Source organism: Girardinichthys multiradiatus, chromosome 15 (genome assembly GCF_021462225.1).
Source record: "Girardinichthys multiradiatus isolate DD_20200921_A chromosome 15, DD_fGirMul_XY1, whole genome shotgun sequence".
Taxonomy (NCBI): domain Eukaryota; kingdom Metazoa; phylum Chordata; class Actinopteri; order Cyprinodontiformes; family Goodeidae; genus Girardinichthys; species Girardinichthys multiradiatus.
The window spans coordinates 24760943-24876971 of NC_061808.1; the positions used below are offsets into that span (position 1 = coordinate 24760943).

The 116029-nt window shown below is 39.9% G+C and overlaps 5 protein-coding genes across 7 annotated transcripts; 3 read left to right on the plus strand and 2 right to left on the minus strand.

Moving 5' to 3' along the window:
• Positions 1-43112: 43112 nt before the first annotated feature.
• Positions 43113-45466, plus strand: fkbp3 (FKBP prolyl isomerase 3). Of its 2 annotated transcripts, XM_047388323.1 has the most exons (7): positions 43113-43245; positions 43437-43538; positions 43629-43730; positions 43827-43962; positions 44099-44166; positions 44985-45082; positions 45239-45466. In XM_047388323.1, the coding sequence occupies exons 1-7, from the start codon at positions 43141-43143 to the stop codon at positions 45291-45293; spliced, it is 666 nt and encodes a 221-aa protein (XP_047244279.1). In that variant the 5' UTR covers positions 43113-43140; the 3' UTR covers positions 45294-45466. The 2 variants fall into 2 exon arrangements, with proteins under 2 accessions (XP_047244279.1, XP_047244280.1); XM_047388324.1 differs by lacking the exon at positions 43437-43538 and having other exon boundaries at positions 43133-43245.
• Positions 45467-48458: 2992 nt separating this feature from the next.
• On the minus strand, positions 48459-50608 carry faua (FAU ubiquitin like and ribosomal protein S30 fusion a). Its single transcript, XM_047388294.1, has 5 exons — positions 50531-50608; positions 49312-49393; positions 49037-49181; positions 48782-48837; positions 48459-48681 (listed from the first exon to the last, which is right to left on the minus strand). The coding sequence occupies exons 2-5, from the start codon at positions 49384-49386 to the stop codon at positions 48556-48558; spliced, it is 402 nt and encodes a 133-aa protein (XP_047244250.1). The 5' UTR covers positions 49387-49393; positions 50531-50608; the 3' UTR covers positions 48459-48555.
• A 453-nt stretch (positions 50609-51061) lies between these two features.
• On the minus strand, positions 51062-58285 carry prpf39 (PRP39 pre-mRNA processing factor 39 homolog (yeast)). The gene is made up of 15 exons (XM_047388949.1): positions 58133-58285; positions 56657-57053; positions 56305-56495; positions 56039-56164; positions 55461-55579; positions 55205-55372; positions 54904-55084; positions 54415-54522; positions 54165-54329; positions 53569-53695; positions 52536-52804; positions 52195-52379; positions 52031-52114; positions 51765-51879; positions 51062-51676 (listed from the first exon to the last, which is right to left on the minus strand). Exons 2-15 carry the CDS (start codon positions 57018-57020, stop codon positions 51587-51589), a joined length of 2292 nt encoding a protein of 763 aa, XP_047244905.1. The 5' UTR covers positions 57021-57053; positions 58133-58285; the 3' UTR covers positions 51062-51586.
• Positions 58286-68842: 10557 nt separating this feature from the next.
• Positions 68843-71480, plus strand: arf6a (ADP-ribosylation factor 6a). The gene is made up of 2 exons (XM_047388856.1): positions 68843-69003; positions 69151-71480. Exon 2 carries the CDS (start codon positions 69824-69826, stop codon positions 70349-70351), a length of 528 nt encoding a protein of 175 aa, XP_047244812.1. The 5' UTR covers positions 68843-69003; positions 69151-69823; the 3' UTR covers positions 70352-71480.
• Positions 71481-87052: 15572 nt separating this feature from the next.
• Positions 87053-101290, plus strand: LOC124882105 (E3 ubiquitin-protein ligase pellino homolog 2). Of its 2 annotated transcripts, XM_047388278.1 has the most exons (8): positions 87053-87242; positions 87349-87440; positions 92817-92946; positions 93307-93408; positions 93902-94099; positions 94179-94364; positions 94449-94654; positions 96055-101290. In XM_047388278.1, exons 2-8 carry the CDS (start codon positions 87361-87363, stop codon positions 96437-96439), a joined length of 1287 nt encoding a protein of 428 aa, XP_047244234.1. In that variant the 5' UTR covers positions 87053-87242; positions 87349-87360; the 3' UTR covers positions 96440-101290. The 2 variants fall into 2 exon arrangements, with proteins under 2 accessions (XP_047244234.1, XP_047244233.1); XM_047388277.1 differs by having other exon boundaries at positions 87053-87440.
• The last annotated feature ends 14739 nt before the right edge of the window (positions 101291-116029 follow it).

Here is a 116029-nt window from a genome sequence, read left to right on the forward strand (position 1 = left end):
TACTTTTTTCGGATGAAAGCAAATTCTGCATGTCATTCGGAAATCAAGGTGCCAGAGTCTGGAGGAAGACTGGGGAGAAGGAAATGCCAAAATGCCAGAAGTCCAGTGTCAAGTACCCACAGTCAGTGATGGTCTGGGGTGCCGTGTCAGCTGCTGGTGTTGGTCCACTGTGTTTTATCAAGGGCAGGGTCAATGCAGCTAGCTATCAGGAGATTGTGGAGCACTTCATGCTTCCATCTGCTGAAAAGCTTTATGGAGATGAAGATTTCATTTTTCAGCACGACCTGGCACCTGCTCACAGTGCCAAAACCACTGGTAAATGGTTTACTGACCATGGTATCACTGTGCTCAATTGGCCTGCCAACTCTCCTGACCTGAACCCCATAGAGAATCTGTGGGATATTGTGAAGAGAACGTTGAGAGACTCAAGACCCAACACTCTGGATGAGCTAAAGGCCGCTATCGAAGCATCCTGGACCTCCATAAGACCTCAGTGCCACAGGCTGATTGCCTCCATGCCACGCCGCATTGAAGCAGTCATTTCTGCAAAAGGATTCCCGACCAAGTATTGAGTGCATAACTGTACATGATTATTTGAAGGTTGACGTTTTTTTGTATTAAAAACACTTTTCTTTTATTGGTCGGATGAAATATGCTAATTTTGTGAGATAGGAATTTTGGGTTTTCATGAGCTGTATGCCAAAATCATCCGTATTAAGACAATAAAAGACCTGAAATATTTCAGTTAGTGTGCAATGAATCTACAATATATGAATGTTAAATTTTCATCATGACATTATGGAAAATAATGAACTTCATCACAATATGCTAATATTTTGAGAAGGACCTGTATTCCCTCCTGTGCAGCCAAATCTGCAAAGAATCTAACATTTCTTCCCTCAGCACGAAATGTAGAACACATTTAAAAAAGTGTGACACATTTTAGAAACAGTCCTGTGGAGCAATAAAACATCATGTGAAATATATAACCATGTTGCATGCAGGTTTGCTGGAAGCAGAAGAAGGTGCATAATTTTTAGAAGGAACGCGATGCTTCTTGATCAGTTTGTCTTGGTTTATATTGCAACATGTAGCACAGAAAACATTGTTTACATACAAATAAAATGTTTAACTATTGTTCACTAGTTAAAGAAAATATTTTTTTATTTTTTATTTTTTTTATTTATTTCAGACAATGATATCAGACAATGACAAACAACAGTAAATAAATAAATCAATTTCAGAAATGCTTATAACAAACAAACAAATATCCAAATACCATACAAAGAAGTGTTTGGTAAACATTAACTTAAATTAAATTTCCAGTTCCAAATAAATTAAATTAACTTAAACACAAATAGAAACCAGTAAAATAAACATTTTCCAACAAGCAAACTTGTCAGTATATTTAACCTGAGATCTGACATTGATTATTAATTAATATAAATTGTCTGAAAAGGGGTATGAAGAAGTAAAACTTATTTTCCATACCCCTTCTCCCTCTAATTGCACTTAAATTAACTTTGAGTAACCTTCCTAATTAACATCTATGTTTTTGATCCAGAATTCACAAACCAAAAACTAATAAATAAATATATATACACAATTATTTATATATATACACATACTTACATATACACATATATATATCTACATACATGCATACATACACACACACATATATACACATACACACATACATATACATATACACATATACATACATATACATATGTACACATACAGACAAACATGTACCTCCACATATGTACATGTAACTGCACACATGCATACCTACACACACAGAAACACACCACACATTAGGCCTAAATCCACATTCACATTCTTGTATATCGGCACTTAGAGACCCCCCCCAAATCATCAGAGCCACAATCCAACACCACAGCTCCACCACCACCAGCTCCCCCCACCCCACAGCGCAAAGAGGCGGACAAGATCCCCAGGACCCCCCTGAACTACCAAGCCATCCACAAGAGTCCCCTGAACCCCGACCTGCCCCCCACCACCATGAGGCACAGAGCGAGGAGCAGCGAGAGAAGCCAGGCTGCAACAACTGCAGCGTCAGGCTGCAGCCACAGAGGACCAGATGCAGAGAAGAGGGCCCAGCACCCCTGATGCACCCCATGCAGACACACAGCAGAAACGCAGACACGCACACACACACATACATACAGTGCTCAGATGAGATACCATTCACCTCACCTCTTCATCCCAGTACATGTTGAAAAACATCAGTTTTAGTCTTTTTTTAAACAGAGTCATGCTTGGACATTGCTTCAGCTCTTTTTGGAGTTTATTCCAGACCTTCACACCACTGACTGAAATGCACATTCTCTTCATGGTGGTTCGAACCCTCAAGGTTCTGAAATTGAGATTTTCCCTATAGTCATAACCCCCCACTCTATCAGTGAACAGCTTTTGAATATTTTCTGGTAGTTGTTTATTTCTAGCTTTATACATCAGCTGAGCTGTTTGAAATTCTACCAGATCTGGGAGTTTGAGGAGGCAGGACTCTATAAATAGTATGTTAGTATGGTCGTGGAATCCTGCCTTATGAACCATTCTGATGGCCCTTTTTTGTAATGTGCATAACGGTCGCAGTGAGGTTTTATAGGTGTTGCCCCATATTTCCACACAATAACTCAAGTAAGGTAATATAAGTGAACAATACAGAATATGAAGAGCATCATGATTTAGAAAATATTTAGCTTTGCTGAGAACAGCAATACTTCTGGATATTTTTGTTTGAATGTATTTTATATGAGGTCTCCAGCAAATCTTATTGTCTATCATTACTCCCAAAAACTTAATTTCCTTAACTCTCTCTACTGTCATTTTATCTATTAGGATCTGAACATTTGTACTTCTTCCGCAGTTTCCAAACAACATAAACTTGGTTTTATCCAAATTTAATGATAATTTGTTAATATCAAACCATATCTTAAGTTGACATAACTCTAAGTTGATTTCAGCCATAAGCTGATCCAAATTATCACCTGTACAAAAGATATTATCATCTGCAAACAAAACAAATTTAAGTATTTTAGAAACTTTACAGATGTCATTAATGTAAATAATAAACAATTGTGGCCCCAGTACTGACCCCTGGGGGACACCACAAACAATGTCCAAGCATGGTGACTGGCAGTCACCCATTTGCACAAATTGTTGCCTGTTGCTTAGATAACTTTCCATCCAGTGCAGGACTACTCCCCGGATGCCATAGCGCTCCAATTTCTTAATTAATATTTCATGATTTATTGTGTCAAAAGCTTTTTTGAGATCAATAAATACACCAACTGCCGATTTCTTATTATCTAAGGCGCCAGTGACTTCCTCTATCAATTCCATGACTGCCATTGCTGTAGATCTTTGTGATCTGAATCCATACTGACTTTCAGAAAGCAGATTATGTTTATTAATGAATGTATCTAGTCTATTCACAAATAATTTCTCCAAAATTTTGGAAAACTGTGGAAGTAGAGAAACAGGCCTATAATTGGTGAAATGGTGTCTGTCCCCATTTTTATAGAGTGGAATAACTTTGGCAATTTTCATCTTTTCTGGAAATTTACCCGATTGAAGTGACAGATTATAGATATAAGTCAGAGGCTGGATAATTTCCTCAATTACCTTCTTGATTATTGTCATATCAATACCATCACAATCAATTGACCTTTTGCTTTTACATTTATTGACAATATCTATAATTTCTTTTCCTCCCACCGCAGTGAGAAACATAGAAAAAGGATTTCTACTGATTAATGTTTCATTCAAAGCTCCAGTTGTTGTAGGATCAGGGATTTTTTCTGCCAGTTTGGGTCCCACAGTCACAAAACATTTATTGAAATTATGAACAACGTCATTACTCTCCTCCAATTTGCCATCATTATCTATAAAAAACTGCGGAAAATTAATTTTTCCCGAGTTTTTCTTGATAATATTATTTAATACATTCCAAATCCCTTTGATGTTTATCTTATTTCTATCTAATATTTTACTGTAGTAATCCTGTTTAGCTATTCGTAGAATAGCAGTTAACTTATTCTTATATTTCTTATATTTATTCTCCACCTCTAAGGATCTATACTTTATGAAATCTCTATAAGGTTTGTTTTTTTTTTGCAGGCATTTTGTAAACCCTTTGTCATCCATGGAGCTTCTGAGTATTTGTTTTTGTGAGAGTACATTATTAATGGACAGTTTTTATCATATAATACTTTAAAGGTACTTAGAAAATTTTCATATGCTATATCAACATTATCTTCTTGCAAAACAGACTCCCAGTTGTGTTTCAGTAAATCATCTTTGAAAGATATGAGTGATTCCTCTGTTCTTACTCTTTTAAAGTGTGGATTACTTTTATTCTTATTTTTTATATAGAAATTGTCACTAACAACAAAGACTGGAAGATGATCACTAATATGCTGAATAATTAATCCACTTATTGTATTATTATCTAAGATATTAGTAAATATATTATCTATTAATGTGGCACTGTTCAGTGTGATCCTGCTGGGTCTAGTGATTTTGGGAAAAAGGCTCAAACTGTACATGGTGTTAATGAACTCTTCAGTAAGTTTATGATTATTTGAGTTAAGTAGATCAATATTAAAGTCCCCACAGATGAAAAAGACCTTATGAGATGTAGCTGTGTATGTTTGTTCAAACCATTCTCTATATATTTCCATATTGGAACTGGGAGCTCTGTAAACACAACTGACAATTACATTTTTTGACTTTTCCATATATATTTCAACGGTTATACACTCAAATACATCTTTAGTCACTCTGGTCATGTTTTCTACTATTTTATACTTTAAGTTTTTATCAACATACACAGCTACTCCTCCTCCAAGTTTCCCTTCTCTGCTGATATAATTGAACTCATAACCTTCCAGCTCAAAGTCCGCCCCTTTCTCATGACTGTTCCAGGTTTCAGAGATCGCTATGATGCTGAATGGCTGTTTAAACTGGCTCAGACAGTCTTTGATGCTGTTAAAGTTTGCATATAAACTTCTGCTATTGAAATGTATGATTGAAAGCTTATTATCTACTTGAACTTCCCTGTTGTATTGATCCGTTGTGTAGTAGCAGCAGTTATCAACCATATCATTAAAGAAGTTATCTGGATCCACATCCACTTCCATGTCCTGACTTTTATAATCCGTATAGCTGAATGTCTTCAGCTCCAGGTTATCGGCACTAACAGTTGTAGGTGTTAGTGTTGTGTTCATAAGTGAAGAAGAAAGAGTTCCTGTAACTTGTGACATGGTGAAGTGAGTCGTGCGTGATATCACCTGTGCTCAAACGATCCTCAGATAGTTCAATCATATTTATCCAACTCCGTGATGTCCCGAACGACCAGAACCCTCGCCTCCTCCGGTGTTCCGATCAGCTTAATGAAGACTTTACAGTTTGTGGTCCACGTGGACTGGATCTTCTTCTGTCTCCTCAGGAACCGGGCCTTCCTTGCGATGTTGGCGTTTTTCTTGGTCAGGTGCTCGTTAATGAACACGTCTGACCCCTTCAGCAACCTGCCCTGTTTCAGCAGAGCAGATTTGTGTTTCCGGTTGCTGAACCTCATGATAATTGCCGGTCTGTCGTTGTTACCTCGTCTTGGGAGAGGGTGGCATGCTTCCACGGAGTCACAGTCCAGCTTTATCCCCTTGGACAAGAGGAAAGAGGCCACCTGTTCCTCCGTGGACTCCGTCACGCGAGGTGACGGCTCACCAGCCGGACAGGGCCCTGCCACCGCGCCGGCGTAAGAGTGGGGCCTGACACGCAGTCCGGTGATGATCACTTCGTTCATCCTGGTGTACTGTTCCAAATCTGCCACGTGATTCTCCAGAACGGCGATCCGCTTATCCTTTTGTTCATTAAGAAATCGCAAAGTTTTCACCTCTTCAACCAAGTCCAGGATGTACTTTTGCTGGAGTCGGATGGCCGCGGTTTCTCCAGAAAGAAAATCCAACGCTTTCCTTATCTCCTCAAAATCCTCCCACGCTGGATTCTTCTTCGGGCCCATGACCCGAAGTTAAAGGTCTCTCAGGTCGAAGTTAAAGGTCTCTCAGGTCTCTCAGGTGCCTTGACAAACTTGACAAACATCTCAGGCAAACTCCACACAGAAAGACTCGGGCTGGGATTTTACAAATCTTCTACACTGATTTGTAAAATCTTTACTTATTAAGCTTTTCTTTAAAGTATTAAAGTAACTATTGTCTTGTTCTTATGAACTGTATTCATCATTACACCTCTACCATCCAATTAAATGACTTCTATATGACTGGCAGATATGTTGACATTTGTAGGAGTTGCTTATAGAATATTTAATTCCTGATCCTGTTGCATATTATAGAGTACGGTGTGAATAAAGAGTCAAATTGCATGAAATTACTGGAAATTATTTCACAATTCACACGGAAAATTAAGCATTGAGGTAAAAAGAACAACCTTCCTTGGTTAAATTAATCTATTCTGAGATTAATGAAAGAATGAGAACATGCTTTAAAAATTGGCCTTAAAGATGGGATATAGTAGGAATCATTGTGTCTCTTCAAGAAATAAGGTACTTAAAGAAATAAGAAAAACCAAGGCTGATTTTTTACGACTGCTCTGAACAGCACATGGGGAAATGCCAAAGTCATTTGGAACCACATTAAAAAATGACTGGAGAATATTATAAAATGCAAAAACAAATTGGAAATCCACTTGAATGGTAAAATCCTAGAATGTAAAAAGAACCAAATGTAACAGCAGAGACGTTTAATCAGCCCTTTGTTAAATCTGTGACTGACATTTCCAAACATTTCACAAAACAAGACTTGGGACATCCAGTAATGGTCACTGCACAGTCTTTTTCAATAGAAAATGTAACTAAAATAAAATGTATACTATAAAGTCACCTATACCCTTTAAGGCAAAAGATGTCTTTGGCATGGACACGAGCATGTTCAAAGACCTGCGTTCAGTTTTTGCTAGCGCTATTTGTTTTGTAATAAACCTTTCTGTTTGAACCATTTGCTTCCCCGGTGCTTGGAGGTCTGCTATAGTTACTCCAGTATTCAAATGTGGTGATTCAACTTCTTTAAACAATTACTGATCGATAAGTATCCTTCCAACCATTTCAAAAATTGCAGAAAAATGGGTTCCTGAACAAATTGTCCATAATTTAGACAACAGCTCCTCTCTATGCCCCATGCAGTTTGGCTGTCGGGACAAACACACGACTGCGACAGCCACATGAATCCTATTTAAACAATTGTTTTCAGTGTATTTGAAATAACAACTACAAATCTGAGTCACTCAAATTATCAACAGGTGTTCTTCATGGATTAGTTATAGGCCCCCATTTATTTAGTCTTTATATTAAAGATTCACCTTGTGTTCTGCCTCCTGAAGTTGAATGTATCATGTATGCAGATGATAAGGTTTTATTTACTCAAAGTTGTTCCAAAGACATTGTTGCAGATAAACTGACAAAAGCAATGAATCATGTCACAACATGGTTACCAGAGTACAGTCTACAGATGAATGTCTCCAAAACAGTCAGCATGTTTTTAAGTAAAACAAACATAAGTTTCCATGAACCTGATATATGGGTTGTTAACCAATAATGACCAGGATATGTAAAATAGTCCAGCTAAATCTTGCAAATTTTCATTCGATCAGGAATGGAATGTCCACTGAGGAGGTAATCATCTTTTTACACTCTGATTTTTAGCCACCTTTATTATTGTAGGTGGTCACAGGCCTCTAATAGTTCAATGATAAAAAACCAAAGATTGTTGTCATGGTTTTCTAACCACAGGACTGACCATAACAAATTTGCAGATTTATGATTAATATATAAGGTAACACATAATTTATCCCTAGCTCCTCTCTCAGAGTTCATCAGTCAGAGAAACAACAGTGAGTGTGACTAGAGGCTCTGTAAGAGGAGACTTTGTTATCCCTCTGAGGAAGAGCACCTTTAGTCAGTCAGCCTGGTCTGTGAGATGTGCCCAGGAATTGAACTCACTACCAGATGAATCAGACAATTAACAACATACAAGGCTTTCCCTAAACATTTGAAACATAGCTTGGTGATTCATACACCTGTCAACACTAAAATAAATTGTGTCTGTTTTGCTGTATTGTATTTGTATTGGATTGTTTAGTCTAACCTCATGTCCTTATAGTGTATCTGTTTTTATATTTTTATATTGTATTCCATTTTCAACATCATGGCCAGGCAACTACCGATGAAAAATAACCTTTTGGCAAATTTTGACTTTTTTAACTCATGAATTGTCATGTTTTATTAAATTGCACTGTCCCTTTTCAAGTAAATAAATCAAAACAAATCAAAATCAAAATTAATTGTAATACTTCAGTGCCACTTGTAAATATATGCAAAAAAGTCCTTGCTTCACCACTTTTTTCATAGAAATATATAGTAAGTAAGCAATCAGATGTAGCCACTTTTGGAGAAAAAAATCTATTCTGTTAAATACCATTTACCATTTACAAATGTAAGGGCTGTATAACAGAATCTGTATTACCTTAAATGTATGATCTTTCTCAAAAGCTGTAAGCTGAACATCCCTGAATGCCTGTAGACTGAAATCGAAAGAGCAGCGCATGCAAGACAGAACAAAAATGAAAGCCTTTTTCAAAAAGAATCAAACAAGAACTGAAATGCTTTTAACTTCCTTCCAAACTACATTTAAAAGAGACAGTTAAAGAACCAATCAGACCGTAGCTTTAGGCTCTTTTCTCACTTTTTTTTTCATGATAGGGTGGAAATTATGATATTTTTCCTAAATAAAGAAGCATATCGTAATTTTTCATAGTTTGTTCCAACAGAGAGAATTTCAGACACCCCCTACCTATTTCTAATTACAACTGTCTCCAACCTCCAACTGTATGATGTGTTAGTGCTGTCCTGGGGCCTCCTTGACCTGCCAACTGTGTCTGTTGTCTGCAGTCCTCCTCTCAGTATTTTTACAACCATGAACTTGGAGCCTCAGTGGTGTAATCTACCCTCACAGCTTTTTTTAAGTTTGAATCAGAGTTAGGTTTTTAAACAATATTCCATGTTTGGCACAACTGCAAACCCAAAAACTAAACAGATATGGATTTCCAGATAAACTGACAAGCTGGGCAAGGAGAACATTTATCAGAGAAGAATCCAAGAGGTTCATGGTAACTCTGGGGGAGCTGCAGAGATCCACAGCACAGGTGTGAGAATCTGTTGATAGGCCAGCTGTGAGTCACACACTAACAATCTAGTCCTCGTGGAAAAGTGGCAAGAAGAAAACTATTAGTGAAAGAAAGCTATAAGAAATCCACTTTATAGTTTGTCATTTGAGGGATACAGTAAACAGGTGGAAGAAGATGCTCTGGTCAGGTGAAACCAAAATTGTTAGACTACATGCAAAGCACAATGTTAGGCAAAATTTTCTATTTTGTCAAACATTGTGCTTTGCATGTTCGCACTGCACATGGTGGGGGCAGTATCACGCTGTGGTTTTGGTTTCTCTCAACAGGGACAGAGAGGTTGTGGGTCCAAGTTCTTTGGAATATTGACTGAGCTAAATACAGGACAAACCTAGAACAAGAACTTGTTAGAAGCTTCAGACTGCCAGTGGAGGCTATTCTCCTAGCAGGACCATTATGTGCTACTTTGTCTAACATAAAATCCCCTTACCTTACTGGTTATAATGTGACAAACTGTGGAACAGTTCAAGGACTAACAATACTATTGCAAGGCGCTTTATGTCTCCTTTCCTGGCATTCATTTATTTATCATGAGAGGAGATGGAACGTCTTTTTTTACATTTGTTTGGAACCATTATTTTGGTCAGGCAGTGAATTCTCTCCTCTAACGATGTTTCCGGCTGTCGCTGACATACACCAAACCAATGTTCACAGTCTCTCATACTCAGACAGACACCTCAGGTGTAGTCCATTCCTCAGATTCATTATTCAAACACGACCTTTCTTCCTTTCCACTGTCCTCCTTTTAAAGTGCTACCTGCATGAATTTAGCCAGATAGATAGATTGGCTGGCAGCCTGAAAAAATGGAAGATGCTGGTGGTGCCGCAGACAATCTGCTCCTGGCACTTCACTCTTCTCCATTACCGAGATGAATGGAATTCATCAGAGCGGAGAAGAGATGGCAGGGAGCTGCCATGTGTGAACTGTTTTGTGTTTTGAACCCTTTTGGTGAAAACAGAGGGATGAGTGTGTGCAGGATGAACACGTTAAAAGGAAAAGTGAGTGTGTGGGTGAGTGGGTATGCTTCTCTGAGAATTTGTGTGTGTTTCTGTGTTTGCTTTGCTTTTCATGTTCGCTGCATGGCACCATGCTCCTGTCAGGGTCCGCTTGCTGATCAAACTCTGAGCCTGAGCGACTCAGCTGTCTGCAAGGGACAGGGCAGGGAAGCTGCACATAAAAAAATGACGGTTTACAGCTCTGTGGGCTGTTTTAATGTCCCTTGGTTTTTGCACCAGGTGCAAACTCAGAGCACTCACCAGATATAACACACTTACACTTGATCCGTCAACTGCCCTCTTTCCCTCAGTTTGTCTTATCTTCCTCCAAGTGCATTCATCCAAAACCATGTACACTCAGAGGACAAAAGGAACAGGCACGTTAAAGGGCCCACGCTGACGGTGGAGTGTAGGAAATATAACATTACAGTTTCATGCCTCACATTCAACCCACACATCCCTTCTTCAGAGTCATTTAAGCTTTTCTGGGGAAGAAATTAGCCTAATAAAATCTTAGCAGTTGTATCATAAATACTAAATACAGGAACATGTTCTGTTATAAATAAATCCTCTCCTCTTTGCTCCAACTCATGTGAAATGCACATGAGTTGGAGCAATCTGCTCCATCCTGATGATGAAAGTGAAGAAGGGAAGATAGAATTCAATTTATTGAACTGAAACCCATTTTCAGCTACACCGAACCTCTCCGTTAAACTGTGTACGTGTGGGTTTGCAAAGACTCGTTGATGTGTGTACCTCTTTGTGTTTTTGTGAAAGAAAGGGGATTATTCTATAGTTTATAGTTATAAAAATGGTAATTAAAACAGTCAGTAATTTTCTACCACTTATTCCATAGTGGGTCACGGGGGAGCTGGTGCCTATCTTCAGCAGTCTATGGGCAAGTACACCCTGGACAGGTCCCAGGACCTTCTTGCTGCAAGGCAACAGTGCTCCCAACTGCGCCAAATGTTTTTACAACTGAAATTCTGAAAAGTCTTTTTGGCTAGATATTGAAAAGGCAAATTTGGTGGGTAGCGCCTATAAAGATCAGTTTTCTAGTTTTGCTCATATTCCTGATAGAATATAGGTCTGGACTTGGACTGGGCCATTCTAACACATGAATATGCTTTGATCTGAGCCAGGGGTGAGCCACAATCCAAAGTGCCATCTTTGCCCTGGCTTACACTAATACAACATTGCCAAATCCGCAAAACCTGTTGAAAAATGTATACAATTTATGAAGTTTTAAGAATGAATACGATATTACATTTGTTTGTTTTATTATTAAATATAAGAATCATAATTTTGTTACTTTTTAGGCTTTAGAACGAACAAAAAATATAAAACATTTACACTTCCTTAAATAGTTTGTCAATATATGCAAAAGAGGGACAAAATACATTAAAAAGTAAATCATTTGCAGCCAATTAAACAAAAAAGGGCATTGCAACATAAGTGTCACTCTGTGGTGGAAATTCAAAACCGATGATGCAGAAAAGAATTTCCTTTGACCTTTTTATATTAAAACATGCTTGATTCTATATCGACTTTGTTCAAAGTTATTAAGAGCCACACGTGACGCTGGAGCGGCATGTTACAGAACTCTGATCCATTTTAGCTGTGATTTTATGTTTAGGGTTGTTGTCCTGTTGCAAGGTGAACCATGGTCCCATCCCCACCTGTCTTCTGCAGCCCCTGACAGGTTTTCTTTCAGGATTGCCCTGTATTTATCTCCATCCATCAACCCATCATCTCTGAGCAGCATCCCTGTCTCTGCTAAAGAAAAGCATCCCACACAATATGCTGCTACTTTGCTCAGGATCATATGCACACATATCTCACTGCTCTGCTCAATGGTTAGGATTAATTAGAATGTATGTACCTGACTTTTGTGAAGTGCCTTGAGACAACATGTGTTGTGAATTGGTGCTATATAAATAAACTGAATTGAATCGAATATTGTTTTGCCATATATTTAAATTTTGGTGTCATCCGAAAATTTAAATATCACTTTCTTTACAGTAACTGGCTGTAGAGTGACAAGATATAGCTTGATGCAGTTTTGCCTTATGTTTACTAGACACGCTGATTAGGAAAAGTATCCATGCCTTTTTCTATAAAAAGAAGAAAGATTTGCTTGAGCAATATCAGTGGGTGTATTTTATGAGATCAGAAGGTAGTTAGTGCCAGGGCCAAGCTGAGTATGCTGGCATGAATTTAATGGAGGCAGATACAAGCACTGAATCATTTTTGCAGTCAAAGTACTTGATAAAAGTGCCTTTTTCAATTCCTTTGAGTCATCTGCTTGTGAGGTTAAATTAATCAAGCTCTGAAAATCTGCATATTTTCAAATAATGAGATAATCAAACACATCACATTTGGAGTATTTATTTAAAAAGACATAAGCATCATGTTGTACACATATAACATCAAAATGAGATCAAGCAGTAGAAAGCCCTCTAAATCTAAAGTGAATAGTTTTGGCATGTTTTTCACTCTTATTTAGCTCTCTTTCTGACTAAAACTGTTATCCAATTAGTCTTCAGCTCACATTCCATCTTCACACTGAGATTTACCATCGAGATCAGCAAGATTTTACACATGAAGCACAGCCTGACACTGACACAGTGCCGAGTATCTCATTCAATCCAAGGTTCATAAAGGTAACATTGTCTTTAGTGATGGATCTTTCATGTAAATGCAGACAGAGAGCACGTTTTGCGTTTGAGGGGCCCCCCCGCGCTTCATGTCTGCAAGCAGACATTTAATGTGTTTGAGAACGTGGAGCCACATGTGAATGTTGATCTGATCATTTTATTCTACCCCTCTGCAAAATTGCATCTTTTAGGAGACTGTATGTGTACAGTTGGCCTAAAGAGCTTGTGAATTTATTTGAATTTGTTCTAAACTTCAAATAAGCAGGATTTTTCTAACAACTGCTAAAAGTGAAAAGATGTTTAGGGTTCTTTTATTGCTGGAATGCAAACTTCCTGCCCAGTCTCAAGTCTTTTGTAGCCTTTAACAGGTTGTCTTCCCATCCACTTGGAGCAGCTTTAATTGTCCCTGCTGAAAACAAAGCATCCCAACAGCATTCAGATGTGTCACTGTGGCAATGATGTTTTCAAGGTGCTGCGCAGAGTGTTGTGCATTTTGCTGATGGATTGAATTAAATTACACATTTGTGGGTTGTATTAACTAATTTGGTAAGTAGAAGGCCTTTAGTAGTATTCGATTTTATTTGGGTTTCCAGAGTAAAAAGGGCTAAACAGAAATAAGGATACTATTTTCAGATTGTCATTTTCTTCACAGTCATGCATTCTGTTAGGTCGGTCTGTCAAAAAAATCCTATTAAAGTACTTTGAAGTTTGTAGCCGTAACATGACAAAAAGTGGAAAACCTCAAGAGGCGATGAGTGTTTCATTTCTGCAGCATGATAAAACATTACTTTCCTTTGCGGTTGCCGTCACGATATGCTGTTGTAATTTCAAGATGACACCGTTGGCTTCCAAGAAAAGTGTTTTATTTTGCAGCGTTTTCCTTGTGCGTCCCCTGTATACTGTTTGGCGAAAAGCTCAAAAGAGAAGGCGCAGAAAAAAAATAAAGTTAAGGCCAACTTTTCGCAGCAGACCTAAGAAGCTGTTTTTCTGACAACACTCTTGAAGGTGCGGGAACAAGCTGTGAACAGCGCCGCCAGTGTGAAGCCTCGGCGCAGTGCTGCAGGGGCCATCATGCAGTCCTAAATCCTACTGCTAAACTGCAGACAGACAATTTGGAGTGATGTGAGGAGACAAGAGTTTTTTGGAGAGTTTTTTGGAGCATGTGGCTGTGAAGTCTGTTCTTTTAAGCCATATGAGATATTACACTGGGATCAGATCCAGCAGAGACTTCAAAATCCATCTTTTCTCTTTGGTTTCTAATTAGCTGTGAACAGATGACGCATCCTGAAGTGACAGAAGGGAAGAGGGCATGTAGCAGTGTACAACAAAGCCTCTGATGGCTGATACCAACCTTGCATGCCACCAAAATGTTCAGATTTGGGTTTTTTTATTGTTCTAATACATTTCCTCTAGGTGAGAACTTTTTTTTCATAGCTTTTGCATGGTTCAGGCCAGGTTTCAGATGATCCGAGGTAAACTTAAAATAAGCCCCCATTTCACGGCCAGCGGCCAAGAGATTAGATCTGACAGGGCAAGGCATTGGCTAGTACTGAGGCTACAGATCTGCAAGCTAAGCTCTGGATTGGAAACCGTCCAAAGCATGGAGCAGCTAGTTGGATGGAGAGCTCCGCTGCTGCATAATAATCGCAGACGTGTGACTGTGAGAAACGGCACGCTTCCCTTTTCACCAGCCCACCTGTTGCTGTGACACACTTTAACCCAGCCTTCGCTCTCCTCCCACGAGGCACAGCTCTGGCAGGAAGGTGTTATGGTTTATAAAGGAGAGAAAAAAAAGGCAATTGCTGAAACTTTCTTGCAGCCAGATGTTGATGGAGTTTTCCCACTGCTGACCCAACATACCTTGCACTCTGGCAGAGCTCCCTGAGGGGGAGGAAATGTAACCTCGTCTGAAGAGTGAGCTGTCAGCTCGAGCTGTTCCAGCATATGAATCGTGCACTATAGCAAAGGACGTGTTCTTACAGCCCTGCTTGCAGACCGGTGAACGGAGCTTGCCATATGCCTTAAAGGGAAGCTTATTAGGTTCAGAGCAAAAAACACATTATCCACAGTGGGCCAAGGCCACTGAGGGATGATTTCCATTAAGAAAGATTTTAATTCTGCCATCGTAAGTGTAAAGGGGGGCATAAAAGAAAAGAAAAGTTTTTCACTCTCTTGGTGGTTTGTGCATAATGTCAAGGTCCCTGTTTCTACTCAGTGGCAATGAAGAAAAATGTGAGACTTTTAGTTAAATGAAGTTCAGTTAGTGATTACAGTGTTGCATGACCTAAAATACATTTTTCTTTTTCCTACAAACTTAATGTGCCCTTCAGTTTAGCTCCAGAACAGTGTTGAGAGTTTCATGGAATGTTTTTTGTGGTCGAGCAGCTGCATTCAAGCCTCGCATTACCAAGTGCAATGGAAACTATTGTATGTAGTGGTGTAAAACACGGCACCACTGGACACTAGAAGTGCTGACGTGTTTTCTAGCAGGACTGGCCATGCCGCTTTGGACAACTCTGATTTTGGAAGGAAAAAGAGCAAATGCCTGACTGCTTTGTGTGAACTGTAAAGTTTGGTGCATAGGGGATTATGGTTTGGGGCAGTTTATTAGGAGTGGGGCTTGGCCCCTTAGTTCCAGTAGAGGGAACTCCTAATGCTTCCACCTGCTTAGACATTTTTGACAATTTCATGCTTCCAGTTTTTTAGGAACAGTTTGATACTGTTCACCTCCTACTACCACATGACTGTGCCTATTCCAAAACCTTATGGAAAACCTTCCCTGAAGAGCTTAACCTGTAGATGCTAAGGGTGGGCCAACATTGTATTAAACTTCACGGATTGCTAATCGGAAGAGCAAATACTTTTGGTAATATAATATACTATCCTTCTAGTAACATGACACAAAGTAAAAGGCGAGAGATCTGAGTTCTTCTAAGTATGTCCATTTGTATTTTTCTTGCTCTTGTCTTTATTTGTCTTCTTAATCACATTTCTCTTTCAATGGTATTTGCTTGTATTCTGTACAGATGCAGCAAATCATGTTTTGCCGAATGCAAGAACACTGCATGGATTTCTTGAAAATTTGACATCATTAAAACACTTGTAGGTGGTTAGTGAAGAACACCAGGGCAGACTGAAATGACTAGATTTTATTGTGAAAGCTCTTCAGCCACCATATTGAGCAAAGATGTGAAAACCATACAGTTGGAGGACGGTCTTTATATACCAGCGATGTTTCCTGCAGAACTGCTGCATCATTTACTGCCTCTGCTATAAAATATTTCCAGGCTGACAGGCTTATAATGAGCCCAATCCTGCCAGTTAGCCCCATCATACATCCATCCACCTATAACATCTCCATTATTCCAGTCAATACCAGAGGGAAGAAGTAAGAAGCAAATCTTACCGCTTGGGAGTCAGAACGTGAGAGGCTGTTCTGGTTAGCTAAAGTGTTATTAGTTAAGACTGCATGCAGTGCCACAAATAATGCAACTGTCTAAGGTGATACAGCATTTATGATCATTGTCCTCATTATCATTTGCTCCAGCTTGATCACTTAGGGGTCAAACATCTCTTGTCTGCCATTATGTTCACTAATACCAGCTGATCAGCTTGATTTCTGTGCCTCTTGTGATGTCATCAACCCAGACACAGCCGAAGCAGAATTAGCAGGATTTTCTTCGGGGTGCAGTTTAAAACGTTGTATTTTCTGAAATCTTGCAGTGGAAATCTATATTTCATTACCCTGCCGTGTTTTACTGTTAGTATTCATTTTTACTTAAATAAATGCACCAGTGGATTGTATCGTTAATACAGGTTATGGTAATTATTGTTGTTTTTCACAGCTAGATGAATAATGACCATTGTTTTTCCAGTCAAGACTTTTTTATAAACTGTGTGTACACCGAAACCCTGCAACACCACACCAAGAATACGTAAACACTGACCCCTTGGGGTTCACAGTAGAAACTGCACTTCAACTGAAAATGGATTTATGTCACTGACGTTGTACTTTAAATGCTAAAATACATCATGTTTAATCACGTTTATCTGACACTGCATGAGCTTAAATTTGTGTAACTAAGGACAAGTTGAGAGACGCTTCTGAGAGGATATGCATCACTTGTTTGTGTCAACTGTAGATGTGAAGAGCTCTCAGCTGCAGCATCAAATTAGATCTCCCTCATTCTTGATCCCTGAGATCATGTGTGCTGTTCAGAAATGCTTCTTGTGTCATATACTTGAGACCCTGAGTATCACTGGTTGATTTACACAAAGATTGTAGGATTTTATGAGTTTTTGACTATTGTTTTTATCTGTTGTAAAAATCATCACAAAACTATGCTTTTTCCCATACAGTTTGAAATGTTATTTTTTTATGGATAGCAGTTCAAGAACCCCAAGCTGGTGTCAATTCACAATACAATGACAAGCACAACTGCAGGGACCACTTATCATAAGTTGATTTTTGTTTTGGGAAGACACAAAACAGCCCTAGGTGTAAGTAAACTTAGCAACTGCACAGGACCTTCTGCTGGCCTGGCCGCCCAGAGAGCATTTCAATTTACACAGGACATGTTTACAAAAGCATTTGGTGCAAACATGTTTAGATACACTAATAACTATTTGAACCCCAGTATGTGTTAGGTCCACTAGAACCAAGAACATTAAGAACGTTTGCTTTGAGCATAAGATTCTTTTAAAAGCCAAAAATATATATATCACGTTGACTACATCATGATATTGTTTTTTTTATTGTATTTATTCATCGGTCTGTAATTTCAAGCATGTAATCATGTCATTGAATAAAACACAGCATTCACATTCAAAGTTTGACACAGCCAACTATGGATATTCACATTTACTGCTAATGATTTCTAAGATTTCTAAATTAAATAAAACTACAAAAACTCTCTGCTCAGTCTCATTTGAAAGAAATGTTCACTTCTTGTGCTGTCAAGCATTCAATTAAACAAAGTGAACAATAACAAGCAATGTTGTAAAGTGCTCATGTTTTGAGACATCAGGCCAAGTAGTTTGCTTTGACTAAATCTACGGCCCTACGGGGCCATTTGAAGTGACCATTATTCGTTTAGTTCCTTAGGAAAAAACATCAACTTTGGTCCTTCTTGGGGCAGAGCATGGCACAGTGGTAGAGTGGGCAATCATATAGGGAAGCCAGTCCTCAGCTCAGCGGTCTGGGGTTCAAATCCTTACTTCAGGACACCAATAACCCAAACATTTGTCTGTATCACTTAGGACTTTATAAGAAGTGCTGGTCATTTTGCCCCTTTGCCATTGTGTACCTTTGCAATTTTATTACTATTTCTTATGGGATGTTTTGCTTTGACAAATGATAATTTTAAGTTATTTTGTTAAGTTATGTTGTTATGGACCTTCAATAAATCATTTCTACCAGCAGGAAGTCATTCACAGCTATTGTGGTTTGATCAGGGGTCAAAACCTTTAATACTTTATTCATTGACTGGACCAAAATAAATGTGAATCGAGTGTAATATAAAGTTTTCTGATTAGAATCTGCAATTGAAACAAATTGGGTATTTTGTATATTTTCACTCTGCTTGCACGGAATCTCTCCTGGCAATCAGACTTCCTCCCACAATCCAAAAACATGCATGTCTCTGTAAATTATCAGGGTTTAGCCGGAGTCTCTTGTTCTCTGTCTCTGTGTGTATGAGTATGGGTGGATGGATGGATGGATGGATTTATGCATGAAATGGCAGCATTTGTATTATTATTTACCTATAATTAATAAAATACTTGATTACCACAAAAGAACTAACTGATTCTGCATGGATATGGGTATGAAATAGGGTATAAATTGGTGAAGGGGTAAAAGGACGTGAGGGCTTGCCATTCTTCTTCAACAGTTAAAGGATTGTTAACAATCTTTTTGTTCATTTTTATTATGTGGAAGCAAGTTAGAGAGATAATTATTATAGGATAATATGTAGTAGTGAGTGTTGTTTTCACATTTTAGGTTGCGCAGAATGTGACCATATTATTATTGGTGAAATTAGCCACTATAATTAAAGTTTATCTAGTACTGAGTCATACACTGCCAATGTTAAGATTTGTTTTAATTAATGTTTCTAAGATCGATAAAAAGCTGCCTTCTTGCAAACCAGAAAAAGCATACTAGCCTGGAAAGAAGCTGGAATATGGCAGTCAGTGCATTGTGTTTACAAAATGGAACACAGTAACCCAACCCAGACCTGAGAAAAAATGTTTGTTAAAAGGAAATAATACATTAGAAAAGAATGGAAATTCCTGTCTATGTCATGAATATGTGCAGGATGTAAACATTAAGAAAGCATAACATTACCAGAAGGCAGAGAAAACCCAATATATTCAGTTGTGAGATCAACTCTACTAATGTCACATCATCACAGTTTGCACAGTTGTAACTATTTCCCCCACAACAAAAGAGAAAAATGAGGCATGGGAGACTTCCTATAAAGATATAATTATCCCTCTCCTCTTCCTCTCCCAGAGTCACTCTTGTTGCCTAGTAACCATCCAGGGTAAAAGAAAATCTGCACAGCCCTGTTGTGGAGCTTGGTACAGAGTCTGCACGTCCTCATCATTTGACTGCATTTCATGGCTACTGATAAAAAGAAACTAGCAGGAGCTCAAGTAACGCATATTTATGAGGGCCTTTCAAGCCTGATGTGACACTGCTGGTATATTAGCTCTAGTCTTCTAGCTAAGCAGGGGGCACATGTCGAGAGGCAGGGTGATGCAACAAGGACAAGGCCAACATATTCACTCTAAAAGAGGTGCCAGGAGGCTGCAAACTGACAGAGAACAAGAGGCTCCGACTAAACACTGACTAAATGTAAATCTTTGTATAGAAAGCAACTTAACAGGTCTGACTGGCAGATTTATTGACATATAAACTTGAAGGTTGCACTTCTTGCAGAATACAAAATGGAAGAGATTTACAAAAAGCCAACACGTGTGGATCATTTTAATGTGAATTTAAACTTAATGTTAGTTCTAAAACCTTTTAAAACATCTGCATGCATTGCCCTTTCGTCTAGGCTTGAATTTGTTAGGACCTGTTTTTTTCCCAAACACACACAGAGGCTTTTCCCAGCATGCTTGTGAAAATTTTGAAACCTTGAAGTAAGCAACTTCAAGTTCCATGAGATGGTGCTCATTAAACTCTTAGCCAAGTAAGATGTGTTGAAGTTCCCCTTTAAAGGGGCCTTCTGCACGTTCGTTTATTCACCGTAACCTGGAGGAATTCACAACACATTAGAATAAATCACACGGAGACAGCTGTATGTTATTCAAAGTACCTGGACCCAGTGGAAGCTCTCATGTGATCAGGACACACACCGAGACGACTTCGGAACTTCTCACTGGGCTCATTGCTTTTATTAAAACACACATTAAAATGGGCAGCGCCCTGTTTACAGTTTTTTCTCACATGTAGTCACGTACACACTTTTCCGGCTTATCATATTTAGACAGTCATTGTCCTGCACCTGCACCCTGTTTTCTACTGATATGAGAAGGGAGTACTCTGCTAGTTAATCTTTTCACATCCCTACAGTTCTCAGTATTTTTCTGCTTCATCACACTCAAGGCCAAGTTTGTGCAATAACAATTCTGCAGGCCACACAATGGTTATGAACACAGATTATACATTTTATTTCCCACACTGGTTATGAACATAATAATAATAATGCACACACATAATATATTTCCACAGATGTCAGAGACCGTTTCCTGAATTGCAGAATTGTATAAAGTATTAACTGTTTCATTACTGACAGCAGAACAGATGAAGAGACATTTTTCATTCACCTTCAATACAGGTCCTTCTCAAAATATTAGCAAATTGTGATAAAGTTCATTATTTTCCATAATGTCATGATGAAAATTTAACATTCATATATTTTAGATTCATTGCACACTAACTGAAATATTTCAGGTCTTTTATTGTCTTAATACGGATGATTTTGGCATACAGCTCATGAAAACCCAAAATTCCTATCTCACAAAATTAGCATATCATTAAAAGGGTCTCTAAACGAGCTATGAACCTAATCATCTGAATCAACGAGTTAACTCTAAACACCTGCAAAAGATTCCTAAGGCCTTTAAAACTCCCAGCCTGGTTCATCACTCAAAACCCCAATCATGGGTAAGACTGCCGACCTGACTGCTGTCCAGAAGGCCACTATTGACACCCTCAAGCAAGAGGGTAAGACACAGAAAGAAATTTCTGAACGAATAGGCTGTTCCCAGAGTGCTGTATCAAGGCACCTCAGTGTACATGATTATTTGAAGGTTGACGTTTTTTGTACTAAAAACACTTTTCTTTTATTGGTCGGATGAAATATGCTAATTTTGTGAGATAAGAATTTGGGGTTTTCATGAGCTGTATGCCAAAATCATCCATATTAAGACAATAAAAGACCTGAAATATTTCAGTTAGTGTGCAATGAATCTAAAATATATGAATGTTAAATTTTCATCATGACATTATGGAAAATAATTAACTTTCTCACAATATGCTAATATTTTGAGAAGGACCTGTAGTGATTAATCAGACACTTCACCACTGTTTTGCTGTCTTCCTTTTTTGCTGGCCAGGCCTCTGGCCAACCGGTGAACGCATCCACACACACCAAAAGATATCTGAACCCATTCACTCTCTCAGTCATGTCTGTGTAGTCTATGATGATTTCCTTACCTGCTACTGGGTCCACAGGGAACTTACCTGGTGCAGGCTTCAGAGTGGGTCTCACATTGAATTGTTGGCAGGTGCTACACGAGCTTATCCAATGACCTACCGTCTGTTTCAGGTATGGATGCCACCAGTGCTCAAGACTCTTCATCATTTGTGCAGTTCCAGCATGTCCCGGTCCATGTGCTTCTTCCAGCGATGCTGTGGTCAACCCAGGGGGTAGGATGGGACGTCCGTCTGGACTTCTCCATAGTTCATCCTGGTCTTTTCTTCCCCCTCTTGCCTTCCAGACTGATTTCTCTTCCGGTTAAGCCCCCTTTTGCAGTCTACTCACCTCCTCCAGAGTCGGTTCTGGTGTCCATTCAACTTCAGAGTTCATCAAGATGTGTATGGGCAGATATCCAGCTTTGGTTTTGGCTGCTTGGTCGGCAGCTTGATTTCCTTGAGCCACCCTAGTGTAGCTGTTATCATGTCCTTTGCATTTTATGACCGCTACTTCTTGGGGAAGTAGTAGGGCCTCAGCTAATCTTCTCATTTCTGGCTCATGTTTAATGGGTTTCTGTCCTGCTGTTCTAAACCCTGTTCTCATCCACTGCTTTAGTTCCACGTGCGCTGCTCCCGTGACATAAGCTGAGTCTGTGTAGATGTTCACTTTTTGTCCTTCCCCTAGTTCTAGGGCTGCTATTACTGCTAGCACATCTGCTCTCTGTGCTGATGGGGTGTCTGTCAGCCCTTCTGCCTTAAGAGTCACAAAGTTCGTTCCTGTGTCTTCCACCACCGCATAGACTGCTTTCAGACCCTCTGTGTCATGTCTAAAACAACAGCCATCTGTGTACAGGTTTCTTGCTTCTGTCAGTGGTTCTCCTTGTAGGTCTGGTCTGATTTTCTCACTTACCTCAACTTTTTCAGCGCATACATGGGGCTCTCCTTCTGTCATTCAGTCTGCCATGTTGATCCCTTCATGGCTGTAGATGATATTTGGCGCCTCCAGCACCTTACTCAATCTCTGTTGTCTCAATGGTGAGAGTGTGAAAGTTTTGGAATTGACAAATGCCACTACTCCATGTGATGTTAAAATGTGTAGTGGATGTCCCATCCCTACGTGGGCTGTTTTTTGAATTATTTTTGCCAACGCTGCTGCATGTCTGGTACATTCATGGTGTCTTTGTTCCATGTTGTCAAGCATCACGCTAATATACATTAGCACTGTTCTTACTCCCCCTTTTTTCTGGAACAGCACCCCGTTTGCGGTGTGCGGTGTTACAGAAACATCCAGGTGAAAGGGCAATGTGTAGTCTGGATGTGCCAAGTGAGCAGCTTGGGAAAGGCTGGTTTTAAGAGCATTAAATGCTTCCTCTGCTTCTGTTGTCCATTCTAGAGGCGCTGTCAAATGGCGCATGCCCTGTGTCTTCAATAAGTCGCGGAGTGGGGCAGTCAGGTCAGTGTATCCTGGAATAAATGACCTGCTGTATCCGGTGAGTCCCAAGAAGGAAAGCATGTCCTTCACCCGCACCGGTTTTGGATGAGAAAGGACAGCAGATTGATGTGAAGGGGACATTCCTGTCCCGGGCTGGGAGATTACCCTGCCCAAGAAATCCCCCTGTTTCCAGCAAATTTGTAGTTTGGCTTTGCTGACCTTGTACCCAGCTTTAGCTAGGTGTGAGAGCACCACAGCCGTGGCCTCCAAGCATTCAGAAAAAGTTGTTGTCGCCAAAAGAATGTCATCCACATATTGAATCAATGTGGTGTTCGGTGGGAGGGGGTAGTCTTGGAGGGAGTCCTTAAGGACCTGATTAAATATCCCGGGTGACAGAGCAAAACCCTGCGGCAAACGAGTGTAGCGGTACCTGTTTGACTTATATGTGAATGCAAAAATATCTCTGCACTCCTCAGCTAGAGGCAGGCAGAAGAAAGCGTTGGCCAGATCGACGCAGGTGAACCATGCATGTTCGGGGTTTAGATTGGTAAGAGCAACATAAGGATTAGGCACTGGAACTGTAGGAGTGGAAAGTGCTGCATTTACAGCTCTCAAGTCATGGGCCATTCTCCATTTCCCAGTGCCCTTCTTTTCTACTGGTAAGATGGGTGTGTTCCAAGAAGAGCCGTCAGCTGGTTCCAGCACCCCAGCATTCCACAGCCCTTCGATGGTGTCAGAAATTCCACTTTCGGCTGCTGGTTTGTGAGGGTACTGGGATTTCCAAATGGGTCAGTCAGTGTTAAGCTGGAAAGTGATGGGAGAACACTGAATGAGTCCCACGTCCGTGGGGCCCTCAGCCCAAAGTGAAGATGGCATGCTCTGAACTACAGCTGCAGCCATTGGATGATCTGTTTTTTCTCTCCCATGATGTCTTTCAAGTTGCACATGTTCCAAGGTGCCAACGACTGTGGACATGTTAGTAATGCGGTAGGTGTTACATGAGGGGGAATAAGATAGACTGGGTGTGGATAAAGAATGCCAGTCAGTGAGAGCTAGGGAGCGTTTTAACACTCCTCCCAGCTCGCGGGCTTCGTGAGCAGGGTGGAGCGCCAGTGAAACATGGGGTACACCATCAGACCACATTTTAAACCAGTTCTCCTGTTCTGTAGACAGCTGCACGGAGGCTACGACACCTTCAGGGAATACATAAATGTCTGCGGTGGCGACCTCCCAGGAAGTCCCCTCCAGCTTCTCAGCAAAGCTTTCCTGATAACACTCACAGTTATTCCTGTCATAGAAGAGGGTGACATGTGGCGGGTCAGGGGGAGAGAGGTAGGGCACCAAGGTCGAGATCCAGGATTTCCACCGAAGGAAGGACGAAAGGATGCCTCCGCCCGCTGTGGTTTCTGGATGCAGGAGGGCCCAATATATGTCAGCCATAGGGTCAGCCAGGGGTTGTATGAGATACTGTCCATGAGAGAGGCGGGAATTGTTGCCACAGGCTAGTTGAGTTCCATTGGGCAGATGCACAGACAGTCCATCAGGTCCACATAAAATGGTGGCACCCATTTTAATCAACATGTCTCTGCCCAATAAGTTGACAGGGGTGTCCGATGACACCAAATAGCTGTGGTTCAAAGTGTGTCCCCCTATCTCGGTTTTTAGGGGTGTGGTGTAAGGTAGGACCTGTTTAGCCCCAGAAAACCCCATGACAGTAGTAATCCTTGTGGAGAGGGTGGTAGGAGGGGCTCGTTGAATAGTTGAGCATGTGGCCCCAGTGTCCACCAAAAAAAGAAGAGTTTGTCCATACACTGTCATGGACAGTAAGGGGTCCTCAGTCCCTCTGTCCGGGGGGTTCTGTGGGGGCCCTCAGTAGTGGTGTGGCCCAAAGCTGGGTTCATTCAAGGCTGGCAGCTGAAGTGGAGGTTGCTGCTGTTGACCTCCACGTGGTGGACCACCCCGTCCTCGATACGGGCGTCGCCCTGGGCCTCCTCTGGGTCCATACCCACGCCCATATGCCTCAAGGTTGTACGGACATTCTCGGCTCCAATGACCCTGCTCCTCACAGTAGTAGCAAACGTCAGCACCCCCCAATCGCCTTGGTGGTCCTCCACGGAATCCCCAGCCCCTTGGCCCGCCTCTGCCCCTGAACCGGCCTGGTTGGGCATGATAAGGACCAGAGGTTGCAGACCTCAGTGCAATCGTGTCCTGATGGGCAGGAAAGGGAGGAGTCTGGGGGACCTGAGACACCCCACCTTCATACATTATTTTGGGAGTTTTGTTGTCTTTCTTCTTTTCTCCTGCTTTCTGCTTTGCTTCGGCTAACTGCATTTTTAACAATTGTGCCTGCAGGGTCTTAAGTTCCTCCTCATCTTTCTTATGGTCCTCTCTTATTTTGGACAGGTGGTGAAACAGATGGCGATCCCAAGTTCCAGTGTCCGCTCCAAGCATGTCAGGATTGTCGTCCATACTGGCTTTTACCTGATGGAGCAGTCCCTTAAGGACAGCATCTCTGAACCAGTCTCGCTGTGCCCCCTCATTAGCTGGGTTAGTTCCTGTCTGAGTTTGCCACATGGATTTGCACTGGTCCAGATATTCCCTGTGGTTAATTTTAGGGTCCCATTCAAACTTAGGAATGGTGTGTCCCCTGGTTACAGGGTATGCTGTTCTCAATGCATCACCTAGCCAGTGGACATGCTGGGTGAAGAGGTCAGAATCTGGGCCTCCTGAGGTGTAAGCAGCAGTCTCAATCTCTCTACATGTGTGGTGTGGCATGCACCGTCCTGCCACTGCTCTATAATCTCCCAATGCTAGCGTGGTGCCTGCCGTCAGGGTGTCTAAAGTCTGGAGCCACACTGCTGCTCCTTCAGTTATGGGGGGCAGTTTGTCATAGAGAGCCGTAATGTCGCCCAGAGAGAAAGGTTTATACCTGGGGGGGGGGGGCTCCAGAGCCTTGTTGCTGTAAAAGGGGATAATTGGTTTTTGGGGTATAACTACAGGTCCTTCTCAAAATATTAGCATATTGTGATAAAGTTCATTATTTTCCATAATGTTATGATGAAAATTTAACATTCATATATTTTAGATTCATTGCACACTAACTGAAATATTTCAGGTCTTTTATTGTCTTAATACAGATGATTTTGGCATACAGCTCATGAAAACCCAAAATTCCTATTTCACAAAATTAGCATATTTCATCCGACCAATAAAAGAAAAGTGTTTTTAATACAAAAAACGTCAACCTTCAAATAATCATGTACAGTTATGCACTCAATACTTGGTCGGGAATCCTTTTGCAGAAATGACTGCTTCAATGCGGCGTGGCATGGAGGCAATCAGCCTGTGGCACTGCTGAGGTCTTATGGAGGCCCAGGATGCTTCGATAGCGGCCTTTAGCTCATCCAGAGTGTTGGGTCTTGAGTCTCTCAACGTTCTCTTCACAACATCCCACAGATTCTCTATGGGGTTCAGGTCAGGAGAGTTGGCAGGTCAATTGAGCACAGTGATACCATGGTCAGTAAACCATTTACCAGTGGTTTTGGCACTGTGAGCAGGTGCCAGGTCGTGCTGAAAAATGAAATCTTCATCTCCAAAAAGCTTTTCAGCAGATGGAAGCATGAAGTGCTCCAAAATCTCCGGATAGCTAGCTGTATTGACCCTGCCCTTGATAAAACACAGTGGACCAACACCAGCAGCTGACACGGCACCCCAGACCATCACTGACTGTGGGTACGTGACACTGGACTTCTGGCATTTTGGCATTTCCTTCTCCCCAGTCTTCCTCCAGACTCTGGCACCTTGATTTCCGAATGACATGCAGAATTTGCTTTCATCCGAAAAAAGTACTTTGGACCACTGAGCAACAGTCCAGTGCTGCTTCTCTGTAGCCCAGGTCTGGGGAATGCGGCACCTGTAGCCCATTTCCTGCACACGCCTGTGCACGGTGGCTCTGGATGTTTCTACTCCAGACTCAGTCCACTGCTTCCGCAGGTCCCCCAAGGTCTGGAATCGGCCCTTCTCCACAATCTTCCTCAGGGTCCGGTCACCTCTTCTCGTTGTGCAGCGTTTTCTGCCACACTTTTTCCTTCCCACAGACTTCCCACTGAGGTGCCTTGATACAGCACTCTGGGAACAGCCTATTCGTTCAGAAATTTCTTTCTGTGTCTTACCCTCTTGCTTGAGGGTGTCAATAGTGGCCTTCTGGACAGCAGTCAGGTCGGCAGTCTTACCCATGATTGGGGTTTTGAGTGATGAACCAGGGTGGGAGTTTTAAAGGCCCCAGGAATCTTTTGCAGGTGTTTAGAGTTAACTCGTTGATTCAGATGATTAGGTCCATAGCTCGTTTAGAGACCCTTTTAATGATATGCTAATTTTGTGAGATAGGAATTTTGGGTTTTCATGAGCTGTATGCCAAAATCATCCGTATTAAGACAATAAAAGACCTGAAATATTTCAGTTAGTGTGCAATGAATCTAAAATATATTAATGTTAAATTTTCATCATGACATTATGGAAAATAATGAACTTTATCACAATATGCTAATATTTTGAGAAGGACCTGTAAAGCCTTCTGGTTTAGCTGCAGCTTTGCGGGTTAAATGTTCCCGTAACTGTCCAACTGTCTGACTGCGTATTGGGGATCCGTCCTCAGGATGGTTTTGCTGCGGATCAGCTCTGTCTTCTCCATCATCCTGTGGCATGCTGTGCCTGTTTTTCTGCAGCTCTACAGCTGGGGTAGAGGTGTAACAAGGTGTGGGTGTGAGAAAAGGATTGAGACACAAAACCCTATCTGGCCTCCAGGATCCACTTAGCAGTAAACCCACTGATCCCACCGGATCAGTCCCTGCTACTTGTAAGCCAGAGCCTGGGCCGGTGTGTCCCGGGTGGCCCCCGTGCCCCAGCCTCTGAAATTAGAGAAGCAGGTTGGGAGGATTGTTGTGGGGGTGAGCGAAAGGGATTGTTTTGCTCAGGCTTCTTTGTTGTTGTTGTTGTTTTCTTTCTCTTACCTCTCTGTCCTGAAAAGTTGCTCTTTCTGTATGCAGAAATGATCCATCAGATGCTGGCATAGATAATCCGGAAGTTCCACTGACAGATTCATTCCCCTCTTCTGGAATCTCTAAGCCATGCACTACAAGTGTTCCATTTTCTACTTCCAATATGGGGTACAATCCACCAGGGGGCGGTGTGGGCGCAACAGTGAGGGAGCTGCATGGGGAGGAGGCTTTATATGGGGGCGGTCTGTCTGGACACGTTCCCTGAGCTGATTTTGACCCCTCCTTCTTGTCTAGTCCTCCTTGGTAAATCAAAATCATGTCTCCTCAGAAGCGTTCCTCTTTTTCATATTTATGTATGTTGGTCTTGTACCTACCTTTAGACCATACAGTAGCTTTATTCAACTTACTTTGTGCGTCCTGTCTGTTTTTCTTCGCTGTATTCATTTTCTTTCTAAACCAATCACCTAAATTCCACTTGTCCGTCAAATTAATTCCATCCGCCTTCATTGTTTGTCTTACCTTTTTTTCGATTTAGTTTTTCATTTTATCACCGTCCTCCTTACCTCTCGTTTGGAGAACCAGTGCTTGCATGTTAGTTACTTGTGTGTTTAAATCTAACCATCCTGGTTTTTCCAGAAATTCCTCTTCCATGTTGTTTAAAATCCTGTGAAATTAATGTTCAATTCACGTTTCACAATATGCATATAAAACCCGCTTATCACTGTATTGTCCTTTGTTAACAACACAGTGCTTTTATTCAACGCAATGGTGGGCCTGGCTTCCACCCAGACACACACACACACACACACCCACAGTCAGTCAGTCTGCATTCCTCACAGTTAATCCCGTTTAATATCAGCAAAAACACTTAACATTCACATTTCTTCTATAATCCGCACCACAGATACTTATATCTAGTACTTTGTCTTTAATTTTACCCCAAATAATCATCCAGCTGAGTCGCACACACACACATTCCAGCTCGTACTGCCTCAATACAACACAACTGTCTGTGAAGACACACACACAGGAAATATGCAAAAATCTGCAGAAACAATCCACTACAAGCCACTTCACCCTATATTCAATAAATGCTTTTATTTTATCTCAAATATCAAAAATCCAAACGCATTTTTAATGCAGAATGAGTGTCCAATGCTTTAACATGGACTTCACTGCTCTTTGCTTGTGTAATTCCTCCGTGTGTCCGCTAGATTGGCCTCTAACCCTGCGTAACATTTCCGAATAAATCAGTCACCTGTTTAAAAAATTCAGATGACGTTCTCTTTTAATCCTTTGTGTTTTGCCAAACACACGGGACTTAAACCCAGCTTTTCTTACTGCTTCGTCAAACAATAAGTTGAGACGCCAACCTCAGCAATTAGGCCTCTAACCTTTAAGGACTTTAACCTTTTTCAGCTTTAAATGAACTTTCAAGCTGCCTTATTTTGCCGACCCTGTCAGCAAATCTTATCTGACTGTATTTTAACACGTCCAGTTAACGCACACTCTTTTACAGTTTAGTAGAGTAAAATGACATTCAGAATCCTCTGACACCCTGGTTAATTTAGCCTATACATAAATTCAATCGGCAGAATTTAATACAATAGGCTCTGCCTACCTTTGATGATTCGTGGGCGCCCAATAGGTATCAGAAGATTCCGTCTGTCACACTCTCTTTTTGTCCACGTCGGGGGTCACGAAATTGTTGAAGTTCCCCTTTAAAGGGGCCTTCTGCACGTTCGTTTATTCACCGTAACCTGGAGGAATTCACAACACATTAGAATAAATCACACGGAGACAGCTGTATGCAATTCAAAGTACCTGGACCCAGTGGAAGCTCTCATGTGATCAGGACACACACCGAGACGACTTCGGAACTTCTCACTGGGCTCATTGCTTTTATTAAAATACACATTAAAATGGGCAGCACCCTGTTTACAGTTTTTTCTCACATGTAGTCACGTACACACTTTTCCGGCTTATCATATTTAGACAGTCATTGTCCTGCGCCTGCACCCTGTTTTCTACTGATATGAGAAGGGAGTACTCTGCTAGTTAATCTTTTAACATCCCTACAGTTCTCAGTATTTTTCTGCTTCATCACACTCAAGGCCAAGTTTGTGCACAATTCTGCAGGCCACACAATGGTTATGAACACAGGTTATACATTTTATTTCCCACACTGGTTATGAACATAATAATAATAATGCACACACATAATATATTTCCACAGATGTCAGAGACCGTTTCCTGAATTGCAGAATTGTATAAAGTATTAACTGTTTCATTACTGACAGCAGAACAGATGAAGATAAATTTTTCATTCACCTTCAATACAGGTCCTTCTCAAAATATTAGCAAATTGTGATAAAGTTCATTATTTTCCATAATGTCATGATGAAAATTTAACATTAATATATTTTAGATTCATTGCACACTAACTGAAATATTTCAGGTCTTTTATTGTCTTAATACGGATGATTTTGGCATACAGCTCATGAAAACCCAAAATTCCTATCTCACAAAATTAGCATATCATTAAAAGGGTCTCTAAACGAGCTATGAACCTAATCATCTGAATCAACGAGTTAACTCTAAACACCTGCAAAAGATTCCTGAGGCCTTTAAAACTCCCAGCCTGGTTCATCACTCAAAACCCCAATCATGGGTAAGACTGCCGACCTGACTGCTGTCCAGAAGGCCACTATTGACACCCTCAAGCAAGAGGGTAAGACACAGAAAGAAATTTCTGAACGAATAGGCTGTTCCCAGAGTGCTGTATCAAGGCACCTCAGTGGGAAGTCTGTGGGAAGGAAAAAGTTTGGCTGAAAACGCTGCACGAGAAGAGGTGACCGGACCCTGAGGAGGATTGTGGAGAAGGGCCGATTCCAGACCTTGGGGGACCTGCGGAAGCAGTGGACTGAGTCTGGAGTAGAAACATCCAGAGCCACCGTGCACAGGTGTGTGCAGGAAATGGGCTACAGGTGCCGCATTCCCCAGATCAAGCCACTTTTGAACCGGAAACAGCGGCAGAAACGCCTGACCTGGGCTACAGAGAAGCAGCACTGGACTGTTGCTCAGTGGTCCAAAGTACTTTTTTCGGATGAAAGCAAATTCTGCATGTCATTCGGAAATCAAGGTGCCAGAGTCTGGAGGAAGACTGGGGAGAAGGAAATGCCAAAATGCCAGAAGTCCAGTGTCAAGTACCCACAGTCAGTGATGGTCTGGGGTGCCGTGTCAGCTGCTGGTGTTGGTCCACTGTGTTTTATCAAGGGCAGGGTCAATGCAGCTAGCTATCAGGAGATTTTGGACCACTTCATGCTTCCATCTGCTGAAAAGCTTTATGGAGATGAAGATTTCATTTTTCAGCACGACCTGGCACCTGCTCACAGTGCCAATACCACTGGTAAATGGTTCACTGACCATGGTATCACTGTGCTCAATTGGCCTGCCAACTCTCCTGACCTGAACCCCATAGAGAATCTGTGGGATATTGTGAAGAGAACGTTGAGAGACTCTAGACCCAACACTCTGGATGAGCTAAAGGCCGCTATCGAAGCATCCTGGGCCTCCATAAGACCTCAGCAGTGCCACAGGCTGATTGCCTCCATGCCACGCCGCATTGAAGCAGTCATTTCTGTCAAAGGATTCCCGACCAAGTATTGAATGCATAACTGTACATGATTATTTGAAGGTTGACGTTTTTTGTATAAAAAACACTTTTCTTTTATTGGTCGGATGAAATATACTAATTTTGTGAGATATGAATTTTGGGTTTTCATGAGCTGTATGCCAAAATCATCTGTATTAAGACAATAAAAGACCTGAAATATTTCAGTTAGTGTGCAATGAATCTAAAATATATGAATGTTAAATTTTCAACATTACATTATGGAAAATAATGAACTTTATCACAATATGCTAATATTTTGAGAAGGACCTGTATATGGACTTTAGGTGACTCACTTAGTTGGGTTTGGTGCCAAACATGGAATGAATATGTTGAAAAGAATCTAATGTCCACTGTTGAGTATTTTAATGGACCCATGTTGATGTGGTCTTGTTTCTCTTTCAAAGGCCAAGATATACCAGGACACTATAAGTAAACATCTGGTGGCCTCTACCAGAAAACTGAAAATGGGTCATCATTGGGTCTTTCAGTGGGAAAATGATCCAAAATGCACCCAAAATATTTCACCTGACACAAAATCAGCATTCTTCCCTAGCCATCTCAGTCCACATACCCAAACCCAACAGAGACCTTATGAGGAGACAGCGTGACAGAGGATCCAGGATTCTGGACAAGATTGTGCAAAGATCGATGACCAAAACATCCATCTCCCCACATGCTCCAACCGAAGCGCCGTCCTATTGGCAAAATGATGGTAGTACAACGTTTAACCAAAGGGGGACCAATGATTTTGCCTCCAGTGTTTTTTGTTAAAACAGTTTTGTCTAATGTGAGATTTTCTTTGTATTTGGCTAAAATGAAAAGCTGGATTTTGTTTTATCTTAGTGTAACATTATGCTGTAATAAAATATCTATTTATTTCAACGCTTTTTTACCCATCTTCATTTATTCACATCTACTATACTACATTAGATATCAGAATGTGAATCAGCGTTACTGACCAAGATTGTGCTCACAAACAAGGAATTTGAAGTCAGTTTCACGGACTCACAGCAAGTGTGATAACCATCTCAGGTCCTGAGAAAGGGTGGTTCCGAACCAGAAGTGATCCTCACCATCCTCAACAACAGTGTTGATGAGGATGGTGAGGGTAGGTGGTGTAGGGGATGTTCTCCAGAAGTCTACTGTCATCTCCACAGTACCACCGCAAGGACTAAAAAGTATTCTTGTTAAACAAAGTCTTTTTCTTTACCTCCACAAAGGGAATTTCAAAGATGTGCTTTTCAAAGAAATAAAGTTTTACAGACAAAACCCAGATGCACAGCTACCTACTAAGAAGAATAAAGGAAGTGGAAAACTGTCAGATGTGTGATATGAAAATGTAAGATGCCCAGGCGAATACAGACATCTGTGCATCTTCTGAGTTCAGAAAAGGGGAAACATGCAAAATACGTTTTGTCCTATTTATTTTAACAAAAATATCTATTTTGTCTGAGACATTTTGCATGTATTGAAATAAACTAATTTTGTGAATAATAAAACAAAAATCTATATAAAAAAAAAAGGAGTCCTGAAATTGAAACCGAGCAGCTGAAACCATGTTTTGAGTGAATAGAGAAAAAATATCCCATTGACTACCAAACATTTTAAACAGGTCTGCATATTACTTTAAACAATTAAAGTGAGTTTTTGTTTTTTAAAGATGAGATGAGGCAACAAAGCATGAAATGTCGCAGGCATAACATGCATCATAAAACAGAACTTTTAATGAATATAAGACATATTTTTCATACTGGTGTATAACAGTGGCAGAGACATATAAACTCTTAACTACTAATATGAACTCAACTATTAATGGCTCATGTGCAGCGTAGTGGCAAAACAGTAGTCAGACAAGATAAACCAGCTTAATTATTTTGGAATATTTAATGCAGAAAAACAAAAACTGGGATTTACCCAGAGCTAAAGAGAGAAAAACTGTTTTTTACAACAATCTGTTCTCAACTACAGCGAACAGGTGCTCTTCTTATTGTCACAGATCTGGCTGAGAATTGATTGGCCTAAAACAGTTGTTTTTAAAAAAACAAAAACAGCTTACATAAGCTACAGAGACAAATACAACATGTATGAAGACATTTAATCCCAAACATATTTGTTTGCATGCATAAAACCAAATAAATAAACCAGAGCATGCTTACAACACAGTCTCAGTAACTATTTTACGGGTTTTACCAAATTATGACCAGTGTGTATATCTCTTTTGCTATTGACTGTTCATTTCTATTCCATTTTTGGTCAATGTTATTAACAACCACTGTAAGAGGAGCGACCAAGACTTATGCAGCCCTCAGCTGCAGGCAGCAATCCCCTGGTCTGTAAACCACCAACATTACCATTTTACTCTGTAAAATGAAAGATCAGGCTATACTACAGTGCTATGTAATATATTTCTTAAAAATATAAAGCACATAACCATATACAGTCCTAGCAAAAGTATTGATCACCTTCGAGCCATTCTACATAAACACCACAAACTTCAATTTATTTTGTTGGGCTTTTATTGTCCCCTCAAGCCACTCAACTCCACCCCCATCCCCCCGAGCCCAAAGTCAGTTAGCTGCAAGTTTCTACCAGCTTTGCAGACCTAGGGACTTTGCAGACCTTATTTTTTTGCTAAATAACTTATGTTCAGTCAGATTTGATGAAAAATGTCCATGATCAGCAATTTTTTGTTCTTGCCACAGATTCAAAGTGAGATTTAGTACTGGACTTTGACCAGGTCATTCTAACACTTAAATATGCTTTGAGTTGAACAGTCCCATTGTAGCTCCGACAGTGTTTTTAAGGCTGTTGTGCTGCTTGGAGGTGAACCCTCATCCTAGCCTCTTTACGTCATTTATAAACATCAAATAAGAAACTTAAATCAATTGCATTAATGTATAAAGTAAAAGGTGTATTGACTCACGCTTCAATATGTATTTGGTGCAGGTCTTTTTATGCTGCCATATATTGCTTGGAAGCAATGGAGGACACATAGAAATATCATGCTAATTCAGTTGTTATTCCTCAGAAAAGAGCCCTAACATCTGTTAGATGAAAGTTGTCTACAGAAAGCTAGCAAATGCACCTTTACTTTTTGGATTTTCAAACATCCCAAATTATGTATAAAGTTAAACATTATTTACTACTTGTAAATATCCAAATATTGTTTGAAAACAGAGAGAGTGTGACTGCAGACAGCAATTTAGCCTCCTGTAAAGACGAATGTCAAACAGCACTGAGCTTAAGGGAGTGAATCTATGGAAAGATCTGAACAATGAAAGAAAAAAACAACATGTAAAACATGAAGGTTTAAACATATGTTTAACAGCAATGCCATCAGAATGATAAAATCTAGGCTATATAAGCAGACAGAAAGAAATGTTGGGAAAGATAGAACAAAAACAGGGCCTGAATGTTTGTTCACAATGTGTAATTATTTTTGTTTCTAATTGTTGTGCAAATTTTTTATAATAAAGAAAACAGATTATGTGTGGTTAATGGAGTGCTTAATAATTGTACACTGGATCTCTGCAGCTCCTCCAGAGTTACTATGGTACTCTTGGTTGCTTTTCTGATTTATATTCTCCTTGTCTAGCCACCTGGCCTCTAGCGACTTAGATGGACAGGCTTGTCTTAGCAGGATTGCAGTTGTGCCATTCTTTTTTCAGTTTCAAAAGACTGAAAATGCTCAGTGTGATGCCCAAGTATTGTTTTATAATCCAACCCTACTTAAAACCTCTCTTAGCTCTCTCCTAAAGGTAGTTGCTATGTGACAAATTTCAAGTCAAGTCAAGTCAAGTTTATTTATATAGCGCTTTTCAGCAACAAGGCATTCAAGGTGCTGTACATAAGAAAAAACATTACAATGATACAGAAAATCAAACAACAGAGGTAATTAAAAAAATAAAGAGAATAGAATGATGGATAAGAAAACGAAAGGAAAATTGGACAGAAAACTTAACTAATAATGTTTAGATAACACATTCAAAGGCCACTCTAAACAATTAAGTTTTTAATCTTGATTTAAAGCAATTTAGGGTTTCACCGCTTTTATAGTTTTCTGGGAGTTTATTCCAGATTAGTGGAGCATGAGAACTAAAAGCTGCTTCTCCATGTTTGGTTCTGGTTCTGGTTCTGCAAAGTAGATTTGAGCCAGAAGACCTGAGAGGTCTGGGTGGTTGATACACTGACAACAAGTCTGTAATGTATTTTGGTGCTAAGCCATTCAGTGATTTATAGACTGACAGAAGTATTTTAAAGTCTATTCTCTGAGCTACAGGGAGCCAGTGTAGGGACTTTAGAACCGGGGTGATGTGCTCCACTTTCTTAGTTCTAGTGAGGACGCGGGCAGCAGCGTTCTGGATCAACTGCAGCTGTCTGATCGACTTTTTACCCAGACCTGTGAAGACACAGTAATCAGTTCTACTAAAGATGAACACATGAATTAGTTTTTCAAGGTCCTGCTGAGACATTAGTCCTTCAATCCTGGAGATGTTCTTTAGGTGATAGAAGGCCGACCTTGTTACTGTCTTTATGTGCCTCTGAAGGTTCAGGTCTGAGTCCATCACTACACCCAGGTTTTGAGCCTGACTGGTGGTTTCTAGCTGTATTAACTGAAGCTGTGTGCTAACTTTTAAATGGTCTTCCTTTGGTCCAAAGATTATTACTTCAGTTTTGTTTTGATTGAGCAAAGAAAATGTTGGCCCATCCAAGCATTGATTTCTTCGAAGCATTTACCCAGCGCTTGAATGGGTTCATAGTCACCTGGTGACATCGTAACGTATAGCTTTGTGTCATCTGCATAGTTATGATAACTTACGTTGTTGTTTATTAAAATCTGAGTTAGGGGGAGCATGTAGATATTGAATAGGAGGGACCCTAAGATGGACCCTTGGGGAACGCCACATGTGATTTTTGTGGTCTCTGATGTAAAGTTACCTACTGACACAAAAAAGTCCCTGTCCTTCAAGTAGGATTTAAAGCAATCGAGTGCTGTACCAGAAAGGTCGACCCAGTTTTCCTGGCGCTCTAATAAAATGTAGTGATCAACAGTGTCGAATGCTGCACTAAGGTCCAATAATACCAGCACTGTGGTTCTTCCACAGTCTGCATTCATACGGATGTCATTGAACACCTTGACAAGAGCAGTCTCTGCACTGTGGTGAGCAGGAAGCCTGACTGGAAGACATCGAAGCAGTTGGTCGTTGTTAGGAAGTTGTTTAACTGCTGAAACACAGCTTTTTCAATAATCTTACTGATGAAGGGGATGTTTGATATAGGCCTGTAGTTCTGTAGTAGCAGCTTGTTCAAGTTGTTCTTTTTCAATAGAGGTTTGATAATTGCTGTTTTTAGGGCCTGGGGAAAACACCTGGCAAAAGGGACGTGTTTATTATTTGTGTTAAATCAGATGTTATTACAGGCAAAGCTTTCTTAAGGAAAGCTGTGGGTAAAACATCGAGACAGCAGGAAGAAGAGCTTAGTTGGTATAAGATTTCTTCTAAGTTTTTGTAGTTTATTTAGTGAAATTGGGAAATTTTGTCAAAATCAGTTCTAGTTGGAGACAACTTTGGTACTGGAGTTGATGTGGATATGCTAACTGCCCTCTGATCTTTTGGGTTTTTCAGTGAAGAATTTAGCTAATTCATTGCAGGCCCTGGTAGAGTGGAGTTCAGATGCTACAGTTACAGGAGGGTTTGTTAGCCTGTCGACCGTGGCAAATAATGCACAAGCATTGTTAATGTTTTTGCTGATGATCTCAGAAAAGAAAGATTCCCTTGCATTTTTCAGTTGTAGGTTATATCTGTATAGTCTCTCTTTATAGATAATATAGTGAACCTGGAGTCCAGTCTTTCGCCACCTGCGTTCAGCTTTTTGACACTCCTTTTTTTCACTTTTGACTGGTGGAGCACTTCTCCACGGAGACATTTTCTTCCCAGAAACGACTTTCACTTTAATTGGAGCAATTGAATCAATGATGTCTGAGATTTTAGAATGAAAGTTTTCTACCAGCTCATCTACAGTGTTACAGGGCAAAGTGGAGGTAGAAGAGTAAATCTGGTTAAAGGTTTCAGCAGCACCGTCCTTAAAGATGCGTTTTCTTATCATGTCTCTTTGGCAAACTGAGTCATTGCAGATGATGCTTTCAAAAATAACAGAAAAGTGGTCAGATAGAGCAACATCAGTTACAGACACCTTGGAAATGTTTAGACCCTTAGTGATGATCACGTCCAAAATATGTCCCTGTTTGTGCGTTTGCTGTTTAACATGTTGAGTCAAACCTAAATTTCTAAGAGTGTCACATAGATCTATTGCACTTCTGTCTTCAGGATAGTCCATGTGAATGTTGAAGTCTCCCACAATAATTAAACAGTCATAATCAACACAAATCACAGATAAAAGCTCATTAAAATCACTGAAAAAGTTTGTTTTGGACTTAGGAGGCCTGTAAATATTCAAGAACATGGTTCGGACCGTGCTCTTTACCTGGAGAGCCAAATATTGAAAAGTATCAAATTTGCCCAGAAATACTTTTTTACACTCTAATAAATCTTTAAACAAAGTGGCTACCCCTCCACCCTTTCTTTGCTGTCTGCTCTCACAAAGAAAATTGTAGTTTAGAGGCGTCGACTCTATCAGAATGGGAGCTTCATTAAACTCATGTAACCATGTTTCTGTTAAAAACATAACATCAAGATCGTGGTCAGTAATGAAGTCATTGATTAAAAATGATTTTCCTGACAGAGATCTAATGTTCAGTAAATCCAGTTTATATGATTTAGTTGCTGATATTAACTCTGTGTCTGGTTGTACCTGACAGTTTATGGCTTTTGTTGATTGTTTATTACTGTCTCTTATCCTTTTGGCTTTGCTCTTTCTGTCACGTATAAGCACAGAGATTTTACAACTATCTCCTTTTAGGGGCCCAAGTCTTTCCTGGACATGCTCATTTCTGATAGAGTTACCACTAGGGCCCAGACTGTATCACAGAGAAGTGATTTGAATGTCCTGATTAGGAGGAGATAGATTAGGAGGTGGTGGAGGTCTACGGCATTTGGAAGATGTTGGTTTAGTAGCCGGGCCTCAGCCATGGGGGGTGTTGAATGGAGAAGATGTCAGAATCATTCGGGTCCCAATCTTAAGAGCTCCTTTCATGTTATCAGAATCCAGTAAAGCAAAAAACGGGCTCAGTGGGGAGATGGGAGAGTTCTGTGCGGTCTGGGTCGGGGGTGAGAGGGGTTTAACGGGGGGGTCGGTCTGGGTTGGGGTCTGGGGTGAGAGGGGTTTACCGGGGGGGTCCACTTCTCCTGTGGATTTCGACGGGGAGACCTTTTTTGATGACCTCTCTTTCTCAGTTAACTGGCCGATTGTTTCTGCTGGAGCTGTTGGAGGCAGCATTATTATTGTTGTTGATACTCAATGTTCTCTGCTGAAGGTCGAAGCTGCTGGCGGATTATTTACTGAATAGAAGAGATTAGATGTGAGACGTCTGGCTCCTGGCTTGTTCAAGCAGAAACCATCTTGCTTGAAGGGGTGTCTTTTTTTCCCCAAAAAAATATGGAATATCAATGAGGTTCACAGATGTGGTGGCATGTTTTTTTCAACCACTTATTAATCATCACAAGTCTCGAATAAATCTCATCTCCACAGAAAATCGGTGCAATGGGTCCGCTGAGAAACACCTTGATATTGAGACCTCCAACAATATTCAGAAGACGAGTGAAATCCTCCTTCAGTCCTTCTGATTTTTTCTTAGCCACGTCATCCATGGCTCCACAGTGTATAATAAGGTTTTCTAGAGACGGGCTCTTTTCTGTGATTGCAAGAATATTCTCTGAGATATCGGAGACCGTGTTACTGGTAACAATCATAACTTCTGTGTTTTTCTTGTTGCAGAAGTTTTTAATCCCATCCACAGCTGTGTTGCTACTATTAGGGTTCTTGGTCCGGTGGGGCGCTTTTTCTCTGGCAATTTAGAATCAGAATCAGAATCAGCTTTATTGCCAAGTCCGTACATACAAACAAGGAATTTGACTCCGGTACACTTTGCTCTTTGGTTTTGTTTTTGCATTACAGAATATGCATATTTACAATGTACAATATACAGGTCCTTCTCAAAATATTAGCATATTGTGATAAAGTTCATTATTTTCCATAATGTAATGATGAAAATTTAACATTCATATATTTTAGATTCATTGCACACTAACTGAAACATTTCAGGTCTTTTATTGTCTTAATACGAATGATTTTGGCATACAGCTCATGAAAACCCAAAATTCCTATCTCACAAAATTAGCATATCATTAAAAGGGTCTCTAAACGAGCTATGAACCTAATCATCTGAATCAACGAGTTAACTCTAAACACCTGCAAAAGATTCCTGAGGCCTTTAAAACTCCCAGCCTGGTTCATCACTCAAAACCCCAATCATGGGTAAGACTGCCGACCTGACTGCTGTCCAGAAGGCCACTATTGACACCCTCAAGCAAGAGGGTAAGACACAGAAAGAAATTTCTGAACGAATAGGCTGTTCCCAGAGTGCTGTATCAAGGCACCTCAGTGGGAAGTCTGTGGGAAGGAAAAAGTGTGGTAGAAAACGCTGCACAACGAGAAGAGGTGACCGGACCCTGAGGAAGATTGTGGAGAAGGGCTGTTTCCAGACCTTGGGGGACCTGCGGAAGCAGTGGACTGAGTCTGGAGTAGAAACATCCAGAGCCACCGTGCACAGGCGTGTGCAGGAAATGGGCTACAGGTGCCGCATTCCCCAGGTCAAGCCACTTTTGAACCAGAAACAGCGGCAGAAGCGCCTGACCTGGGCTACAGAGAAGCAGCACTGGACTGTTGCTCAGTGGTCCAAAGTACTTTTTTCCGATGAAAGCAAATTCTGCATGTCATTCGGAAATCAAGGTGCCAGAGTCTGGAGGAAGACTGGGGAGAAGGAAATGCCAAAATGCCAGAAGTCCAGTGTCAAGTACCCACAGTCAGTGATGGTCTGGGGTGCCGTGTCAGCTGCTGGTGTTGGTCCACTGTGTTTTATCAAGGGCAGGGTCAATGCAGCTAGCTATCAGGAGATTTTGGAGCACTTCATGCTTCCATCTGCTGAAAAGCTTTATGGAGATGAAGATTTCATTTTTCAGCACCACCTGGCACCTGCTCACAGTGCCAAAACCACTGGTAAATGGTTTACTGACCATGGTATCACTGTGCTCAATTGGCCTGCCAACTCTCCTGACCTGAACCCCATAGAAAATCTGTGGGATATTGTGAAGAGAACGTTGAGAGACTCAAGATCCAACACTCTGGATGAGCTAAAGGCCGCTATCGAAGCATCCTGGGCCTCCATAAGACCTCAGCAGTGCTACAGGCTGATTGCCTCCATGCCACGCCACATTGAAGCAGTCATTTCTGCAAAAGGATTCCCGACCAAGTATTGAGTGCATAACTGTACATGATTATTTGAAGGTTGATGTTTTTTGTATTAAAAACACTTTTCTTTTATTGGTCGGATGAAATATGCTAATTTTGTGAGATAGGAATGTTGGGTTTTCATGAGCTGTATGCCAAAATCATCTGTATTAAGACAATAAAAGACCTGAAATATTTCAGTTAGTGTGCAATGAATCTAAAATATATGAATGTTAAATTTTCATCATTACATTATGGAAAATAATTAACTTTATCACAATATGCTAATATTTTGAGAAGGACCTGTATAAATAAAAAGGTGCATTTGCAACATCTGTATGCTGTTGTTTTGTACTCTATTGAATGTTCATCAGAGAAACAGTGGGAAGAAACTGTCTCTGTGGCGGCTGGTTTTAGTAAACAGTGCTCTGTAGCAGCGGCCTGAAGGTAAAGCTCTGAACATTTTATGTGCAGGGTGTGTGGGGTCTGCAGAGATTTTAGCAGCTCTTTTCCTGACCCTAGACCTGTATAAGTCCTGGATGGAGGGAAGGTCAGCCCTGATTATTCTCTCTGCAGTTCTGATTATTTGTTGCAGTCTGCACTTGTCCTGTTTTGTGGATGAGCCAAACCACACTGAGATGGATGAAGACAGGACAGACTGAATGATGGCAGTGTAGAAGATGACCAACAGCTCCTGTGGAAGGTTGAACTTCTTGAGTTGCCTCAGGAAGTACAGTTTCTGCTGGGCCTTCTTTCGAACAGTGTCTATATGTGAAGACCATCTCAGGTCCTCAGAGATGGTGGTTCCTAAGAACCAGAAGTGGTCCACAGCCAAGAAGGAAAAGACTGTCTTAGACAGTCTTAGGAGAAGACTGTTCAGAATGAAGGTTGTTCTCAAACCTTTTATTGCTCTCAGAAGATGGATCATTTCCTGGTTTTCATTCTGTAGTGGAGCAAATCTGTTTTGGAGGGAATTCCATTATTTCCAGCTGTCTCACTCCTATCAGTTGTTGTGACAGCAGCTCGCTGTCGAAGTCTCCTTTTCCCAGGGGAAACGGGGGCATTTCTCTGTAATTCTGCCCATTCTAATTTATTTAATTGCTGAGATTTTCCAGTGAGTCGTCCACCTTGATTTTTTGGGCATGCGCCTAAAACATGCCAGGAGAGTCTGCCGGTAGGTTTATTCTCAGTGTTCTGATTCCCAGCTGAGTCGTTGAGCTGACTGTCACTGTTTGGAATCACAGGCAGAGTTGAATCATCGCTGTACCCCATATTCACCTCCACATTCACTTTTAGTCGATGGATTTTCATCTCCAAAACATCCAATTTCTGTAAAAGTTTGTCGAAGTCCTCTGTGGTGAAGGGAGGCATTTTGTGCTGATTTGCTGGCATCAACTCAAGAAAAACTCAAGCAGAATAATACTTTGAAAATTAGATATATAAACATGTATCTGATACAGACTGTTTTTCTGCGGAGAAAACAATCTAGGATACATAGATCGGCTTTATTCATGAAATAGGCATCAAATTAGAAAAAAAAACCTTAAAAATCTTTATTCCAGCATTTTTCTCTCTATTAATAAATTAGTTGCCACGCAATCTTTTTCCACTAGGTGGCAGGGCAAAAACAAGGAGTTGCAACATTGACTGGATAATATTTGAAATATGAAACACAATCTAATATACAGTAATAATAATAATAACATTTAGCAAATATTTTAAAATAAAATATGAAAAAATTTAATATTAGAAATATATTTTATACAGCCTATAAGTTATAAACATAAAGCTGAGATGTTAACTAGATAATACTTATCTATATCATGTATATTTAATAAAGCTATTTTAGTAAATATTTTAATGAACATAAACTGGGACATAACCACTGAGAGGTTTACTGAATACAAACTTTTTAGAGTGTGTATTTAAAGGGACAGGACGTGAATACATCCCCCCCGAGTTCAAAGTTCATTAGCTCGCCTCTCAAAATGGCGGCTGAGTCAACACGGGAGTGGAGCGATGAGCAGCTCAAAAGTGATGATTTGCCTAAAAAAGATGTAATAAAGTTCCTCCAGGACAATGCGGCGCACTCGGTATGGTTACCACTTTAGTGCTGCCTCGGTTTCAGTCACAATCGTTTCTTTGTAATCCCCCACGTTGACCTGCAAGCATGCTGCAGAGTTAGCATAGTGGAACAGCATGAGAAAGATGCTAGCGTTCAAAACCCCTATGAAGTAACGCATGAAGTGTGTTGATATTCTCCGTTGTGCGTTTTGTCTTTCAGTTCCTCAATGAACACAAATTGCTGGGAAATATTAAAAATGTGGCAAAAACTGCAAAGAAAGAGCAGCTGGTCATTGCTTACAATCAGCTCTTTGAGAGCAAAGTGGGTGATGCTAACAATGAACCTTTTTATATTGTCGACTGCATCATCAGCTGCCTGAATGAATGAAAGGTTTTAACTTGTGTCTTGCAGAGGTTTAAAGGCACAGATCCAGTGGAGGACGTAACCGAGCTGGTTAAAGCTGTGAAGGTTGAAGAGAAGCCCAAAGAAGTCAAAGCAGAAGCTGTGGATGAGGTGCTCAGCTCATGGCTTATATTAATTGACTTTTTATTACCTCCTAACTTGGTATAGAACATCTTTAAGACTCCTCTCCTTTACTGCTTGTTTCAGGGGCCACCAAAATATACCAAAGCGGTGCTGAAGAAAGGAGACAAGACGAACTTCCCAAAGAAGGGGGACCCTGTGAGCTGCTGGTACACTGGTACCCTGGAAGACGGGACAGTCTTTGACACAAATATCCCCGCGGGTATGCCTGCATCCACATGAAGTAACTCACTGAATGTTTTGCGCAATCTCCAGGCCACTTCGGAACCAATGTAAACCACCCCAATCCCTTTTTTTTTCCTTCTCATCTTTAAAACATAACTTTTCTCCATCTGCAGCAGCAAAAAAGAAGAAGCAAGCCAAACCTCTGAGTTTTAAAGTGGGCATGGGCAAAGTCATCAGAGGGGTACGTCATTAACTTTTGTACTTATATGGCATACAGCTCCAGTCAAAGGTGTACATTTTACTCATCATGTGGACAAATCACTTTGGGCTCCTAATGAATCATTTAAATCCCTCTTTTTTTTCAAGGTGGACAATAATACAAGATAGAAACTTACGGTATTTTTTAAATGTAATGTTAAGTTTGAATTTATTGTTGATTTTTATCTAAACCACACAGGCTCAAATATATACCTAAAAAAAACTGGGAGAGTAATGAAAAAAGAAGACCTCCAAATTCTTTTTAACTTCACCTCAAATCAGCAGCTAGATGGTAGAAAGTTGGACAAAACTAGAAGGGCCAATGATGCAAAACACATCGTTTTTGCAATAGGTAACATGAAGCTTCTGGTTTGCTCAGACCTCCACCCAAGTATATGGACTATAACTAACAGCTGGTTTTGTGCTAGGAGAACCACCAAATTAAATGAAATGGATGAATTCTGATAGGAAGAGTGGTCAAATGTCCAACAAATATTTCCAACCAGAAATATTTAGCTTGTTGATGGCAACATGCCGTTGGTTTCTTTGCAACTGGAAAAATCGACATTCATCCAAATATTATTAGAAGTGTATTTATGCATTTAAGCCTGTATGTATACTTTAGATGCTGTGTGGATTAGAGGAGACGACGCTGAATCATTTAAGATGTCTTATCTGTCTTCTTCAAAACATAAGGGGTTAAATGTCTCATCACCAGTCCAAAGTCTGTATGACATTCATGCTGATGAGTGTCTGGAAACCTTTGACAGAACTGAATGTGCATTTTTGTTCTCACCACAGTGGGATGAGGCCCTTCTGACAATGAGCAAGGGCGAAACAGCACGACTGGAGATCGAACCTGAATGGGCTTATGGAAAAAAGGGCCTCCCTGAGTCCAAGTATCCTTTTCTCTTTATTTATCTGTAAGGTGCAGTGTTATTGTGGTTTTGTACAAATGTTTTTTGTTTACACATTTGGGCTTAGATTTGTGCTGCTAATCAGTTAATTTCCTGCTTATTTTATGCAAAATATTTCCTTAATTCCTGTTCCACCAGAATTCCACCGAATGCCAAGCTGATTTTTGAAGTGGAGCTGGTGTCTGTGGATTAAATATGTGCCGACAAAATTTCAAGCTGTTTTTTCCCCCTGAAAATTTAAGTTTACAGATTTTGGACTGTACTGCACTCGGCACCGATATCTACCGTCATGCCTTTGTCAGTATACTCATCAGGAGCAAATAATTGCTGGTCATTTCAAATACTGAATAAAATAAATAAAAAGAGGGATGACTTTTCAGTCTTTATAAAAAAATGACAGTGAAGTGAGTTCTGTTCTTTTTTTTTTTTTTGTACAATATAGATCATAAGCTTGTTTCACTTAAATCTGATTTTTATTTCAGATGTCACCAAATTGCTTTTATGTTGACAAGAACGTACCATAGTGCTCTCACTGAATAATTGAATAGCAATAAAAAAATTGTCACTTCATTGACACAGTTTAACTTGCATGCTAGCAAAAACTGGTCAGACATTTTAGTATTACCTGGTTTTCCCATATTCAAGACCATCTAGTGCTAGACTGATAAATCATTACAATGGAAACAGCTGTTTTGTCAATGCCAGTTACCTTTTAAATCAACCACTTGTCCCAAATAAAGATACTTTCCATAATGCATCAGTTCTTCAGCTTTGTTAAAGACTTTTTGGGGGTCATTAGGAAGACCAAGTTAAGATACCATAATCCTTGATTGGTGTTTTTCAGCTCCATTATGCAAGGTTACCCATCTATAACCTCTTTAGGGGTTTTGTGAAGTTTGAGCACAAAATAACATGCACAAATCTAACTGATTTTTTCTGAGAATTGACATACTCTAAACAATTTTTAATGTTTTTCAAATGGAAGTGGTAATTCTGGCCTTCCTTGGCTGCTGGTTGAATAAAACCTGGTTGGATTGTGACACTTTTTTTTTTTTTTTTTAATCTGTGAGCATTGTGCTTACAGCAGACATGCTGGTTGTGTGTATAGAAGCCGTGTGGTGAATAGCTGAAACCGGTTTTGCGGTTACGTCATTATGTGGAGTTAATTTTCTGATTTAACTGAATTTAGTGTTTGTAGAAATGGTTTATATCAGCTTTTAGCCAAGATTCTACTATTTCTGTGGAGACCACATATGCTTTACTAATGGAACTTGCAGTAAAGTAAGTAGAAGAAAAAAAAAGTTACATTATGCCCCCAGTACTGGGGATTGGGTTTAAGAGGCTGAGCCCTTTTACACAATAGTTGTTGGACAACTTAACCCTATTAATGAAATCCTGCTTTTTTGAAGCCACATCTTTTGAATATACACTGCTCAAAAAATTAAAGGCAACACTTAAACAACACAATATAACTCAAAGTGAATCAAACTTCTGTGAAATCAAACTCTCCACTTAGGAAGCAACACTGATTGACAATTAATTTCACATGATGTTGTTCAAATGGAAAAGACAACAGGGGGAAATCTTTGTGGATTAGCAAGACACTCAATAAAGGAGTGGTTCTGCAGGTGGGGACCACAGACCACTTCTCAGTACCTATGCTTTCTGGCTGATGTTTTGGTCACTTTTGAATGTTGGTGGTGCTTTCACACTCGTGGTAGAATGAGACGGACTCTACAACCCACACAAGTGGATCAGATAGTGCAGCTCATCCAGGATGGCACATCAATGTGAGCTGTGGCAAGAAGGTTTGCTGTGTCTGTCAGCGTAGTGTCCAGAACCTGGAGGCGCTACCAGGAGACAGGCCAGTACACCAGGAGACATGGAGGAGGCCGTAGGAGGGCAACAACCCAGCAGCAGGACCGCTACCTCCACCTTTGTGCAAGGAGGAACAGGAGGAGCACTGCCAGAGACCTGCAAAATGACCTCCAGCAGGCCACAAATGTGCATGTGTCTGCACAAACGGTTAGAAACCGACTCCATGAGGATGGTCTGAGGGCCCGACGTCCACAAATGGGGGTTGTGCTCACAGCCCAACACCCTGCAGGACGCTTGGCATTTGCCAGAGAACACCAGGATTGGCAAATTCACCACTGGTGCCCTGTGCTCTTCACAGATGAAAGCAGGTTCACACTGACCACATGTGACAGACGTGACGGAGTCTGGAGACACCATGGAGAGCGATCTGCTGCCTGCAACATCCTTCAGCATGACCGGTTTGGCAGTGGGTCAGTAATGGTGTGGGGTGGCATTTCTTTGGAGGGCCGCATGGCCCTCCATGTGCTCGCCAGAGGTAGCCTGACTGCCATTAGGTACCGAGATGAGATCCTCAGACCCCTTGTGAGACCATATGCTGGTGCGGTTGGCCCTGGGTTCCTCCTAATGCAGGACAATGCTAGACCTCATGTGGCTGGAGTGTCTGCAGTTCCTGCAAGATGAAGACATTGAAGCTATGGACTGGCCCGCCCGTTCCCCAGACCTGAATCCGATTGAGCACATCTGGGACATCATGTCTCGCTCCATCCACCAACGTCACGTTGCACCACAGACTGTCCAGGAGTTGGTGGATGCTTTAGTCCAGGTCTGAGATGAGATCCCTCAAGAGACCATCCGCCGTCTCATCAGGATCATGTCCAGGGGTTGTAGGGAGGTCATACAGGAACATGGAGGCCACACACAATACTGAGCCTCATTTTGACTTGTTTTAAGGACATTACATCAAAGTTGGATCAGCCTGTAGTGTTTTACCACTTTAATTTTGTGTGTGACTCCAAATCCAGGCCTCCATTGGTTAATACATTTGATTTCCATTGATGATTTTTGTGCGATTTTGTTGTCAGCACATTCAACTTTGTACAGAACAAAGTATTCAATGAGAATATTTCATTCATTCAGATCTAGGATGTGTTATTTGAGTGTTCCCTTTATTTTTTTGAGCAGTGCACATTCAGAGCACAGGCAGTAGATAGGGTTATAAGATTTAAGAAATTAAAATCAGTCTTTTTCAAGAGCTGAATACGTTTTTTGGGTTTCATGGGAAAAAGGCAGTATTGTTCAGTGATCTTTGCTCCAAACAAAAACCTCATTTAGAACTTTCAGCGAAACAAATACGATCACAGCAATTTTGGTAGAAAAGTTGCTATAAGCAGCAATAGAAGTAGAAGTTCTAACTATATTAAATGTAAGACTTCACCAAGGCCTACAATTACATTTTTTCCTTTTAAGGACACACAGAAACCCTATTAAAAAAAAACGCTGGTTTGCTAGTGAGCCAGAATGAAGACATTACTAGATGAAGCCAAGTCAAATATCTTTTATTCTGTACAAGACAATGTTTAACTTGGTAAAAAACTGACAGCTGTTGTCGTTATTTCTCCCTCAGAGCATTGAAGCAATTAGGAGTTTGCGTTGGGGCCCTTCTTCTTTCCAAAGGTGGGCACAACATTCACAAAGCGCCTGTTGTACTGGATGCGGCGCTTGGCACGGCCAGTCTTCTTTTTTTTTTTCTCCTGCTTGTCAACCTTGAAAAACACAAAAATCTCAGTGATTTTCTTAGGTTAATAAAATAAATGACTGCAGTGACTTCTGCAACAAAATAAAACAAATTACAGGATACTTTACCTTGGGAGTCTGTCCTCTTACTTTTCCAGCACGAGCAAGAGAACCGTGCACCTTACCTGGAAGAAACAACACACTCAGAGATGCTCCCAAAAGCCTCACTATATTCATATTTTGCTTTGTGTCCCCTTAACTACAATAACTTTCCATAACAATTTCAAATGACCTAAATGCCACAGTATCAAACAACTATGGAGCTAAACTTATACAAAAGCCAATCGACATTGCACTTCCCAATAAAGCTTTATATATACTGACCTCCGAGCAGCCTGCCGGCCACCTCCAGAGTACAGTGCTCAGTCACACCACAGGTTGCCAGGGAGGCATCATCCTCTAGTGGGGACCCAGCGAGCAACAGCACCTGGTCCTCAACCAGGAGTCCTTCCAGAGCCTGGACATGGGCCTGGAAGATACCAGAGTCAAGCCATCTTTAAAATACTACTCAAAAAAAACTTTAAAGACTGAAGTTAAAAACAAAGCAATCTTGAGTCTTTAAAGCATTTATCCTTTCAGCTTGTATTTTTATTTGTTACCTTGATCTGGCCAACAGTCTCCTGTCCGGTCACTTCAAGAGTGTGAGTGTTCTGGGCACGCAAGAAGAGCTGCATCTTTACACTGGAAGAGGAGAAAAAGAGGTTAGGAATGAGTAATGAATCTGTCGCTGGATTTACAATTAGGCTACTGACAAACCTTTGGGCTTCCAAACCTGTGTTTTATCTATCAGAAGGGTAGATTATTTTAATCGATATAAAAACAGCCAGTTATTGTTTGTGAGTACCTATAATCTGAAGACCATCTGATTAAATATGCGAGTACATACCTTACTAACCCCAGACAAATAAATTGTGTCCAAATAGCTAGAAATAGTGCAAGTGGGGTTGCTAGGTTCTGAAATTAAGCTTTGAGTTTTTTTAAACAATGTTAATACAAATATTCCTACAAAGACTGACTTAAAAAGGCATTTAAATTGAATGCATTTTGTTGTTCTGCAAGAATGGTAAAAATATCAAATTTTCTACACTAAAATACTTAACCTTTCTGCTGAATAAAGGAGTCCGTTAATATTTATTCTAACGGAAAACATTTAACACAGAATGTTGAGGTAGAAATATCCGTCGTTTACAAATTGTACTTGTTTTTTTTTTTTATAAATATTCTGTTTTGGGTGACCTGTTTTATTGTAAATTGAGAGACTACATGCCCCAGAATTCCGGATCTTAAGACGCTTAACTTCTTGGCTGATTAAAACTAAATCTAGTCTTAAAACGAGCTTGAGTGAGTCGACCTACTTCCAAGTTACTATCGTGGCTTTTTGGTGCAACACATGGACAATCTGCGACCCTTAAACTTATTTGTTACAGCTTTACATCGAGTCAACATGTCGGCCTTTCGATCGGAAACCGCCAGTGTACTGGCGCAACATTTAATAACGACGACAGCAATAGATTTTGACCACAGCATTAAAGATATATATTTGAGAATTTATTCGAGAGAAAAATACACCGCTGCAAAACTTTAGATAAAGAAACTAGGGGTACTCTTCTAGCAAACTCTGTGCTAGCTTAGCTTAGCCTAGCCACATGGAACATGCGTTTTACAGAAGTCGCTCTACAATATGCAAAATACAGATTTGGAACAGAAAATCTAACCAAAAAACATTGTGGCTACTAATAGAAATACCGAATCTGCAAAGTTAAGTGTTCGTGGTTACGTCTTGAAAAGAAATTATGGCAGAAAATGAAGGCGTCTCACCTCGTTTGATGCTAGTCGTTCCACGCTAAGCATAAAAAGGAATGTCTAAGGGGCAGCACAGCGCATGTGCAGATTTACGTAACGTTTAGCGGAAGCAACAGTGACGCCCATGACACTCAGCAGGAGATTAACTTAATTTGATCCCGAGGCACTTCCAAATAAAAAGATGTTAATAAAAAATTTACAAATAACCTATAAAAAAAAATTCTAACCTCAGTAAAAACAACAGAGAAGCTGTGGTTATATCTTTGCTAGGCAATAATATAATAAAGTTCAAAGAGCTAAAGGTTAGGATATGAATTATCTTCATAACTCGTTATTGCTCATTTCATGTGATCACGTGACTCAAATTGCTGAACCACTAAAATTACAATCGCAGGCAAAACGTGTTTATTCCAGCTCCTAATAAGGAAATGTTCTTCTATAAAAGGAACAAATCTGCATGTGATAAACATGCATGTTTTGTAAACAAGATATTGCTATGCCACCATAGATACTTCAAATCAATTACTTCATGTCATGAAACAGGAGTCTTGAGGATATCAATCTCTTTATTAGGAAATCAGTTCAAAATAAAAAACAAGGAGCTCTTCATGGAAACTATCATGAAATTTTTACATGTCTTACTGTATGGAAAGAAGACATGACTCAAGAAACATACATAAATGTTTCTCTAACAACTTTATAGCCATAACAAAGAAAAACCAAACTAAATCAGTCAATCTAAAATTAAAAAGCCTTTGTCTTGTATAGGACAAAAACAAAAAAAATCAATTTGCCTTCAAACAACACTTAATAAATCAACAGATTGATACAATATATCTAATTACTGTTTAAAAACCAACTGATTTACATTCTACCGTTGAGAACCAAAGTTGTTCTAACACAGGGATGTAGCATGACGTTTTATTAGCAAACAGTAAATAACAGTAGTGGAAAAAAACAAAAAAAGGTTATCCTGCTCAGTGTGCGGCTGAATTAAAATCTCCTCGACACCCAGGTAATTTGCTCTGCTTCAAGATTTAAAGACAGAAAAAGATGTGTCTCAATCTTTCATCATGTAGGAGGAGGAGGGTAGTATTGGTTGTACTGGGCATACTGGTTGTACTGCCCCCAGGAATTTTGTCCCCAACCACCATACTGTTGCTAATAAAGAAACAGAAATAGATTAATGACTGGATACATTAACTGGATTGGATCAACATTTCCAACAAAACATTCTACAAAAACCTACCTGGTACCAGTTGTAGTTGTATGCAGAATTGTTTGCCTGCATGTCCGTCATTGCATTTGCTGCAGCGGCAGAAGCATCATCTACTCTCTGCCTCTTTCCATCAGGTTCTTGAGAGCTTGAGAAGAAGATTCAAATTAGATCATTTTTCTGACTTGAAGACCATCGTGGCACTGCATTTCTATCCTTAGGGTCTAAACAATGCTTGGTGTCTGAGAACATGAAAATGCAACATGTTAATGCGTGATCCAAGCCGTTTCCTCACCCACCTGTCATATCCATTCTCAGCCTTCCTCTTTAAAGACTCGTTTTCTTTCTGTAGATTTTGTTGTTCCTCATATGCAGCCACAAGCCTAAGCAGTGAATCAAAAAATACTGATCAGACAAAGTTTTACTTAAAAGTAACAGTCTATTCTTAACTCATTTAACTTACGCATTGATGTCACTGCCGAAATCTTCTAAGAATTCAACTTTGCGCTGGGAGAAAACAATGCGGGATTCCAGGGGCAGTTGGCTCCTTAGGGCCTGGTCAAAACAAGCCAAGATCTCCACCTCATTCTGTGTCACATCTCCATTGAATTCCAGCTCCAGCAGGTTTAAGTATAGTCTTGAACTGGTCTGCAAAGGCAAAAACACATATATTAAATACAATGCTATGCAACTGATACAGCTAGCAACATTTGTCTTCCTGAAAAAATTTTAACTCTTCAGTCAAAAAAAAAAAAAAAAAAAAAAGAAATTCATATGCATTTTGTCATATCAACAAATCCTTACCTGGTCTTTCTCAATAGCATCAAGAAGCACCTTCTTTGCCTTGCTAAGACTTCTTTGCACCTTCACCAGGTGCCTAGCCAACTTTACAGCATAGAACGATGACTCTGTGGCATTGTTGGCAGACTCCATTGCTTCCTTTAACAGTGCCTCAGCTTCTTCCAAGTTGCCGCGGCGACGCTCCAGACTGACTCTCCGTAGACGAACCATGGCCAAACCTGGGATTGTTTCCTCCAAGGTCTTCAGGATTCCACGAGCCTCTTCCATGTTGCCTAGACAGAGATAAATACATTGACCCTAGTTCATTTACTTGCGCCATATTAAATGATTGCAAAGGTGAAGAGGTTTCTGTCTTTTGGTTAACTTGAAAAGGTCATGCCTTTGTTTCATCCTGCCTGGACTATTGTAATATTTTTTATGCTGGAATTAAAGGGTCACAGGTTGGCCGACTGCAGTTGGTCCAAAAGGCTGCAGCTTGACTTTTAACTGGCACATCCAAGCAAACCACATTACTTCCAGACTGGCTTCTTTGCACTGGCTGCTTGAGTGTTTAAGAACCGATTTTAAAATGTGTTGTTTGTTTTTAAATCTTTAGATTGACTGGCAACGCATTATCTTAACAGCAACAACTTCTGAGACATAATGTTCAACAAGAATGATCTCAAACACACATTAAAACCCTTTTGAAAGTTTGTGAAATATGCTTGAAAGTCAACTAGTGACAGGAGACTATTTAAATGATTGTTACTTTTCAAAAGAATAAAATTAAATATCAAGCCACTATTATGTCAGCGTGACCCTAACCCAACCCCAAAGAATATTTGTCCAAAGACAGTGGGTATATGCATGTATATATTTGAGCCTATGTGGATTAGGTAAAATCCCCTAATAAAAACTTGTCTGATGAATTAATAATGATTTAAACCAATCATTAAAATGGCAAATTAATATGACATTCATGCTACTAAACTGCAGGCGACTGATAAATTAGTTCAAATTGACAGTCTGACTCAGTTTTTCTTAATGATATACATACCTTGTTGCTCCTCAAAGGCTGCCCACAGAAGGTGGATGGAAGGTTTTTTGAGCAGATGTATAGAGCAGGCCTTCTTGTACACATGTCTCGCACCATCAACACTGAAGCCTTCTAGATATTTTGCATACTTCAGAGTGGAAAAAAGGAAAGCAAGTTGGGAGAAAGGCAAGAGGACAGAGGAAAAAAGAAAAGAAGAGAAAAGGCAAAAGAGACAAAACATTTTTAACCTGTTTATACAGTTCACGCACACAGTGAATTGCTTCACAGACAAGATCGTTTTTAGAAATTTTCTGTGTAAACCCATCAGCACCTTCATGGAACCAATTAGATAAGTTTCTGTAAGGTAGTGGGAGACGAAGAAGATGCAACGTAGTAGTTGGCAAATGCTGCAGTCAAATCTTGTGTGGCAAGCTGGCCATCCCCTAATGCAACAGATACAGTCACATATCAACGTTACACGCAAAGAGTGCAGGAGGTTTTTCTGTTTTTGGTTTTTTTCTTGTTTTTTTTTTTAACTGATTCGATGTGATTATCAACGTTGATGGGGAAGTGCAGGGAGGCAGCAGCAACGAGACGCGAGTTCAAGCCCAAAATACCTTGATCCAGAACTCCTCGTAGAGGGCACACGCGATGAGGCATCGTTCAAAGAGAACCACCACTCGCTCTGGCGTCCCATTTTCAATTTCGAAGTCCAGGTACTCCTTCCAGTTGTTTAGCTGCGTCTTCTCCAAGGCTTTGACGTGGAAGTATGGTCGCTTAATCTGAAAAGTAAAAAATTACTTAGAAAATGATCCATCATGAAAAATTATTTTACTGTAAATATGGATGGAAAGAAAGAAAGCATACCCCTTCTTCAAAGGCCCAGCGCTTGCTGACTTCATGCTCGTTGTGGTTGAACAATTCCTGCCGAGCCTCAATCACCTTGTGCCGCATGTTTTCAATTTCTGTCACCCTCTACATAAAAACACACATAAAGAACTAGATCAGCATTTTTTTGTTTCTCTCCAGCACAACATTGTCCACTTGATGAATACTGCTAGTCCTGCAACCAAGGATTTACATCACCATGATGTTGCCAGAGACAAGAAGCCTGTAGAAGGGACAGGAAAGTTTGCACCCTGCACAGCTGGGTTCAAAGGAGCCCCGGTTGATCCTTTTAGTTTAAAGCGAGTCCCTTACTGGATCTCCTGGCTTGGCTGGTGACATAGAAACACTTCTTCAAACCTGAACATTTTTTACCTATGTTATCATGGACAACAGGAAAGCTCCTGCTAAACCTGCAAGTGGAATTTTGTCAGTTTTCTCCCTTACTAGGAATGGCAACCTCATTCTTACCTTAGCAGGATCTGCAAGGTCCTCGGTACCAGGTGGCAGCTCCTCCTGAGGAATGTTTGCGTCTCCATCTTCACCAACCATTCCAGACAGGCAAGATTTAGAGAGCTCGAGTCTAAGCTGAACAAACTCCTCTTCTGACAAAAAGTATTTGGGGTGGTTGCCCTGCACGTGATCTTTGAACCTGCGCATACAAAACCAAATTTTATTCTTAGTGCTCAGTGAAACAAAAAAGATGAAGTGCAACTCAAGAAGTTAAAAATATATATATTTAAAAAGAAAAGCTGCTCATCCTTCTGCGTACCTCTGAAAGTGCTGAGAATACAACTGTGTTGGGATGCCCATGATGCGATCGTAGATGGTGGTGACATTAGCCAGCTTCTGCTGTTCTGTTTCCCAGGTTATGTAGGACTCCCAAAGGCGATCAGATCGGAAATCTGTGCCTGCTGCAAGCACTGCATGTTCATATGAGCTATCAGAAAATAAAATAAAGGTATGTTTACTGATAATGCCATGGGTTGCAAGTAAGTGACATTTTTGGCAAAGAATGTTTTACTCACGCTCGAATTCGTCCCTCTGTCTCTGGGTCATTGGGGTCCGAGTTTTCTTTTATAAAAGTGAGGTAGTGAAGCCAAAGGTCCACACTGAGAGGGATAGCCTGTAAGCCTCTTCTGTACACCTTGGTAGAAGGAATTTGAAAAAAAAAAATTGTCACAAGCTGAAACTGTTTTATGATGCTCTAAAAACATTTAACAGTTTTGACATGCACAATGGATAAAGATTTGAGTGCAAACCAAATAGTTTGGAGTTTTCCTACTTTTATTGTGCAGCAATGTTTGCCAACCCTGGTGTTCGAGACATTATCCAGTATGTTTTAGGCCTGTCCCTACTCCTAAACACTTGATTCAAAGTAATCAATTACCCCAAGGGCTATATTTAACAACCAGGGTAATTACTAGTCAAATAAAATTTGGTATGTTGAAACAGTTAAACATCTACATACAACATGCAAGACATAGCTTGAACACTAGGGTGGGGACACACTAGTTATAGACTGTCACAATAACACTAATTCTGTCTAGCTGCTCCTCAGACTAAAAAGGAATAATCAAGAAACAAGTCCCAGAGAAACATTTACCTCTTCTGCAACCTGTATATTGCCATGCTTTTTCTCAAGATCTGCGTATTTCTTCCAGTAGCCATAGCAGTAAGGATAACGTAGGAAGAATACATCAAACGACTTTCTTGCAGCTGTAAGAAGATTCTGCAAAAGACACAAAGAATAAACAGACATTACAATTCCAGTTCTAAATGAAAAAGTAAGGTACATACACCATGATAGAGCCAGACTGAAATATGTCACTACCGTATTACATGCAAATGTAATAATCTGCATTTTCTTACTTCTTGTTCCACATATTGCAGCAGTGCAACCCAAGCATTGAAGTCTTCTGGGCTGTCTTCACAGATCTTATAAAGTTTTTCAAACTCTGAGGGTAGGCTTGGTTCGGTAGGAACAGAGGCTTCCTGTGAACTTTCTTTGGCTGGTTCTTCCAGCTCCATACCATCCTCTAACTGTGATGCTTCAGTACCATCTAGACATGATGGACCATGAGAAAAGACAAAATCAAATTAAAGTAATATCACAACAGAAAAAGTTACATTCATTTGCTACGTGATGAAATTGACCCGTAGTTGCTGTCTTTTTCTAAAAAACACTATATGACGTTAAACTACATTAGCTATTGTTGGTTACCTTGACTTCCATCCTGAACAACAGCCTCTGGCTGAGACTCAGACGCATATTCCACTGCTTGGTCTGCTTCCTCTGTAGGTGGTGGTGGTGGAGGAGGTGGCGGTGGAGGTGGATGCTGCTCTTGGAAAAGAGAAGCAGTGGCAAGCTGAAACTGTTCCACAGCCTTCTCCACAGATCCCAGTTCCGGGGAGTTTATTTGTTGGTTTTGCTGCTGCTCATCCTGAGAAGAATCTGAACCCTCCGGCACTATGTTAGCGACTGGTTGTGGAGGAACTTGGTCCAAAGACCAGTCTGCTGCTTGAGCAGGAAGGTTAGGAAGAAATGCATTCCCATTACTCTCCATGGTGGACTCAGTGTCCAGCATTCCAGTAAGAATGACACCTTTAGAATTACAGGCCTGTTGAAAAACACATTTTGATTGATATATGACTTTAAACATGTGAAATACTTATTTTACAAGCAAACCCAAAGGAAAAAAGCAGTTAAAAACATGGCAATTTTAAAGATTTTTGCCTGCATTCACCTTTCTTTTCTTTTAACTTAAAATTAATAAACCAATATGCTGATGGTAGAAGTACGGTACAGAAATGGTATTAGATATGCCATTTAAAATAGCACCTGCACAAAAACAGAAGATAGCTTCTTAATCAATATATTTAAGTGGTCTTGATTGATTTTGATTAATAAAAGGCACTTTGAAGCAGACAAATAATTTTCCAGAACTCGTTTGAAGACATGCTATCATCCCAGGTTAACAAAAACCCAAACTGGAACCCAGTACCCGTGGTACATCATTAAACCCAATGACACACTAAGTTTCAATTTAGTTAAACATTTACATTAAATTTAAAGACTATTTTTTAAATGTATCAGCGCCAAAAATAAACTCAATCAACTAGTCTGCAGAAGCGCCAGCTGGTGGTGCAACAAGATACTTCCTAGCTTTAATTTCAAATTCCCCCCCAAGTTCGAGTTAACTTACTAAAAATAATATCGGCACTATGTGTTATATATACTCAACACCTTAGCATACCCTATTTAAGAACTTGATGTTTAAAAAAGCCTGGTAGAGTTACAGTCGATAAGGTTTGCTTAAATGAGGCGATGTCTCATCCGGGTGATCGTTTGCTCAAAGTTCAGTGTTAAATTAGGCCTCTAAGCCTGTCTACTTGCCGCGAATGTTAAGCTAGCTAGCTTAACAGCATAGCCATTTTCACGAGAGCATTATTTTTTTAATCATTATTTTATTATATAAGCAAATTATATTCCCACCTACTGAACTAAAATATCGAGTCAACAAATTAACACAACTATAAGTAAACGAAATGTTTCCAATTTCTTTCGTCCTCAGTTAGCAACACGTACCAGGTTGCCTGTCCGGTTATCGTCTCCACCAACGTGGCTAGCGTTAGCACTGTGTCGAATTGTAGTCATTTAAAGCAAAGAAAGACCAACATTGTAAAACAAAAATCTCACCTGCAGCTCCCAAGTCACCGATGTCAATCTTATAAAACGTTAAATAGTCTCCAAAGTTATAACCCAACAACCGCAAGGCGCGCGTCACCCACCATACCTATCAACTTGGAAGAAGAACAGGAGCAAAGTGCGCATGCCTGCTCAAAACACCATAGTGACACGCTAAACGGGGTTCCCATGCAAAAGTGCAGGGGCTGAGCCTTTTTTTTCACAAACTTTATTTACTCATAGCCAAAGCGAGGAAAAAATAATATTAACATTTAAGAACATCTTTTAACATAAGCAAAAATATAAAAAAAATACTTAAAAAAAACAAACAATTAAGTTGCCAAGACTTTAAAACAAGGCGGGGAAGGCAAAGCAACATAACAAGAGGTCAAGCCATCATTGTGCGTAATTATACCTAGTGTCAAACACAACTGAAACTGCTTAGAACTCACTGGCTGTTAAAGTGGCTCCAAAATTCCTGCAAACTGAAAAGCCTTCCTTATTATTCCACACCTAATTTACCAATAATTTACCAACAGAATATTATTTTTTAACCAGTTTTTAAAAAAAATAAAAATTTGTTTTCATGACAACAATATTCTTGTTCCAAACTAAACGTTTAGCTGGGGAGAAGCTTTAGATAAGAAACCAGGCTATACAGACCAAACGTTTGGACACACCTTCTCAATCAAAGAGTTTTCTTTATTTTCATGACTATGAATATTGTAGCTTCACACTGAAGGCATCAAAACTATGAATTAACATATGTGGAATTATATACTGAACAAAAAAGTGTGAAACAACTGAAAATATGTCTTATATTCTTGGTTCTTCAAAGTAGCCACCTTTTGCTTTGATTACTGCTCCGCACACTCTTGGCATTCTGTTGATGAGCTTCAAGAGGTAGTTACCTGAAATGGTTTTCACTTCACAGGTGTGCCCTTTCAGGTTTAATAAGTGGCATTTCAAGCCTTATAAATGGGGTTGGGACCATCAGTTGTGTTGTGCAGGAGGTGGATACAGTACACAGGTGGTAGTCCTACTAAATAGACTGTTAGAATTTGTATTATTGCAAGAAAAAAGCAGCTAAGTAAAGAAAAACGAGTGGCCATGATTACTTTAAGAAATGAAGGTCAGTCAGTCCGAACAATTGGGAAAACTTTGAAAGTGTCCCCAAGTGCAGTCGCAAAAACCATCAAGCGCTACAAAGAAACTGGCTCACATGAGTACCGCCCCAGGAAAGGAAGACCAAGAGTCACCTCTGCTGCGGACAATAAGTTCATCCGAGTCACCAGCCTCAGAAATCGCAGGTTAACAGCAGCTCAGATTAGAAAACAGGTCAATGCCACACAGAGTTCTAGCAGCAGACACATCTCTAGAACAACTGTTAAGAGGAGAATGTGTGAATCAAGCCTTCATAGTAAAATAGCTGCTAGAAAACCACTGCTAAGGACAGGCAACAAGCAGAAGAGACTTGTTTGGGCTAAAGAACACAAGCGATGGACATTAGACCAGTGGAAATCTGTGGTTTGGTCTGACGAGTCCAAGTTTGAGATCTTTGGTTCTAACCACCGTGTCTTTGTGCGGCGCAGAAGAGGTGAACGGATGGACTCTACATGCCTGGTTCCCACCGTGAAGCATGGAGGAGGAGGTGTGATGGTGTGGGGGTGCTTTGCTGGTGACACTGTTGGGGATTTATTCAAAATTGAAGGCATACTGAACCAGCATGGCTACCACAGCATCTTGCAGCGGCATGCTATTCCATCCGGTTTGCGTTTAGTTGGACCATCATTTATTTTTCAACAGGACAATGATCTCAAACACACCTCCAGGCTGTGTAAGGGCTATTTAACCAAGAAGGAGAGTGATGGGGTGCTGCGCCAGATGACCTGGCCTCCACAATCACCGGACCTGAACCCAATTGAGATGGTTTGGGGTGAGCTGGACCGCAGAGTGAAGGCAAAAGGGCCAACAAGTGCTAAGCATCTCTGGGAACTCCTTCAAGACTGTTGGAAAACCATTTCAGGTGACTACCTCTTGAAGCTCATCAACAGAATGCCAAGAGTGTGTGGAGCAGTAATCAAAGCAAATGGTGGCTACTTTGAAGAACCTAGAATATAAGACATATTTTCAGTTGTTTCACACTTTTTTGTTCAGTATATAATTCCACATGTGTTAATTCATAGTTTTGATGCCTTCAGTGTGAAGCTACAATATTCATAGTCATGAAAATAAAGAAAACTTGTTGAATGAGAAGGTGTGTCCAAACTTTTGATATGTACTGTGTGTGTGTATATGTATATATATATATATATATATATAAAATAAAAGTTTAATGTCAGTTGAATTCGAAAGTGTTGAACTGATCAAATAAAGTCTTTCCAGTTGTCAGTTTTATTGAAAACGTAAAAAAAATATTTGGTTTTCAGATGAAAAGGAACCTTTAAAAATGCGTTCTTATAGTTTGAATTTTAGTTTTATTATCAGAGCCAATCCAAGGCAATATGCAGCCCTAAAGGGAATTAAATCTGGGAGCCCTTCCAACTAGCATCTGGTACCATAGCTCCACTTCTACTAATTTTATATAATCAATTCATTTCAATGTTTATGCATTGTACATGAACCCAGGGATCAGACTAGGAAGCAGGGTCGTAGTTTAATACTCCTCTCTGCAGCTTCTGTACTGCTACCCACCCATTACCCTATTAAGACAGTGTCTCACCCACGGCCAAAATTGAATAGATTAAAAAATAATCTAAAAGGAGGAAATCAGGAAAATCTCATAAAAATAAACACAACTCAGACTAAAAAGAAAAATAAAACAATTAAATATGGCTTACTGAACATAAGATCTCTCTCTTCAAAGACTTTGCTAGTTAGTGACCTGATTTGTGACAATCAGATTGATTTATTTTGCCTCACAGAAACCTGGCTGCAGCAAGAGGATTATGTTACTATAAATGAGTCAACTCCTACTAATTATTAAAATTATCACATTCCTCGAAATACTGGGCGAGGAGGAGGAGTAGCAACCATCTTTCAGTCCAATTTATTGATTAGTCCCAGACCAATCAATAGCTACAACTCTTTTGAACATTTAATCCTTAGTTTTCCTCATCCAAATTGCAAAGCACTAAAACCACTTCTGTTTGTTGTTGTGTACCGTCCACCGGGCACTTACTCTCAATTTTTAGATCAGTTTTCAGACCTTTTATCTGATTTAGTGTTGAATACAGATAAAGTTATTATAGTGGGGGATTTTAACATTCATGTTGACACTGAAAGTGAAAGCCTAAATATAGCCTTTAATACCATCTTAGACTCAACTGGCTTTGCTCAAAACATTAACAAACCTACCCACCTTTGTCTTCATTCTCTGGACCTTGTGCTGACATATGGCATTGAGTGTAAAGACATAACAATATTTTCTCATAACCCTGTCCTGTCTGACCATTTCTTAGTAACCTTTGAATTTAATTTAACCGAGTACTCCACAGCTAAACGAAAATTTCATTATAGTAGATCATTATCAGACAATGCTGTAACAACCTTTAAAGAATTTGTTCCACTTTTAATTTCTTATTATCACAGGAAAACACAGTGGAGGGCAATAATTTTGTTTCTTCCCCTTCACAAATTGATTCTCTTGTTCATAGTGTTACTTCATCATCTCGTGATGCATTAGACAATGCAGCCCCCTTGAAAAAGAAGGTAATTATTCATAAGAGGCTGGCTCCCTGGTTTAATTCAGAGCTGCATACTTTAAAGCACAATGTTAGAAAATTGGAGAGAAAATGGCACTCTACACACCTAGAGGATTCCTACTTAATCTGGAAAAATAGCCTACTGTTGTATAAAAAGACACTTCACCAAGCTAGAACAGCTTATTTCTCATCATTAATAGAAGAGAACAAGAATAATCCTAGGTTTCTCTTTAGTACAGTTGCTAAACCTACACAGAGTTATAGCTCTGTTGAGCCATCCATTCCCTTAGCTCTCAGCAGTCATGACTTTAAGGGATTCTTCTTAAATAAAATTGATACGATCGATCACAATATTCTCTTAGAAAGGCTGGAATATGTTGTAGGGTTCAGGGGAACAGCGCTAGGCTGGTTAAATCTTATTTGTCTGACAGATTCCAGTTTGTTCATGTAAATGACAAATCATCTTTAAACTCCAGGGTTAATTGTGGAGTACCACAGGGTTCAGTACTTCGGCCAATTCTCCTTACTATATATATATGCTTCCAATAAGTAAAATTATCAGGCAGCATAGGATACATTTTCACTGTTACGCTGATGATACTCAGCTTTACTCATCCATAAATCCTGATGAGCCCAACCAGTAAGATAGACAACTAGCATGTCTTGAAGACATAAAAACTTGGATGACTTTAAATTTTCTGCTTCTAAATTCAGACAAGACAGAAGTTGTTGTCTTTGGACCGGAGTCTTTAAAAAAGAAACTGCTTAGTCAATCACTTAACCTGGATGGCATTAAATTGACCTCTGGTAATAAAGTAAAAAACCTTAGTGTTATTTTTGACCAGGATGTGTCATTTAAATCGCATATTAAACAGGGTTCTAGGATTTCCTTCTTTCACCTCTGGAACATTGCCAAAATTAGAAATATGCTATCAAGGAGTGACGCTGAAAAACTAGTCCATGCTTTTGTTACTTCAAGGCTGGACTATTGTAATTCGTTACTATCAGGATGTCCACAAAATGCAGTTAAAAGCCTTCAGCTGATTCAAAATGCTGCAGCAAGAGTTCTGATGAAAGTTAAAAAGAGAGATCATATTTCTCCTATTTTAGCTTCCCTTCATTGGCTCCCTGTTAAGTCCAGAATAGAATTTAAAATTCTCCTCCTCACATATAAAGCCCTTAATGATCTAGCTCCATCATACATCAGAGATCTGATTGTTCCATATGTTCCTAACAGAGCACTTTGTTCTCAGACTGCAGGTTTACTGGTGGTTCCTAGAGTCTCTAGAAATAGAATGGGAGGCAGATCCTTTAGTTATCAGGCTCCTCTCCTGTGGAACCAGCTCCCAGCTTTAGTCCGTGAGGCAGACACCCTGTCTACTTTTAAGGCTAGGCTTAAAACTTTCCTTTTTGATAAAGCTTATAGTTAGAGTGGCTTAGGTTATCCTGAGGTATCTCTGTAGTTATGCTGCTATAGGCTTAGGCTGCTGGAGGACATAATGACCACTTTCACCCTCTTCGCTACATTCTCACACTACTCTCCAATTTTGCATTATTTGCTGTTATTTCAGCTTTTAACTTTATGTTCTCTCTCTTTTCTCTACCTAGAAGCTACACCTGGCCTGATTCTGTGTCTACCTGTGACACCTTTCTGGAGGGGTGCATCGTCCAAGCTTCTGCTGCCAACAACTTAATGCTCACCCTCTACCGATAATCTACATGGCCCTGACTTTCAGTGTTTAACCCTTTCTCTCTCCTAGACATAGCTACAGACTGAGCTTCTACTGTAACTAACTCTATGTGCTCTCTTTCAGACTCTAACCTTGAAAACTGGCTTAGAGTTTATCTGTTCTTTCTTTCTAGATTAAACGACTAAAGGAGCTACATCCATTAACATTTACTATTCCTTCCCATATAAAGAACTCCTGGATCAGTGCTTCTGTGTCCGTTTTGTGTCTCTGCTCTGTTCTCTCAAACCCCCAGTCGGTCGTGGCAGATGGCCGCTCAAACTGAGCCTGGTTCTGCTGGAGGTTTCTTCCTGTTAAAAGGGAGTTTTTCCTCTCCACTGTCACTACATGCATGCTCAGTATGAGGGATTGCTGCAAAGTCAACGCAGTGACTGTCCACTGTCACTACTTCCTCATCCAGGAGTGAATGCTACAAGTCTCTGACTCAATGCAATCTGCTGGGTTTCCTTAGATATAAAAACTTTTTATCCAAATTGAATAAATAACTGAATCTGACTGCAATGTTTAATAATTAGGATTAATTGGAATGTATGAAGTGCCTTGAAACGACGTGTTGTGAACTGGCGCTATATAAATAAACTGAATTGAATTGAATTACATCTAACATAATCATTGTTATAGTTTTTAACTAGAAGGCAATATTAGCCACTGAATAACCAAACCTGTGTTGAATCACATTTGCTTGATGTAATTTATATTTGCAGATCATATATATTATATATACAGACCTTGAACTAAAGTGTATTTTTTACCCTAAAGGTTCACCAGGATTATTTTGGCAATGGTTTACATTCCACTATTTCTTACACAGCATGTGATGTCAACAGCTCAGTTGTTGCTAAGCTACAGACACAACAATCCATTGCATTTGTGGCAATATCTCAGGATTTTAATAACCTCACTCTTTGCTACACTTTTAACATTTCACCAGTTTGTCAGATACTCTAGCAGAGAAAATAAAACTTTGGATATGTTTGGATTTGTTTTATGCTGTTCTCTGCTCCACTTATAAACCCCTTGTTCAGTGTCAACCTGTAATAAAGAGAACTGTGAAAAGATGGTCACAGGCAGAACAATATCAGAGATATGTGGAGAAGATCACAGGCTTCAAGCAGATGGATATCTGGACATACCCAATGAACTGAACACATTCTTCAATAAGTTCAGTTCAGGAACAAGCCTTTTTTTTAATCTTCCGCCTTAGCCATTGACTCTTCTGCTTCTATAAGTTTGCCTACAACCAAATCAGAAGATGTTGATGCTCCATTTGCCTCCTTGTACCACCTGCGTGTTTCCAGAAGTCAGCTGAAGAGACAACTGGACAGACTGAAACAGAGTAAGGCTGCAGGTCAAGATCATGTCAGCCCTAGAATCTTGAAGGGCTGTGCAGAGCAGCTCTGTGGGATTCTGCAGCACCTCTTCAACCTTAATGTGGCCCAGAAGAAGGTTCCAGTGTTGCGGAAGACCTCCTATCTTGTTCCGGTACCAGAAGAAACTCACCAATCACTCCTCAATCATTGTTGCCCTGACATCCCACATCATGAAGGTCCTAGAGAGACTCATGTTGGCCCACCTGAGTAAGCAAATAATAAACTATCAGGACCCCCTTCGGTTTGCTTATTGCTTTGGAGTAGAAGATGCCACCATACACCTGCTTCAACAAACCCACTGTCATCTGGACAAACCATAGAAGACTGTACTCTTACTATCCCTCTTCACTCTGTAAACCTCAGACTTCCAGTACAAGACAGATTCCTGTCATCTGCAGAAATACTCAGATGATTCTGCAGTTGTGGGGTGGATCAGAGATGGACAAGAAGCTGAGTGCAGGGAGCTGGTGGACCACTTTGTGGCATGGTGTGGAGACAATCATCTCATCTTGAACGTGAATAAAACAAAGGAGATTATTATAGATTTGAAGAGAAACAGGAATAGGTCAAACACTTTCTATCATGGTAGAGAATGTGAGGTGGTGGAGGAGTACAAATACTTCGGTGTGCACCTGGACAACAGACTCGAGTAGAGATGCAAAAGTGAAGTAAGAAGAGACAGAGCAGACTGTACTTTGAAGCTTAGGACCTTCGGTGTTTGCAGCAAGATACTCAAAGCCATCAGCATCTACAACTGCTCTTTGAAAAAACCTGCATAAACAGAGCTACAACAACATGTAATAGAATAGAATGTAAAGTTCTCCTTCTCACATATAAAGCCCTGAATAATCAAGTGGGGTCATGTCTGTTACTTCAGTTTTTAACTTTATGTTCTTTCTCGGTTTTCTCTCTTTATAGAAGCTACACCTTGTCTATTGTTCTGTTGGGCTGTGACACCTTTCCGGGGGGGCTATAGGCAGAGCTACTGCTGCCAACAACTTGATTTTCCCCTTCTATTGATGATACACTTGGCCCTGTCTTTCAGTGTTTAACCATGTCTCTCTCTTAGTGCAACTAACTGTATGTGCTCTCTTTCATCCTATAGACTTGAAAACTGGCTCATAGCTTATCTACTTTCCTGTGTTTCTCTCCCAGATGAAGCCACTAAAGGAACTGCTACTGCCATTCACCTTTTGTTTTTCTACATAGAATACTCCTGGATCAGTGCTCATGTATATTTTTGTTTGTGTATGCTCTCTCTTCTCAAACCCCCAGTTGGTTGTGACAGATGGCTGCTCACACTGAGCCAGGCATTGCTGGAGGTCTCTTACTGTTGAAGGGGAGTTTTCCTTTCCGCTGTCGCTACATGCATTCTCAGTATGAGGGACTGCTGCAAAGTCAGTGACACAATGCAAGTAGGATTATAGTACATGCATGGACTACATCCTTGTCTAAGAGGAAGAATGCTGCAAGTCAGTGACTCGATGCAATTTCCTAGGTTTCCTTAGATAAAAAACTTTTTAACCAAACTGAATAATAAACTGAACTTGACTGCATTGTTTGATAACTAGGATCAATTGGAATGTATGTAATTGACTTGGAGTCTGTCTCTATAATTAGATTTAATTGCCTTTTTTTTCTTGTAAAGCACCTTGAGACGAAGTGCTGTGAATTGGTGCAATATACATAAACATAATTACAATGGAATTGAATTATTACTTTTACCAATAAAATCAGAAAATACGGTGTACATTTGCCATCAGCCCCAAGTGTTTTGGAGTATGTTTTTAGCAGTTATTTAGGTGTTGAAACTGAAAATTTTTGCCTGTTCTGCAAAACAGTTAAAGTTCAGTCAGATTGGTTGGAGAGCATATGTGAACAACAGTTCTCACGTCATGCCACATATTCTTACTTGGATAGGGTCATTATAACACATAAAACTGCTTTGATCTAAACCATTCCATTGTAGCTCTAGCCTCGTCTTTATGGTTATTGTTCTGTTGGAAGGTAAACCTCTCCCCAGCATCAGGTCTAGCAGGTTTGCTTCCATGCCCTGTGGTCCTGTGTTTAGCTACATTCATCACTCTGCATCTTTCCAGATACTCTGACCAGATTCTCTGTCTCTGCTGCCATCACGTTTCTGAAGATGATATGCAATGTTAGTTTTCCCCCATGCACCAAAACAGTTAAAAATTGATCTTATCTGACTGTTGCACCTTATGTTATAATATACCAACCTGCAATGGTAAACATTTTAACAGGGCGACTTATGGCTTTGTAGAGTTGACTAATTGTGTCGAAAAATTCTTGCCCCTGAGTTGTGGCTGTAAAAAAGACACCCCTTCCTTTCCTGGGCCTAGAACAACAGACTGATTAGAAGCACAGAATTTTATTTTGAGTATCAGATTGAAGGGGAAATGAAAGCCAAAAATTCAAATAAGATAAATAAAGATTTCTGGTTGTAACAAAACAAAAACAGAGAGTTCTCGTGACATAATATCATCTATTTTATTTTATTTTATTTACATCAAACTGTGGTTTTCTGGGTCTAAAGTGTCTGCCCATGTTAATATAGCAGAGTTAAGGAGGCTGAAACTTCGTAGAACTTCAGATTTAAACTATTTTTGGTATATGAAAGTTTCATTTAATCCGTTGTGTTCGCTTTTTGACAGAATAGCAGCATTGTAGTTCCCCTCATTCAACCCCGCCCATCTCCCGGATAGCCTCCACGTCACGCACTAATCAAACGGAAACTGTTTGAATGAATGGTTGGACATGTTGGACAGAATCACCCGTAAAACCCGCCTTGAGGTCCTTGCACCTCATAAACTGTTTCATTTGTCTTATTAATAAAACTATAGGTGAAATTGGAGGCGATTGTGTCTGAAATCAATGCTTTAATGGCGGCAACACGAGCTAAAAGGCCAACCTGCAGCAAAGTTTTTATTTTTTTCTCCTGCGCGCATGCGAAATGGCGTACGGTGCCTTTAGAGGTGATCGGAAACTTCTACTTCCAATGTCCACATGGCTGTACTTACTGCACTTTCTTTAAAGGATAAAACGACAGGCCAGTTGGTAATCAATTATTTATAAAAAAATTATCAAAACTTACTATGCATTGATTTTGACTATTAAAACTGACTTTGATCTAAATGTAAACATTAGTATATGGACCACGGTAGCATATCGCTCATGTGCATGAACATGGCTATGCCCCTGCTTTTTAAAAATGCTTTTATTTTATTTTGTTGTTTTGCAAATTTAAAAAAAAAAAAAAAAAACACTGTAGAAAGAACAAAACAGTGCAAGGCAATTGAAATAGGAAAAATAAAATACAAATAAATAAAGGTAAAAAACAAAAATTGCATCTAAAGTACTCTAAATAATAACATGATGACATAAGTAGACTTATAAATAAAAAATAAGCATCCAAACGTAATCTCGTTTTAAAGACTACTGGCAACTGGGTAGTTATGGAGTGTTTTAATTTGAATTTCTTTTACTTTCGAAGGTACTAATGATTTTTAAATATTTCCTATTTATGATGATATAAATATCTTTCTTTCATATTTACTTTTTAAACTTTGCTTTAAAATGTATTTTCACATCTTTATCACTCAAAGGCAATTTGACTTGCACTGACTTGTAAGATTGGCAAATTAGAGTGGATCTTTATATGCGGGCGTTTTAATTCTGATAACATTTAGCAGATGCAAATTGCTTTGTATGCTCTATTATGTTTCTTGTCTGATCACGGTGTGTTAAAGATTTCTTAAAAATTAAAAACAAAAAAACGTCCATACTACTGCTCTTTGTGTTATTTTTTCTCAAAATCAGATGTCGGAGCTTTACTCGTGTTCCTGAACGCAGCGCTCGACTGAGTGCGCGTTGCAGAGGAAGTGGCGGCTGATCTAGGTCCGCACCTTTTCCGGTAACACAGCCCCGCCACCGCTGTGCCTGACTGAACGGCTGGAGACACAGAGGGAGGAAGACAAATCGAGAGCGGCAAGAGTGGGGGAGAAACGGCCCGGGGGACTGGGGAATGGTCGCCGCAGACGCAGGTATTTATCCCGCTCTCACTGTTCGGTTTTAAATCTATTTTCGGTTGATCTTTTAGGTTATAGCAGCGGGAGTATTTTTTTTGGCGGATTCAAAGTTGTCCTCTGTACTAACACCCCTCCCTTCTTTGGACCGCTCCTATGTCACAGGGGGAAGAGAAGAAAGTCGGATCAATCAATGACCGTTTGAGCGCTCCTCCTGTGGATATCCCGGTACTGAAGCGGACCGAGAAGGCTCTGAATTGTCGCCGCCTTTTAGCGAAGAAAATCGGCCTGCTTCGAAATTCATCAAGGGGTAATAGGCTAAGTGTGGACAGCCGGCGGCCAAGAAGGAAGTGGGATCCTCCGGCTTGGCCTGTGCCTGATTAATATCGTCCTCTTTTGGTTGAAAGAACTACTTAAACCAGACTCTGCTCGGTCACCTGGTTGAAAAAGGATCCTGTAAGCAGAGCCAACCAATTATTTTCAGGATTTTTGGAGGAAGTGTGTGATCTAAGCAGACTTTGAAAGAAGGGAATGTCGTTTTTTCTTCTTACATTGGAGGGCTGTGGATCATTAAAATATATCCCCACCCAAATTTAGGAAAGCTCAGCATGAACTGTCCCCTCTGATTGCTCAGGCCAGATTACCTCATTCAAACTAATTGTACTGTAAAGACTTGAAAGTCACTGCCTTTCAGATTTTTGACACTTGTGTCAATCCAGTGTCATCACGTGTGTAGCTTCACATTGAACCTGGAAAATCTCTGGTGTCATAAAAACAAACTTTCCTCTAATTAGATTTTTTTCTTCTTCTGACGAAGTATTTATGCACAGTAAACAAGATGGGGAAGATGCTGTCAAAGATTTTTGGAAACAAGGAGATGAGAATATTGATGCTTGGACTTGATGCTGCTGGGAAAACAACCATCCTGTACAAGCTGAAACTGGGACAGTCAGTCACCACTATCCCCACAGTGGGGTTCAACGTGGAGACCGTCACCTATAAGAACGTGAAGTTCAACGTGTGGGACGTTGGTGGCCAGGACAAGATCCGGCCTCTCTGGAGACATTACTACACAGGCACGCAGGGCCTCATTTTTGTGGTGGACTGCGCCGACAGGGACCGGATCGACGAAGCCAGGCAGGAGCTCCACCGGATCATCAACGACCGGGAGATGAGGGATGCCATCATCCTGATCTTCGCCAACAAGCAGGACCTCCCGGACGCCATGAAGCCCCACGAGATCCAGGAGAAGCTGGGCCTGACCCGGATCCGGGATAGGAATTGGTACGTTCAGCCCTCGTGCGCGACAACAGGGGATGGACTATACGAGGGCCTGACCTGGCTTACCTCAAATTACAAATCCTAATGTTCCCTCCACCCACCAGCCTGGACTTTTCGAGACACACAAAAGTAGCAGAGAATGAAACCAGAAAAAAAGGATGCAATTTGAAGCAGTTAATTCAATGATCTCTTTGCTTAGTATGTATTAAAGAGAGATTTACTTATTGGTTTATTTTTCGTTTTGATAATTACTTCACTTTAATCCCAAATTTTCAGTTAAGCAAAAAAAAAGTGTTTTATTTTTATTTTTATTTAGTTCTCAGTCTGTGTAATCAGTTCTGTTAATGTACACATCTTACTTTTGTGCTCTTACTGCATTTGCTTTTGTTTCCCCCTTATTATTTTATTGTTTCTTTTAGGGAGCTTACCTGAATGGTGGCGCCCCAACTTAGCTCTTGTTCTGGACTCTCACAACCCAGCTACATATCCAAAGGACGGGAAAGTCCAGAAACCATTTCCTAGATCAGCATATCACTTTCAAGGCTCAAAAAATGCCTGTTGTATGTAAGAATGTGTACCTTGGATGTGTTTGGACCTTAACAAACTTCAACTGATTGTACTGGGATGAATGAGATGTGGAAGTTCCTCTCTCCTGTGCAGTGATTCCATCCATCCATAATGTCTAATGTGGACACTGGATTTTCACACACTGTGATATGGTTATATATATATATATATATATTTGGTTGTTTCAGGGTCAGGATCTGTTACCACCATTCTCATCATCTCCACTCTTGTTTCTCTCAGAGCTTCCGTTAAGTGTTTGTAGTTTCAGCTGCCTTAGGACGGACCAGGGTTCCAGGTGACCCCTGAAACTGAGACAGTCACAACGGCGAAGGGTATTCTCAGCCGCTGAGTTTGCACTTTGAAGGAGAGAAGGAGGGGGGTGAGCAACTTGCTGGCCGTGCATATTTTTAATTTTCTTTAACTGACTTTTGGACTCCAGGTTTAAGGAGTTCTCAACCCCCCCACCACCTCCAAAACAGGTGCTTCTTTACTTTTGTTTTTGTTTTAAACATCACCAGCTCGTTTTAGGTCCTGCAGCCAATTCTTATAATAGTTTTAAATCATATTGCTGTTTAATTCTCCCCCCCCCCCTTTTTTTTTTTTCTTATGCTATGCTGTTCAAATAATAAAAGAAATGTATATCCAGATCATCATGGAAGTGGTGCCTTTTCAATGAGCAGTTGCTACTATTGCATTTGGAATAAAAAGTAATATTTTCCTTCTGAAACAAGTTGAGCTCATAAAAGAGGAAATGAGAGTTTAGGGCGTTATGATAGTTGAAAGAAGGACGAACAGAAGAGAACTGAGCCTCGGCTTGTTTCCTTTCTGCTCCTGTGAGTCATTTGTTGTGAATAAATGATGAGAGCTCTAGTTTCCTAGTAGTGATTGCGAGGTAAACCGTGCTCCCGTCAAAGGTCTCGAAGTATCACTTCAGCTCTCTGTGCAGAATCTGCAGTGGTTCTCGTGTTTATCTTCCCATTCTTACTGCAGACTTAATCACGAGAGAGCGTCACCATTAAAACCTAAAAGCCATCGAGAGGAAATAACACGTTTTGTCTTGAAACAAAGTTTATTCCTCACCGGCCTGCCGCTTTGCCTCTGAGTAAGCATCTAACCCTGAGGCACAGATCTGAGATCAGGCTACCATTTCAGAGCCATTCATTCTTTGTTTCCTCCTACCTGTCTTATTGATGCCACTGCTTGGAGCTTCATGTGTCACCATGCCATACAAGTAAGGAATAAAGTTGCTTGTGAAATGCCTTCTAAGGAGGAGGTTATGAAATGAAAGCCAGCAAACCATTGGGGGAAAAAAGCTAATTGTTGGCATGAATATCTGTGGTTTAAAAGTGACTCACCAGAGTAAAAAAGATGAACTTTTAACAATGGACAGGTGAAACCGTATATTGTTTTTCTGTGACAGTATCCTGTAAAAACTTTCAAAAGACTCAAAAGTCCAGGAATTCCTGTTCAGGAATGCTTGCTTTCTGTCCCTGCTGCTTTTTGCTATGTTTGCTTTTGTTGTGTTTGTTCTGCAGCTGTCGACGTGAAGTTTGACCCGCAGCACTCCGCATGTGTCCGGCTCGAAGGACAGATCTGTTTCACTGAGATAGTTACACAAAAGTGACAACCCGTTATCTCTCATGAAACTTCTGCAGCTTCTCTGGTTTTTTACATTTTTTTTTTATGTTAGTATCACTAGACACAAGAATTTCCTGTCTTTTCAGTGCAGTTGATGGCCAGAAGTGTCAAGTATGCCCTTTTTTGCTACTGATTTTCCATTCATGACCCTTTTGATTTTTAGATGTGGAAATCTTGACCTAAAATGTGTTTGGTGTCTCAGAAGGGGAACCCGGGAGAGGAAATGTGCAAATGGAGAGGAGTTTGAAACGGCTCCTGATGTTACATCAGCGCTGAGCCGGTGAATCATGCTGCATGTGTCACAGACCTTTTGTACAGCTGTCAATGCACTCACCAGCACATGCTCTGCACACACGAGCTGGTGTCAAACACAGTCAGGCTAGCAAGTCATAAGTACCTTTCTTATATTGGAGTCCTGAAAATGTATCCTTTTTTATTTTTTGCCTCTCTTTTGACCTGAGCTCCAACATTGTATGCTTCAGGGTGGGGGTTAACTATGCTATTGACTTCAAACAATGCTCAAAAAAACCAAGCTTATTTGTAGTTCCTTTGCGAACTGGTCTTTGATTTTAATCTGCTTTTAAATCTTCGTTCAGCTAAGCGGAAAACCACCAATTAATACACCGTACAAATTAAAGTAAAAGCAAGACAAAATTAAAATAACTGCACATTTTTTCTGGTGATTTGATGTGAGCAAAAAACTGGATGCGGAGGACAATAATGAGTTGACACCGTTACATTCTGAGATTCTTTTCGCACACCTCAGACAGTCGCTGTCTATATCCTCCCACAGCTGTTTCCATAGAGCTGAGGAGTTTACACATGGTATGCTCAGCACTTAAACCTTCCCTCCTGAGCGTTCCACTCCTAATGTTTGTGCAATTTTCTAACGTGCTTTATATAGGTTTTACTGCAAACTAGGTATAGGCTTGTATGAGATTCTCACAGTATAGCATTGAGTAAATATACAGTTAAAGATTGAAAAAAAAACTATAACATTTTATTACTTTGATTAAAAACGGCAACAGGTGGAAAAAATTTTGTTATGTTATCTATACCAATTATTTTGATTAAGATGAAAGCAACAAAAAAAAAGAATATGCTCTTGATAAATTTAGACTTTGGGTAAAGTTATTGCACAGAATCTCATCCCTTCTCACTGTTTTGGACCTTGCTTGATAATTATCGGTCTATGGGCTACAATAGAAGTAATGGTTGTTTGCCTAACAGATACGCAACACGTAGCTTATTAACTGTTGTCTTAAAACAGCGTTGCCTTAATGGGAGTAAAGTGGTGCTTCTTTCGTTTCAACATAATGTGCTTTTTGTGACAGGAAATATCTTCAAAATGCTGAATTTGTGTTTCTTAAAAGTGCTGAGAAAGTGTAGTTGGTTTTCAGCCTGCTTTCTAGCAGTGTGCAGCAACGGGTGAAGGAGGGGAGTGCTGTGTTTAAAAAAAAAAAAAAGCTCTGGTTACCACGGCACTTTCTAACCCAACTCACTGAAAAGATTTAAACCATAGAAATGGTGGGAAGGAAAATTGTATTGGTTTTTTGAAACTGAAACTCTTTGATACCATTAACTGCCTACCATAGATGGCCATCTATATGCAGACAATATATATTTCTTAATGGATGAATTAAACATATAGTTTAGTTTTAGTAGCTGTATGTTAACTTTAATTTTCTGGGGGGTTTTAAGGTCTAATGTTAGAACATTGCTATATTCAGCTATCATAGGAAGTTAATAGAGATGCTCTGGTCCAGTAATAAAATCAAGGCAATCTCAAGTGCTTGGCATCTGTGTCTCTGGTGACACTGAACTCCCTATACCTGCTGTTGGGGTCCGATCCTGTCATTCTGTTAGCCGGGCCTCTGGTGAGTTATGCGGCCGTGTTTTACACAACCAATTTTTTTTGGGGATTTTTAAAAATTGTATTACCTTTTAATGTAGTGTCTGAAAGGAAGTTGATTTCGGCAAATGCTTAATCTGAAATGACTGATTGTTATCAGTGCCCTCTAATTTTTACATGTTGGATTATAAAAACCTTTGGTAACTTTAAAATATGATTTATCGTAACCCCTGCAGCTGTGAGAAACTATATAGGTTGCATCACAGCTGCATAGCCATCACGGTTGTCCTCTTTGCATCCTGACGCTTGTATTTCTCAGGGTTTTTTAGCTAAAAATTAATCCTTTGTCATTAGCGACAGGGCCATAAAAATTTTTTCACATTGACATAATTGTTTTGTCCAGCGCGTTTTGTTTAAAAGGACAAAAGAAAAGCATTGCTATCATGGGATGGGCCGGAGCTTCAGCTCAAAAAGGCTGCAGCTTCACAGTATAAAAGGCCCTGCCTTAACAGCGTCATTAAGGCAGCATGCGGGGTGGCATTCAGCTTGCAGGCAGCTTGTGAGCTCCTCAGAATCTGTTGCACACTCCGTTTCCCTCTGCTGCGGACAATGTGCTAATAATTATAGGGAGCCTGAAGCCTGCATTTGCCTTTTTCAGAAAAGCTATGCACTAGGAGGGATGTGCTCTGCTGCAGTCAGTCCTTCGCAACACCAACAATTTAGGCTTAGTTGTAATTAATTGAGTGGTTGCATTAGAAGCAGTGTTCACTAGGTGAAATCCACCTCACTTAATCTTTACTGATTGAAATATATAATTAGATGCAAGCTGCAGAAGTACCTATGCCCCTTAAATGTTTTCACGTCATATTAAAACCACAAACTGGCAATGTATTTTAGTGGATTTTATGTCACAGAGCAACACAAAGTAGTGCATATTTGAGAATTTCGAATGAAAAGGGTACATGGCTTTCCAGATGTGTTACAGATAAAAATCTAAACTGTGACATGCGTTACTATGCACCCCCTATGACATCCCTAAGTAAACTCCATCACGTGAGAATTGCTTCACTCATCTGAAAATGAGAAGAGAACCGCAAACCTACCAAAACCAAGCCATCCACCTAAATTACCAGACGGGCAATAAGCGCAATGATCAGAGCAATAACCTAGAGGTCCACGGTGACTTTGGAGGAGTTGTAGAGAGCCACACCTCAGAAATAGGAATATTTTATCAGAACAACTTTTATTGAATAGTGGCTAGAAGAAAGCTGTTGTTAGAAGAAAACTATGGCATATCCCATTTGTAGTTTTCCACATACCAAGTAAGACAAATTGCAAACATGTGGAAGAAGTTGCTCTGGTCAAACAAGATCAAAACAGACCTTTTTGAGGTACATGCAAAACATGTGTGACGGAACGCACTGCATCACCCAGAACACACAATATCAATGGAGAAACATGGTGGTGGCCACATCATGCTGTGGGTATGCTTTTCTTTGACAAGGACGTTGAGGCTGTTCAGAGTTGATAAGAAGATAGATGGCAATCCTGGAAGAAAAACCTGTCAGAGGCCGCAGAAGACTAGACACCACAGAGAAGGTCCACCTTCCAGCAGGACAGCAACCCAAATCTCAAAAGACTTGCAGTTTTAATTGTGGCAAAAGCTGGTTAAATTGACTCAGGGCTGATAGATACAAAGACTTCAAACACACAGATTGAGAACCATGTATTATTTTCCTTCTCTTTACAATTGCGCAACATTCTATAGGACTAAAATCACATCAAAATAAATGAAAGTCTTTGACAACATGTAAAACAGTTTAAGATGAGTGAATACTTTTACAAGTAAGGGTAAGGGTTGCCTGTACTAATGCCTATCTGAAATGACAAGAATCTATGAGAGTTTTTATTACACCGAATCCTTTTTCCTCTATAGATGAAGGCATAGTTGGGTGGGTAAAGGTTGAGTTGTGCTTTCGTTTGTGACAGGAACTGACATGTGCTGCAACCTTCCTGTGTGACACATGGCACACCACACTGACAGATGGACAAACTGAGATAGAAAAAGGAGAAGATAATATAAATTAAAGAAAAGGACTCATTAAAAGCCTGGGCCTAAAAGACAACAGTGAGTTCTGTGCAGTGTTTACCTGCGTTGGCTTTCTGAATGTGGTTGCAGAAAAATAAACAGTCTAAAGGGAGTTGAACGCCCTCAACAATGTAATTGAAACAAAACCAAGCAGGCTTTAGCACACTATTTCAGAGCAGAAGGAATAAAACTTGACAGACTCAGGTAAAAGATTATAGTTTACGTTCTGTGTAATTACTAATATGTCTGCTGTGAAGATGTTTACCGACAAGGCAGCCAGTTCAGTCTCAGGTTCCTGTTGTGTGTTATCTACATCCCTAAATAACGCATGGCACAAAATACTCCCCCCCCCCCCACACACACACACACACACAGAGCCTCCCTACTGGTTCACATAAACGTCCCATCTGAAGAGCCATCTGCACACAGCAAAGCTCAGACCAGCAGCTGTGTGTAGTCTCTATGCTTGGGTTGTGTACATGTACAGCAGGTTGTTAGCAGGTGCCATAGTATTTTCTTTTAGACAGTTGCACAAAGTCTCAACAGCTCAGGAAGAGAAGCATTCTACCCCTCTAGTAAAACCAAAATAGTTGTACCACGGATAATTTTAATTAGGCTTTAAAAACAGATTTCCTTGCATGTGTTCTGCTTTTTAAGAGTCCATACAAAGTTGAACTACTGCTTCGTGCTTTGCCTTGTACCACTGAATACAAAGGTTAATCCTGTTTATGAGCTTTATTTGGTCCGTTTTGGCAGTGATTTCTTTCAATGGGAGCTCTCAAGGGCTTCTTTATCTCCAGTTTCTCACATGATCTCGCATAATCTTTGGCTTTATGCTTTAGATCCACCGAGCCCATTTTTGCAAAACTGCCTCCATGTGTGCCAGTCTGCTCAAGCCGTTACGTACAGCAGAAACTATCATTTGTTACATTTGTTTTTTCCGTGTAAAGTGACTAAACTTGCTTGTGTATACAATTAGACTGCTCCTCGGCAGGAAGCTGAAATCACTAGCAGTAGCAGAACGTGGAACGTCTGAGCTCCCAGAGAATGGGAATACGCTGAGCCATTTGCAGCATCACGCCTACTCATAAAATAAATCTCCCTCGCACACATGCACCGACACACCTAGCAGGTATGCACTTGTGCAGAATCAGTTCTTGGAGCCATGTTTGGTGATAACAATAACATAAAAATAAGAAAAACATTTTATTTACCCTTGTCAAATAAAAACAACATAAAACAAGACACAAAAAACATCAAATAGGCTATATGGAGCAGTGCAGTTACAAGAAGTAACATGTGGGTTTTTAAGTGTGCATTTGTACAAGGAAGGAGTGTCAATGTTACGGATGTCTGGTGGGAGAGAGTTCCAGAGTTGCTCAGGCGAACAGAGGGAACTATTTAGTGCACATTTTGTTTAAATATCTCAAGTTCTGCTTCGTTGATGCCTCCAAACTTTCAACACAAACAGAGGAGACAGTTTGTTTAATGACAGACATACCTTTTCTTTGTTTAATGCTGTCTCTATGGCAACTGTGACAAAGACACCACAGCAGACGGCTAGAGCGCATTAAGAGCTCTAAAATGACTATCTTGACTCCCTTTTTCATTACCATTCCTCCACACATATATGTGGTAAAACCTTTAATATCTGTATAGTCAAAATCCAAATTAAGAAATTTAAGTTTTTGTTTTATGTCATATGCAGTTGAATTCTAGACGGACGGACGGACGGACGGACGGACGGACAGATAGATAGATAGATAGATAGATAGATAGATAGATAGATAGATAGATAGATAGATAGATAGATAGATAGATAGATAGATTTATTACAGACTCATCATCCAGATCACATAAAAAAACAATCAATGAAAAAAGAAGAAAAGTACATAAAAAAAATCATAAAAAAACAACACTCCTAATCTTTTAGGAGTCAGTCATACCAATGTTTCCAATACACAGATGTATATCTTACTGCACTATATTTAATGTTAGTCAGCAGTAGGATACTTCTATTATTAGATTAATTTAGCTGGCAAATAAATTTATACATAAGCTTCCTTAAAACAGCCATCAAAGAGCTGACATTAGCAGACACAAACAGTTCACTGGCACTGCTCCATCTGGGCTTCTTTAACAAAAGTCTTAATGCATCATTATAAGCCACCTTCAATCTCTGAAGGCTGGCTTTTTTATAATTGCACCACAAGTGTGCCGTATACAGTGCTGTACAATATGATTTCAACAAGTTCAGTTTAACTTCATCAGAGCAATATCCAAATTTCTGAAGTAGAACATTAGCTTGAGCATATAACATTCGAACCTGACGGTAAAAGTCCTCATCATCTGATACATGGTCTGTCAGCACATGACCAAGATATTTTACTTCATTTGAGATGTTCAGTAAGATCCCGACACCTTAAAATTAGGGAAAACCCTATATTTGTCTTCTTTAGTGCAACATATCAGAATTACACTTTTTGATGAGTTAAATTTAACATCATGAAGTTCACCGTATACCGAACACACATTAAGCAGCTTCTGAAGACCAGCTGAACTAGGACCGAAAACTACTTAGTGGTTTACAACTGTGTTTCCAACCACACAGCCAGTTTTACACAGATTTAACTGCTTAGAAAGGTCATTCATATAAAAATTGAACAATACAGGGGAGAGGATGCTTCCCTGTCTGACTCCATTACTGACACGGAAGGGTGCAAACACACAGTTGTCCCACTTGACCTGCATGATTTGATTGGCATACCAATAAGACAGATATATATTTCTATATATATATATATATTTTTATATATATATATATATATATATATATATATATATATATATATACACATCTTTTTCCTAAGCCGACGTTAAATCTGCCGTGAACATCTTTTAAAGTTTTATGGTTTTAATGGATCAACTGCTGTTCTAAAAGTAGTTTCAATTCTGTGCTTATGAAGATTATGAAGAGTAAAATTACTCTAGAGGCTTCCATATTTTGTTTCCTAAGTATTATAGCTCTGCACCCCTAATCAAAAATGTCCTTAAAACCTTTAATAATTCATTAGGATTGGTCTTCACAGCTCTTGTACTTCCTTACTCAACACAGGAATCCCACAGGGCTGTGTTTTAGGCCCTGTTCTATACACTGAAAAAACTGCTGGTTTAAAACCCGCCCAGTGTTGTTTTGCTGATTCAAACCTTGGTCAATTATAGACCAATCCATACTGGACTTCATTTACACATCAGGGTTCAGTTATGGGTATGACCTAGCACACTGTTTTAGGTTTTCGGTTGTTAAATGTGTTTGATGCAGAAGAATTTCTGAATGTGTTACTGTTATCTAGTATTTACAAAAGAGATTAAAAAATATGTAAGAACAAATGGCTCAGTTGTGGCTCTTAAAATACCTACATACTCTCTGGTTATGTATTGAACAAGAGTAAACTATCATTCTCGAGAAATTCTTCACTCTAGATAATCCAATCTTCGCTGGGCTAACGGCCTGTTGTGTGACATAAATAATGCATCTCACATGCTCACAATAAGACAAACAACCTGACCTGTGATTAGTTCATTAAATGTGGTTTCTGGGTAACTTGGGTAATATGAAATAAATATTTGTTTCTATATACTGTGCACCAGATTCATTTCCGGTTTTGCTGCTTTAATCCATTGTTATTTGCAGAACTTATGCTGACAACATAAAGGTCAAAGCAAGCTATGGAAACAATCACAGCTGAGAAGTAGCCATGATACCATGTTGTCATTGACAGATAAGGCACTAATCCTCCCAACCACGTTTTGCAAAAAAACTGCATGAAGACTGAAACAACTGTAAATCACATCCCAAAACTAAAGTACAGTGCCAGCCTGATTCCCAACAGCAGCAGCAACTCAATCACTCCTTTGTTAAACCTACTGCTCTGGCCAAATATATAGTCAGACAGAGGGCAGATGTTGCACACACATGTAATGGTACTGTAGAAATGTACTGAAAACAGCTGGTCCAGATGGAACTGTGGCTGTGGAAATAGCCAAGGTTTTTCTCACTACCCTTTACACGATCTTTTTCAACAACTGCATAGCTGCAACATCAACAATTATTAAGTAGCTACACACTCTTAACTCCTAATCTAAAACTCTCTTTTGTTTTCATACAGAACAAAGATAGCCCTTACATGCTGTTGCTCTTATAATACAGCTCTGCATCCCATCAAACAGTGTAAGATATTCATAACGTTCAGGTAAAAATGCATCATATACCGATCAGATTTAGATTCAAATTATTTTCATTCAACCACAAAGTTTGTTTGTGCAAGGACATTAGAGAGACATCGATTAATGGACAGTAAAACAATATAAATCAATTTTGAAAAATATAATTTATATGTTTTTGTTACATTTTAATGAAAAATGGCATGTTGAAAGTTTTTTACACCCTTCTCAGAAATCAATAGAAAAATCGTTGTTGGAATTACAGCTGTCAAACTCATCTAATAAATGCTGACCAGTTCTTTGCACGTTTTCACTGGTATTTTGATTATTTACCTTAGTCAATGGGCTCCAAGTGTTTGAGGTCGGAAGGCCTCCATGCCAAAGCTTTGAATAAGTGTGTGCTTAACTATCAGGACTGGTCATCACAGCTCTTGCACTTCCCCTCTCAGCACAGGAATTCCACAGGGCTGTATTTTAGTCCCCATTCTATACATTCCGAGGACTGCTGGATTAAAATCAAACCAATCCAGTTTGGGTTATTTTGCTAACCATGTCCTGGGTCAAATATGAAAAAGCTGGGTTGATTTACCACAACACATTGGGTTATTGGTTTAACCCACCATACTGGGTAAGCACAAACAATGTTAAAGTGACCTAATCAAAAGTCAATCTTACCCAAGAGAGATTTGAAAGAAACAACCCATAATCTGGATAACTAATGAAGTACTGTTTAGATTAAAATTATTTTTAACTGTATTTTTTATTACTTTTAATTTAATTCTGCAATATAAATTATTAGAAACATGGACCATCTCAAAATATATAATTGCACTTTTATTGAGAAAGAATTAAGGTTGAATAAACTCAATACCTAACACTGCACTAAACTTAATCATTTGTTTTCTTCCAAAATGAAATTTAGTATTAAATTAATACAGCTAAAAATATTAATTTGCAAATAAATACATTTGAATTGCAAATTAATAAAACAGTAGCTTAATAGGTAGAGCTGCAAAATATATTAAATTGCATTTGTCACCTCTGCATATGTGTTGAATATTGTATTCCCAAAGGACTGGATGCAATATTTAGATGGGTAAAGCGTTTCAAGTATCCTGTTTTCATACTCTGGATATGACCAATGACCAATGGTCATTTTTCCATTGATATTGACAACTGCTCTGTTTCCCCTTCGCGTCAGGTAAAGAGTTTGGGTGTCATCCTCGACAGTACTCTCTCTTTCCAATCTCACATCAATAACATGACCCGGTCTGCCTATTTTCATCTGCGAAATATCAGTCGTCTTCGCCCCTACCTCACTTCACATACTACTGCCATCCTCGTTCATAGCCTTGTCACTTCCTGTCTTGATTACTGCAATTCCCTCCTGTTCGGTCTTCCACACAAATCTCTTCATAAGCTTCAACTAGTTCAAAACTCAGCTGCCCGTATCATCTCGAGAACCCCTTCCTTCCTACACATCACTCCTGTTCTATCCGAGCTCCACTGGCTCCCCGTCAAGTTCCGTATAGACTTTAAAATCATTCTTCTCACTTTCAAAGTTGTTCATAATCTCGCTCCACCTTCTCTATCCCATCTTCTCTCACACTCTCAGATCGTCCTCGTCTATTCACCTGATTGTTCCCTCTGCCCGTCTCACCACCATGGGGGGTAGAGCTTTCAGCCGCTCTGCTCCTCGGCTCTTGAACTCTCTACCGGCCGATTTAAGGAAAATAAATTCACTTTCTCAATTCAAATTTTCACTAAAGACTCACTTGTTTAGGACTGCCTTCTGCACTTCATTATTTTGCACTGTTAGATTTTAACTGCTTGATCGCTGTGTTTATATTTTTATTTTATTTTTTATTTGTTCTTATTTTTAATATTGATTTGTATTCATTGTAAGGTGACCTTGAGTGCCAGAAAGGCGCCTATAAAATAAAATGTATTATTATTATTATTATTATATTATATGCATCTTGGGTTTGATGGACTCTAACTGATCTTAATCACCTGATGTATATTTTTAGTGGCTGAGGTGTTAAAGCTCACAGACAGTGCAGGAGACATCGTTCTGTGGTAAGGAAAGAAAAGACTCAGATACGTTTATCTGATATCATTCAGTCCTAGCCTGTCTGTACTGACATCCTTAACAATTCTTAGATCAAAGTATGAACAGTAAATACAGCTAGAACCAGCTGGTGCTGATTACTTAAGAGCTCAGTAAACAAACTGGTTTTCTTCAGTTTGAAATAAAGTTCCTACTGCTACCTGCTGACATTAACATTATGATATAATATCATTTTAACACAATACTATTTCTTATTATATCCTGTGGAAGAGGTTGTGAAAGATCTGATCTATTCTTTGTATAGTGTCAAATTTTTGACTCCTTTTGGACTCCTTCCTTTCCTTCCTCTAACCATACAAAATATAAATACTGGGTTGACAGAAAGCACAAAAGAAGTTGGACTGATCAGTTGAAGATATGATTCTGCCAAGAAAGTGAAGGTTAACAGGCTAACAGACCTGAGTGTTAGAAACATATTGGCTCTAAAAGAGTGAAAAGCTGATAATTGATTTCAAGCAGGAAATTAAATGTTCATTTGCCACTGAATATTGGCAGAGAAAAATGGGGGAAAATACCAGGTTTTAGTTTCTGGTATACACATTTCAGAAACCTTTGAGTGTTGCCTCATGAAAAAAGCCCAACAGACACTGAATTTCCTGAGAAGTCTGAGAAAAAAAACAACTCTCCCAAGAGCTGTTTATGTCCCTCTACTGCTGCACCAATGGGAGTATTCTCTGTCAGATCAGCATCTTGTTAAGGCATGCAGCTCTGCACCAGATAAGGGTAGGCACTGTAGAATGGTGCAAAAGGCTGCAATGAAGACATTATCAGCTGCTCTTGAAGACAAATAAACATCCCAGTGGCCTGCAGAAAATACACTTTATCCTACTTCCACCCCATTCATCAGCTGTTTGAACTGCAGCCCCCAGGTAAACCTCCCAGGTTCAGCAGAGCATGTATTGCAAAAATAGGAAGGAGTTTCCACTCAAAGTCAGCTCTAAAATCACTTACACAGAATTTTACTTTGTGTATTGGATCAACATTTCGTGCTCTATTTGTGTGTATCACACACTAGACAAATGTATTCTTACACAAAAACAATCCTATTCATTAAAAACAGATTACTTGGCTTACTTGGGTTACTTATAAATGAGTAAGCTGTGTTAATTCTTAATTTGTGTGCCTAACTTCCATTTTAAAAAACATGCTGAATTTGAATGTATTGTTTCCACAGTGACATTTAGGGTTATTGTGACTCATGACTTTTATTTATTAGGTGATCTTAGCACAATGTGGCCATCAATCAAAGAGTCAACTCTTTCACATTTATTTCATTTTTCTTAGCAGCACAAAGAACGAGGAGACAGAATTTATTATATAATCTTCACAGCTTTCTTGGTTATTTGTGGTGTTAGACAACATTTTGAGTAAAAGGATGGGTTCCTAACCGACTTTTTTTAATATCTATGACAGCAGCCATGGTTTCTGCAGCACTAAACGCCACTCCACAAGCCAACAAGTTCTTCCGGCTGTTTTTTTGTGTGTGCTTGTTTTCTAAATATGCTCTTAATCAAAAACAGGAAGTTTTTTATGCGCAAAGGAAAAGGAACATTATCCTCCTGGGATTACTGGATAATCATTACATACGGTCTGTCCAGTTCATCATCCAGCAGAAAGTCCACATATTCATTCAGGGCATACTTGAAATTCCTTAATAGACAAGTGAAACAAACAACTCCAGCTGCCTAAATTGGATCTTTGTCCTCATGTCAGAACAACATAGCTATAATCTTTATCAATTAGGAGCTTGGAAGATTGTTTTCTTCTTTGTGTTAAAACCCAGTCCTTCAAGGGGAGCTAAAGAAAAGCAGACAGAGACTTTAAAGCAAAGTAACATAGGGTGTGACCTATGTAAGGGCACACTTACTCAGGCACACACACACACACACACACACACACACACACACACACACACACACACACACACACACACGCAAACACACACACATCTGGTATATCCAGTTTCCACTTTGTATCTCATAGGAAAACTATGCTGGAGGTTAAACTAGTGATAGACACGATTAGTCGGGATGAGTCATCGTTAAAACTGGTCACTTTTTCTGCAGGGGGTTGTCATTCATAAAACAAGGTGTGGACGCCTGTTTGATTAATCCTGCTATTCATTCCTGAGTCATCATCCGTTACCCTCTTTCCGTGGTGGCCACTCATTATCTAAATGTGTGAGCGAGAGCATGCTATATTTGACTTCTCAGATTAACATCTATAAATATTCATAGACAAGTGTTTTACAGCAGCCTATATCATTACACGCTACAGAGAGTCATGCAGAGTACTGTACAGGGCATACAAGCCCTTATGTGTTGCACCAGGCCACCAGAGCACATTCAGGGCTTCTGTTTCGGATAAAGGCAACTAGAGCGCTGTGCAGACTGCAGACGTCTGTTACTGAAACTTTGGGTTCTGTTCAAAGCAGTCTGTAGTCAAAGTTGAACACTGGAAGCCCTAGAAGTAAAACACGGGACAGACTTACAACAATAAACCTTTTTATATATAGTTTGTTGCAAAAGTAGTCAAACTATGATTTATTTTTACAATTTTTGCAACATTATACAACTATAAACTTGTTAGAGAACATTGGTGAAAAACAGAATCATGAAGACAAAGAAACACACTAGACAGGTCGGGGATACAGTTGTGGAAAGGTTTAAAGATAGAGTTAGATTATAGAACAACATCCCAAACTCTGAACATCTCACAAGGCAATATTCAAACCAACAGCTGAAATTTGAAAGGGTGAGTCACAACTGGAGACCTACCAAGACATGGCCGTCCTCCTAAACTGACAGGTTGGCCAAGAAGAGCGTTAATCAGAGAAATAGCAATGAGGCCCATGGTAACTCTGGAGGAGCTGCAGAGATCCACAGCTCGCATTGGAGAATCTGTTGACAGGACAACTGTTAGTCTTGCACTCTTCAAATCTGGCCTTTTTGAAGATCTAAGGAGGAAAGAAACAGAATTTCTCTTGCTTTCACCCCCAGCCCCAGTTAGAGCTTCAACTATCTGCAATATAGGTCTGTTGCTCTTTCTCTCTATCACTTTTACAGTTTCCCTTTAAGACACATTTAATGGTTCAAAAAGTTCCAAAATTACACAGGTAAAAAAATGAAGTAAAAAAAAGAAAATATGCTTTTACAAATATGCTAAATGTAGAAGTATAATTTTAAATATCCGTTGTACAAGATGTAAATATGATTAGTCAATACCTACATTGATGGTTCAATAAAAATCAGCAATAAAAATGATTAAACCAAATGCTTTTAATGTTAAGAAGACACATTTCTAATAACAAAAATGACAGAAATGTTAATGTACACAATTATAATCGTTGTGTAATTATAATTTTAGATCTGCTGCAGAAGACAGAAACAATAACATTTAAAAAACGTAACAAAAAAGTTTATATTTATCCCGTTAATACTACTACTACTAATAACAATAATAGGTAATAGAACGTGAAAGCAAAAAAACTAAACAAAAAACACAGTACTAAAAATATGAAACATTATTTTTGCCTCATCAAAACAGCTGGAGCAGCGTGAAGAAATACTTAAGTGAAAAAGAACAAATTTTAGACCTGGTAGCTTACCTATTATAGACTCGACTAATTTCATTAGACTGAACCATGTCTTTTGCCTCTACACTGCCCTCATGTGGTTACAACGGTACAGTTTACTACACTTTGTGACTGAACATGAGTGGAGTGAGTATGCATGAGGAGAGAAGGACAGAGGTATAAAGCCTCAAGCTGGTTCATGTTTTTCTCAGCTCTCACATGAAATGCAGCGAAGGGAGGTTCTGTGTAGGGCCCAGTAATGCTGACCCACATCCTGCCTCCATCCGCCTAGAACCTCATTACGTCAGACTGTATTATGAGCCACAACCTCATTACAACTGTATGTTCTGATATTACTTAAGAGAACATGTACACCAGCACTTTAGAAACCACTGGATCCATCAACACGCCTTGATATAGTGGTACTTCCTGTGAATTTCCAAACGCCTCATTTTATTCTATCAGTTCAGCCAGCTTCTCCTGATGGAAGAACCCATTTGGACTTGTGAAGGGGGCGTTTGCTCTTCACCTCACTCACCTTTTAAAATACCATCGTGTCGTTCTTTAATTCATAAGAGCAAATAGCATCTAAATAAGCTGAAAGAAAGGCGAAACTACAACCCATAAACAGAACGTTGGTTTATAAATAATTAATGCATATTGTGAGTTGTCTCCCCCTGTAAAAGTTGGTACGTCTTACACCCTGCCGTTAGCCGTTGTTGTACCCTATGCTACTGAACAGATTTACCGCGATACAAACTGGCTTCCCACTGGCCTTAACCGCCAGAAAAGATGCTTTTTCATGGGACTGAAACGATAAAACAAACACCGGGACGTCTGGGAAAACTTTACCCAACTGTGCCCAAACTTTGATGAGACCACAAACCAAGTGTAGTTTCGAGTGTGTTAGCATTGTTTTATTATCTCCCCACTATTTTGCCACTAGTCGAGGGTTTTCATCCTTTTTTTTTTTTCCTTTCTTTTCGTTTTTTTCTTCTTCATTGGAGGAGTCCAGTCTGATGAATTCGCCGAAAAAAGACGGAGACGATGATGTGCCCGTTAAAGACCCGGTGAAATACGGAGAACTGGTCATTTTAGGGTAAGTCTCTGTGTCACGTAACGGTTTGTGAAAAATGCTCCAGCGGCAAATCATATTAAACGCGTAGGAGCTCCACTAACCCAGTAATCCATCATCCGACGTCTTAAATCCGGTTTTACTCAGAATGCATCGCTCTTAATATTGCTTTTCGACACCAGATGTGTTATAATAACATAGTTACGCTCATGTATCACACATGCCCGTCGGTTCTGACAGCATAGTAGTGATATAAAGTAGGTTTAGCGAATAAACCAAACAGCATTTATAAATAATATCTCAGCGCTTTCTTGAATAACAGATTTGACTCTAAATGATGCAAAATCTGCTGTTGCTGTAAAACATGAGAAGGCTACTACGGGATGTAGCCGCTTATTCATCAATGGTTGTAGTGGGGGTGGGATGAGCAGTCTGAAAATCCTAATGATGTCATCCTCCTGGATCCATGACTGCTAAAAGTAGGTCTGAGGAGCAAACCATTGTCTGACATGTACATCCACCTCACTTATATTTATGTATTTATTGGGAACTAGTCATTCAATATTAATAAAACGTCTCAGTCCGAGTCATGCGGGTGAAGGCGGAGGAGGAGGAGGAGAAAAGCCCCTTCACATCACTAGTGCGCACACATGCACGCTGTGGACAGGATATGCTGAGGACAGGATATGCTGAGGACAGCCACCAGCTTCCACAGCATGCCACAACAGGACACACACTCAGATGCACCATCGTATATGGGTGTACACACACCTCTGTCTCACAATGCAGAGCTTCCTGTGTCAGCCAAAGATACATGACCTAATGGCCTGTTGCCTTCTTCTCTAGAGAGAGGAGGCTGTCGTTGCTCGCATCAGAATACCGATTAGTTGCCTCCTCTTGTTATCTGTCCGTTTGAACAGAGCACTCCTTTACATACTGAGATCAGAATAAGTAACAAGTGAAAGCCTGTTTCAGTTCGAGGTTGGCTCTCTGTGACCGTTGAGGACATCATTTAAAACTAGAGAAGGACAAATCAGGCTTTTGCTGACTGGTACCAATTTCCAGTGGTCTTTAGGGTCTGACCTGCCAATGTAGATTTTTTTATTTATTCTTAGGGACTAAAACACATAAAAGTCCAAAAATGTGCTGCAAGTTCTTAGATAGATCTCAGATAGTAGATTTGAATCAGATAAGAACATCATTTCCATTCATGCATCTCTGCATGTTCCTTTCCTTTATCTGATTTCTTAAACTAAAAAAGAGAATGAAAGTGCTGTTGATTGATGTGTTTATAGGCCAAGTTCTTAGTTCTTAGATGGGAGTTCAAGACCACAAGAATTAGCCATCATACGGTTCCTACCAAGGTTCCTGCATGGTCTTGAAAATTCTAGACTTTTGCTTTGACTTTTCCAGATCTGGATAAGTATGGAAACTTTTTTTCTATTTTCTAGTTTTCCTCATCTTAACTTGATATTAATATTTTTAACTTTCAGTAATTTGCATTGTGGCTTACTGACTATATGCACACTCTTTTTCAAAATCACTAAAAGGCGATGTCACTACTTTTTTGGACTCTAGACAACTTTAAGCCCAAGCTGAAATTGACCTGTGGTTCTTTAACTGGCTAAATCTGCTAAACCAAAGATGAAAGCTGTTATAATCTTTTAGTCTACATAATAAATGCACTAATGTTTACAAACTGTGCTTTAAATAATCTGTGTTGAGTGCAGGATACTCCAGTCCTCATGAATAAATCCTTACAAGTCCAAGAGCTGTAAGGAGAAATCCAGAATAGAGATTTATGCTAGGTCAGATGGGAGAAAGAGGCAAAATATTTGACTTTTATCACACTTCAAATTTTTGGAAGTTGTTTAAGCATTGTTTTCTTTCATGATTGGTTGAACCTACAGATGAAACCCAGTTACAGTTCAAGAATGGTCTAGAAAACAAATGGTACGGGCATGACCTGAGTTTTTTCTCTGACTGTGTGGAACATGGAGTTACACAGTAACTGCCCCTACACCCATGGCTGCACAAGAAACACAGTAGCAGCGCCACCCATCACTCTTATTTTGTAACACTTTTAAAACTAATAAGTGATAACATAATATTATGCATTTTCATTTTTTTTTTAAATGTGTAAATACAGTGAAACCCTGTTGTTTTTACCTAAGCTTTAATTTGGTGATCATAGTCTACTTATGCCAAGAAAAGAAACATTTCTAATACATTTATTAATATTACTACAAAACTAATCCTACAATATTCAAATTCAAAAATACTGCATTAATCCCAAAAGGAAATTAAATGTTGTTGTAGCTCATTATGAAGGTTTCTTCAGATTTGTTGTAGATGCTGATGGCTGTGGGCAGGAAGGATCTCCTGTAGCGCTCCGTCTTACAGCAGATCTGAAGAAGCATCTGACTGAAGACACTCTGTTGTTGTAGGACAGTCTCATGAAGAGGATGCTCAGGGTTCTCCATAATGTTCTTCATTTTATGAAGAATCCGTCTTTCCACAATGATCTCCAGAGGTTCCAGAGGAGTCCCCAGAACAGAGCCAGCCTTTTTTATCAACTTGTTGAGCTTTTTTAAGTCCCTGATGCTGCTACCCCAGCAGATGATGGCAGAAGAGATCACACTCTCCACAACAGACTTACAGAAGATATGCAGCATCTTGCTGCAAACACTGAAGGTCCTAAGCCTCCTCAGGAAGTACAGTTTTGTTAGGACTTCATAAGCTGTTCCCAAACATACAGCTGCCCCCAATAAAATATGTTTTTCTTTCTTCTGCTTCCTGTCTGATATCATTATTCCCAGGCCTGTTTTGTACATGTGTGGTTTTACTTGGAGAGGTCAGCCCCGTAGATCACATGCCCTGTTCAGTTGATGTATGCCTCACTGCAGGCCATGTGCTGTGTGCAGCTGCAGCCTGCCAACACTCGCTGCATACAATGCACCACGACCAGCAAAACCCACCTCGCCCACAACCCACACTCGTCAGCATGCAAACATCAGCTTCCACATGTGTTCTCATCCATAAGCGGTGGTGCATTCCTCTGTTTCCCACCCAGTCCCCTCGCCCCTCCGGCTCTCCAGTATTCTGCTGAGCGTCCACTTTTACGGAAACAGGCTTCCAGTCTGTAGTGACTCGCGCTCAACAAAAATAAACCCCTTGTTGAGGGGCAGAAGGAGTGAATATTTTATACGATATTTTACGATGTGTGCACATGTGTATTGCAGGCCAGAATTGTCCACAGTTGTGCCCAGAGGAGCTGGATCCAAACCCAGTTTGTTGTTGTTGTTTTTCAGCTTTTTGTCCATTTCTGTGATACTGGTTCTGGTATTCAAATTAGATTCTGGCTGCTTTTTATGCCGTCTCTACTTGCTACATTTCCATTCTCGTTTGAGAGCGTTTTCATTGTGGTATCCTATATTCTGCCTTGTTTCATATCTTTGGTCTAATATTCAGACCCTATAGAACTTTGTCCTGTTTTACCCTGACCCAGATGAGTTTGATCTGACAGGCCTGGACATGAAGACCACAGGTTAGCTTTGAGTCATGCTCCTTGATGAGATGCCTTGTTTAAACAATGCCACATTACTGGTAGCTTGTCCTGGTAAAGTTACTTTACTTTAAAGTAACTGGTCTGGCCAATAGACAGATAATATAAGAACATTTTGCATGTATTTCCACTGATTTGGCGACATATGTTTGTGTTTAGCTGGGCTTTTTTTTAGTTCCTTGACACGATAAAATCATTATTGCAATAGCTCTAAAAATAAGTGATTTCAGTCAAATTCCAACGCTCACTTATGTGTATTTAAATGAGTTATAATTCTCATGTCGAACTTTGTGGAACTCTGGTTCTATGTTTAGTGTCACTACCCTGATGGACAGTGAACCTCCGCCCCAGTCTCAGCTCCTTTGTAACCTCTGACTAGTTTTCTCTCAGGTTTGCCCTGTATTTAGCCTCATCCATCTACCCATCAACCAGCTTCCCTGTCCCTGACGATCAAAACCATCGCCACAGTATGATGCTGCCACCACCATGTGTTTTAGTGGGGATGGTTTCCTCAGTGTCACGTGTAGTCGGGACATGCTTTAGTGTCATTTGACCAGAGCAACCTTTGCTACGTCCTCCTACATGGCTCGGGGCACAACTTTAAACATTGCTTTCTTCCAAAAATGTGCACACGTCTACAGAGGCCAAATGTCTGGATTGCATAACTGATTGTTTTACCTTCTTGACACATTCTCCTACTTGTGCTGTGGATCTCTGCAGCTCCTCCAGAGTTAGCAGGGGCAGGCTGGCTGCTTCTCTGATTAATGCTTTCCTTGCCATGCTTGTCAGTTTCGATGGATGATCCTGTCTTGATAGCTTTCTAGCTGTGCCATTCTATTTCCTTAGGATATTTTTTAATATCCTTACCTTGCATTATCTCTGCCCATCTGCTGTGTTACTTGGTGTTCATGCTGCTGTTTGTTCACTAATGTTCTTTAATAAACCTCTGAGGTTTATTAAAGGAGAAGTGAGGAGAACATGTATGAGTTTCCTCCCACTCCACAGTTATACTCTGCTGTGTGTTTGTGTCTATCGCTTTAAGTCCTACTAAAATAGTGAAAATTGTAGTTGGCAACGTGTGAAAAAGGTGCAAGGAGCATGAATACTTTCACAAGTCACTGTATGTGTTCACATCTGAGGGGCCAATGTGGACAGATCCTGTCTATTTCCACAGTCTGGGTTTCTTTCAAGTTGCTTTGATAACGACCACATTCTGCTGATCAGTGAAAGTAGCACACTGCCTTCTGTGTGAAGCCAAACTGTGAAAATGACGTTTTACGCAGAAACTTGAGAACCGCTTTAGATTATGCCATGATGACACTCAAAAAAGGTTCAGATTACAACAGACTGGTTCATTTGTCAACAGATTTACTCGTATCATGACATATAACTTTCATGCCAAAAATCTAACCCTTTTTAGATGACTAATCAGTCAAAAGTTGTGTTCATAATTTCAGTTGAAGCACATCTTGATGATTATGTTGGCAATGAGACTGTGTTTAAGCGGCCTGGTTTGCTGTTCAAGCGGAATGACTCATTCCAAGTGCTAGCTGTGTGTCCCGTTTAATTCATTTCAAGGGAATGAAAAATATACCTCCATGGATCTGCGTGATTATTCAGCGTCGGCAGCATTGCATACAATAGATGTGGTAAGAAAACTTGTTTTAGTTACAAATATGTTTGAAACTCTATTATAATTGATCAGTGAAGCTCAGTGAACCTGGATAGGCTGTATGTGTGGCCTCTCTTGTATCCTTAACCAACCCAGATTGGAAAAAAAAAACAACTATTTATTTCAGTATTCTGATTATTTGCTCCTGTTTGTCCGTCTACAGGTACAATGGCTCTCTGCCGAGCGGAGACCGTGGGCGCAGAAAGAGCCGCTTCGCTCTTTACCGAAGAGCGAAGGCCAACGGTGTCAAACCCAGTGCTGTGCACATCCTCAACACACCGCAGGACAGCAAGGTACGCGTGTGCACGCTGAAAACAGCTTGAAGGTGTCCTGTCCTTGATCGTTGGTTGATCTTTGTTTTCCAGTCAGATAAAGGATGTGTTCTCGTGAAGAAATGTGTTTGTACTTCGTCTCTCGTGCATCATTCTTCCTACATGAGTGTCTCTGATTTCTTTATCAACATTTACTGGTGAGGGTAGATAATATAGACAATAGAACATAGATAATAAAAACCATTATCAGGTAAAAAAAAAAAAAAAACTTTTTTTTTTTTTTTTTACCACACAGAAAGCGTTGCCTTTATTAAAAAAAAAAAAAAAAGTTCTAGACAAATGAGTGCATTTATGCTGCTTGTTGCTGCTTTGATGTTGCAGGTGGTGCACAGCAGGGGGCAGCACAGCATTTCTTTCACACTGTCCCGTAACCAGACTGTGGTGGTGGAGTACTGCCATGACAACAGTACAGACATGTTCCAGGTAAACAGACACAAAATAAAACAATCTATAAGACAGAGTCACGTTGTTTTTACACGTCCTCCTCTTCATACCTCAGTGATCATGTGCTACTTTCTATTCAAATACTCTGTTATATAATGTCATCAAAGTCATGGAAAAGGAGGTAGATTATTTCAGTTCAAAGTGGTGACGATTCAGTGTTAAAAATAACAGCCTTTTTTAAAAAAGAGTCTATTTCTGTCTTGAAGGTTTTGGTCCTTTGCCTTATTTCCTGCAGATGATGAACTGTACTGCCAGTTTTATTCAAGAATTAAGAAGTGCTTAAAAGTGTCAGTGAACATCAGAGACCCAAGCAGAAACAAGAATAGATTATTTATTGGCCCACTGACAAACCGATTCCACAGCCATGTCGTCCACCTGTGTATGTAAATGAACTTTAATGGTGACATATGTTTGTTTTTTTAACACTACAATGAAACCTCTGTGAATTTTGTCGTTGTGCCGCCTCCTGCAGATCGGACGGTCCACAGAAGGTCCCATTGACTTTGTGGTGACTGACACCTCTGGAGGGGGAAAGGAAGGAGAGGACCCCTCCATCGCTCCCAGCACTATCTCCCGGTTTGCCTGCAGAGTGGTGTGTGAGCGCAACCCACCTTACACCGCACGCATTTACGCCGCAGGCTTTGACTCATCCAAAAATATCTTTCTAGGGGTGAGTGTCATAAAGATGCAAAGAAAATCTTTCTGTTTGGAAATGCTAAAGCAGCACTCTAGTTACTGACCTATTCTAGGAGAAAGCAACCAAATGGAAAAATCCCGATGGGCACATGGACGGTCTCACCACCAACGGGGTGCTGGTGATGCACCCTGAAGGTTTCCCAGAGGACCCCAAGCAGGGTCTGTGGAGGGAGATCTCCGTGTGTGGAGATGTTTATGCGCTGCGAGAAACACGCTCTGGGCCCAGTCGGGGCAAACTGGTGAGTCACGTTGCTGACAGTTGGTTCCATAGATCCTGTTAGGGTTCAACTGCGAGTGTATCTCTCTCTGTATGTCACTCACAGGCAGAGGGGGAGAGCAGCGCATTGCGTGATGGCTCCCTGGTGGATCTTTGTGGCGCCACTCTGCTGTGGCGTACAGGGGAAGGACTCATGCGCGCTCCCACTCTGCGTCACCTGGAGGCCCTTCGTCAGGAACTGAATGCGTCCCGTCCTCAGTGTCCTGTAGGTCTCAGCACGTTGGCCTTCCCGAGTTTACCACGCAGCCACAGGTGGGTCACTTCATTTAGTGTGATACACATTTACTAGCATTTAGTACATTCAAACACAAAACATGTTAAGGAAAAAATGTTTTTAGCAAAAATCTTCTCTGGCACAATTATTACTACCCCTAACCATCCTTTTTAATATACCTGAAGCATTTTCTTATTTTGTACTTAATTTTTTCAGAGTTTTTAGAAACTAATCCGTAATCCTTGATTTTCCGTTTTCCTGTGACATACAGTTACAAATAAAAAATAAGAATATCATTAGTCATATGGTTTATTGATTCTTTACACCTAGCGAAATATTTCCAGCCTTTATTTCTTGCAATTTTGGTAAATATATCTTACAGGTAATGAAAATCTAAAATTCAGTGTCTCAGAAAAGTTGAACATTTCATAAGATAATTGAAAACATTTCATGTTATCGTCTACACAATTGTTTTAAGGCTGACTTGCCAGCTGTGCAACAGACAGCCATTAACACTCTCCACAGGAAGGGAAAGTCGCAAGTTGAGTGGACGGAAAAAGCGTGATAGCAAAAGGTGCATAAACACCGATAATCGCAGCCTTGAGCGGATTGTCACGCAAAATTGCTTTAAAATGACATTAAAGAACTTGGGGAGGACTGAGGCTGGAGTCAGTACATGAAGAGTCACTGTACACAAACGAATCCTACAGATGGGCTGCAAATGTCGCTTTCCTCGTGTCAGGCCACTCCTGAACCAGAGACGACATCAGATGCTTGTCATGTTTTTACAATTGATATTTTCAGCAACAACACTCCCTGCTGGGTATGTCATTAAACGATGGATGAATATGTGGAAAAACCTCTCATCTCCGTTAAACACTAGATGACCTGTAAAGTTGTGGGCCCGTCTCTCTTCCAAAGACCCAGGGAACCTTGTTAGAGTTCAATGAACTCTTTGAAATTCAAGTAGATTTAAAAAAAAAAAAAATCTATTGACCTTTGCCAGTAGACTAAATATTTGTCTACTTGGGTCTTTCGGTATGATATTAACTCTAAACATGGCCAGATCAGCATAGACACATGTGGACCCAGGACTATGGACCATCTAGAGAGAAATATTCATGTATGCTCCAGCCTTGTTAGGTGTCCACTGAGAACACTGAAGGCTGGCCAGTTTGCAACAGAGGGTTGTAGAAAGTATTAACACCAGGGATAACAATATTTGTGCCCCCCTTGGATTTTGTTATAACACTTATTTCCTAACATTCCTAACACACTGAAAGAATGCATGGGTTGGATTCTTCTGAAGTTTTCATTATGAGCTTATGCTACTGCAATAAAAGATGGATTTCTTTAACACTTTTACCAGGGCGCCCATAAATGTGGCCAGAATTGTAATGTGTGCATAAAGTGTTAATGGCTTGATGTGTTACTGCAGCCTTGAAGAGCGCCAGCCCTGGGTCTACCTCACCTGCGGCCATGTCCACGGACGCCACGACTGGGGCCAGAGATCCGAAAGAGAGGAGGAACGGAGAGAGGGCGAGGGCTCCGCGATACGCAGAGAATGTCCACTGTGCAGAAGTGTGGGTCCCTATGTGCCGCTGTGGCTGGGCTCTGAGCCTGCGGTGTACGTGGACGCCGGAGCTCCCACTCATGCTTTCGTACCGTGTGGCCACGTCTGCTCAGAGAGGACAGCCAAATACTGGGCCGAGACCCCTCTGCCCCATGGGACACACGCATTCAGGCCCGTCTGCCCCTTCTGCTCCGCCGCCCTTAGCACCCCCGGCTGGATACGGCTCATCTTCCAGGGCCCCATCGACTAACCACACCTCAGTAACCACTATCCCAACAACAGGAAGCTACTGGGCTTCATTCGGGTGGCAAACGTTAAATGAGTAAGGAAAGGTAAAAAAAAAAAAAAACAATCGGTGTTGAGCATAGCTGTTATTACGCGTTCTTAGTATCTCTACTCTCCAACGTTGTGTTACAGAATGTAGCTCGGTGCTGAGGAATCCGTCCCCTTGTTTATCCTTCAGAGCTTTAAGAGGACGTGGCAGACTAATCAGTGCTAACACAAAGATAGTCTAAACTAACAAAAAGTGTACGCTGATTTTCGTTACATTGAAACCTAAACAGAACCGTAGGTGATGCTGCTTGACCTTTAAAAAATGCGTTTTCTCAATATTATAAGATGACTCAGCCCCACTGTACTGTAACTATACACTTTATCAGGTTCAAACACCCTCTTAGTCCTCTTCGGATGACAGAGTGTGACATCACAGGTAGCTTTTTTGCACATACAAAATGAATGGCCTTGACTGTCGATTTTCCAGCGTTAACTGCAGATGTGTATGTTGAGAGTCCACTAGCACTTCTCCAGCTGATATTATACAAGTTGCCACAGTTATTCCAGCGAACCTTTTCTTTTAACCGAAATGGTCTCAGCTTCACCTTGATTTTAACTTAATTGCCTTCGATTGCTTTTACCATCTTCACTAGTTTTTTTTACTGACACCCTCTTTATATATCACTGATCTCAACACCATGTTTCAGCCTGAAGCGAAAGGCTGATGAACATGGCAAAGCAACATTCAACCTATCCATTAAGGAGAGATATATATCTATGAAATTGTGCACGTTGTTCTCCACATTTGTCTTCACAAATCCTATTACTGTTAAATCTATGCACAGATACTCCTGTAAACGAAACCCCATGGTGACCTCTCAATCGCCAGAGTGAGTGTTATATACGGCGCCTTTCAAAAGTGTTCACACGCCTTAAACTTCCTTACGTTTTGTCATTTTACAAAATGGGATTTTATGTGACAGACCAGCACAAAGTAATGTATAATTAGGGAGTGGAAGAAGAATCAAAATGGTAAATGTTTTCTTCACGCCCTGCCTCAGAAAACCTTCAAACAAAAAGCTATGAGTCAAAGAGAAACATAAATGAATAAATAAATTAGGACTGAAACAATGAATCGGACTAATGCTGATTAATTGATTACTGAAAAAAATCGTCAATTTATTTAGTTTATGGACTCTAAAATATGCCATTTGCTGAAAGAACAACCCACTCAGAGCAGAACTTAGGACAAAATTGTACAACAAATAAATACATTAAGTATTTAAGATGAAAACCTTCTCTGTCTGTAAATATACGCGGTCCAGAACTCCTCAACTAGCATAGTTTTAGCTTCACCTGATTCAAATTCTGTAAAAGAATCTCCTATTAAGCACCTTTAGCTATCAGATTATTTATTGATTAATCAAAAAAATAGTCGACAGATTAATTGATTAGCAAAATAATTGTTAGTTGCAGCCCTAAAATAAATGAATAAACCTGAATGCATCATTCACACGGTGAAACTTGGTGGCGGCGACTTTATTTTTTTTTCCAGTGAAGACCTGTCAGGAGTTGATGGAAGATGGATGGAGCTAAATATGTTCGTTTCATGCATGAAAAAATACCAGAGGCAGCAGGGTAAATACGTAGAGGTCCTACGTAGTGGTTTCCATCAGAACATGTGCATGTGTTAAAATGGGCCTGTCAAAATAAAGACCTCAACCCAACAGAGCTGCAGCTTTAACTGCAGCGGATGGTTGTTGTACAAAGTAAAAACCACCCATGCTCTACCGTCCACTTCTAAATCTGGCACAGCTTCGCGCTGGTCCATCACATTGAATCCCAATGAAGTACAATGGAGCTTGTGGTTGTAACCTGGCAATCTGTGTAAAAGTTTAAGGGGTGTTAATACTTGTGCAAGGAACTATAAAGTAACCCTAATTATGAAGCAAAATGAGGATAAACAAAGGCAGGGAATAAAACTGGGTTAACTTCAGTTCACAACTCTCCAAAGCAATAATTGCACTTACAGAGATAAGCTCATGTTCAGCCAGGTGTTAGGTCGGCTGTTCCTAGAAGCACGAGGGGAAAGGTTTCCAGGTTTGGAGCTCAATTAGAGGTGTGTTCAGTTCACCAGATGATGTGTGGTGTCCTCATCATCTTCCAACATGTGTGAACCTCAGACCACCGCTTCTGTTTTAAACACGCCTCAGGTTACTGAACTTCTTCTAACAGGGTCCATGTTGGTGTGACGGAGGGTCGGGACGCTTTGTTCTTGTATGACCTCAAAAAGAAAAACTTTTGATTCAAAGAAAACTATTTTGTTAAGAAAGGGGGAGGGCGTTTATTTTGGGGAAGTGGGAGGGATTCTTTTAGATGTTCAGTGTTTAAAAAAAAAAAAAAAAGAAATAAAATCAAACTATTTTTCTATTTGCAGTCAGTTTAGTTAATTATTCCTATATAGTGTGAGCAGGTTGTGCCCAGCTATAACTGTGTGGTAGATTAGGAGAGCCCGTGAATGAGAAGACGTTGCCAACACTGTGTCCACTTCCACACTGCTACCAGAGAACATTGCCCAGACAATGAATGTAGCCAAATACTCGGGCTATGTTTAGCCTTCGCTGGTGCTCATACTGAACGGTCTATATTGTGATACTATTTTTGTAACTGAATATTATGGTGTAGCTTGGTGAACTAGCTTGAAAAGGTGTGGTGATTTCAATAATAGCCTCAAGTGTGGAAGACATTTAGTTGTACATGGGAACGTTGTCCAGCTTGCATGTGCTGAACATACACATACGGTATTTACACCACAGGGACACTTCATTAAAAAAAAAAAAAGAAATTTTGCACGGTGGTTCGCGAACTCGTTACTCACGCTGAGCGAAGATTTCACAAGTAACGTTGTCTTCCAAGTCTTCAGTTTAAACACGCTTCTTTTCTTGTTTTGTGCTGTCGTTTCAAGGGAAAAATAAGTTTAAAAGAGTCGCACAAAAAAAAAACAAAAAAAAACACAATACTTGATATAACTTCGTAAATGACACCTCTTGTGCTACTATGCTAATATTTTCCAATAATCAGTTGATCGACTTGGAGTATGTTTACATTCAGCCGTGAAACACATCCTAAAATACTTAGACGCATACTGTTTTCGGAATGTGACGTTTTTTCCATTTGAAGCCTGAATGCAGGATTTATTGTGTGGTGGATAAGTGATGTTGTGATAATAACAGTAGCTCAGGAATAGTGATCTCAGACTCGTAGCTAGCGGGGCAAGCCTACTGAATATGTTAAGTCAGAAGATTTTTGAAAATATTCAACGCGACGCAGCTGTTTAAGGTTAAGAAGGCATGACCAGTGGTGTGATGTGACCTAGAGAGGTGAGTTTATGTAAAACTGCTCTACCATAATTCATTTATGAAAAACTGGTACATTTTTTAAAAAGTATTTCTCACCTGTAATTTTCCCAAGAAGTACGCACCCCATATTCTGTATGTAATTGGCTTACGGCTCATGATGTATAAATCGAACCGATCCAGTTTATGAAGGCATCAAGCACTAGGATGTCCAAAGCTGGACTATACCTTCGCCATTATAATGAAAGTAACTCGGACTTGTATCTCCTGACTATCTCAGATCTAAGGAAGGGTTGTGCAAAGTGCAGCCTGCTGCCAATTTCCCGTTCTTGTTGCAGAGAACAGACTGAAAATAATACCTAGCCCAAGAAAATACAAAACAATTGACCCAAAAATCTGGGAAATTTTTGTGCCTTTTCTTTTTTTTTTTTTTTGCCCTTTTCACGTTTCTGGTCAAGGATTTACAAAAATCAGAACACTTTGTTTATTTCATTATATTGCCTGTTAAGTTTATATTTAAGCAGGTAAAAATAAAAATGAAATCACAATAAATTATTTTTGCTTTTTGATTGAATAGAAATGAAACGTTTTGTGGCATAAAAGTACTTTTAAATTGAACATTTTAGCCTATGTGGCACTCTAAACTATACTGCACCGCACTGGTCATGATCACCAAAGGTCTGGTACATACAGGTCTTTATACAGCGCCATCCTCTGTTATTGGCACCTCTGGTAAAACTGTAAATCCTTAAATTAAGTTGTTGCTATGGAGACTTAACTAAAGAAGCCGCCTATTACTTTTGTGGATTTATTTGAAGGTTTTCTACCCATCTATACCAATAAGTTTGCCAATAGGTGTGGAGGGTGCTGGTAATAAAGAAAGAGAAAGAAACAGGCAACAGGCAAGGCCAGCTATCAGCTGCTCTTTATGAATTGTGTCGACCTCAATGAATTTTGCTCATATATTTACAAAATCTGTAACAGCAATGGCATGTGGATGGATGAACTGTTGCAGCACCCTCATTTTGCTTTTTGTTTGTGCCTTTTTCTCTTCTCTTCTGTAATATTTGGTTATGTTTAGTCTTCCTGGGTTTATAGATGTTCATGTGTTATTTTCTCGATTTCCTTTAGATCTTAGTTTTTGTGCAAACCTCATGCACAGTATTTTATACCACCCGTGATACAGTATCATAAGCTCTTCACAAATATAGCTGGTTTGTTATCATGTTTATCAATTGATCCTTGTTCCAGATGGCAAAGCCTCAACTTCCTCAACTAAACTCTCCTTAATGTAGGCAGGTGAGTAGCTTACATGTCTAATACAGCAGAAAACCTCACAAATAATGCATTCCTTCGAATATATCTTATGTACAGCTATTTTGTATTATTTTATATCATGTTTTTCTGTAATTGTCCGGTGCACAGACAATCACTATACACATGTCAATAAACCAGATTAAAAGAAGAAAACAGTTTGTCTCCATTTTTCATTGCATTAACAAAATAATTGTATTGTGAAAGGTTTTTCCAAACGACAAAAACAACAGATATGTTGTTCCAGCAGAGGGCGCTCTCGGCCAGCGCTGCGGCTGAGTCAGGCATGTGCACATCTGCGAGGGTTGCTTAGGGTTGCATCACCTCTTTAAAATACTCATCTGCTTTAATGAGCAGTTTTGGCAGTCAAATACGGTACATCAGCATGGAAATATGATAAGAAGCTGAAAATTACAGAAAGCCCGATTTTCAAATAGCCTTTGAAAACACTGCAAAGAATCCAAGAAGTGAAAGACTTGATGCGAGGCGTGTCTTTCAGAAGTTTGTTCAGAAATTATGTCACTTTTCAAGCCTGAGGGGGTGTCTTTTCTTTCAGAGAGGAGTGTGTCATGGTGCTTCAGTGATGCATTTAACATGTTTTTGTAAAACATTTTTAATAAAATGAAAATAATCCCACTGTAGAAATAATGAGATAAACATCAATTTTGCAACTGCAGATCCTGTTCCCACAATTCTCCAGAAAAACTGTTTAATGGTAGACTGGAAAATTCTTAGAAAAACAGTAATTGCTGAAAGTAAATATGGTCTCAGCTCAAAACAATCAGCAGAACTAGCAATACTGGAAGAATTAGAAGACATTACTGCTAGTAATAATGAGATTTTAGCTAAACTCTTAATTTAAGTTCTGTTTGATGGTGTGACTGCAGATCTAGGTGAGGAGTCTGTCCGCCAGCTGTCCTTTTTGTCAGATTTACTGCTAAGATCTGGTGCAAGCATCGTACATTCTCACAGAGATTGCTTGCTTGTAAAACTTAAAAACAACACAGAAATTATTTGGATTTTGTTTGAAAAGGAAAGGTTTTTTGGATTAAAACCTAAATTATTTACAGCTTTGTATCAAAGAAAATCATAAAACCTCTCTCCAAACATTATTGTAAAATCAAACTATTTTTAGATACAGCAACCACTAGGATTAAATCCCAGTTCTTACATTTGTCTTGCTCTTTTGCTGTAAAAATGATGCATTAAAGATAAAATCTACCCAGTACCCTGCTTCTTGCTAAATGACCTCTGGAGAAAGGCACCTGCTCCCCTCGCGACTCTGCAAGGATAAGCAGGTGGGTGGATGTAATCTGCCCTACCAAAACAATGTCTGTATGTAGGTGCCTCTGGGGACATAAGGCATCTAAATACAAAAAAAGTTGCTCATCAGTTTATATTTGTAAGAGAAACACCTGGATAATGTCTGTTACACTTCGCTGGTGAGAAATCACATTAAATCACAGGTATGAATGTAGTCAGGTTAAACAAGGACAATGGAAAATGACAATATGTGTGATTCCTTGGTCTTTTTCTGCATTTATCTACTTCCAATGGCTCACCCTTTCCACAATATAGAAATGTTTTCGTTAACTATGGAAAATTCTTAATAAATATGTCACAAATATTAACAGTGTACAATGAGATGAACCAAAAGTATTTTGGTAAAACCTTACTGATCCTGAATAGTGTAGATTAAATAAAATGTACCATTAACCTTTTTGTTTGCCTGATTTCTAAAGCTTCTTCGGCACACCTCTGGAAGTTAGCTGCTTTACCACTAGCATGATTGTAGAGGGTGGATATGATTTTTACTGAACTGATCAAGAGTCAAATAACATGCATTCCATTTGTTGATTAAAACTTTACAGAATATATCATCGCAGAGCACACACAGGAGTCTGGGAGTGAGACTTCAAGCACTCTCTCCCAGTTCTAGCATTTTATAGCGTGGTAGGTGTGTTGGATGTACCGTATTAACCTTCTTACTATTCTGCTGGATACGCAAAAGACTGGTTGCACCCTAGTTTAAAACCTGAACCTTCACATACCTTGGTTAAGGCCAGGAGCAGAGTTGGTTGCATGAAAAAAGTCACACAAACAATCATTCACAAAAATAACAAATTAAATTTTAAGTCACAATTTGCAACAGATTTGCCGATGCTAATATTCACACTTTTCTGGCACAAGAAAAAAAAAAAAAACCATTTGGTGTGGTTTTGGATAACTTCACAAATCTTGTGTTTATTTTTGATAGTGAATTATTAAACAAAAACAATTTGAAAGTTTGACATATGATTTCCCAATAGACATCAAAATTATTAACTAAGTCCTGTTGTTGTTTTTTTTTTTTTTTTTGCTAATATTGATGGGTTTGATCTTCTACATACATCAACCCACCCTACACAACCCATGTGACATGCCATTACACACTACTTATTTTAATTCCAGGCCCCTAACCGTCACACCAGGAAATATGTTGTAGCTTTTATGTGTCATGTTGCACAGATGGCGGGGGGGGACTGTGCATAGCAGCTGAAGTCTCAGTGGACGGATTCTTTGGTTTTGATCCTAGCTAATTATTGAGAATCCCTTATTGAGAGCAATGGAAACTGGAAAGTTTCTGGGAAGGGGACTCTCTTGTCTCTGTGCATGCAAAAAACAAAAAAAACAAAAAAAAAAACATGATGTGTTGTGTGTGCTTTGATAGCAGGTGTGTGTATGTGTGTGTTAATCAAAGGCCCTAAAATTTGATCTCTCAGTGGACTCTACTCTGCTACAGAGGTAGCAAGGGAGGGCTTTCATACCATTGTTTCAGCTATCCGCCATTAACTCCAAACACTGGGAAACTTTAATTAAGCTGGTGCCGCAGACTTAACTGTAAGACTTTCACCTTTTTTTTCTTTGCTTCTACATATTTCACTGAGCCACTAAAAGAAATTAGCTGCGTAATTTCCAAATCCAATTAATGTCAATATTAATACACCACAATCTGCTTTCCTGTGTTCCCTTGTCTTATGAAGCTATTCTCTTTTGTGGCTCGACTGTTAGAGGATACCAGACCACGTAGGCTCAGCCGGATGTATTAAACAAGGGTTAGGTTGTAATATGTTTGATTATTTGGAGGAGTTTATTATGCCGTGTTATCCTGTTAGGGTGATGATGTTGTGGCTGCGGAGCAGTAATCCAGACTGTTTTGTAGTTCAACAAATGGAGTTTCCCCCTGTGGATGCTGTCATCCCACATCATGATTTTAGTTGGACAGGCCCAGCATGGATGTAGGTGGATGAGATGATTACAGACAAGGTAATCTGTTTAACACCTGTCATACAGGGCTCATCCGCTGCCAGGGAGACATCTGCTCACTGAGACAGTTGTGGGAACCTAAACCTACCTCTGACCCATCATCTCTCTATTTGCTTTAACAAATAAATAAATATAACAAATAAATGCATATAAATAAAGGCTTTAAGATTCCAACAAATACCCTTAAAAGCCTTTTATATCTTGGAATGCCAGAGCACACTTATATTTAATACTTTTTTTGAGAAAAGTGCCAACATCATTAAAAGATGACAAACATACAAAATACATGTATATATATAGATATAGTTATGAAGATGCAAAGGCCATAGAGAGATTTCAGTCAATAGATGTGCAAACCTGGTGGAGACATATACCCAAGGGTTGCAAGGGTCAACCGGGGTCACTGCTCCAGTGTGTTACATAGTGATTACAAATGTTCTCTTCAACCAGCTGATCACTTGATTCAAGGCATATGGCAGACCTGTTTTTCATGCACAGAATGTCTTCCTAATAATACACACTGGACAGGTGGTATAGAAAAGTGCAGAGACAGATCACTGAACTTATTGCAGGGCGATTTCTCCAGTGGTGATCATGTTTAAAATTAGGATACAACTAATAAGGTGTCCCACACCAACAATATAAAGAACCCCTTTGGAATAAGAGACGCACATTTTATGTGTATTGCTCCCTATGTACCCTGCTGGGCTCCACTCTGCACCTCCTTTGATTCCACGGTGTCGACTTGATCTTTGAAAGCTCACACGAGTGTGGGACATAACCGGCTTTGATTAATGATCTTTGAGTGGCAAGAGGCAGCTGGCTTTAAAAGGGACCTTGTCTTTTTACAGAACATTTATGCACATGAAGCGAGTGGTTCCTATCTGGCCACCGCCTTGGAAAACTTTCTACAGGCTCCCACTCGAGGGAGAAACAGCGGTGACTAAGTGGTTTCAGGCCAAAGTGAGACACCTCTCCGCTGCGTGACCGATAACTGCCTCGAGGTGCTGTCGCTGTAATTCTCTGTAAATGACAACTAATGAAGATAGTACATCCTCTGATTATTTGGTGTCTTTGAGGGCTGTCAGATGATGCAAGCGCATCGCTTTCACTTGTTTGGGGGAAAACTCCTTTTTCATCCCGCAGGCGCATTCAGCGGTTCGGGATGATCGCGCTCCTCTCTCCTCTTCTGCTGCTGTATCAAGCACACGCTCAATTAACACAGCGTGAAAGGTGAGAGCCGTTTTGAAAACATTTCTCATTACACCTTATCGCTGGGCCACAGAGGGGGGCAACACGAAGCAAATTAGAGGGGTTGGATGAGAGATGAAGAGCAAAGAAAGGAGGGAGAGCGCCGGAGACATCAAAGTGTTCCTGCTCCATTTAAATTGAGCGATCTTGTGTGAAAAGATCCACACTACACAAAGATTAACCCTACCCACCCCTCCCACTTGCACATACAGCTAATAACGCACCCACATACCCTTGGATTTATGTGTCAGGGGTTAATAGCTGTGAGCAGGAGGACACTGGGGGGTTTGTGCGGGGTGTTGCTGCAAAATGCCCGTGTGTGTGCTTGTGTTCACGAGGAGGCAGAGATGTTTGTGCGTGAGAGAGAGGAGAGTTGGAGATCAAACAGAGAGAGCATGAGAGGCTCAGTTTCATCATGGAGTGACAGACTGACACCAATCCCACGAGCAGCGCCGCTGGAACAGACCTGCCAGCGCTCTTACAGGGAACACACACACACACACACACACACACACACACACATACACGCACACACACTCACAGGGGCTGGGAGCTGATCTGTCTCCTGTTTTCTGCCAGTTTCATCATGTCCTTTACCGAGATGCACATTTGACTCGTTTTCTTTACATCGCAGAAGTGTTAAGCTTGTGGAATATTTGCATATGTGGGCTTTTTTTTTTTCTTCTGTTTGTCCTTCTGCTGGAATATGTTACCTGCTGTTGTGCATTTCATTAAAAAAAAATGTGTGTGTTCGCTCCCTCTGTCTCGCCCCAAGTTGTCTTCCCCTGAGGTGTGTGCCTGCTCAATCCCACCCGGTGGATTAGTGACGTCGGTGGAGCTCACCCTCGCCCTCCGATAAGGGCGTGCGCCGCTCCCCGCTTCCTGTGCTCAATTTCAGATAGAGCTAATGGAATCTGTCCCGCGCGATTGTAATGCGAACGAGACTCATTTTCCACGGAGCTTGGAGCTGTCAGCTTGGCAGGGTGGTGTCGGGTGGTAGGCGGGTGGTGGTGGGGAGGAAGAAAGGAGTACCGACAAGGAAAGGGTTGATGGGACGGGACTATAGGAGGTAGGAGAGGATGAGGTGGTGTATTGTGGCGAGCCTTTTTCCTGCTAAGGCACAGGGGCGCCTCCAGAAAGTTTTGGAAGGGGAGGCAAGATGCGTTTCACTCATGACCCAACCTGGATCACCCAGGTGGCACATCAAACCATAAGCCATAATAGACACACTGGATATTTCAAATTATTTAAATTCAAAAAACCTTAATTCATCCCAAAGGGGGATTTAATGTTGTTGTAGCCCATATTATAAAGGTTTCTACAAAAAGCCATTGTAGATGCTGATGGCAGGAAGGATTTCCTGTAGCGGTCCTGTAGAGATCTGAAGAAGCCTCTGACTGAAGACGCTCTGTTGATATACAACAGTCTCATAAAGAGGATGCTCAGGGTTTTCCCATAATGTCCTTTGTTTTTATGGAGAATCCTTCTTTGCACAATGATCTCCAGAGGAGTCCCCAGAACAGAGCCAGCCTTCTTTATCAGCCTGTTGAGCTTTTTTAAGTCCCTGGCTCTCATGCTGCTACCCCAGCAGATGATGGCAGAAGAGATCACACTCTCCACAACAGACATATAGAAGATATGCAGCATCTTTCTGCAAACACTAAAGGTCCAAAGCTTCCTTATGAAGTACAGTTTTGTTAGGACTTCATAAGCTGTTCCCTGCTCTACTCTGTCCCTTCTTGAAGATGGCTTCAAAGTTGCATCTCCACTCCAGTCTGTTGTCCATGTGAACACTGAGGTATTTATACTCCTCCACCACCTCTACTCCTTCTCCCATGATGGAAATAGTGTTTGGCCTGTTCGTGTTTCTCTTTAAATCTACAATAATCTCCTTTGTTTTATTCACGTTCAGGATGAGATGATTGTTGCCACACCATGCCACAAAGCAGTCCACCAACCCCCCCTTTACTCAGCCTCTTGTCCATTTCTGATTCACCCCATGACTGCAGAATCATCCGATGATGTGATAAATTAATTTGGTTCTGTTCTCTTCTGTGGTGGACACTGTTTGATTTATGTGGCGCTGTGACTGAGATTTTTCCCAAGATGCAAAGAAAGTCCAGTTACTCTGTGTTGCACTTTGTCCAATTGTTCAACAAATTGCTTTTTTTTATTAAATCAACTTACAGATTTTATATAGAGTAAAAAATATTTACACCCTGAAGAGTTCATTTTTTTCCACTGTTGTCACATTTAAATGTTGCAGATCAATTTAACGTCAGACAAACTTAATCTGAGGAAATACAAAAACAGTTTAAGTAATGATTTAATCTATGAAGGGAAAATCTAAAAACAAAATGGTCCTATCTGAAAAAATAATTATCACCCATGTTAAATCATGAATTAATTGTTATTAAACATGTTTTGTTAGTTTAATTTCATACTTAGGCCTATACTGCCTGACTTGTATAATAAAGAAATCCCTCAGATAGAACCTATCTGACAACATGAAGTAGGCTAAAATATCTCAAAGAACCACACATCATTTAAAACCTGGATTTGAAGTTGAGTATCTAATGTTTGTGTACCAGTCGACTGTAGTTATGATGTGTATGTGCATCCAGTGTTCATACCCCAAGGGTAATTAAGACAAGCTGTCCTAAACCTTTCTAAGCTTCTGCAGAAAAAGAATCTGAGCCAGATATTCTCACAGAAGAGACGGTGTCTCTAATCACATCGAGTGTAGTGACTTCCTCCTTCCACTGCCCTGAAAGAGGACAGCGTAGGAACCGCCAGCATCCCAAGCTGCTACCAAGAGTAATTTTCTTTGTTTATCACCCACCAAGTAACTGGTGGTGTCTGGGAAGAGAAAATTAATTCAGGACAAAACTGTCAAAATATTGTTCATTTTATTGCGTTTTGCTTGTTTGTGGTGCTTAACTATTCAAGTGTTAGCAGGCTACGTGCTAAGCTAACACTAACGGGTGCTAACAGGCTTCTGAGCCTTGAAGCTAGCTTATTTGTTTTAAATTGTGTTTTTAAGTTCGAACAAACTTTACTTCAATGAGTTTAAACACAGATCACCTGTAATGCGTCGTCAGCGCTCATACAGACATTAATATTTATATTAATGGTAGTTAAAGGTATGTGTGTGGCTTGAAGGAGTTGATAAACAACCTTTGATAACTAAACCGTGCTACATCCACACAACTGTCCATTCGTTGGCCGTTCGTACGCCATTTTGTGAGAGGCTATAAACATTCCTTGCTGCCAATTTCAGTAGTCCATTAGTCCCTGTGATGCCTAGTTAACAACATTAAAACATCAATTGTCTAAAAGGTTATTGATTTTTAACTTGGCAAATAATACTTGGCAAATATTATTTTATTGAAATAATATTTTACTTTCCCTTCTGATTTGCAATGTGAACTGGTTGTTTGAACCCATACAAATCTTGTTCCTAATTAGTTCAAAACTAACTGGCCTCATTCCAACTTCCAACTAAATGAACATATTCATCCTGAACTGTGATATCATTGCATAATTTTACCGGTTTTGATTTATCCCTTTGTACCGTTTTTTGTAGCTTATCAGTTCTCCCTAGTCTTTAATTTTTGCTTAGTAGTTTCTGTGGAATGTTGTTAGTATAGTTTAAGAATTTGTTGACTGAAATATTTTAACTTAGAGGAGAAAACTAATACAGAGAATGGAGATGAATAAAAACCCCAGGAACAGAGAAAATTCAAACAACTAAGAATCACAACAAAGTACTTTACAATAAAAACTGGCAAAAACCTTCCACAAAAGATAAAATGTAAAAGAAAAGATAAAACAGTATACGCATAACATTATATTTAGAACCATTATTTAGAAATTGAGAAAACAGGGAACAGTGGTGAACCTTAAAACAAGAAGGTGGGTTTCCAAAATTACTCCACGATCCATTAAATGCCCCTTTTCCATGGACTCCATGGCTTTCTTGGTACATGCTCTTCAGCAGGTCCCACTGGGGCTGAGCAGGGTTGAAATGTGACATGAACAGACTGTTGTTTGCTGATTGGCCATTAGCGTGGTCAGCCCTATGTCAGAAGCATGAGAAAGTGTTTGCCGAGGTAGTGGAGAGATTAACAAGCTATGAATTTTACAGTACCAAGAAAAGCTCAAAAACCTGAAGAGCGACTACCAAAATATTAACAACCACAATGGCTGAAACGGGTCAAACTGAAATCCGTGGCAGTGTTTCAAAATCACCATTGCAGCACATGATGTGCGAAACTTATTTCATGTTTGGTAAGGTCCCACCAAACCATTCAGCAGCACTGGTTAAAAGCGCTACAGAAGACCAAAACCACTGCTGAACAATCCTCATACGTTTGGGAAAATTTACTGTGGTCTGATGAGACAAAAGTAGAACAAACAAACATGGTGATGGTAGCGTGATGCTCTGGGGCTGCTTTGCTTCTTCATGACCTTTGATGACTTGCTGTAGTTGAATCTTTTCTCTACTAGAAAATGCTCACTGAGAGTGTCTGGTCGTTAGTTTGTCACCTTAAGCTCAAATGCACTTGGGCTATGCAGCAGGACAATGATCTAAAGCACACCAACAAGTCTTTTTCCAACTGAGGTTTTGGAGTGACCTAGTTGAATTCCTAAATTTAATTTAATTGACTTGCTGTGGTATGTCCTTAAACAAGCTGTTCATTCTCTAAAAACCTCTAATGTGACTAAATTTTAATAATTCTGCAAAGAAGACAGGCCAGGATTTCAGCACAGCAACATAAAAGACTCTTTGTCAGTTATTGCAAATGCTTAATACTGCCAAGCCTCGCACAATCAGATTTACCAACTAAACAATCGACCTGATTTCAACATTGTGCCTCAGAAAACAAAAGCTTATTTTTTTTCACATTTCTCAACTTTAATTGATTCTTTTAAATGTTTTTTAATAAATCTGATATACTTTTTTTATACAGACATTTTGCAATGACAGCCAATCTGACAACTTCCTTTAGGAAGTTCAGATTAAGTCATTTAATCCGCGATCTAACCTACTGTACTTAAACTGTCTACATACAGAATGGTAACTCAGCTTTTTGCCACAGCTGACTGACTCAGCATTTCTTAAAAGGCTCAGGTCTCTTGCAGCTCTGCAGATGCATCAAATCATGATTTTCTTTTACTCTATGATTTCTTTTCTAACTTATTTTCTAAAGTCTGAGTTCTCTGAGCAAATCGATTTTAAAGAGACTGTCATAGGAGCACAGAACATGCAGCAATTCTCTGCATGTTCTGATGATTTGATTATTTAAAATGTGTTTGCTAAAACAAGGGCAGTGTTTTTATGTGGCAAGAAGCATTAATTTTAAAGAGTAACTACATCAAATGGCACACCATAATGAGGTGAACAATTACAGTATACGCATGGGTAAATTTGTTTCTACTGGGATATGTACAGTCTCATTTTGCAAAACAATCCCAATAAATCACTTCATCTTTTACTGTAATCAACAGAACCTTTAATGCTGCAATGTTTTACTTTATTATCAGTCACAATGTCTATCTATGTAATAGCTACATATAAGGGCCACTGCTGACTGTTTTCACACAAACTGAATTGTCTGTTTTATCAATAACTAAATCACTACTTTTTATAGAACGTGTATTTTCCCCAGCCGCCTGTAGGTGGCAATGTTTCCACAATGAACACTTCAAGAAAAAGACCGTTAAATGACCACTTCTCATTCCTGCATGTTTTTGTGTAGGCAGCTTTGTTCCACTTTGCCCTTTTGTTACTGTTTGATCACTTTATTTAGATGTTTCTTATTCATCCTATTAATGCTGATTTTAATTAAGTGTCTGTATTTATTTACAAAAGTGTATCTGTCCACTTATGAGAAGACAAGGTTGCACAGTTCCCCAACATTTCCAATATTTGGTGCTATTTCATTAAAAAAATTAGAGAATATATTGTATTTTGTTGAAATACCAATTAAATTAACTTTCACAATGGAGAAAATCAAGTCTGTCCAAAGCTCTTTCACACCCTCTCATTCTTTGCTCACTCAGTGATGCCCTGTTCAGCAAAGGGAAAAGAAGGAAATACCAATTTGGCAGCATTACAGGGATTACAGCGGTTGGCCTCTTTAATCTGGAACAGACTGTGGCATTTGTCGGCACTTAAAGCTGTCATCAGTCGCCCTCTCCCATCCAGTAAAAGCACCGAACACTGCTGGTGCTGATTAGACTCTGTGAAATAAATAAGTTGCCAAATACGAAAAGCTCACAGCCAGGCTTTAAACAGCTGGAGAAGCACGCTCCTTTAATTGTACAGGGCCTTGCAAAAGTACTCATACCAATTGAAATGTTTCACATTTTGCTAGGTTAAAACCAAAAGCTCCAATGTATTTTATTGGTATTTTATGTTATAGACCAGTGCAAAGTGTCATGCGTTTGTATCCAGACAACTAAGTTAATACTTTTTAGAATCCCCTTATGAGCTCAGCTACAAGTCTTTTGGGGTATGTCTCTACCAGCTTTGCATGTCTACAGACTGACATTTTGTCCATTGTTCCTCAGTAAAACTAGCTCAAGCCAAGCCCGACTTGATGTAGAGCATATGTAAATAATACAGACTCTCAATTTTAGGCTTAGCCTTTGACTAACGCATACTTTGGTCTAAACTATTCCATTGCAGTTCTGGATGAGGGTTTAGGGTGGTTGTTCAGCTGAAACGTGAACCTCTGCCACAAACAAGTCCTTTGCAGCCTGTGACCATTTTATATCCAGTATTAAACAACTTTTATTTACCTGCTAAAGAAAAGCATCCACACAGCATGATACTGACACAGCTATGTTTCACCATAGGGATGGTGAATACAGGGTTATACACAGTTTTTTGGTTTATCTAAGCACCAGAGCAGCTTATTCCACTTTTTTTTCTACATACGCTACTTTAAGTGCAACCTCTTGTCACTCTTCCTCCAGAAGGAAAAGATTTGTGGATTGCATTACTAATAGTTGTCCTGACATGATTCTCCCATATGTGCTGTAGATCTCTGCAGCTCCTCCAGAGTTACTATAGGCCTCTTGGTTGTTTCTCTGATTAATGCTTTTTGCCCACCCTGTCAGTTTAGGTGGACAGCCATGTCTTGGTAGATTTGCAGTTGTGCCATAGTCTTCACATTTTCAGATCATGGATTGAACAGTGCTCTATGACACGTTCAAAGCTTGAGATTTTATAACCTAACCCTGCTTTACCTTTTCCACAGCTTTATACCAAACCTGCCTAGTTCTTGGTCTTCATGATGGTTTTCATTTAATGATGTTCTCTAGCTAACCTTTGAGGCCTTAACATAACAGCTGTATTCACGCTGAGATCAGATCTGGTGACTTCTGAGGGCAATAGATTTCACTGGATTTCATTTAGGGGTACCAGAGTATCATTTATCTTCCACTTCACAATGATGTTCTGCTTTGTGTTGATCAATCACATAAATTCCCAAGAAAACACATTGATTGGTTTTAACATGACATAATGTGTAGGAGCTGAAGGGGTATTAATACATTTGCAAGTTACTGCATGAAGAGTTATAGGGTCTGTATCACACTCTCAGTCTTTTGTCATATTCTCTTTAAACAAACTGTAGACTCTCTGAGTTCTACTAGACTGGAGGAAGGAGATGAATGTAAATATGCTTCAGCAAAGACAGAAATGTTACTGCACATATGCAGTTAAACTTAAATCTTCATCACTGCTGGAGTTTCCCAGGAAATATAAAAATAACACACTGGATTAACTTCTTCAAACTGAATATTAGAGGAGCACAGAATTCAGTTTTTATAAAAATAAAAGGCAAGTCATAATATTCCACAGTGCGGAGGGAAGAATCAGAGGCTGAAGGTGGCAGACTGTGATATCGAGGAGGAAAAGCGTAACGTTGCAAGGAAGACAGACTGATAAAAGAACAAAACCATTAGTGGAGAAATAGAGAAAGGCCCCCACAAATTGGCTAAGGAAAGTCAGGGTCTCTCTGCTTTGCATTTCATTTACATGCCGGGCCGTATCGACCAATCGGATTGGGAGCAGAGCCCGAGGCTTAGGAAAGCGAATAAAGACTCCAAATGCCTTCACTGCTCTCATCCCTCTCGCTCATAATACCCTGTCTGCCCCTCTTTTCTGTAGCTTCCTCTCTTTCCTCCCCTCGCTGTCATAATACCCTTTCTCTCTCCATTCTCTTCTCCCTGGCGTGGTACTATAAGTAGACCCTGTCCGATGAGATAGCAGGATGAGGAGAGGTGAAGAGGAAGAGAGGAGGAGGGAGTGCTACAGAGATGGCTTTTTCAGCCACACATTGCAGGTGAAAAGCAAAATAGAGTGGGGTGTTCTTTTTATTTTTTAATGTAGAAACCAGACCATGTGAGCAGGTCCACTGTCTCCATGATGTTTTTCTTGTTTTCTAATATTTATTTCACTTGATCAGGGTGTGTAATGCTCCTGCAGCAGCAGCCCTGAAACAGATCCTGGACGCTACAATGCCTTCAGTTCCCCTCACTATCCTCTACAGGACCTCATTGTCAACCATATTGCAGCTGCAAAACCCAGATGAGATGCAGTACATCAACACAACAGGAGTACTGCTCCATGTTCCTATTAAAATTTCATATCTTCCTACACTCATATTTCCAGAGATTATCCTTTTAAGCTTTTTTTAAACGTATAAATACAAAAAGTTTCACTGTGACTTTATAGCAGGTTCTAAGTACAGGTACATCTAAAAAAATGAACAGTGTGAAAAATTTCAGAAAAAATTGTCCCTCATTTTAGAAGGTAAAACTCATCTATATATTATATAGATTCATTACACATAGAGTGAAATATTTCAAGCCTGTATTTCTAGTAATTTCGATGATTATGGCTTACAGACAATTAAAATCCAAAATTCAATGTCTCAGAAAATTTGAATATTCCATAACATAAATAAAAAGGGATATTTTAAACAGAAATGTAAGGCTTCAGAAAAGTATGTTCATTTTCATGTAAATGAAGCCCAGGTTGGCCTTCAGGTCATCTGCATTGTTGGATCTGGTGGCTCTCATCTTCTTCTTGACGATACTCCATAGATTTTCTGTGGGGTTCAGGTCAGGCATGTTTGCTGGCCATTCAAGCACAGTAACACCATGGTCACTGAACCAGCTTTTGGTACCTTTGGCAGTGTGGACAGGTGCCAAGAGCTGCTGGAAAAAGAAATCAGCATCAAGATAAGGCTTTTCAGCAGAAAGAAGAATGAAGTGCTCCAAAATGTCTTGGTAGACGGCTTCATTGCATGTGGACGTCAGAAAACACAGTGGACCAACACCAGCAGATGACATTGCACAAATAATTATCACTAGCTGTGAAAATGTTACATTGGACTTCAATCAACATGGATTATGTGTCTCTCCATTCTTCCTACAAACTATGGGACCTTGATTTCCAAATGAAATGGAAACTTTACTTTCAACTGAAAAAAAGGACTTTGGATCACTAAGAAACTGTTAGATTTGTTTTGTCTTTGGTTTTGGCTTAGGTAAGATGCTTCTGATGTTGTCTTTGGTTCTTTGGCTTGACATGAGGAATGCAACGTTTGTAGCCCATCTGTAGGGTTCGTCTGTGCAAAGTGGCTCTTTATGTGCTGACTCCAGCCTCAGTCATTCCATGTGAAGCTCCCCCAAATTCTTGAATGGATATTGCTGATCCATCTTTTACTGTCACACTTTTTCCTTCCACTCAAATTTCTATGGATATGCTTGGATACAGGACTTGTGAACAACAAGCTTCTTTAGCAATGACTTCTTGAAGCTTAGAGAGTGTTAATTGCAGAAGTCTTCCCCTTGATTTTGGACCCTACTGACCCAGACTGAGAGACCATTTAGAGTTCTCAAGAAACCTTTTTCAGGTGTTTTGAATTAATTAGCTGATTAAGGTGTGACACCATGAGTTTCCAGTTTTTCACACTATTCTAATTTTCTGAGCCACAGAATTTGGGGCTTTAATTGTCTGTAAGCCATAATCATTAAAGTTCTAAGTGAAATATTTCACTTTGTGTCACTTTCTGAAATGAGCAAATAGAAATATTAAAGTTTTTGATTATATTTTTAGATGTACCTGTATATCGATCTATCATGTCAGTGTTTTTTTCCAGGTTCCATATCTGCCACAGGGGATAAAAGGGGTTAAAAAAGAAAATAAATATGACACCCCATTAATATTTTGTTCTTTGAAAAGAAATGTTAACATCTTGATTTCTAATTGTTCTTAATTATATCTCTGGAAAGGGGAGTGATTTAATTAGAGGTAGATA

Excerpts from the sequence above, each read along its gene's own strand:
- fkbp3 (XM_047388323.1), top strand. The coding sequence starts at position 43,141 with ATGGCGGCTGAGTCAACACGGGAGTGGAGCGATGAGCAGCTCAAAAGT. Across the intron at positions 43,963-44,098 it reads TGACACAAATATCCCCGCGG|CAGCAAAAAAGAAGAAGCAA; the intron begins GTATGCCTGCAT and ends CTCCATCTGCAG. Across the intron at positions 45,083-45,238 it reads AAGGGCCTCCCTGAGTCCAA|AATTCCACCGAATGCCAAGC; the intron begins GTATCCTTTTCT and ends CTGTTCCACCAG.
- faua (XM_047388294.1), bottom strand. The coding sequence starts at position 49,386 with ATGCAGCTCTTCTTGCGTGCCCAGAACACTCACACTCTTGAAGTGACC. Across the intron at positions 48,838-49,036 it reads GGCCGGCAGGCTGCTCGGAG|GTAAGGTGCACGGTTCTCTT; the intron begins GTCAGTATATAT and ends TGTTTCTTCCAG. Across the intron at positions 48,682-48,781 it reads TAAGAGGACAGACTCCCAAG|GTTGACAAGCAGGAGAAAAA; the intron begins GTAAAGTATCCT and ends GTGTTTTTCAAG.
- prpf39 (XM_047388949.1), bottom strand. The coding sequence starts at position 57,020 with ATGCTGGACACTGAGTCCACCATGGAGAGTAATGGGAATGCATTTCTT. Across the intron at positions 56,496-56,656 it reads TGTTCAGGATGGAAGTCAAG|ATGGTACTGAAGCATCACAG; the intron begins GTAACCAACAAT and ends CATCATGTCTAG. Across the intron at positions 54,523-54,903 it reads ACCTTGCAGATCCTGCTAAG|AGGGTGACAGAAATTGAAAA; the intron begins GTAAGAATGAGG and ends GTTTTTATGTAG.
- arf6a (XM_047388856.1), top strand. The coding sequence starts at position 69,824 with ATGGGGAAGATGCTGTCAAAGATTTTTGGAAACAAGGAGATGAGAATA.
- LOC124882105 (XM_047388277.1), top strand. The coding sequence starts at position 87,214 with ATGAGACCACAAACCAAGTGTAGTTTCGAGTGTGTTAGCATTGTTTTA. Across the intron at positions 93,409-93,901 it reads ACAGTACAGACATGTTCCAG|ATCGGACGGTCCACAGAAGG; the intron begins GTAAACAGACAC and ends CGCCTCCTGCAG. Across the intron at positions 94,655-96,054 it reads AGTTTACCACGCAGCCACAG|CCTTGAAGAGCGCCAGCCCT; the intron begins GTGGGTCACTTC and ends GTGTTACTGCAG.